Source organism: Bufo gargarizans, chromosome 8 (genome assembly GCF_014858855.1).
Source record: "Bufo gargarizans isolate SCDJY-AF-19 chromosome 8, ASM1485885v1, whole genome shotgun sequence".
Classification (NCBI taxonomy): domain Eukaryota; kingdom Metazoa; phylum Chordata; class Amphibia; order Anura; family Bufonidae; genus Bufo; species Bufo gargarizans.
Window position 1 is genome coordinate 100,555,383 of NC_058087.1, and position 144,179 is coordinate 100,699,561.

The following is a 144,179-nucleotide window of genomic DNA, read 5'->3' on the forward strand; positions in this document are numbered from 1 at the left end:
CACAACAGAAAAAACACAAAAGATCTTAGGCTCCCTCTTGCTCCCTCTACTGCTGAGGCCTCTGCCTCTTCCTTCCCCTCTAGAGTGACAGTAGCACCTGCACCTGAGGATATGGTAGCAAAATCACCACCTCCACCACCGTCACCCAGCATCTCCACACTGTCCCATGGAAGCGTTCAGATGTCCATCTCAAAAATACTGGAGAGAAAGAGGAAGTACCCCTTACCCACCCGCTGTCATTCCGTCCCGGTGGAAACAGAGACTTTTGAAAACCTTATGGTGGTGGCTGTCCCACAGTACTTGGTTCCCAGCAGCCACTACTTTTCCAGGCGAGCCATCCCTGCTCTGCACAGCCAAGTGGCGGAAAAAATCAGGTGTGCAAGCACAACGCTATCTGTGGCAAGGTCCACTTAACTACCGATAGATGGACCAGTAAGCACGGGCAGGGATGTTATATCTCCCTAACGACAGCAGGCTGTTTTGAAACTCATCTGTTTGGGGGGAAAAACCCACAATGCGCAGTAGCTGTGGACGGGCATGGAACAACAGAGCGATGAATGGTTGGAGTAGCTGAGTCTCAATCCTGGCCTGGTGATGTCAGAGCTGCTGCAGAAAGTGTGGGCTGTCTGTGCACGCTTTCGGCATTCTCACCCTGCTGCTGCTCGCCTGTCTGCTCTGCGGCGTAACTTCCCGCTCACCGCCTGCACCAACAGAGGCCAGGTACACAATAGTGATGTCGCGAACATAAAATTTTCTGTTCGTGAACGGCGAATGCGAATTTCCACAAATGTTCGCGAACGGGCGAACCGGGCGAACCGCCATAGAGTTCAATAGGCATGCGAATTTTAAAACCCACAGGGACTCTTCTGGCCACAATAGTGATGGAAAAGTTGCTTCAAGGGGACTAACACCTGGACTGTGGCATGCCGGAGGGGGACCTATGGCAAAACTCCCATGGAAAATTACATAGTTGACGCAGAGTGTGGTAAGTTGAATTTTTTTATTACAACTTAGATCTGAGTTCCAAATGGTTGTATTGTTAGAATTGATGAATATAACGAATATAGCACTATATTCTCAATCTTCGTAATATTCTAGCAATACAACCATTAAGAACGCAGCTCTAAGTCGAATTCGCAATGCGATTAATATAACCTGTATTAATCGCATTGCGATTACAACTTCGGTCTGAGTTCATAATGGTTGTATTGGTCGCACCATCACGTGGTAAAGGGGGACGGGGGGGTGACACACTGCAGCCTGGTGAGCGGTGGGGCGCTGCGGCAGCTGCCCTGCAGGAGTCTCTGGTCCCGGGAGGAGGAGGTAGGAGGAGCGGCTCTGACTTTATAGACCAAATTATTTTAATAACACCCCAATAATAATAAGTTAATAACCTAACCCCATTCATAAATTACTGTGGATTATTATAGAGACGGCCCCAGGCCAGGAGACATAAGGGGTTGGGTTGAACTGTGGGCTGGGGCCACCCGGCCACATTTAATAATCTTTGCTCAGGGGGGCCCTCAAAAATATAGACCCACATGGTGTGGACTGGTCCTTTTTACTAAGGAATATAGTTTAAACGTGCAAAAGAGAAAATAAGAAGTCAGCTCCAATCAGATATCTGCACATAAACCAAGACTCTGGGTCTATGCAGATATCTGATTGAAGCTTAGTGACTTCTTTTTTTTTCTCTTTATCTCTTTATTATGGCTTCGGGGTGGGGGGGGGGGCAGGGGTGACACCATTTTCTACCGCACCGGGTGACACCAGCCATAGCAACGCCACTGTAACCATTAGGAACCCAGCTCTAAGTTGAATTTGCAATGCGATTAATATAACCTGTATTAATCGCATTGTGATTACAACTTAGTCAAATTTGTGACACTGCACCTTCAGAATGAATCTAAGATGGATGCTGTCCCTAAGATGGATGCTGTCCTTGCTATTTGATAGGAGGTGGGAGGGCCTGGGAGGGAGGGTATGCTGATTGGCTGGAATGTGTCTGCTTACTGTGAGGTACAGGGTCAAAGTTTTCTCAATGATGACGTATAGGGGCGGACCGAACATCACATATGTTCGCCCGCCGCGGCGAACGCGAACAATCTATGTTCGCCGGGAACTATTCACCGGCGAATAGTTCGGGACATCTCTAGTACACAACTCTCCAGCCAGGGCACAGTTCACCGTGTTCACAGCAGGGTGGCACCTAAAGCAGCTTATGGACATCAATAGAGCGTGGCTGGGGGGATACAGAGGACACAGACGATACACTTCCCATAGAGGACAGCACACATGAGTGACTACATTCTGCAGTGCCTGCGCAACGATCGCCGAGTTGCCCACATTCTATCCAGTGCTGATTACCAGGTGGCCACCCTGCTGGATCCCCACTACACGGACAACGTGCTGTCCTTAATTCCATCACTGGAGCGTGATTGGAAGATGCACGAGTACAAGCGCATGGTGGTAGATGTGCTGCTCATGGCATTCATACCTGACAGCAGTGGAAGCACAAGGCGAAGGTAGAGGAGGAGAAGGAAGAAGCCACCAACGCAGCTGGGGCACCTCCAGCACCTGAGAAGGGGGGATTAGCATGGCCGAAATGTGGAAAAGCTTTGTCAGCATGCCACAACAACCAGCACCACCAGCTGATACAGAACGTTTTAGCAGGAGGCAGCATTTCAGCAACATGGTGGAACAGTACGTGTGCATATGCCTACACGTACTGACTGATGGGTCTGCCCCATTCAACTTCTGGGTCTCAAAATTGGGCACATGGCCTGAGCTTGCCCTTTACGACTTAGAGGTGCTGGCCTGCCCTGCAGCTAGTGTATTGTCTGATTGCAAGTTTAGCACTACAGGGGGGGTAATCACAGACAAGCGCAGCCGCCTGTCCACAGCCAATGTGGACAAGCTCATGTTCATTAAAATGAACCAAGCATGGATCCCACAGGACTTGTCTGTACCTTGTGCTAAGTAGACAAGTATACTGGCCGCACCCAGCCATTGTTATACTCCAGCGCACTTTCTCTTTGCATTCTCTTTTCTATTTCCCAATATTTTGGGGTCTTCCCAAATTTCTAACATAAATAAATAAATAAACAAAATAAAGGGGGGAAAAAAAAAAAAGCTACAAAAACAGTGTTGGTTACCTCCTCCTCCTCCACCACTGCTTCTACCTACACCGCCACGTTCACCGCCTCCTGAACCTTCTACTCCGCTTTGACCTCCGCCTCTTAGTTCAAGATTATAATTTTTTTCAAATCTATGTTATTATAGTCATTTCCCTATACACATTTGTTTGCAGCCCTCTAGCCCTTACTGCGATTATTTTACAGCAATTTTTGTGCACCAAAGTTCAGTTCCCCATTGGTTCTGGGATTGAGTTTTGGTCAAGTTCAGGTCCCAAACCCGAACTTTGACCCGAAGTCGGGCCGAACCCGGCGAACCCAAACATCCACGGATCCACTCATCCCTATTGATAACATCTGTTCTATATATTTGGAAGTTAGGAAAATGTGTAGCTATAATCATTTGTACAATGCACATTTCTCCAGATGTGTTCTTTAACTTCTCTTTCTGCTCTTTGAGGTCAAACACAGACCATTCCACGTTAACACTGCATATTCACTTGGCAATACATTCCAATGCAAGCCCTATATGGGATCCTTCAGCATTGAAGGGGTTTCCTAATGGCAACACCTCTCAAGTTTCAGAAAGGGGCTGGAATTTAGTGCAAGCCAAAGATTTCCCTATTTAAGAACAGTGCAAAGGAATCTCAGTGGCTAAGTTCAGTTTAAGGGTCCAGAGCTGAAGGGGTAGGGGAGAAATTGATGGTGCTAAGTTAAGAAGATTTATTTTTGTTTTTCCCCTAGTCTGCACTTAGAGTCTCATGTCTAACATTTAGACATGATGAGCTTTGTGCAAATAACCTCTCTTTTCTGCATCATTGCAGTGACCTATCCTTCCCTAATTCTGGCACAACAACAGGAAGGTGAGTAATTGTCTCAACTGTTTATTTTGCTCTCCCCTTAACTGGTCAAAAACTCCTAGACACTAAATGTAACGTAACAATGGAAAGGAAAAAAATGCACCAGGGGGCTTGCACTGCCCCATATTGTGAGAATGGCAATTGTTGCTTTAGTCTGAAGTTAGGAATAATAACAGATTCGAGATGCAGCTCTGGAGATGTACGTTTTCTAATGCAAGTAACATGTTCCTAGCTGCAATGTAATCTAACCTTCCTGTGCTGTAAAGCAGCTGTGGTAACCATGTTCTGATAAGATGCTGCTAATAAGCTGGAGCAATGGACAGATGTGCATCATACATCCACATGTCCATGCTGACCTAAAAACCTTGAGAACCTTTAAAATGGTTTCAGGACCTTCAATTAAGGAACTAGTATATGTCACGATTTGAGGGTTATTGACTTCATAAATATTCCCTGTGTAATTTGAATGCGGGTGTTTAACATGCAAATTGCATTACTGTGAATATTTGAAGGGAATGGCATTATCACTTCATACAGCAGTCTACTATAAACTATCACATTACTATTTTTGGAAGTTTTGCTTAATATAAATTCTTTCAAGAAGAAGTTGAATTCACTGTAACATCCGAGCCATTTCTATGCTATGTCATATCTGGAGGGCGTATAGTAGTTGTAGCACTATGTGTTGTGTTCTCCCTGCATATGTTACTGTATAAGGTAGAGAAATGCATTCATTTGGTGTAAAGAAAGAATTTAGTCAACCACATGAAACTGATATCAAACTTGTAAGTCTACATAATAAGTATGCATAAATAGCTCACTTTCAAGCCAAATTGAGGATATTCTAACCATTAACCATAATTGAGCTGAATGAATGTAAACATGTTTCAGGAATTATCTCTAGTGGTTGTCCTTATACTCATCAGTTGCTCTGTTGAGACCATTTTGGACTGAAGGAGAGAAGTTTCCCACTAGTACTTCTCCTTTAACAAGATACATCACCAGATGCAGAAAGGTAGATTAGTGTCAAATAAACCATCATCCATACATCATCCTTTGTAAAACGCCCTTGGTTGCCATTACTGCATATGGCAATTTTTGCTGTTGTACTATGCAGAGTTAAAGTGTCAATAGTTTCCATGTAGTCATATCTAGCCGCTGGCTATGATTATTCACCTATGTTGTAACAGCTGGAAGGGACTGAGTAAAAACATGCTGCCTGTCTGTAGTCTGCCGAAGCTGGCAATGTGCAGTACGATGATCTCATCAGTATTAATATATGGCATGTTACTGTAGAAAACAACTGGGCAATGACATTACTTTTTTCCTTTGGGCTTGGGAATATAAACCTCTGACTGCAAGATGATGTAAAACATATGTTCTGTGGAACTAATTGTATTACCCCATGTGTTATATGACAAATCATGGACATAGCCGGTTTGATAATTCATATTCCAGCTCATGAGAATCAGAATCTGCTGACATCTTTGGAAAGAACATGAATTTCTTTACATGCATAGCAAATCTTCAGGCACATACGTCATGCTGCTGCCATCTAGTGGTGGTCTAGTGTAACTGAAACCAGCCACACCTAGTGTGCTTCCTCCATCTTTAGAATCAAAAGTACAAAGAACTGCAAAGCTTCTCTACCAATACATGGTAGACATGGTAACACATTTCACTTTTCATATTTATTCTTCAGACAAACATACACATTTAGACAAAAGATATGAAACACATTTACTATATGCTGAGCATGCAACTCATTTCTGAATATTTCATACATTGAAGCCGAACGATTAGGTATATAATGTGAGCTGGTAGCACTCATACAATCACTTCATCTTATACTGTAATAAGGGAAATAAAGTGCAGTGAACTGTACAAATCACAATGCAGAAGTACAGGAATTTATAGTCTATGGACTGTGACAAATTTATCATGAGGGGGGATTTGAAGGCAGAGTCTGTGTTGGGGATACTTTGCACCAAATTTATCAAATATTAAACCCCTTTTGTCTAGAAATGCTACTACAGTTTTCTACACCGCCTCCCTGCTGGAGTGATTTTGCGACTTTAAAAAAATAAAAATGTCCTAGTCATAAATCTGGAGTGAAACACCTTAAAGGGTTTCTACAGTTTGTTTTAACTGATGATCTATCCTCTACATAGATCATCAGCTTCTGATCGGCCGGGGTCCGGCACTCCCGCCAATCAGCTGTCTGAGAAGGCAGCGGCGCTCCAGCAGCACCGCGGCCTTCTCACTGTTTACCGCTGGCCCAGTGACGTCACGACTAGTATCACTTGGCCTGGGCGCGGCTAAGTTCCTTTCACTTGAATGGAGCTTAGCCCCGCCCAGGCCAGTTGATGACGTCACTGGGCCTGCGGTAAACAGTGAGAAGGCCGCGGCGCTGCTGCCTTCTCAAACAGCTGATCGGCGGGTGTCCCGGGTGTCGGATCCCCGCCGATCAGAAGCTGATGATCTATCTAGAGGATACATCATCAGTTAAAACAAACTGTAGATCCCCTTTAACAAAGGTAACCATGGCCCCTTTTCCACCCACTTTTCAAAACTGAAGTGAGTGGCATAAAAATGCAACAAAATCATTGACTATAGGGTAATTAGCTTCACTAGGAGCTACCACTGAAACTGTTTTCTTTCTCTTGCAAAATAGCTTAGGTTACTTTTACATCTGTATTTTTCATTACGGTATTGAGATCCGTCATAGGATCTCAATAGAGGACGGAAATGCTTTAGTGTTGTCCCCATTCATTGTCAATGGGGACAAAACTGAACTGAAGGGAACGGAGTGCACCAGAATGCATTCGGTTCCGTTTCATTGCATTCCCATGACACACACAAAAGCGCTGCAAACAGCATTTTTGAGTGCGTCCTCGGATGTTTAGCATGTTTCACAATGCAAGTCAATGGTGACGGATCCGTTTTCTCAGACACAAAATAAAACGGATCCTTCCCCCATTGACTTACAATGGTTTTAGAGATGGATCCGTCTTGGCCATTTTACAGATAATACAACCAGATCCATTCATAACGGATGCAGACGGTTGTATTATCAGTAACAGAAGCGTTTTTGCTGATCCATGAGGGATCCAGGGAAAACGCAGATGTGAAAGTTGCTTTACCTGCATATTCTTTTTCCAGGGAGTACTGCCTGGCCTCCATATGTTAGCTCTAGTACTGTAGTACTCCTGAATGCTTTGCAAGGAAAGTTCTGTGTAACTGTAGTGAGAGCAATGCCAAGAGGATGACCACTAAAACCAGTGTTTCCATTTAATTGTTATACTTTTACAGACTAGAGAGTGGCAATTATGGTTACAAATCTAGGATTATTTGGAAAATGGAAACCACCCTATTAGACCAACTCACCCTCAAATATACCTGGGTTTAGCTGTTAATTAAACAGTTTATGGTTAAAGGGGTTATCTCACTGCAGAAAATGGTATTTATAATATAGACAAAGTTAAATGGGTTCTCTGAGAATAGACATTTATAACTTATCCTAAGGATAGTTCATCAATATAAGATCTGCAGGAGTCCGACACCTAGGATCCCCACTAATCAGCTGTTAGAAGAGACTGGATGCTCTTCTTAGGCCCGTGACATTACTGTACATCGCTCACATGGCCTTGTTGCAGCTCAGCCCAATCAAGTCAATGGGTCTGCGCTGCAAGGCCAAACACAGTCATTATACAATGTCTGCTGCTGTGCTTGGAAAGCTGTCATTACCCCAGTCAGTGCAGCGGCTCCCTAAAACAGCTGATCGGTGCAGGTGCCAAGACCCCTCCAATGTGATGATGATGACCTATCCTGAGGATAGTTCATCTTTATCTTTTCCAGGATACCTCCTTTATACCATGCACTTACTAATATATTGGGATTGTCCATATTCCTCCTTTGCTAACTTGATTCATTTTTCCATCACATTATACACTGCTTATTTCCATGGTTATGACCACTCTGCAATTCAGCAGTGGTGGTCATGCTTGCACAATATAGGAAAAGACACCATCCTCTCTGGTGGCTATTACAGTAGCTCCCGTTCCAGCCACCTTATATCTTTGCTGCTGCAGTGGCCATAACCCCTGGCCACTGCAGCAGTGTATAATGTGATGGAAAAATGAATCAAGTCAGCAAAGGAGGGAATATGGACAATCAGAGTACATCAGTAAATGTCTTGTATTAACTATGTGTACATTACTGCCATTTGCTGAAATTAGACAACCCTTTTCTGTCAACATGACTTGTATCATTACTTCCAGCTTAATGTACAACTATCGGGCAACTATAGGCCAGTAAGCCTGACATCAATAGTGGGGAAATTAATGGAAACCATACTCAAGGAGAGGATTGTGGAACATCTAAAATCCCATGGATTGAAAGATGATAAACAGCATAGGTCTACTTCACGGAGATCATGTCAAACTAATCTTAGTGATTTTTTTGATTGGGTGACTAAAATAATAGATGGCGGAGGTGCCGTAGACATCATTTATCTAGACTTTAGTAAGGCTTTTGATACTATCCCACATAGAAGGCTTATCAATAAATTGCAGTCTTTGTGCTTGGACTCCCATATTGTTGAATGGATTAGGCAGTGGCTGAGGGACAGACAACAGAGGGTTGTAGTCAATGGAGTATATTCAGACCATGGTCTTGTTACCAGTGGGGTAACTCAGGGATCTGTTCTGGGACCCATATTGTTTAATATCTTTATCAGCGAAATTGCAGAAGGCCTTGATGGTTAGGTGTGTCTTTTTGCTGATGACACAAAGATTTGTAACAGGGTTGGTGTTCCTGGAGGGATACACCAAATGGAAAAGGATTTAGGAAAACTAGAGGAATGGTCAAAAATCTGGCAACTAAAATTTTATGTTGATAAGTGCAAGATAATGCACCTGGGGCGTAAAAACCCAAGAACAGAATATAAAATCAGTGATACAGTCCTAACGTCAGTATTTGAGGAAAGGGATTTAGGGGTCATTATTTCAGAAGACTTAAAGGTAGGCAGACAATGTCATAGAGCAGCAGGAAATGCTAGCCGAATGCTTGGGTGTATAGGGAGAGGAATTACCAGTAGAAAGAGGGAGGTGCTCATGCCGCTCTACAGAGCACTAGTGAGACCTCATTTGGAGTATTGTGCTCAATACTGGAGACCATATCTCCAGAAGGATATTGATACTTTGGAGAGAGTTCAGAGAAGAGCTACTAAACTGGTCCATGGATTGCAGGATAAAACTTACCAGGAAAGATTAAAGGACCTTAACATGCATCGCTTGGAAGAAAGACGAGACAGAGTGGATATGATAGAAACTTTTAAATACATAAAGGGAATCAACAAGGTAAAAAGAGGAAAGAATATTTAAAAGAAGAAAAACTGCTACAAGAGGACATAGTTTTTAATTAGTGGGGCAAAGGTTTAAAAGTAATATCAGGAAGTATTACTTTACTGAGAGAGTAATGGATGCATGGAATAGCCTTCCTGCAGAAGTGGTAGCTGCAAATACAGTGGAGGAGTTTAAGCATGCATGGGATAGGCATGAGGCCATCCTTCATATAAGATAGGGCCAGGGGCTTTCCATAGTATTTAGTATATTGGGCAGACTAGCTGGGCCAAATGGTTCTTATCTGCCGACACATTCTATGTTTCTATGCTAAAAGTGCTGAAACCTGCAATAGATGTTAAAAAAAAAAAAGAGGATATTGTATCTAAGGTTTTTATTTATGAGGTTTCTAGGGTGACTCAGTGTCCTATCACTTAATTGTCAGATTCATCTCCCAGATATTCAGTAAATCATGAACACCCTAACACGTAACAGACTACATCAGGAATGGACTCTCTCTACAGTCTCCTGGCACCGTCTGGAACATCGTCTGTTTTATGTCAGCCTGACAATGGAAAACATGAGATAACTCCGGCGGCTAGCTGTAATTTTGAGCATTGACTTTGGACTCAAAAACTTGGCATTGTTTAATGAAAGTGAATGCCTTACAGATTAGCTAAGAAACCACTTCCATTTTCCATAATTTATGCCCTTTAAAAATGTTTGTCTTACAAGTAAATCAAAAAGCTTTGAATGTTTCCAAAAGCTTTCTTTCCCTTCCATAAACTGTTTAGCTCCATGCATATGAACACACAGTAGGATAGAATTTTTCTAAGATACCTCAAGGTCTATGGATCACTCGGCTTTGAGAAATAAAAAATATGTGTCTTTCCTCTTAAACATCCCCACTTCCACTGGTTTTGTAGATGTTATCGTTGATCTTTGCAGTAAATAAGACATTACTTTTGTTTTCAAGTAAGCATCTGTGTGAAAAATAGTATTTGAGTATTGGAGAGAAAAATAGGCAATTGAAACTCTTCCCATTAAAATCAACTGTTTGACAGGTGTCTCGAGATCAGAAGCATTTGACTGGCAGCTACATATCCAAAGGTCCTACTACCTGATGGAGTGGCAGGTCGAGCATGCACCGAGACACTCCATTCATTCTCTATGGAACCTCCAGAAATAGCAAAGCACTATACTTGACTAGCTTTGGAAATCCCATAGAGAATGAATGAAGTGGCAGGATAAATGCTTAACCTGCCACTCCATCAAAACAGAAGAATGTGACCCACATTGTCACATCAGTGGGGGGTCCCAATGGTCAAACCCCCAGCAACCAGTTAGTTACCCCTGATCCTGCAAATAGGGAATAACTTGCAAAATTGTTACAACCCCTTTATGATATTAATGACTCATCCAGAGGACAGGCCATCAGTATGAAAGCATAAGTCCTAAGGTGGGTTTACACAAGCTGAACTTAAAGTCGATTGTCAGGAAGGAAGCGCTCCTTCCAGACAGTCGGCTGCTCGTTCAATGAAGGAGAATGCTGCATTTGCATGCAACGATCACCTCCACAGTATGAGACCTAGGGATCGCTATTGCGATTGCTCATCCCCATACAGCTGCATTGTTTCTGGGCAGCAGATCGCTGTTTAGACCACATGATTTGCTGCCCAGAAACGATAAATGAGCGTTTTACTAGTTCATCAGGTGACCGGCAGCACATTTAGATGGCCAGATTGTCGGGAATGAGCGTTCGCAGGGACATTCATTCCTGATAATCTGCCTGAATATCAGGCCGTGTAAATCCACCTTTAATTGAATTTTTCCTTCGGTGCTGCTTGTGAAAGGTAATATCACACCCGCTCTTTGCTGTTATTTTCCAAATGTTCAAGTTGAGGTTCACTCAATGTGCTAATTAGATATCCAATATACCTGTTTACCTTTTATGCTTTAAAATAAAGTCATGCAACAGAAAAGTAATATTGTTTGGAGCGTGGCCATTAAACTCATGCAGGCCTGCTTAGTATCATTCAAAACTGCAAAGGCTTGATCTTTGTATGTCTTGGCTCCCACTAGGCTATGTATATGGAAAAAAGGCTGACTGAAAAGCTTGTAAATGTTTTTATATCAATCCATTGTGTTAAAGTGTCTGATTTCTGCTTTTCATTTCTGTAGCAGAGCCAAACAGATCAAACATAAATAAAGAGGTAGAGGCTCAGCCATAATTCACAGGGATTGTTTGGAATACCATGTTTCTGCAATGGCATTACTGCAACATTGTATATCAGCTTGTGAAATAACACACCATTCCAATAAGTCTGACCTACCCCGTACTTATATTGCATTCAAAAACTGTGGTCTATTTTAAATATAATCTTAAAACATATATATGGGGCATTCTTATATCAAAAGGTGCCTGTAGAAAGTATTGAGAGCTAGATCAATTAATGTTTACCATGTCTATGTTTTCACCATCACAGGACAAAGGGACAGATTTATTAATGCTTTATAAAAAGGTAGACAGTGTAAATTTAGACAGGCAGTCTAAAGCTGCACCTCATTTATCACATTGCCTCAGGGGAAAGTCTAACTTTCTACAATTTATTGGTTTTCTTGCTATGTGGAAGATTTGTGTTACAAATTTTTGGCAGAAAATATTACATCTTAAGCCACACCCTTTCATGCTAAATTCCGCCCATTCCGTGGACAAGGACAGTGGACTATTCTTTTTGCTGACTTGTTTCATAAATATATATAAAATGTGCCATTCATGTGCAGTCACCATAGTAAATGTCAGCTAAAATAAGGTCCCTAGACTATAGCAATGAATCAATAAGAGAAATAGCTGCACACTTTAGAAAGAAATTTATGGCGCTAAAATAAAGAAATACAGTAAAAATCTTGACAATTCCAATGAGTGCCAGTTTATAATTCTCCCTGATGTATTATTAACATATTGAAGAAGAAGAGAAAAAAAAAAAAAAAGGGGGATTAAACGCAGTGGAAAGGGAAAAAGGAAAAGTATTCCCTGGAGCACCAAGAGGACTATTTAGAAGTGACGGAGTGTTAGGAATGGGATGGAAGTGGTTTGGCGGGTGTTCACCGAGGCAGCACCCTAAAGCAGTGTACTTCAGTGCACTGCAAGATAATATAGAGATAAAATGTATAAAGTGCTGGAGACTTGCCCAAGAAAAAAAGGGGGGAGGAGGCCCAGGTGGTCTTGGGGATAGTGGGCAGTAGCACAGAGGCACCAAGGTGAAGAAGAAACAGATCAGGGCGGTGTAGTCAGTCTATGGAGGGTTACTACTTTGCTAGTTGGATTTGTGCTTCTGCTTCACAGTATCAATATATTGCATAAACATATATATCACTGTGTCTGTATAGTTAGTGGTTCTATTTCACAGTCTCAATATATGGTGAGCCTATATGTCACTGTGTCTATTTATATCTTGTTATATTGATTCTATTTCACAGTATCGATATATGGCAACTGTGCGGGTACTTAAAAAATAATAAAAAATAATAATAAGTGATGTTAAAAGAATTGTATGAGAAAAACGGTCTCAGGTGCATCTATACCTGCTCGACAGCCCCCCAGTGAAGTAAGTTACTATTTAAGGTTACTGCTGATCATTCGGTTGATCATCCTTTTTGTCAAATTGCCACATCGATTTGTGTATGTATATTTTGTTAGTTTTGTGTTTGTGGGGATTAGGCGCTGTCTACGTGTATCTAGAAGTTTAAATGGTCATTAACACTATAGACCAAATCCTACACACATCTCCTCTTTGGCTATTTAAGTGTTTATCCTGGTGCTAACACTATTTTTTCGTGCAGCCTCCCCTATTACTGTAGTCCATATAACTAGATCATCTTTTCAACCATTTAATTTAATTCGGTTGATCATCCTTTTTGTTAAATTGCCACATTGAATTGTGTATGTATATTTTGTTAGTAGGAGAAGATGACAGCAGAGGCAGCTGGTGTGGCATCAGAATGGTGCCTAAAGCAAGTGGCTAGAAGTAATGGGCCACTTTTCACAATGTTATGGTGTGGCAGCACACTGCAGTCAAAACATTACTGCCAGAATTATGTAGTCTGATGCATCAGGCACCAGTCTGTGGAAATCCTGGCTGATCCTTGCCTGATTCATCTTTATAAAGTTTAATCTCTCTACTTTGTGTGTTAAACACCCGCTCTTATACCATTCTACTTGCCAGGCAGAAAAGCTTGTCCAGGACAAACTCAGCAAGTTGCAGCCACATTTTATGTTTGGCTGCCCAGTAGTCTAGGTGATCTTGGATCTGGGATAACAGGGTGCTGTAGAGGAATGCCACCATCTGCTGATTCATGTTCTGCTCCATGTCATGCAGCTGGGTGGTTTATTCAGTTGGCTGGTGAAGAAACATGCTCATCAGACATTGGTGACTCAAGAAGTTACTGCTAATGGAGCTGGTGTTGCTCCTTCCTCCCCCCTCCACCAGAGGATGGGCGATGGCACACAAAGGCAGCGACCAGCTGACTACATAGGATTTCTCAATAGTAATTGAGTTTATTATCCCTCTCAACACGTGTAAAAAAAAGAGCCAGATTTTGACCTGGGAGGGAGGGTCTAACATCGTGTAGAGCCAGTGGTCATCCCTCTGCCAAGTGGTGAAAATTCAGCTATCACTACTCAAGCAACTTAGCATGCATCTAGCCATGTGCCTCCATCTTCACTGTATACTGCCACGGTCTGTCAGGGTCATCTGCCTGGTCTTCTTCATCACCCTTAAGCTCCTCCTGCTCTTCTCCTGTCACTTGTGCAGATAAACCATCTTTTTATGTATACATTTCCTGTGCATTAATGTCCTCCTCCTCCTCTTCTGCCAGTTCAGCCACCACAGGGCTCAGGCAGCCATGAGATGTGGCTGTCGTGCCTCCTGTCCCATGGCCATACAGATTCATCAGCTTCTGCTCCAGGACGTAAAGGTAGTTCTTTGAAATGGGCAGAGGGGGAGCACCAGGACCAGTAGACAATGGGAAGCAAACACAGCTCCCTTCTGCTGATGTGGTGGAGCCCTGACTTCTGGAGAAGGGGTTTGGGCCGCTGCAAGATGCCTCAGACTGCACCATTAGCGCCACAGTTTTTCCAGGCCACTGCATGGTGAGGCTCCAATATTGGCACCATGGCCAGTGTTCCCCTCTGTCCATAGATCCTACATATGGCCACACTGACTTCCTCCGGCAACTTGATGAAAAACTTGCCGAGTATGACATTCTACCCCCACCACTGTGTGATAACTGCTTGCCGTTGCCTCTTTGAAACTGTGCACCGCCAAGTGTTTATAGACAGCTAGACTCCTAAGTAGCAGATGGTCTACCCCGGTCCCATTTGGCTCCAGGTCTCACACTGCCTCCACCCTGCTGCTCTCTCACAAGTAAGCTGCCACTCTCACACCCTGATGATAATAATGAAGCTCCCTCTTCACCTGGCTCCCACGTGCGATCGACTACATCATCAGACACTACTGTCTGCTTGTCACTTGTGTCACCCACACGACTGTCATTGTTGCTAATTGCACGCCTACAGGAGGAAGCAACGGACCTCTCCTCCAAATATGGGCTGGTCAGTAGCTGCTGACTGTCCTCCATTATATCATCCTCACTGAAAAGCAGAGCAGGGCCTGTAGCATATATCACTTTCTGGGCAGAAGGAGCAGCAAAGAAAAGAAGCAGGTTCAGGACAGGTAAGGGCACAGAGCTTTGTCCTGGGCCATGCAAATTAAGTGTGGTATCAGAGGACTCTTGGCTGTGGGTGTCTGATGTCAGTTGAGATGATGTTGAAAGCTAAGTGAACCATTAAAGAACAGCTGGATTGCTGGTCAAAACACAACTGTTGGATGACAGCAGCAGCCCTGGCCTATCACCTGCCCCCTTCTTCTGTTGCTACTTCCGCCAGCTCAAGCAATATTTATACCAATCCCCGTTCCTTTGGAGGGCCCTGAGAACTTTCTGTTGGACATACTGCACAGTAACAGTAATTGTATGTGTAAAACAAGGTACTGTATTCAATATCAATGTGGACACCACAATAACAGTATTATTATAACAGCATTAGTACAGCTTATTCACCTAATTTTGATAATCAAGGCATAACAGAATTGCTTATTTATTTAACAAGGTAGACACCCCCATAACAGTCAAAATAGACAGTTTTTTTCACCCCAGTTTGAGACTCAAGGCCTAATGGAATTGCTTATCTATTAAACAAAGTGGACATGCAATGGAGCAGGATATGGGTATACGCTGACACCAAATTATGCAATGGCTGGGTCAGGTCTATAGTTTGTTCATGACGCCAATTGCAGCGTGCGCAGGGTACCTCCCAAGGTGTTATAGCGCACGTCCCAGGTTAGGAATGCCTGAGTGGTGTAATGGCCTATAATGTCTCTATAGGTGGCAATAATTGTGTCAACGGTGTCTCCTACCTGGGTATGGCTGGATTCCTGGCTCATGACTTACTTGAAATAAATTTGAGTGTAGTGATAGTAGGAGTAATTGAGGAAATGTGCAGCAGAAATTGATGTCCAGACCTTTAGGTAAAGTTCAAACTTTTCTTTACTGAAGATAACTTGAATCCAAACAGAATACAACATTGGTCTTTGGTCCCAGCAGGTTTTGGCAGTGGTTGGTAGGAATAAATCTTCTGCACTATAATATAATATATATATGGGAGCTTGCAGGATAAGACGTCTGCTTAGTAGCTCTGTAAGTGTGGCAGGAATTTATCATCTGCACTTCTCTTTATCTTCTGCTTTGTGGGGACTGACTAGCTGAGGAGGAATATGGCTTATCCTAGGTCTCTGGACTTTAGTCACAGATAGGCTCTGAGGGAATGCTTTCATCCGAGAAACTCTGGAGAGTGTCTGCTTTCTTGACATCCAACTGAGGCTGCAGGGCTCAGACTGGGTATTATGATTAATGTCTCAGCCGAGACAAGATCCTGGCTTTCTTCCCTATACAGGGGGACTCCTTACACACACACCCTGCCCCTAGCAGGGGGTAGGCTACACTGAGTCTAACTTCCTTTTCCACCCAAGGTGCAGGAAGTGGGAACAGTCCACACCTCCACAGAGGGGGAGCTAAGCTGGAATAATCCATTCCATTCCAGCTTAGATATACCAAACTGAAACTAATTCCTTACCAATCCATTGTTGCATGGAAAATTACAAGGAAATTTGCATTTAACATAGTTTTAAATGCATAGATGTGAAGACATGAGCAAATTCATATCCGATGACAAGGTAAAGGCTCTTAGAAGACCGCAGCGGGGTAGAGGCGCATAGTAACACAACTCTGGGATGTTAAAGACACTGTTTAATTAGATTGACCTGTTCCCTACACAGGGATTGATGCAAAGTGGGCAGTCTCCGATGAATCCCTTCAGCTTCAGATTACTGTCCCTGCAGTCTTCCTACCAAATAATCTACAATGAAAGGTTTCTTGAACACTGTTCCTAGCGTTTGTCACATCTCTCCCTGTGCTCAGATCATAGTGAAATGGCGGAGACTATGCAGAGTGAGACTTTTAAAGGGCTGTGACATCACAGGGGATGGCTATCTGCTGATTGGCTGGCTGTATGGCACGGGTCATTATCGCGTTTCTGGGCTTCTTTATCTTTGTAACACATGTAGCTGTTATTTTAGGGGGGGGGGGAATCATTACCACTAAACGAAAGGAAATTTGGATTCATTGCAAATCAAGTTTTTCCTAAACTTGGGATCCAATTCCACTTTGGATACTTTGATTCACTCAACACTAATCATAAGCAACATTTCTATTACAAACAGAGGAAAGTCTTAACATGGAAGTCTATGGGCAAAATATACAACTATGTGCCTATAACTTACATTTGGAATCTTTGGTCTGAAATAAATATCAGGAAATCCACTAGATATTAACCTCATGCATCCACTGCAAACACAGTGTGAATAGATTTAGTTAGAAAGATTTCTCTCATATCCGCATGTGATGCCATTACACCATCCCTGGTACTGCTTATGTAACAGCCACCATTTTTAATGCCTAACTTATTATGGCTGCCACTCATAAACTTAGATCTATTCTATTTTTTTTAATTAGAAGTTTGCTCTGAAATGTTCCAAATACAATTTACAATTTTGTCAGTTGATCATCCTTTGCCCCAGGTAGTACAATGTAATGTATTGTAACGGATATCCTGGCACCCCAACTGGGTACCTCCATTGATGGATGCTTCTAGGGCTTCCCAAGGGCTCCAAGCACTCCGCTTGACACTGTAACCACCACAGGAAAGAGGGACACGAACAGCTCTTACAAGAGCTAGGGGTTATAGCCAGGGGAGTATACAGTGTATAGCAATCCCCACACACATTAGACGAGGCTCTATGTTGAAGGCCAAAACAGGAACTCACTTTATTGAAGATAAACTCATTATATATACAGTTTAAGAAGTCTAACAACATAAATCAATCAACCGTGAACAGCATGCAAACAGAAATCTTCACCCCCTCCATAATGAATGAATAGGGAGAGAGGAGACACATGTGATGGGATTATCTCCTGAGTGTATCATAGGGTGATCTACTCATCTAGGAGTCAGCTGCTCCTAGAGTCAGCTATCTTAATCCCATCACTAATACAATCAGTGGGAGTCTCAGTGCAGAGTTAACCCTTTCTGTGTTGCTGAATTCACACTCTGCACTTTTAATGGGCAATAGGAAATATGTGGCATATAAATTCCACACATAAATCAAGGTTTATAGTTTATTGTAACCCCAAAAGGTCTGAGTGGGGTCTCCATAGTTCTGGGTCCATAGTCCGTAGGAAGGAGGCTGGCCCTTAGGCTTCTCCAGCAGCTCCAGTGACGGTTCAGTCCGTCACATTTCTCCCCTCCCAACAATAGACCAACCAGGTACCTGACCTCCTGTCGGTCGGTGCCTGAGTTAGTCGAGTAGCCCACCCATAAACAAACACTGGTCCTGTTGAACTCTGGGGCCTGGCTCTGTTCTGTATGTCCCCAATTGTTGAGCGGGCGTCTGCTACTCTTTGCTTCATTGTTGTTCTCTAGCTTGGAGCTGTGGGTACTTGGTGGGCAGAGGACAACTGCATTCTGCCCACATGCCAGCTCTTCTGCTAGGGTAGCCTGTGGAGAGTCAGCCTCTGGACAAGAGGATAGGGGAGGGCAGAGGCCAACTGTGCTCTTCCCAGATGCCAGCTCTTCCGCTGGGGTAGCCTGTGGGGATTCAGCATCTGGACAAGAGGATAGGGGAGGGCAGAGGCTGACTGCGCTCTGCCCAGGTGCCAGCTCTTCTACTGGAATGGGGTCAGGCAATCCTACCCCCAGGATCTTGTTGCGGATTGGCTGTGGAGAGGAGGGATTGCATAAATCCTCCTCCTCGCATTCCTGCGGGGGAGCAGGACCGACTGTCTCAACTCTCGGTAATGCTGCCTGGTGCTGGGTATTGGGTGCAACCATCTCCACTCCCAGTGATGCTGGTTGCTGCAGGGATGAGGGACCGACAATCTCCTCTCCCTGTGATCCTGTCTGCCGCTGGGGAGAGAGACCGGTTGTCATCTCTCCCTGTAAGGTAAGCTGCCGATCGGGAGTCAGACCGACTGTCTGGACTCCAGGTAACGCTGGCTGTAGTTGGGGATCTGGGTCGGCTGCCCAGCATCCCTGTAGGGCCGGTGGAGAGACTTCGGTCCCATCTCTACCTGCAATCGGAGACACATGTGATGGGATTATCTCCTGAGTGTATCATAGGGTGAGCAACTCATCTAGGAGTCGGCTGCTCCTTGAGTCAGCTATCTTAATCCCATCACTAACATAATCAGTGGGAGTCTCAGTGCAGAGTTAACCCTTTTTGTGTTGCTGAATTCACACCCTGCACCTTTAATTGGCAATAGGAAATATGTGGCATATAAATTCCACACACCAAAAGGTCTGAGGGGGGTCTCTATAGTTCTGGGTCCATAGTCAGTAGCAAGGAGGCTGGCCCTGAGGCTTCTCCAGCAGCCCCTGTGACTGTTCAGTCCGTCACATGTATCAACCGTAATTACTGAAAATTGAGTTATGTCTTATTAATTTTTTAAGAAAACATTATGTGATGTCCTAATTTAGTATATTTTTCAGTGTCTTACCGTGGTCCAGTGTCTTGCTGTCAATGAAGGGAAACATTCAGAAGCTGTCCAGATTAAATTCAGCCTATGTAGTTGCAAAGCTGAACTATTTCAGTTCACCTGGTTTTGTTGTGCAAGAGCAAAAGTTTTTATCTTCTACAAAAAATGCTTTAATTTACTGATATGTTTTAATTCACTGACAACATTGGAAATCCTGGGATTGATGATGAATTAATGTAAAGTAGAAAGATGAATACATTCATTATAGAGTCTGTGATTAACTTGTATCCACATAGACAATTTAATACTCCATTTAATTGTCTCTGTTTCTAGTAACACAATTCTTTCTAATTGCAGGTTAGGCTACTTTCACACTTGCGTTTGGTGCAGATCCGTCATGGATCTGCACAGACGGATCTGTTCAGATAATACAACCGTCTGCATCTGTTCGGAACGGATCCGGTTGTATTATTTTTAACATAGCCAAGACGGATCCGTCTTGAACACCATTAAAAGTCAATGGAGGACGTATCAGTTTTCTATTGTACCAGATTGTGTCACAGAAAATGGATCTGTCCCCATTGACTTATATTGTGTGTCAGAACGGATCCTTTTGGCTCCTTTTCGTCCAAAGCAGAATGGAGACGGAATCGAGGCAAACTGATGCATTCTGAGCGGATCCTTTTCCATTCAGAATGCATTAGGGCAAAACTGATCCCTTTTGGACCGCTTGTGAGAGACCTGAAAGGATCTCATAAACGGAAAGCCAAAACGCCAGTGTGAAATTAGCCTTATTCATTACACAAAATACTGCCAGCGTTTTCCTATTAACACATTTAACAGTTTTTAGAATTTCTTTTCCATGCATCTATGCAAAGTATGTTATACTATTAAGTCATTAACTACAGTGTTTTGGGAATAATCTCCATCTATGCACAATGGAGATACAATAAATAAAGTAAATGTGTGCAAAGGAAAAATCCCCATGTAAAATTATTCTGTTCTACACAATTTGCCAAAACAGCAAAAACGGAACCCTTTTTTATGCTCATATCTTCTTTCACTTAAGTTCAAATCAGGTATAAATGTAATTATTGCCAGATGTGTAAAGGAATTCTAATGTATACGTACTGTCCAACATTGCCATCTACTGGCCAACACTGTAAAACCAATATACACTCCTCAACATTGCAACAAACACCAAGAAGGAAAATTTGTGGAAACATGAAAAACACTGGATCAATAGACATGTTATTGCTATGCAAATGATAAAAAATGGAAACAAAATTTTAAAGCATATCAATGTATCCGGTATTGAGTATGAGTGCCACACATAGATATACACGCATTTAGATGCCTTAGCATGCTATCAAGGAGGTTATTGACTGACTGTCTCCTGTCATGGTGTTACCCTGTGGTCTCCAGACCAATCCCTGGCTATCGATGCATCAGACAAAAGCGAGATTTATCACTTAAGAGGATAGACCTCCAATCTATCTTCCATTGGTGTCTTGCTGTGCACCATGATAAGCTTTGTGAGCTGTTGCATGAGGCCAAAAGCACACCTGTAGTTGGGTGTTTGGCTCATAGCCCAGTGTTGTGTAAAGTCACTTTCTGCCTTTCTGGGATTGGAAAGTGACATTCAATTTCACCTGCAGTACAGAATGGATCCCTACGTGCCATTCTTCTAATCAGATGATCTGTCCATGCAGAGGTTTGCCTATGTGTACTCTTGCTGTCATTCCAGTTTGTTGTAGTTCTCCCAAACACCAGGACATGCAACATTGAACAGTGCTGGCAACTACTGTGTGGGGAATCGAATTGGGTATCAGTACTGTATGAGGACGCTAAGGGTGCATAACTACTAAGAGGGCATAACTACTGTTTGGGGACACTAATAGAGTATCTGTATAAAAAATTATGCTTTTCTTCACTTCACTGTGAGGGCTGTGGATACGGCGTTCAGTCAGCTGTCCTGTTTGCCAATCAGGGTTACAGCATGGGACGCCATGATGTGGACATATGTAATACCATGCGGTCTCCCAGCATTTGTATCAATATAATACCTCCTACCTATCAAGTTTTGATTTTATCATTATAATATTCGTATTTTAAGTTTTTAGTTATAGTTTTATATTGTACTAGGACTGAATAAATATATTTGCACCCATATGCTTCCAAATGCAAGAGTGCCTGTCAAATGTATTTACTTAATTTTTATACAAATGATTTACTGAAGTCAGGGTGAGTCAATCTGTAACAGTGCACCTTACTCCATACGATTAACAGTAGAGCCACCTTAATCCATATTATTTTCAAACTAATAGAGCATCTAATGAGGGATAACTACTGTGATGGGGTACTAAGGGGACTGCGTGGGTTAGAGGTGTGGTTTAGTTTAGCAAATTTTCCACAGCACAATTAGTTCTCCCATGATAATGTCCCTCCTTGGGCTTTTTTAAAAGAAGTACTATATGTATTTGCATTATGGGCAGTAATGTAGTGCACAGTCGAGAATGTAAAAAATTACCTCTTAGTACTAGAGATGATCGAATTTTTCAAAAATGTGATTCGCCGGTTCGTCAAATTTTTTCGGGAAAAATTTGGTTCGATAATTTTGTGCCGAATTACGGAACAAAATTGCTATTTCCTGGCTGCTGAGAGCCTTTATAGTGGTGTAGAACACTGTGCCTTGTAGTAACCCGCATAGGGAGTCTGCTTTGGTAGTGAAATAATACTGTGAGTCAGTATGACATGCAGATGACAGGCGTCGCTCTTAGGATCACAGCATACTTCACTTATTTGGGCGGTCACGGGGCCAAAACTGACCAACTCAAGAATCAACTCAGCCTTACAGGTAGAGGTTAGCGTCTAGAAGAAGCGCACTCCTTTTACACCCTTGTCAGCTGATTCCACATAAAAGCTGTTCTATTAGACGATTATACAAGTAGAGCCCCCTGACAGAGTGGAGAGGGTGTCAGCAGTAGTTTGTGTTGATTTCACTGTTTAATTTTCCCCATTCTCTGATCTGTCAGAACAATTACCCAGAAAAATAAGATCCTGTCTGTGGAGCATACACCTTAACTTGGTCAGCATTTGTTCAATATTCCATCAGTATTGCTAAAGGCAAAAAAAACAGAATGGATCTAAAACAGAGATGACACGTGAATGGAATATTTACATGTCTTCTGTGTTTTGTACCTACTCCTGCTTTTGGCTACCAAATCATAAGCCAATTCTGATGGGACCATACAGGCCTTACAGCTGCTACACAGACAGGATCCGTTGTACGTCTACTTTTTCCTTCCTTCTGACAGTTTAGAAGTCTCAAATAAATTATGTCAGCCAAGCCGAAAGCCAAAATAGTGGACCAGTCATGAAGTGGGGAGGGTGGTAACAGCATGACAAGTCCACAGAGTGGACCTATGGCATAGTAATGAGGTGAAAGCAGCATGAGGAGAACACAGAATGGCCCAATGACAGGGTCTGGAGGTGGCAGCAGCATGAGGAGACCACAGAGCGGCACAATGACAGAGTCTGGAGGTGGCAGCAACATGAGGAGACCACTGAGTGGCACAAGGACAGAGTCTGGAGGTGGCAGCAGCATGAGTAGGCCACAGACTGGCACAATGACAGAGTCTGGAGGTGGCGGCAGCATCAGGAGGCCACAGAGTGGCAAGGTGACATACTGTGGTGGTAAGTGGCAATACCAGTACCCACTGAAGATGGTCACCAAAGCCTGATGCATCATACTAGATTATCCATGGTGCCACACAAACAATTATACGAAAGAGTCCGGTTGGCTACCTGCCTCAGCTACTATTCTGATGCTGTTACCCGCATGATGCCACATATCGGATGCCAAGTGCTTCTTCTTTCACCCACCTGGCTGATCCACGCCTGATTCATCTTGATACAGTGTCCCACTATGTGCTATATGTGGGCACTTTAAACACTTGCTAAATATCATATCAAATGCATTGTGGTATCATGCTGTAGTCCCCTTTAACAGACAGGCAGTATCCTTTACCTTTAATCGCCCCTAGGTGGTGCTTGCATCATATATATATATATATATATATATATATATATATACAGGTCCTTCTAAAAAAAATTGCATATTGTGATAAAGTTCATTATTTTCTGTAATGTACTGATAAACATTAGACTTTCATAAATTTTAGATTCATTACACACAACTGAAGTAGTTCAAGCTTTTTATTGTTTTAATATTGATGATTTTGGCATACAGCTCATGAAAACCCCAAATTCCTATCTAAAAAAATTTGCATATCATGAAAAGGTTCTCTAAACGAGCTATTAACCTAATCATCTGAATCAACTAATTAACTCTAAACACCTGCAAAAGATTCCTGAGGCTTTTAAAAACTCCCAGCCTGGTTCATTACTCAAAACCGCAATCATGGGTAAGACTGGCGACCTGACTGCTGTCCAGAAGGCCATCATTGACACCCTCAAGCAAGAGGGTAAGACACAGAAAGAAATTTCTGAACGAATAGGCTGTTCCCAGAGTGCTGTATCAAGGCACCTCAGTGGGAAGTCTGTGGGAAGGAAAAAGTGTGGCAGAAAACGCTGCACAACGAGAAGAGGTGACCGGACCCTGAGGAAGATTGTGGAGAAGGACCGATTCCAGACCTTGGGGGACCTGCGGAAGCGGTGGACTGAGTCTGGAATAGAAACATCCAGAGCCACCGTGTACAGGCGTGTGCAGGAAATGGGCTACAGGTGCCGCATTCCCCAGGTCAAGCCACTTTTGAACCAGAAACAGCAGCAGAAGAGCCTGACCTGGGCTACAGAGAAGCAGCACTGGACTGTTGCTCAGTGGTCCAAAGTACTTTTTTTGGATGAAAGCTAATTTTGCATGTCATTCGGAAATCAAGGTGCCAGAGTCTTGAGGAAGACTGGGGAGAGGGAAATGCCAAAATGCCTGAAGTCCAGTGTCAAGTACCCATAGTCAGTGATGGTCTGGGGTGCCATGTCAGCTGCTAGTGTTGGCCCACTGTGTTTTATCAAGGGCAGGGTCAATGCAGCTAGCTATCAGGAGATTTTGGAGCACTTCATGCTTCCATCTGCTGAAAAGCTTTATGGAGATGAAGATTTCATTTTTCAGCACGACCTGGCACCTGCTCGCAGTGCCAAAACCACTGGTAAATGGTTTACTGACCATGGTATTACTGTGCTCAATTGGCCTGCCAACTCTCCTGACCTGAACCCCATAGAGAATCTGTGGGATATTGGGAAGAGAAAGTTGAGAGACGCAAGACCCAACACTCTGGATGAGCATAAGACCGCTATCGAAGCATCCTGGGCCTCCATAACACCTCAGCAGTGCCACAGGCTGATTGCCTCCATGCCACGCCGCATTGAAGCAGTCATTTCTGCAAAAGGATTCCCGACCAAGTATTGAGTGCATAACTGAACATAATTATTTGAAGGTTGACTTTTTTTGTATTAAAAACACTTTTCTTTTATTGGTCGGATGAAATATGCTAATTTTTTTAGATAGGAACTTTGGGTTTTCATGAGCCGTATGCCAAAATCATCAATATTAAAACAATAAAAGCCTTGAACTACTTCAGGTTGTGTGTAATGAATCTAAAATATATGAAAGTCTAATGTTTATCAGTACATTACAGAAAATAATGAACTTTATGACAATATGCAAAAAAATTCTATTTTTTTAGAAGGACCTGTATATATATATATATATATATATATATATATATATATAGCTGTGAGGGGGGGGTAAAGTTAGTGTGTCCGATGCTAATGAAGAGATGAGGAAGTTTAATGGAGGAGGTAGAAATTTGTATTTAAGTATATATATATATATATATAAGTGCAGCGCAATGCCGAATACAAGATTTTTTTCCACCAAAATAATTTAAAAAATATTTTACCGCATATAAGTGCAGCACTTAATGCTGAATACAATATTTTTTTCCACCTAAACAATTCAAAAAAGATCTTACCGCATATAAGTGCAGCGCTTAATGCTGAATACAAGATTTTTTTACCACCAAAATAATTTAAAAAAGATTGTACCACATATAACTGTAGCGCTTAATGCTGAAAACATTTTTTTTTCCATCATAATAAGGCCTCATGCACACGACAGTAATTTTTTCACGGTCCGCAAAAACGGTCTGTGATCCGTGACCGTTTTTTCGTCCGTGGGTCTTCCTTGATTTTTGGAGGATCCACGGACATGAAAAAAAAGTCGTTTTGGTGTCCGCCTGGCTGTGCAAGTCAATGGGGACGGATCCGTTTGACGTTGACACAATATGGTGCAATTGCAAACTGATCCGTCCCCATTGACTTTTAATGTAAAGTCTGGAGTCTCTTTTATACCATCGGATTGGAGTTTTCTCCAATCCGATGGTATATTTTAACTTGAAGCGTCCCCATCACCATGGGAACGCCTCTATGTTAGAATATACTGTCGGATATGTCGGATATGAGTTACATCGTGAAAACTCATATCCGACAGTATATTCTAACACAGAGGCATTCCCATGGTGATGGGGACGCTTCTAGTTAGAATATACTACAAACTGTGTACATGACTGCCCCCTGCTGCCTGGCAGCACCTGATCTCTTACAGGGGGCCGTGATCAGCACAATTAACCCCTCAGGTGCCACACCTTAAGGGGCTAATTGTGCTATCATAGCCCCCTGTAAGAGATCCGGGGCTGCCAGGCAGCAGGGGGCAGACCCCCCTCCCTCCCCAGTTTAAATTTCATTGGTGGCCAGTGCGTCCACCCCTTCCTCCCTCTATTGTATTATTACATTGGTGGCAGTGTGCGGCCTCCCCCGGCCCCCCTCCCTCCCTCTATTACATTAATAACATAGGTGGGAGTGTGCAGCCCCCCCCCCATCATTGCTTTGGTGGCAGCGGAGTTCCGATCGGAGTCCCAGTTTAATCGCTGGGACTCCGATCGGAACTCCGCTGCCACCAATGCAATGATGGGGGGGGGGGGAGGCTGCACACTCCCACCTATGTTATTAATGTAATAGAGGGAAGGAGGGGGGCCGAGGGAGGCCGCACACTGCCACCAATGTAATAATACAATAGAGGGAGGAAGGGGTGGACGCACTGGCCACCAATGAAATTTAAACTGGGGAGGGAGGGGGGTCTGCCCCCTGCTGCCTGGCAGCCCCGGATCTCTTACAGGGGGCTATGATAGCCACCAATGTAATAATACAATAGAGGGAGGAAGGGGGGCTGGGGGAGGCCGCACACTGCCACCAATGTAATAATACAATAGAAGAAGGAAGGGGGGGGGGCGGGGGGGCGCACACTGTGCCACCAATGTTATTATTACAATAGAGGGAGGGAGGGGGCGACGCACTGGCCACCAATGAAATTTAAACTGGGGAGGGAGGGGGGTCTGCCCCCTGCTGCCTGGCAGCCCCAGATCTCTTACAGGGGGCTATGATACGCACAATTAACCCCTTCAGGTGCAGCACCTGAGGGGTTAATTGTACGGATCACAGCCCCTGTAAGAGATCGGGTGCAGCCAGGCAGCAGGGGGCAGTCATGTACACAGTTCGTTGTATATTCTAACTAGAAGCGTCACCATCACCATGGGAACACCTCTGTGTTAGAATATACTGTCGGATCTGAGTTTTCACTAAGTGAACTCAGCTCTGAAAAAGCTTTTATGCAGACGGATCTTCGGATCCGTCTGTATGAAAGTAACCTACGGCCACGGATCACGGACACGGATGCCAATCTTGTGTGCATCCGTGTTCTTTCACGGACCCATTGACTTGAATGGGTCCGTGACCTGTTGTCTGTCCAAAAAATAGGACAGGTCATATTTTTTTGACGGACAGGATACACGGATTACGGTCTTGGCTGCAAAACGGTGCATTTTCCGATTTTTCCACGGACCCATTGAAAGTCCGCGAAAAGAAAAAGGAAAACGGCACAACGGCCACGGATGCACACAACGGTCATGTGCTGAGGCCTAAATCAAACAAGATTTTACCACATATAACAGCATCGCTGAATATAAGCTCCTTGGAAGGTCATGGGGCGTCCCGGTCATCCGGCATCTATTCGCTCCGCTGAAGGATTATTTTGAAAGTGTGTAGAAGCTACACAGGGGCCCCCACGCTGCACATTTATCATAGAGACATCATGGAGATTTTACCACATACAACTGCAGTGCTGAATACAATTTTTTTTCCACCAAAATAAGTTACAAAAGATTTTACCACAAATAAATGCAGCGCTGAACGCTGAATCAAATTTCTTTTTGCACCAAAATACTACAGTAAACTCACATATAACCGCCAGCATGAAATAAAAATGCTTTTTTCCTTTTCGTACTGAAATAAGCCAATAAACGCTTTCAACACATCTAACCACCGCTGACATGAACTGAGAATGTACTTTTCTTTTTGTACTGAAATACAAAATAACACATATAACAGCCGCACTGACTGATTGCTATCGCCGCTACTTCCGTGAACCCCTGCTACTTCCTGGGTAGGTAGGCTGCTGCGAAGCATGTGTTTGACCCCGGGCTGGTTTGGCTCCCGACCTCCCACTGCTGCCACCCTCCTGAATCCCAGCCATGCTTTCAACACATATAACCGCCTAGATGAACTGAAAATATTTTTTCCTGTTTGTACTGAAATAGGCCTATAAACGCTTTCAACACATCTAACCACCGCCGACGTGAACTGAGAATGTATTTTTCAGTTTGTACTGAAATAGGCCACTAAACGCTTTCAACACATATAAACACCACTCTGAATGAAAATGTATCTTTATTTTTGTACTGAAATACAAAATAACACATATAACAGCCGCACTGACTGACTGCTATAACCGCTACTTCCGTGAACCCCTGCACCACTACTTCCCAGGCAGGTAGGCTGCTGAGAAGCAGGTGCCATACCACGGACACATTTGGCTCCCAACCTCCCACTGCTGCCACCCTGCTGACTCCCAGCCATGCTTTTAACACATATAACCACCAACGTGAACTGAAAATATATTATTCTTTGGGAACTGAAATAGGCCACTGAACACTTTGGCCACAAATAAGTGCACCAGTAAAATGTGTATATATTTTTCTTTTTTTTACTGTAATACGCCCCTATACACTTTCAACAGAAATGACTGCATAAGTGAACAGAGCATGTATTTTTCTTGTTGGACTGAAAAAGGCCACTATACGCTTTGTCCAGAATTAACTGCAGAAATATATTTTTCATTTTTTACTGTAATACGCCCCTATATGCTTTCAACAGAAATAACTGCAGAAGTGACCTGAGAATATATATTTTTTATTCTTATTGGAATGAAATAGGCCACTATACGCTTTAACACGAAAAAAATTAAATAGTGCAGTGCGTATACATTTTTCTTATTTTACTGAAATACACGCCTATTCGCTTTCACCAGAAAAAACCGCAACAGTGCAGTGTGTATATATTTTTCTTTTTTTACTGTAATATGGCCCTATACACTTTTAACAGAAATAACTGCAACAGTGCAGTGTGTATATGTTTTTATTTTTTTTAATGAAATATGCCCCTATACACTTTCACCGGAAATAACTGCAGAAGTGACCTGAGAATATACATTTCTTGTTGGAATGAAATAGGCCACTATATGCTTAACCAGAAAACAATTAAATAGTGCAGTATATATTAGTTTTTTTTTATTTTACTGAAATAAGCCCCTATATGCTTTCAACAGAAATAACTGCAACAGTGCAGTGTGTACATATTTGTCTTTTTTTTACTGAAATATGCCCCTATACGCTTTCAACAGAAATAACTGCAGACATGCACTGAGAATATATTTTTCTTCTTTTTTACTGTAACATGCCCCTACACAGTGCAGAGTGTATATATTTTTATTTTTTTCTGTAATACACCCCTATATCCTTTGACGAGAAAAAACTGCAACAGTACAGTGTGCATATATTTTTCTTGCTGTACTGTAATACGACCCTATATGCTTTTAGCAGAAATAACTGCAGAAGTCAAATGCATACATATTTTTCTTGTCATACTGAATAAGATACTAAGATATAAGCCACTAAAGGATTTCCAACATAACACTTGCAGCCCAATAACATAAAGCTGGAATGACAGAGCTGTATAATGGCTATTTAGATCCCGAAATAATCATACCCTGCACTTTTAAATCACTTTCCTATCAATGTCCCTAGTGCCTTCTGACGTCTCTCCCTGCACTAAGATGATGTGAAATGATTCCTCTCTATCCTTTCCCTGCAGTTATAAATCATTTTTTCTTTTTCTTTTTTAACCATAGAGTTTTTATTCAATAGCTGTCCCTAGCACCTTCACACATCTGTTCCTGCACTCTAAACGCTGGAAAATGTCAGAATCTAAAATAGCTGCCATATTTATAGGGCTGTGACATCACAGGGCTGGCTGCCGATTAGCTGCATGCAGTCATGTCAATGTGGGTGATCCCGCCTTCCCAGAGTTCCTTGCCCCATGTCCTCAGTCCTCACACAAGTAGCCGCCATTTTAGGAAAATTGTGATTTGTTACTACGAAGTGCGAGGAAATTTGCATTTATTGCGAATTAAAGTTTTCCTGAAATTCGGATCGAATTCCACATCTTCAGCTTCGATTCACTCATCTCTACTTAGTACCTTTTCTTTAAAAAAAAAAAATATTTGATATTTCAAAAGAATATCAAAACCATTTGGGTTAAAATCATCAAAAAAGCTGTTTTTTAAACAAAAGGCTTTATTTATTTTCCCAGGAATCTGGATTACAAAGTACTTTGCCTTAAGCTATGACCTTGCAAATTGTTCCACAAGTTTATTGTTAAGAATTATCCTGTTCATCAATTAAATATATAGGATGTTTATTATAATTCCTTTCCCGATTCCCATGAAATTAATGCTGTAATTCTTAATATGTGATCCATTCATCATATTTACAGTATCTATTCCCTGGTTCTCATATGTAGCCAACATATTTCAAGGAGATATACAGAGCTTGCCACAATACTTGGCCAGTTCCCCAAGGCTCACACATTAATTTCCCTGTCTTAAAGGGGTTGTCTCACTTCAGCAAATGGCATTTATCATGTAGGCAAAGGCAATACAACCTACTTGCTAATGTATTGTGACTGTCCCTATTGCCTCTTTTGCTGGCTTCATTTATTTATACATTGCATTATATACTGCTTGTTTCCAGAGGTTATGACCACCTTGCAATCCAGAATTGGTGGTTGTTCTTTCACAGTATAGCAAAAAGTGCTGGGCTCTCTGGTTGCCAGGACCATGGGAGAACATATAGGCATGCATGCGCAGCAGCTCCTATTCCAGCTACCTTGTATATGCGCTGCAGTGGTGGCCGTAATACCTGGAACTGAGCAATGCATAATGCGATTAAAAAATATATCTGCGCCTACCCTTAAAGTGTAACTGCCATTCGATTTTTATTAGTGTAATGTATAGGGACAGGGATGCTGACCATTTTTATAATATACTTTAATTACTGAAATCATACATATTTATTAGAAAAATAACTCTAAAGTGGCCCATTTTGAGCCTTAGCAACGCCCCTCTGTCTTCTGTTTACATAACACAGTCAGTGTTAGCAAGTCTCCACAGTTATGTAAATAGAAGACAGAGGGGCGTTGCTAAGGCTCAAAATGGGCCACTTTAGAGCTATTTTTCTAATAAAAATGTATGATTTCAGTAATAAACGTTTATTACAAAAATGGTCAGTATCACTGCCACTACACATTACGCAAATAAAAATACAATGGAAGTTACATTTTAACCTACCAAACACTGTGCTTACCATTAACCATTACTTTGCATCTACACAATAGAAGATGGGAAGGCTGTAATTTTCCATCATATCATCAGTGAGCTCCATGAAAACAATGTTTGGGTTGCAGCCAGGATGGTGAGAGAAACAATGGTTACTTTGTACAAGCTAAACATTTATTGTTGTCTCTGTCTTTCATTTTTCATCTGCAGCAATAGACGGAGGATGTACCCATTTTGGACAAACGTATGCTGACCGAGACGTCTGGAAACCGGAACCTTGCCAAATTTGTGTTTGTGACACTGGATCTGTGCTGTGTGATGATATCATCTGTGATGAAGCTGAGCTAGAATGCGAAAACCCAGAAATTCCATTTGGTGAATGTTGTCCAATCTGTCCAACCCCACCGAGTGTATGTATATGTTAAAAATGAAAACCATTGACTCACTGTACAATGTTTTATCATACAATCCAGGTATGAAAATGCAGTGCGAAGAATATAACTTGCGGTGACTGATTTAACCAACTATATTGGTACATTGTTTGCCAAGTTTAGTACATATATCTTCTGGAAAAAAAAGATTATTCTTCAGTACTAGCCCCATCAAGCCTCTGAAATCTAAGAACAGACCACTACACTGAGGGCCGGTGCAAGGATTTTTTTCAACACAAACAAACTACATTTTGACCCCCCCCCCCCCCCTCACAACTCTGCTGGCCCTGGTTCCATCTGCAGCAGCTGGCTTCTCCTGTGTGTGGTCCTGGTATCTTCTCTCTGCTTCAGAAAATCTCTGGTTTGAGGACCATATTTTTCGCTCTCTAAGATGCACTGGACCATAAGACGCACCATAAGACGCGCCTTTTTTTTCTGGTTTGCCTCACTGATTAGTGGTTTTCTTACGGCTACAGAGCTGTTCAGTCCCAATCCCCTGAGTTCCCTTCCATTGTGCATGTGGAAATGCTCTTACTTTCACTATTAAACATAGCCCTGAGTTCTACTGTTGTTTTTCTTCGATTTGATTTCACCAAACGTTTAAGTGATGGCCGATCACAATCATTCAGGATTTTTTTCCCGACACATTTTTTCCTCAAATACGATGGGTCCCCACTATCCTTCCAGCTTTTAATAATGCATTGGACAGTTCTTAACCCAATTTTAGTCGTTTCTGCAATCTCCTTAGATGTTTTCTCTGCTTGATGCATGCCAATGATTTGACCTAACTCATTGCACCAGTTGGGGTTAAATAACTTGTTGCCAGCTGAAAGACAATCACCCATGCAGTAATTATGCAATAGGAGGCGCATAACTATTTGCTTAGTTAAATCCAGGTGGCAACTTTTTTTTGGATAGTGTATTACTGCAGATTTATTTTAGTGGATTTTCTCAATACATTTTCAGTAGATTACAGTTTTACAAGCCTTCATGGCAATACACTTTACACATACAGTACACCAAAGCCAATATACATGACTTATTTCTACCATGATGACTTTTATTATCAATTGAAGATATTTTTACATTTTCTGAGTGTCTATCAGTATTATGTACTTTTATAGAACCACTCCTATGTTTTTTTTTTTCAGATTTGAATTTCAAATAGATATTACACTTCCTTTACTAATAAAGTTACATTTTATATGCTTAGTTTATACAGAAATTCTTCATTTTCAGTTACTGCATCATGTGTCTTAGATAGGACTAACCATTCTGTCCTTATACTTATGTGTTAGGGCTTATGCACACTAGCATATTTTTTTTCCGTGTCCATTCCATTTCGGCCGGTATGTGGAACCATTCACTTCAAGGTGGCTGCAAAAAATGGAAATGACTCCTTGTGCATTTTGTGGCCATATTTCCACATGGCTGTTCTAAAAAAAAATAGAGAACATGCCCTATTATTGTCCACATTACGGACAAGGACAGGACTTTTCTATTAGGGGCCAGCAGTTCTGCAAAGGTCAAAATGCACTTGGCCAGTATCCGTATTTTGCAGTTCTGCAATTTGCAGACCACAAAACATTCAATGGTTGTTTGAATTAGCCCTTAGCAAGGAAGCCATTTTCTGCCCTTTCTGTGCAGATGGAAACTACAAGCAGACATTGAAGGACGATCGTCATCTGCTGTATGTCCACCCCTCAGCAGCTCTTCATTCCTCCCACTACTGTCCCCACCTCCTTCGACTCCACACAAGCATAGAATGCTTAGAATCACTTAGCTTCAAGGGCCTTTTGACATCACAGATCAAGTTATGTGGGTTACACTTAGCAGAAAAATGTAACAATCAGTAAATGAATAGATCTATGTTAACTATTCTATAAGACCCTTTATATTGGGAAATTAAACGTAATCATTTAATTAAATAAGTGCTTTGATGTTTGGAAGTCTTAAAATAGGGGTTGCATGATTAAGTGCCATTATAAGGTTCTGTCAGAATGATGAGAATACAGACTGTCAGGAGAAGGTTCAGTGGGTACAAATAACATTATGGACTAAATACCTACCCTCATTTACACTCTCCCTCTTTGGCCAGCAGTTCTGGGACTTGTAGGCAAGACTGTAGCATGGTAGTACATGGGTTCTTTAAACTCCACTTATTCACAACCTCACTTAGTACAGCAAGCCCAGCAAGAGCATTATTATTATTATTATTATTATTATTATTATTATTATTATGTATTCTTTATTTTAAACAGGTTTATTGATTGAGTATTGTCAGCTTTAGTTAAGTCAGAACTAAGATTTTTTAAATCTCATAATTATCTCTTTTCTTAACCCTCAAAATGGCTCATAGGGGCACTGTAGATATTGTACATTAAAACAAATCTAATAGCAATCATTACATGATCAATGCTCAAGAACATAAGATAATGGATACAATAAATGTAATAAATGCAACACATTTTCTCATATTGCATGAGAAAATCTGAATATAGCTTTTATTTTTATTTCAATGCAGCCAACCCCAAATGGCAGTGGATCACAAGGAACAAAGGGAGCCAAAGGAGACCCTGTAAGTATTTATTAACTACATTGCGATTCTTTATTTCAGTTTGCAGCTTTTCAAACCTATTTGAATTGCAAAAACATTGTATATTAATATCTTAATAAATCTTTAACAAAATGTAAAAAAAGGATTCTCGTACATAATTAATACTAATAGCTAAGAAGGATGTGTCTTGCTCATAAAGAATATGATAATCCTATCTCTCCAAGTATTACTAATTCCTCCCAATTTCTCTTTGTACTAACATACAGTAAAGGTGGATTTACACAGACTGATTGTGCAGCTGATTGTTGGGAAGGAAGCGTTCCTTTTCGACAGTTAGCCTCTCGTTCAGTGAAGGAGACCGCTGCATTTACATGCAGTGATTGCCTTCACTGTATGAGGATGAGGGATCGCAATAGTGATCCCTCATCCTCATACAGATTCATGGTTTCTGAGCAGGAGCTGTTTAGACCATACGATCTGCTGCCTAGAAACTATGATCGGTGGTGCCTGCATGAACGAAAGGATCGGTCGTTCCCGATAATCTGGACGATTATTGGCTTGTGTAACTACAGCTTTAGTCATTATTTAGGACACCTTTACAGCAATAAGTTTCATGGTAGGCATTAGTAAAGCCCTGAAACCCACCCACAACACTGTCTCTACCTATTTACATGATCTGTCCTAGATGATGGCCCGCAACTCGATGACCATCCCTTCCTGACTAGGTGCCTGGACCTAAAAGAGGATAGGTGTCCAGGAGAAAACAATAAACATGGTGACAGACCAACAAGACTGCAGTATTGAGCAACCAGACCTGATCAAAACCAGGAGAGAAAAAACAGAACTGAATGAGCAAAGATCAAAAATCGTACCATGCAATGGCCAAAACCAGGAGAGTCCACCAAACTAAAATGGATGACAAAAAACAGTATTGATACCAAGCCAGGGACAACACTGAGAGAATCTGTAGAGCCAAAGTCAGAATTTGAAAAGCAGGGTCAGAGGAATAGCCAAGTCAGAAGTCAGAGATCCAAAAGTCGTATAGTGAAAATGCTAGTGACACAGTAATTAGTCTGTTTAAATATCCTGCCCATTATAGTATGGGACATCAGCTACAATTCTGATTGGTCCGGTGTCCCTCATTACCCGGAAGTGAGGTCTATGCTCGCAGGCCACCAGCGCCAACACCTATTGGCCCGGCGACCATGTGACTGTGCTGTGACTTCATCCCTGATCCTGCATGAACATGCTGTCAGGCAACTGCACAGCAAAGCCAATGCCCTCTATCAGGGGTGGCGCTCATCATGGGATTGTGGAGTCAGATAAAGTCTAACATAGGAGAAAATACATAATTCTTAAAGAGCTTTTTCAAGGACTTGGATGTCCTCAGCTGAGATGGGGAATCTTGACAACTTTACACATACATTGCATCTCTTATTGAATAGTTAGTAGTGTAAGGGTTAATGAGAGTTATCTGGGCTTTAGATTGTATTAAAGAGGTTTTCTGAGATTTTAATATTGATGACCTATCCTCTTAATTGGTCATCAGGATCTAATTGGTGGGGGTCCAACACCTGGGACCCCCACCAATTAACTGTTCATGAAGACAGCCGCACTTCAGTAGCACCATGGCCTTTTACAGCTTTCCCTAGGCCAGTGATGACAAGTTCCTTGATCACGTGGCCTAGGAGTAGCTCAGCCCCATTGAAGTGAATGGAGCTGAGCACGATACCAAGCACAGATGCTGTACATTGTACCACGCTGTGCTTAGTAAGGTAGGATAAGGCCATGGTGCTCACAAGAGTATCGATGCTTTCCGAAACAGCTGATTGGCAGCAGTCCCACTGATCAAATGACCTGTCCTGGAGATAGGTTATCGGCATTAAAATCTCAGAAAAGACTTTTAACCCCTACTTTATTACCATTGTACATGTACGGTAGATGTCAGGTTGTTAAAGACACCAAGTCTGTAATCAGAGACAACTACAATCACAGACTTTTAAATCAGATCTCATTGCCGATTGCGACCACAACATCTTTGTGACCATTTCCAAGGAATGAGGCATTCCTGGTGACTGAATGACTCCCCTGCGGTGAGATAGCAGGAGCTGTCCTTTGCTTTGACAGTCTGGGACATTCTGAAGGCTCTGAGGCCTGCCATAGTAAAATTCCTATCAAGCATGTGGTAGGGCTTGATAAGAATGCACTGATCCTTTCATAGACTACAATGGTAATTCACTTGATAGAAGCGATGAGCTGCCTAGGGAGACTAACAAAGAAGTGTATATATATATATATATATATATATATATAAAAATAAAAAAAGATATAAAAATTTAAGTAGCCCTTTTCCATATTTTACAAACAATCATACACACCCAAAATGGCATCTAAGGAAAAAAAAAGGGTAGACAGCAAAAATTGGCCCATACACAGGTCCCTAGAAATAAATAATAGATAAACATGGGGGTCAAAATATGGCAACGTAAAGAATGAAGTATGAAAAGACAAAAACATCTATAAAACGTTGGTGTTACTGTGATCATACTAACGCACAGATTTAAAGAGTAACTTAAATTTTAAATAAAAGTTTAATAAGATGTTCCTAATGCCCTAATAATAGTTTTTCTAATAAACTTTATTAAAGCATTTCTGTACACTGCTGACTGCTTAGCGTTGTACGGAGTATAGGCTGTAGACATTTTATGAATGGGGCATTAGTGTTTACCAGCAGGAGCGCATATTGCTGCTCCTGCCTGTGCCCCCCAGAGGTTTACTAACTCCTGGCATAGCACATGGCACTTCCAGGAAAATGGAAGGTGCCCCACTAGGAAATAGCAGTAAAGACTGAAAGGACTCAACTGAAAGTCTTCTCTGGGAGTGCAAGGAGGAGGAGCAGAAAAAATGCTTTGACTCCTGGCTCCATAGCACAGAGTCACCTCCACATCATCCTGCTGCATCTGAAAAGAGGAGTGAGCCATCCAATCCACAAACTCATCTTCTTTCTCCTCAATGATAATGTTGCGACTTTCCAAAGCCAGGGACAACTGCAGCCTACAAGTATTAATATATCTGACCGGTTAGCTACTGCCCAAATTCTAGCTCTGTGTCTTTCTTCAGAACCCTTCTGTATTGCTAAAATTTTTGGGCCTAAATGTACATTGTCACACAAAGTATGGAACAGTTTGCAAATACTGAAGTTAAAGACAGGGAAGCGCAATGCGATGTTCTTCCCCTTACATAAACACACTGAAGACATTGCTATTAACAGTTGAGTTTGGAAATACTGCACTATTGGCGCCACTAACAGATCTGCAGCCAATGTATTTTGCTTGTTAAAATATGCAGATTCCGAAAAAAATTTATTCAGTATAAAACACAAGTTGACAAACTACTAAGCAATTATTTCGAAAACTAGACCAACATTTGAAGAGCCTGAGATGCACCTACACAGATGTTGTTTTTTGCGTTACCATTCACTGATGTTAACCTTTCCGCCAACCTGCATATTGTAAGACATGTACTTCAACTTAAAAAACTGCATTTGAACTGTGTTCAAGTGAGAGGGAGATAAAACAACTCAGATTTATGCCTAATACAGTCCTGATCAAAAGTTTAAGACCACTTGAAAAATGGCAAAAAATCATATTTAGCATGGCTGGATCTTAACAAGGTTCCAAGTAGAGCTTCAACATGGAACAAGAAATGAGAATGAGACAAAACATTTTTTGAGCATTCAATTTAATGAAACAACGAATAAACTGAAACAAGCTGTTTTTCAGCTGATCAAAAGTTTAGGACCACACCTCCCCCCAAAAAAATAAACCCCCCCAAAACATAAATCCAACTTCCAAACATGAACTCAGTAATGAGTAGCTCCGCTGTTATTGTTTATCACTTCAAAAATTCGTTTCGGCATGCTTGAAGCAAGCGTTTCCATGAGGTGAGTGGGAACATTTCTCCCAGTGGTGAAGACGGCCGCACGAAGGCCATCTGCTGTCTGGAACTGTTTTCCATTTTTGTAAACTTCCCTTGCCATCCATCCCCAAAGTTTCTCAATTGGATTTAGATCAGGGGAACACGCAGGATGGGCCAAAAGAGTGATGTTATTCTCCTGGAAGAAGTCCCTTGTCTTGCGGGCATTGTGTACTGTAGCGTTGTCCTGTTGAAAAACCCAGTCGTTAACACACAGACGAGGGCGCTCAGTCATGAGGAATGCTCTCTGCAACATCTGGACATAGCCAGCGGCCGTTTGACGCCCCTGCGCTTCCTGAAGCTCTATTGTTACACTGAAGGAAAAAGCACTCCTGACCATTATGGCGCCCCCTCCACTGTGGCGCGTAGAAAACATCTCAGGTGGGATCTGCTTGTCATGCCAGTAACGTTGGAAACCATCAGGACCATCAAGGTTAAATTTTTTCTCATCTTCCACCTTTGAATGTCCCATGTCTGGTGCTCTCTTGCAAAGTCCAAACGAGCAGTTCTGTGGCGTTCAAAGAGACAAGGTCTTTGAAGACGTTTTTTGTTTTTGAAGCCCTTCAGTCTCAAATGCCATCTGATGGTTATGGGGCTGCAGTCAGCACCAGTAAGGGCCTTAATTTGGGTCGAGGATCGTCCAGTGTTTTGACGGACAGTCCATTGGATCCTCCGGCTCAGTGCTGATGACATTTTTTTTGGTCTTCCACTTGACTTTTTTGTTCCATAACCCTCAGGATCATTTAAGAAATTCCAAATTACTGTCTTCCTGCTTCCGACCTCAGCAGCGATGGCACGCTGTTAGAGACCCTACTTATACAGTTCAACAACCCGACCACATCCAAAAAGGGAGAGTTTTTTTTGCCTTTGCCATCACAACGTGTTTACCTGACAGAAAATGACAATGAATCCTCATCTTTGCACAGCTTTGGCCTTTTAAAGGCATGTGGTCCTAAAATTTTGTCCGCTACCCTGCATGTTGTAAGACAGGTATATGCTGGTTTTAAAAACCTTAACCAAAAGAAATTACATTTAAACTGAGTGGAGATGAAACAATACAGACTTTGGCATAGTATTTTACATTATAATTTACAGATGTTAATCTTCACTGCTTTGCGTATTGTGAGACATGTATATGCTGGTTTTAAAAACTTCGACCCAAAAAAATGTCATTTAAAGTGTGTGTAGATAAAACAGCACAGATTTGGGTCTAGTATGTCACATTATCACACAGATGTTTTTGTCCACTACCCTGCATGTTGTAAGACACGTATATGCTAGTTTTAAAAACTTCAACCCAAAAATTTAAATTTGAACTGTGGGGAGATGAAACAAAATAGAATTATGTCTAATATTTCATGTTATCCCTCACAGACATTTTTGTCTGCTGCCCTTCTACTTGTAAGGCATGTATATGCTGGTTTTAAAAAAAATTAAACCCCAAAACATTTTACATTTGAACTGTGTGGAGATGAAACAACACAGATTTATGGCTAATATTTCACATTATCACTCACAAATGTTATATTCCCACTATTAACTATGTGGAGACACACTGACAAATAATTCAGACTAGTATTTCAGGTGTTTTTAACTGAAATACTACATCTATCGTCTGGATGGTAAAACACATGTTGTACAGTTTTGTGCTTTTTCACTCTGTTTTGATGTAAGACACTGCAAGACCCATCCACCCTCATTCACAGTCCGCCACAGAATGACATTCTGCTCATTCTGCAAGGACACCTCCCTGTCTGCTGCAGCACTGATTGGCTCATTCAGGCTGTCTGACGGTAAATCAGCCAATCAGGGCCAGCTCTCACCCCCCCCCCCCCCCACCAACACCACTTCCTCTAAAGGTCATGTGAGCATCCTTATTCTTCCACGTTAGGGATTTTTACCCATGCCATGTGAAGCAAAATGGTGAAAAATTTCACTTTCATGAGCTGGCCAAAACCAATTAGTTAAACACTGGTTCACTCGTTGTTAAATTAAACCCATTTAAAGAGTTTCTATCATCAGAAATTCTGTTACGTAGCTGACTGACATTAGCGATGTGCTAATGTCAGCAGTACATAACAGTGTTCTTTATACTTTTGTCCCTGCCGCCGTTCTCCTAAAAAAGACACTTTTAAAATATGCTAATTAGCCTGAGGGTGTTGATTCAGCACCTAGAGGCTAGGTCTACTAACAATTTATCACGACCAAGTCCTCCGTTTAGCCCGCCCCGCTTGAGTGACGTCCGACTTCTCCTGATCGGCGAAGAAATCCCTTGCCTGTGCCGTCCACTACTGTTATGTACTGCTGACATTACCACATCGCTAATGTCAGTCAGCTACATAACAGAATTTCTGATGATAGAAACCCTTTAAAGGGAACCTGTCACCGGGATTTTGTGTATAGAGCTGAGCACATCCGCAATAGCTCTGTGTGATTCTATTGCGTAAAAAAAAAAAATTTGATACATAAATAAATTAATCTGAGATGAGTCCTGTAAGTGAGATGAGTCAGGTTAATTTGCATATGTATCAAATCGTTTATTTTTACCCAATAAAAGCACATAGAACTATGGGAACTGGGTATTGCGGATGTGCTAGCGGCCATCTAGCAACCCATGTCCTCAGCTCTATACACAAAATCCCGGTGACAGGTTCCCTTTAAGCATTGAAGCTGCACCATATTTATCTCAGTAGCCTATGGTGGATGAAAGCTGGAAGAAGCTAGACACGTGTATCCAACTTTATAACACCTATTGGACACTTACTTTGCAACAGAATTTTGTGCCAATATTTTGGAGCAATTTGGGTGCAAAATGTTATATCTTAGGCTATGCCCCCTTATGTTGAGCAATGCCCACATGGTGAACCAGATGCATTGGATTTTTTCTAAAAGTACATGCACTTATTTGCGCAAATAAAAGCCAACTTTTGGACCATTTTACAGTTCGGTCAAGGTGCAATCACATAAGTAATGGGCCATTATTCAAAATAATAATAATAAGGGTGAAAAAAAAGCAAAAAACTTATGTAACAGCAATATCTACATGCAGGAGCATAATTTGCTTAAATTAATCCAAATTAAAACTGGTTCTGTTTGTATGTATCTTACAGAGAACATTAAAATGCATTTATCATTAATTGGCAACATATCCTCAGGGGCACAATCAACAATATATAGTCAATCAGCACTCTTTACCATTTAACTGACCAGAATAATTTGCTGCACTTGTTATTAATACAAAATAAGCAACTTGTCTTCAAGACTTTCAGTAAATAAGCACATAAATGAGGTACATCCGTCAGAAACTTACCTTTTGGCCACAAAGCTAAACACAATATAAATTAATGGACTGTGGTTAACCCCATATGTCAGTGTATAGTTGCATGTTAAATAACTTTTATTACAAATAATGAGCTAGCAGTTAAACTTATGACCACACATGATGGCATATTCACACCCGCTTTGTAGGCACCATTCATTCAAGGACTGCATGCAGGACTTTTTTCTGCTAAAAAAAAAAAAACTTAATGCAGCCCTATTATAGTCAGTGGGGTCTGTTTAGCTCCTTTTGGTCAGTTACTTGCACTTCCTTTATTTTGGCTTTGCTCCTCTGATGGAGCCGAACAACAGAAATGACTAGTGCAGTGAACATGCCCTGAAATAGATATAGGAATGAATACAATGCCAATTAGTGTTAGATATTATATGAATTCCTGGGTGCACTACAAGGCCACTGCTTATATTGACATATATGTTTTAGATTTGTTAAATACAGTATGTTATGTTATGTGTATCCTCTGTAGGGCCCTCCTGGCATTCCTGGCCGAAATGGTGACAATGGAAATCCTGGTCTACCAGGTCAACCTGGTCTTCCTGGCCCCCCTGGAATTTGCGAGGGTTGTGGGCAAGGCGCAATAGGTGGGGGAGATGGGGTAAGTATTTTATTGTTAAGTAAGGCTATGTTCATTTTTGATTTTAAAGATCTATTCACAGTCTTGGCTGCAAATCCTGTCTCATTTGACATGATGAATACAACAAAAACCATGACAGAACCCAATGGATCCCATTCACTTATATATGGTGGCATATGTCATACAATAGAGCCACAATTGTGTTGAGATTTTTAAACAAACACACTAGACACATGTGAGATTACAGTCTAAAAGGAGTAGAATTGACTGTTAAATGGATAGGTTGTGGTTAAAAAAAATGCACACTAAAAATGCACACTAAATGCTTGCTACTATAAAATATAAAATGTGTTTTTAACAGATTTATGTTAATTAAAAGCAGAAATTCAGATAAAGACAGTGGTTAGCATGTGTGCCTAGCAGTACTGGGGCCCTGGCTTCCGAATTATATTAAATCAAGGCAAACATCTGCATGCAGTTGATATGTTCTTCCCGTACTTGTGTTGGGTTCCCATACTGTTCTCTGGTTCTCTCCAGCACCTTCAACACTACAAAACTGTCCATTAAAATTGGCTATAGAGATAAGGAAGTCAAATTATGAGACTGTAATTAGTAATGGAAAGCTCTATACAGAGATCAATGATGGATGAATCATAGATAGATAGGTAGATACCATAGATGACAGATAGAAAGATAGATACTGTAGATAGATCAGGTAGATTGATACTGTAGATCAGCCTTTCCAAACCGTTTGAACATTACAGAATTCATAGAAAATCTTATGTTAGGAAGCCCCTACCAAATCCCAGATCAAACCAAACTATGTCCCACTGGTAACCAGCAATATTCTGTCAGATCCAAGGTCAGATAAATAAAACATTTACCTACAGTATCTCTGCTCACTCCCATTGTTACTTTTCTTCACATAATGGCTCAAATTTTAATACTGGCATTACTGTTTTATTTTTATTTTATTTTCTACAGATCTACCGTCCTCAGTATGACTCCAAATCTGGATATGATTTCAAATCTGGCTCAGGTCAACTAGGGGGTCAAATGATGCTTGTAAGATTTATTTATTTATTTTTTATAGACATCAATTCCCACTGTTCTTGAGGTCTATTCATTTACACCTTAAAACGGAAAGCCAAAACGCCAGTGTGAAAGTAGCTTTCACACTGGCATTTTGGTTTCCGTTTGTGTGGTCCATCATGGGCTCTCACAAGTGGTTCAAAACAGATCAGTTTTGCCCTAATGCATTCTGAATGGAAAAGGATATTTAACATTAATATTTAACATTTAAAAGCTTTTAGGCTCAGATCATACGACCAAACAGCTAGTTTACAATGTTTTTTTTTGTCATGAGTGTAAAATGTATATACCATTAAGGAAGACCTGCCACCTCTAACACTTAGGCTTCAGAAGGCCTGGACAGACCACCAGTAGAAAAGATAATTTGATCTGCTGACAAGCACGATCACACCCACAGTTTCATTGTCCACCATCCAGACACAGGTGGCACCTTCATTACACACTCCTGTCTCTGCTTGAACCATTTCCAAGCACTTAGCAGAAGTAAATTTGGTGTCAAAGTCCCCATTACATGTCCTTCCAATGACAGGCACATGGACTGCTACGAACTTGAACTGTGTCATATTTAGCGATTAATCTAGGTTTTATTTGGGATCCCACAATGGTTGGGTTTGATAATGGAGGTCTCATGGTGAGTACTTCAATCCTGCCTTTGCTGCTGAGAGACACCCTGCCCCACTTGCTGGTGTGATGATCTGAAGAGCCATCTCATATGACAGTTGGTCCTCCGTACTTTAAAATATAGAACTTTTTTTCTGTACAGGGCTGAGATGCTCTAATAGAGGGGTCTGAATTTTCTCTTTGCTCAGTCAGCCAGCTATTCTGACAGGCCCCTTATCTCTGCTCTCTGACATCATAAATACTCATTATAGCTCAGTTCTTATCTTACTGATAAGAATGTGGCTTAAATCAGTGTGTATGTCTTCTTAGTAATGATAAGAGTTATTAGATGACCAAAGTGAAAGTAAAAAGTACTATTCACACAGCCAGACAATTAACCTTTTGTGACAGAACCGTTCAATATTTTTTAATAAAGACCAATTGAAAAAAAGATTTTAGCCCAAAATGACAAAAATGCAATAATAAAAAAAATTGCCCCCAAAGGTGTACATAGTCTTTAAAGAATATTTGTTTGACATAGCAGTACATAAGTAGAATCAACAATGGCAGATACTTACTGTAGTATTTCCTGGAGCTAGATAAACCATCATAAGATATATTCTTAGTATAGTGCAGACGTTTATGATATTAATAACCACTAAACCCCTTTACTATAATGTTCTGAAAATAAAGACAAGCTGTACACATTGGGGCAGATTTACTAATCCTGTCTAAAACGTAGGCAGAATATATTTAGGCAGACAGTATAAAGATGTGCCAGATTTAACACAGTGGCTCATTTTGTGCCAAAATTTTGGCACACCTTGTCACACATACCTTAAACCACCTTTTTTTGCAAAGCCAGATCTCTGGCTTAGTTGGAAAATCAAAGCAGACACAGTAGATTATTCTTTTTTCTTTTTTTTGCATTTGCTTCATAAACAGGTCTAAAACAAGCTGCTATATAAATGCATCATTTGGGTGCATTTCACAACAAAGTATAGCCACAGTCACATTAGTAAATTTTCTCTGTTGCACCTTTTCCAGCAGTGCAGTATTGGTAGGTGAGCTACATATACACCAAATGTAATAACTGGAAATAATCTTAAGGAAATCTTCTATCTTGCCTTTTTATTTAGGGTGCACCTGGACCTGCTGGACCTCCAGGACCACCCGGACCAGTTGGCCAACCCGTAAGTATATTAAATTACAATAGTAATATCTTATTGTATTGTGGACTGATATGATCAATTGGTATGATCTCAAGTATGGCTTCCCATGATAGTGGCATTGGCTCAACAAAGTAAAATAAATTCATTATTAAATAATTCAACTATTATAAAATAAAATTATCTTCCAAATGCTGAGCATAAATCAGAATTGACATAATTTTGTAAGTACTACCACATAACTAGACTGTACAGAATAGAGTTGGAGTAGGTAGAAGGAACTGGTTTACGTGCCCCACAGTTGTAAAGGGATCATCCATTTTTTTTTAACCAGCTGGTGAACCATATTACTTTTTCTAAACTACTGCACAAAACTGCTGAGGCCAGGGATTGGACACAGGAGTCCTATGCAGTACATGGACATGTCACTGCTGAAGTCAGAAAAAGTTAGGGTGTACATTTATTAAAACCAATGTTTTAGATGCCAGTCTTAATTAAGCCCCATAGCTGTCAGAGGATCCGCTAGAGTTATGAAGAGGCGCAAGCCTCTCCATAACTTTGGCACATCCAGTGCCAGTTCTGAATGTAAGACAACTTCCAAGCTGTCTCAAATTTAGACCATTTTCTATGCATAAAACAGGTGTAAAGAATGATGAATGGGACAGGCCTGCTAGCCCACCCCCTTTCCCACCCACAATTTTAGACCTGGTGTGAACGGGGAAAAGTTGCAGATAGCAGTGCAAATAATTTAGGCATATTCCAGATAGGTAAATGACAACTTAAGTTTTAATATATGCAAATGAATAAATTATTTTACAGTCAAATGTGAGGCTATCCAGCAGCTAAAGCTTGTCTAAAACTGGGTCAAGCAAAAGGACAATGATTCCAAGCATACCAGCAAATCTCCAACAGAATGTCTAAAATAGAAAGGGTGTTGCATTGACCCACACAGTCCAGACCTCAACCCAATAGTAATACTGTGCTGAGATCTTAAGAGAGCTGTGCCTAAATGAATACCCACAAGGGGAAATGAATACTGTCCATGAGAGATTCATGAGTCTGTAAGTGTTCTGCCTTGTGCTGTAGAGTAAACAATTACGAGTATCCATTTTTTTATTTTGTTTTATTTATAGGTGTATTTGTAACTAGTTTGATGTTCTACTATTTTACTTCTGTTTAAGTGTATACTTATAAAAAAATAATAATAATAATAATAACGTACTTAAGATATAACACTTACTATAACAATGTTGGTTATGCCTTACTTAATGATAAATGCTTTTATTTCATCTTGTTTCTATTTATAGGGAGCTCATGGTTATCAAGGGCCCCCAGGTGAATCTGGACAGCCTGGACCACAAGTAAGTAATTGTGCAGAGATTGGCAGATGTCTCACTGGCATTAACTGCTGGTGAGATGGGTGTATTTTTTTTTTTAGAAGTCCATTGTTCATGTTTAGAAATTTACTATATGATGTCATTACTTGGTACAACTAAATTTTTAAATATAGCCAAGCACTAAGAGAGAAAGGGGCACCGAAGACAGAGCATGGAGTATCACTTGTATTTAACTAATAAACAGTTCAAACAAGAAACACACCCAAAGTCTAACAAAATATATGAAACTACATTAATCCACACAAAAAAAGAAATTATATATATGTATATTATAATATATAGTGCCATATTTGCATTTTTGGGGGAATATCTCAGGAATTGTACGCGCTAGAGAGCGGAGACCCGGTCTAAAACCTTCACGGACACCTGATGTACCTGTGTGCCAAATTTCGTTATTGTAAATGTGACGGTGCAGATTCCTTTAGCGGACATACATACACACACGCACACACACACACTCAGCTTTATATATTAGATGTATATTAGATTTGTCTGCTTCTTGTTTGAACTTTTTGACTGCAGAACATTATTAAGGGGTTTTCTGGTTTAGGTTTTGTCTTTATCAATATTTTGAAAGATCCCCATTTGCTGTAATTCAAGAGCATTCAGTGTATACTTTCAGAGAATAAAAAGCTGTTGTGGTCATGTGATGAACTTGTTAGACTTACTACTCAATTATTACAGCTCCCTCTTGTAAGTAACCACTAACCTGTGTGTCAACCTCTGACAGTAATGTCTCATTTACATGGGCAGATTATTAAGACAATTATTCAGAACATATGATCATCCCTGATAATACCAGTGTAAATGGTCCTTTGTAAACTGGGCTGTGCTGCAGCCATACATCAGGAGGGTCATTTTATCATTTGAGATCGTTTTCATGCCCTTTTTAAGTCTGGTTAACATTGTGTGGTTACACCATATTTATGAAATGGTGCACAATTTTTATGTATTTGCAATGCACTGTGTTATATTACTTAGTCTTAAAAAAAAAACGTGAGGGGGCTGCCTGATGTAAGATCAGACTTTTTTGAAACTTTTCTGCAAAAAGTATTGCAGACACTAAATGTGCAATAATTTAGGTCTAATCTCACTTTTAGCACTTAAACCTAGACTACTGTGAAAAATGTTGAGGATCACAAAATTTCAAAATGGAAATGAGGAAATATTGCAATTATCATGATTTGCAACTTTTTTATCCCACAAAATTGACAGATCTGATTTTATAAATTAACCCCCAGTTCTATATGGGAATGAATATATATTGCATATAGTGCTCTGTACCACTCTGCTGACACTATTAACAGAAACTTATAAGCACGCAATCTTCAGCACTGCTCACTGGCCATATTTGTAATCATTTCCATAGCGAAAACATTTAATTTAAGAGATTGTTAATAGTGCATAATAAAAAGTCACTTTGAAAAAAAAAATGCTTGACATGATTGCTGTAATATGGTTAAAAGCCTCTAGATGTCTCTCATAGTTTATAAAAAAGCAACAAACTGTTTGTTTCCTGCATACAGCAACTGCTGCCACATATTATATTTTAGTTCCTGGTGCATTAAAAACAATTTTTTTTTACATGGCAAACCTAGTATAGAACACAATTTTAATTACATTTTATTTTAGGAATTTATTTTATGCTAATTCTTATAAATATAATTTATGGAATCAGTAAAGACTAGGTAGAAATCCTTCCAAACTAAACACTTACATCCTTACATATTTTGATTTCTAAGAAATAGTTTACATAATCAGCATACATGACTTAGAGCTAGAACAGACGGAAGAACATAGCTTATTAACATAAACAGTTACAAATAATCAAGGAAAACAAACAAAATTTTCTGGCACAATATACTATGAACCATGTTTTTGACACAAAAATATGGAGAAATCCAGCTTCCATAAAAATCTGTAGTTTATGCAAAAAGATAAAAAGACATCCACATAGACAACAGCGTTGCTGTAGACGTTGTTGTCTGTGTGTATGTCTTTTTACCTTTCGCATAACTAAACTACAGAGTTTTATGGAACCTGCATTTCTCCCTATTTTTGTGTCCGATTCAGGTGTTATCCATGCTTCCGGGAATCACCCACAGGTGATCTGGACTTGAGCTTTATAGTTATGAACAATGTTCTGTCCATAATGATCTACCAGTTCCTGTTTTGCCCATTCCCTTGTTAACCCTGTGGCGAAGTGTCCAAGATGTGGTGATCCAGAAGCTTGTGTGTGAACTTGTTGAGACTTTGGGTCCAGGGTTTTATAATCCACAGAGGTCATTAGGCTGAATGTTCTTGTCCCTGTGCCATGGCTTCTGTCTAAACCTGGTGGAGGAAACAGAGCACTCAGTGCTTCATAAATACTCAAGTTAGTCCAGGTCCAGCCTCCCCTGATCTCCCACCTTCTTTAAAGGCACTGCCTTGAGGGAAACTTTCACCTCAGGAAATACCAGAGAGCTGTATATAATACAAAGTAAACAAGCTCTGCACACAGGGATGTACTTAGAGATGGTAGAGAGCTGGATGCCCAACCCCAAATCCCCCCTTCCCCCCCCCCCCCGTCGCCTGTCGCCCTTTAGCCTGAGGTGCCAAAGAGCTTGTTCTGTCCCAAATGAAAACAGTACTATTAAAACTCTGTAATAGGTAATAGGCCTTGCAAGTTGCTACATATTTTGCACAGGGGCCCAGATGCTTCTGTCTGTACAGCAGTGTTAACTGTGTACTCTGACAAAGCAGATACAATAAATCCAGTTTATGCTGTAGCAGCTCATTAAGTTCAATGATTTCAATATTTACACGTGATTGAAATATATATATAACAAAAGTTTTACATTAATAAGGTTAGCATATGTTAGGTTATTTTATTTTTCTAACAACCCCACTAACAACCACCATTCATTATATTTTTCTTTCTTTGTAGGGACCTCCTGGACCATCCGGACAAATAGGACCAATTGGTCCATCAGGGAAAGATGTAAGCATATCTTCTATTATTTAATCTTAAACTGTACAGTAATTAGTAAGATGGTCTTTGTAAGCTATACTGCTTAATAGATCTATATCTTAAAACTCAATATAGTGCTTATAGTAATTACATTGTTGTGGCCTATAAAAGTCCGTTCCAGCAACTTCCTACCAGATAAAATATTAGTGTAAGTTTAAAGCCTAGTAGGTGGCACTGTATGCCAGAAATGTAAATGAATACAGTAAGGCTTCATAACAATATTTTATGCAAGACTTTGCTGTAATGCTGTTACATTGCAGTGTAATATTGTGTGATATCTTGTACAACCTGTGGGTTTGCAAAATATCAGATATGCAAATCACATATATTTTTCCCTAGACTCATGGACACCTTTTTTAGTTCATCTTGGCTGTACAGATCCATAGACACTCCAGACGGCCCCAATTTGTTGTCATATTCCCACCCATGTTTCTTGGAGATAAAACGTCTATAATAAGGTGTTCTTATACAACAAAAGGGTTTTTACTATGCTCCTGTGTATGAGGCCTTAGATGTAAGCATAGTTTCCTTACTTAATTTTAGTACAAGGTTGGTCTGATAATATGTACATTATAAGGGTTTGCATCAACTTACTTCACATTTCTAACTTTCTTTAGGGAGAACTTGGTAGACCCGGAAGACCTGGAGAACGTGGAGTAGCTGGTACTCCTGTAAGTATGACAGAGACAGATCCAATGACAGAGAAGGTCAGAAATACTATAGGTAGCCAGGGAACGGCTACCTATAAAAAAATAACATAATAAAATAAAATAAACTGTATTGCAGATCTAGAGTTTATCATTTGAAGTACATACTGTATATGAATTATGTGATTTGTGTAGCATTTGCGCTTAAGATTTCCTTGTTCTATATAGGGCTCTAGAGGACCTCCTGGAATGGCTGGTTTTCCTGGAATGAAAGGCCACAGAGTAAGTGCTATGCTGGTTTCTGTATTATGTAATTTTTTAGCTAAAGAACCAATTGCAGTTTAACATACAATGTGTATTTTAGTATGCATCTCCTTCTTTACTTAAAGCGGTTGTCCTGTTTTAGGTTGAAACCGGACAGAACATGTGATCTGCCTGCAGTAAAAAATAAATTGTTACTGACCCAACAGATCAATGCCATCTCCTGAAAGGGCTCTGTTTACCCAGCTGCAGCGGTGTCATCAGGGGGCGCAGCTAAAGGCTCATAGGCCCTGGTGCAAGAGTTAGACTTGGGTCCCCCTTCCCTCAGTGCTTTGTGTGTCTTCTGCAGCACAAGGGTCTTGGGCCCGGTAGCGACTGCTACCTCTGCACCCCCCTATAGCTACGCCCCTGGGTGTCATGTCAACAACATATGACTACTGCAGCCTTTCACTTGACTCTTCAGTGTACTGCTGAGACCATTGTTTGTCTGCAGCAGTAACATGTTGTCAACGTGATGTCTCTGCTACAGCCAGGTAAACAGATTTCTGCTGGTGCTTATTTCTTAAAGTTGATTGTGCTGCCAGGTACAAGTAAAGGCTTCTATATTAGGTCAGATTACAGCAGGCTCTTCTATGCACCCAAACATCTGAGTTCCAACAGGGATAGTTTCATCACAACCGATCCTTCTGAGGAGGTTAGAGTTGTGTGCACATAGTGAAGTTCCGCCACAAATCAAATCTTTTAAAAGGTTTTAATATACTCACAAAGGAAATGTATAAACGAGAATTAAGCAAAAACATTGCTTCCTCCTGACCCAGGTTTTGCCTAATTAGCTTCGTCAGGGGCGAACTGGTAGAACTGTAACAGCAGTGGGGGAGCTGTCAGGCAAGTAATGATATATGCTTTACTGCAGGTCGATTGCATGTGTTTTTTGTTTTTTCACAGAAACTTAACAACCCCTTTAATGTTGCATTCTGTAAGCTTTTGTGACACAAGTAAAATTAAACTCATATAATTTTTTAAAAAAGCAGGAAAAAAATGCACTACTGAAAATAGCCACTAGATGCTACATCTTTCTGTCAGCAGTGGTAACCCTGCACACCTGCTGACAACGCTAGGCAGGGACTGGGGCAAGGTGGGTAATCATACCTCTATGGCTGTTTTTATTATTGATAGGACTGGGAAAATTAAATGCTGCACCCACAATTACCCAAGAAGTAGTCCATCACTGTAAAGTGCTCTCGGCCCTGATCTACTTTATAACACCTTCTCTTTACTTTAGGTGACAGCTGTAGCATCCAGCCAGGGGACGGGTACAGTTATCACACATAGTACATGGTAGAACCCCCAGTGTGCATAGAAACTGGTGTAAATAATGAAATGTGCTGCAGCTCCTAGCTGATGTAGATTTCAGCCTCGCACATAGAATGTACGCATGATGAGGCCTGTGTCTAATCATAAATGAAACCCTGGTCTTGATCAATCAGGGCAAAAGGGGTATCATGCAGATTTCTCAATGTAGTTCATGAAATAGAAGCTTTCAGTAATGCATATTTCTACACTATGATATTATGATATTAATAATTCTATTCTCTGCAGGGTATAGATGGAAGAGATGGAGCAAAGGGAGATACGGGAGCTTCTGGACTCAGGGTAATTATTTTTTATATATATATATATATATATATAATGTGTGTGTTGTTTGCACCCTTAATCCTGTGAAACGTATCTGTCCATTTTTATTTTCTTACAATGTGTTTGTTTTTATTGTTTCATAATGCTTCTGCCTTTATTGTATTTATTTTGATTATTTTTCTTTACTAGGGAGAACCTGGAGCTCCTGGTGACAATGGATTACCTGGTGCAGCGGTAATTTATGTTCTATTTAAAGGCAACTCATCGACAAATCATACAAAAAAATTAAAATTGCATTACTGGCAAACTTATTGTTAGAAAAATATACAATTCATTTATAATGGAAAACAAGTTACAGTCTCATGTCTGATATAACTCAATTAATTAGGGGTGACCCTGCTTTAAGAAAAATGTTAATGATTTTTAGCATCAACTTACTGTATTAACTGTGTAAATTTAGAGATTCACTTCTAGGAAGCCTAAAAACAAATCTTTCATTTACATATATTTAGCAGCAGCAAACTAGCAGTGATTGTACTATATCATATATTACATTTGGATTTATGGAGAGAAATAAATATTAATATAACATCAGAATTGATTTTCATTATTCTACTTATTGTTCTAATTATTATTTTGTTCAGGGGAAAAATGTGCGATTATATTCTTTATATTTTTTTTAGGGTCCAAGAGGGCAAGCTGGTGAGAGAGGCCGTCCTGGAATACCCGGAACAGCTGTAAGTAATTGGTAGCTAAACTGGGCAAAATTAATAAAAGGTCTGATATAATATCTGATATAAATTAAATTGATTCATTAAGGGGGAAAATAGCACAGCAATCTTTATCTTCACCAATTATATGTATATATTGTTGTTCTATTTCTAAGCTGGTGGCTCTAACTGTATTTTCAATGTGCTTAGTATACAATAAATTATCAGAAACATTCTTACCATATTAAAGAAACCAAAGTACAGAGTGTGCTTAGTATGAAGAAGGCCCTTTATAGGAATAACAAATCATCGTGCCCTTCATTTTTTTAAAATCATAGCAATGCCACTAAAAGTGCTAGAGATCAGAGAGTGTTGTTGTAACAGTATTACAGGGCCCCATATTTGGGGGCCCCATTTTCTATTTTATCCAGGTCTACACTGTCTGGCTCCAGACAACCTGTCTATTGTTTAGGGCATAAACTTGTTTGGGGCTTTACTCTCCCTCTGTATGCTTATGATTTCATAAAGAGGTATATTCTGTTTGATTTTGTATGTATGATGCAACAAAAGCAATTGCAACATGTTCCATCAAATACCATATTATGGTGTATTAGCTCCTAGAAACATGGCACCCTGCAAATGAACTCTGTGTGCGTTAACAAGGGCTCTGCACAAAGTCATATTATAAGAAAGCAAATACAGAATATAATCTATACCTGTCAGCTTTGAAAAGGGGCATCACGGAGATTCAGAAATGGTGCATACAAAGCAGTGTGCAGCATGCAAAATTTTTGCCTGGCCCCAGGACACAACAACAACCTCTGGAATGTGTATTACAGATAGTAAATACAGTAGGATTACCCCAAAATTAATATATCCCCCATAAACTGCTACAAACCTTACCCAAGAGATTCAAAGTCTGCATATGTATATCAGAGTAACAGCCTCTCAATCCTCTTCTTACATAAAATCAAGAGTTCCTCCTACATTAGGATATATATATATATATATATATATATATATAATGCTAATCTCTTGTCACACAGAAGCCATGCCTATACAGTCACCCCATGGATGCAGACTGTGATTGACAGCCTCCCTTTAGCATTAATGTCAGAGATTAGGGAAAATTCTACTGAACTCTTTTTTCACTGCAATGAATGGAGATTATGGTGATGACTAAGGGGTGGGCTGTGACACATGGGCCAAGTGCTCGTGGCCTAACAAAAGTCACCAGAGCTATCCAATGTAGGCCCTATAAGAATTTAATAAAGGTATGCCCTAATAGATACCTCTGCATGCAAAGACTGTAATATATTATCATAGGCATTGTAAACCCCACAAAGGAGTAGATCCTGGCCAGGAGGGTGTTTAGTGCCCATACAGGAGCAATTCACTTCCACATGGTTGCAGTGAACACAACTTTACTAAGCAACTTCCTCAGGAGAGGTACAGTACACACCCACATATTTCTCAAAAGAGTCTTACAACAGTTCAACTTGGATATACTGTACCCCAACGGTGGTGATGGTTTCTTTGCTTTGTTTTTCCTATTGCTTTTTCCATGCTGCCAATAAATCATTTATGTAAGATGAATCATAGAAACAAATGGATAACTAATTCATATCTCCATTTATTTCAGGGTGCACGTGGTAATGATGGAGCACCTGGTACTTCTGGACAGACGGTAAAAACATTATGTGATTTGTTTTTATATTATACTGTATATTAATGGCATGGTAAATACTTTGAAAGCTAGAATCATGCAAGTAACTAAATTATTTTACTAAATAAAGTCTACTGCCTTGTAATAAATATTTTGTATCATTTTTTTTCTGTAGGGTCCTCCAGGTCCCCCTGGTAATGCAGGATTCCCTGGTGGCCCAGGCCTTAAGGTAAAGTAACTAAATGATGTATTAATATTCATTTCTATGGAAATATCAACGTTGACCAAACACTCTCTCATTTAATGTATCATTCATCATCTAATACAATCAAACTCATCATCTAAGACTGAATTATTATTTATTTTTTTGCAATATGGCTTTTAAGAGATTCAAAAATATCAGTTTAAAATGGGATACCCCTACTTTTTTTTTTTTCATTTTTACTCACTTATCTACTTATCGGGAGAACTTGCTTCTCCCAGTAAGAGAATCTGCATCTCCCAGTAAGAATTGCAATTAGCTTTTTAACTCTTTCCTCCCCTACATACAAAATGTTTCTCAAATATAGCCAGAGAGAAACCTATGGTATGTAATGCCCCCGTATTGTCCTTCTAGAGAGATGTTGTATATAGTTACATATTTCTCTGAGTTTAGAATTAGAATGAATTAAAGGAGTCTGGACCACTTCACCAACCTCAAAATGAGATCACTATTGCAGTATTAAGGAAAGTGGAAGGGGGCAGGAAAGTTACTGAGCATGTTAATCCACTTGTGAATGCCAGAGGAGGCTAACCACAGGGATAAACAGCAGGGGGCACTAACAAACAGGAAATGATTGCATATATTGCAATGATATTTCATTTGAAATACTCTATTCATTGCATAGGAATGTTTCCTAGGGAATAGCCCCTTTAAAATCTTTAATTCTTATGGGCCCATGCATTTTAACATACATAGCAAGTAGCATTGTTAATTATTTTTGTTCCAGCTACCTGCATGAGCACACAGGAATTGTGAACTACATAGCTGTAAAATAGCTTACAATGATTATAATAGTTAACAAAACACTTATGATAAATTATGTTTGAAGAATCTTGTTATTACATTCTAAGGAAGGACAATGTCATAAAGTGCTCTAAAGGTGACAGAAAGTATTGTGGTTAGAGAAACATGAAAGCATTGCTGCAGTGCTGTTTATTAATGATGATATTAATGACATAATTATTACAGCTTCATCCTTCACATCCTCTATCATGTTTTAATAAGTTAATGAGTTCTGTCAAGTTTTCAAGTTAGCGGAATCCTCTATTCACACTGCTGTACAGTTTTGCTGATAAGAAAAAAGACTTCTGGTTTGGATACTCTTTAAAGAGAGACTTAACTGAAACTTCAACTACACTTCGAAGGAAGGTTTAGAATACGAGTTTATTAAATATAATAAGTAGTATACACATGTAGTGATATTTGCACTTATCTATAAAAAAAAGGATAAAGAACATAATACAAAATTACATTAACACTTCAACTGGAGTCCTGACTCCTGACTACATCCAGAATCACCGATGGAATTCACATCATCTGACAGTGACATCAGCTGGGAAGCCCTTACAGCGACAGCAGTCAACATCGGGAAAACACTTATTAGGTCCTTACACGAGGCGTCCCCCCATAGGATGATCTTCTGACTTCTTTCCTGAAGGGTTACAGCTTTTTACAGTGTAAACAAAAAGATTCAATCCCTGGTGGAACGTAGCCAAGACATGAGCAGTATAAAGGGCCAATATGTTCCTTTTGTTCATCTGTTATCATTCCGGGCCATGGAGTGGCCAGTTTCTCCGGGTCTGCAGGGGGTCAGAATCCAAAAAGAACTTGGAAAATATATTCCCATGAAGTAAAACTCCCTTCAACAAACAATTCTAAACTAATCTTCAGTTCATTTACAGACCACCATGGTTCAAACAGAAACAAAATGAACAGATATAAACAGATACAAAAATATAGTTCAAATAATCAGAAACTACATCTTCACACTTTATGTACTCAGATATCTCCTGCAGTCCCATAAACAATACATCTCCACAGGAGGTTACTTGAAAACTTGCCACATCTCCTTTAACTATACAATAATAAACATATTAATTTTTTCATTTATTTGTTTATATAATAGGAATTCATACAGTTTTCTATGGGTGAGATCACATCTTGTTTTTCACCTACGTTTAGCGTGTACTTCAGGGAACCTCCAGGCGTACACTCTAAATGTGTTATTAGGGCTTAATTCGACAGAGAACAAAAGAGTATCCTTTTGCCCTCCGTCTGGCAGGTATCTGTCAGTATATTGCAAAGAAACAGAATGGAATAGTGTAGTAGACTGCACTATTCCATCCTGCATTCCTGTAAATAAAAAATGGATCAGTTTAACAGAGGCTATATAAGCCTATGGTTGATGGATGCCTCTGTATGGCATGACATTGCATGGCTGTGCACAAGTCTGAGGAGGATTTGTGACTCCCCTGTCCTACTGCTGCGACCTGAACCTCTGGTACAGATAGCTGAAAGAGGACAGAGGAGATATAAATCCTCATGTTCCGATGTGTCTGCAGGGGAAGGGGGAGCTGACAGGAGGGGCAAAGACAGTTTAGCAGCTTGTGAGCTGCAGAACTTCCTGGGGAAAGGGTTAGCTGACAAAGTGCTTTGTGTTCCGTGCAGCTGGGAGCCTGCTGCTAGGTAGGAGGGGACCTATGAGCAACGTATCCCACTCTATGCCTATACTGTGGGATACGTTACAGCCTTCCATCATAGGCATACGTCGGGGATCCTCCTGGCATATACCTCAGACGGAAGGCTCATAAATGAATGATGTGAAACCAGCATACTATGCATGTATTTAAAATTCTGCATGCATACCTTTCTGATATCAGGGAGTTGACCCCTATATGCAGAAAAATAATATAGCCCATGTCCCATCAGTCATATGTAATATATCCACGGCCTAACTGAAACATGGCATCAATCATGTGATACTTTGATATTCAGTAAGCAGTGCTACATGACATACATGTGCTGGGTCAGCACACAGGACACATTCATGTTATAAGTAAATAAGACTAGTGGTAGAAACGTGATTTTTATTGTGGTTATTTGTTATTGTGGTTATTACAGTAATTACTAGTTTTGAGCGCGAATATTCAAATTGCTAATTTTAATCAAGAATTCACAAATATTTAGAAGTTTATAGTGACACATATTTGTATTCACGAATAGTGTTGATCTTATATATTCTAATCACGAATTTATGGCAAATTTATGGCAAATTTATTTTATCGTGAACATCGGCACTTAGCAACATCCCTAGCAACCAATAGGAAAGTTGCCTACCTCTTAGTGTTGATCGCAACTTTTTATCGCAAATATATTACATTGCCGATTTTAGCAATCAAGTAAATAATGACTGAAGATCACGAATTCTCGCATTTGCGAATTTATGGCAAATATTCGGCCAAAAATTTGCAAAATATCTCAAATTCGAATATTGCCTATGCCGCTCGTTATTCATTCCGTCATAATAAAAGTCTATGCAGGGCAGCCCATAGACTTTCGTCATAGAAACGTCATGGTAACGGAGTACATAACGCAATTCTGCTTTTACCACCAAACGAAGCGTGAGCGAATTTCATAACATGCAATTCGCTCATCTCTAGTGATTTGTATAATGGCTATAGGCCTTCCCTTTTGCACAATGCTTTTTGAATCATGGTACATCACTAAGGCTCTGCACATGCCACGTTTGAACCCCCAGACATTTACTCCAGAGAACGGCTTTGAAATATGTCACTTAATAGCCATACAGCAACTTATGCTATCTGTAGGCTACCATTTAAAGAAGAAATTGTATACTATGTGATATATATTATTTTGGAAGCTGTGTAGAAAAGTGCATTACGTAAATGCGGCCTATGGATGTACTTAGAACTTTCCCAGAGCATAACTTGAAAGTAGGAGAGATATATGAATATAGTATAAAATGTATTTCTGTTTCTCATTGCTATTGTATTTTACCTGAAAAATAAAAACAAAAACAGAATGAATTACAATTCTTACAAGAGCTTGACATTTGTGTAGAAGTTGGAGTGGATGCCAGTTTTGACTATGGTTATTTAAGCTTATAAAACATACTTATTTTGTCTGTTTAGGGTGAAGCTGGATCACCTGGACCTCGTGGCTCTGATGGATCTCCAGGGGGTAGAGGTGAACCAGGCCCCCAAGGTCCTGTTGGTTCAACAGGATCTGCTGTAAGCAGTCATATATTTTAAATGTGTATATGCAATATACATGTTTATTTTTATTCACATTTAATATGACAATTCATCAACTTCATTAACTTAAATGTATTAATTCAGGGTCCTCCTGGTAGAGATGGCAATCCAGGTGGCAAAGGAGAAACTGTAAGTATGACAGAGCATGGAAAGCATATTTGGTTTTGTTTATTACAATATGTGCAAAGGAACTTAAAATTATTTTTATTCTCAAAAGGGTCCTGCTGGTATTCCTGGTGCTCCTGGTTTGTCTGGTGCTCGTGGTCCTCCTGGTCCATCTGGAACTAATGGAGCCCCTGGCTTGCGTGGTGCAGCAGTAAGTAACCAAAGACCATTGCATTATCTGAAACACAATGTCATAAATGAATTTAGAAAAGTTTTGTTTGGTAATTTACTATTTCTTCATTAAAATAATTTACAGTGTATATTCATTGTTTCAGGAGGTGTTTGTCATTAGTAATTTATTTGCAACTTTTCTTAGAATGTAGTAAAACTGATCTAAATAATACATGTATTTTTATACAAGATAAAACCTGTGTTTTGCTCCAGCAATTTTGTAAAAATGTGTAATGAAGTAAAGCAAGAGCCAAAAAACTATGGTATATGTTATATAATATAATGTTCATTTCAATATTTGGTCTAGACAATACCTTATGACTTTGATTTTTAGGGTGAACCTGGCAAAGATGGTTCTAAAGGAGAGGCTGGTGCAAGGGGAGAACGTGTAAGTCCTTGGATATATTTGAGATCTATTCTGTAATAAAAATAAAAAAAACATTTTTACTTAAATAACTATGGTATGTTGATATTGTTATATTACTGTGTTAAGGGAGAAGCTGGAACTCCAGGTGCACCTGGTGCTGCGGGAGAAGAAGGAAAAAAAGGAGCGAATGGTGAACCAGGAACAAATGGGTTACCTGGAACTCCAGGAGACAGAGTAGGTTTAGTTACATTCTTTTAAATACAGGAGACATGTTTTGTAGCACTGCATTTGCTCGGGTTTCAATTTAATCTAATACATTTTTGTGCATAAACAGCTATGTTTAACTGCCAGATATGATGTACTATGAAAATGAGAGATAAATATGATGTCAGTGTCAGACTGGGGTGCCTGGGGCCCATCAGTAAAATGTATTCTGGGGACCTACTGTATATCTACTTGGAAATGTAATCTGCTCACACAGCTGCAGAAGCAGCAAGATGTTATAAGATGATTATGGGGGGCCCCTGCAGTGACTTTTACAGGGCAGGTCCCTGGGGAAAGGGGATGCTGGCTGATCTGTCTGAGTGCCTAGAAAACATCTCAGCCACCAGATACATCTATAAACTAGGTACTTTCTTAAATAATCTACCTGTTTTTAATATGAACATAGGCTGGGGACATACTGTAGGCCAGTAATGGTGAACCTTTAGAGACAGAGTGCCCAAACTGCAACCCAAACCACAATTATTTATTGCAAAGTGCCAACACGGCAATTTGCCCTGAATACGGACGGGCCCATGCATCTGACGTCCGCGTGCATTCTGTATTTTGCGTAACGGGACAGCTGGCCCCTAATAGAACAGGACTATCCTTGTCCATAACACGGACAATCATAGGACATGTTCTATTTTTTTGCAGAACGGACATACAGAAATGGAATGCACACGGAGTAACTTCAGTTTTTTTGCAGACCCATTGAAATAAATGATTTTGCATACAGTCCGCAAAAAAACCTGGAATGGACACAGAAAGAAAATACGTTTGTGTGCATGAGCCCTACTACAGTCCAATATAGTGTATCTTTAATGTACTTTATCACTTAGCTATAACAGCCTGCCTGTATTCTGTGCACTGCCTGTGCAGTTCATAGGGCGCCCTGCGTTGATGAATGGCAGGGTATATTACCGAGAGTTTGACTGAAGAACACAAAAGACCTTCCAAATCTCCAGTGGCAGCCAGTTTTATTTTTTTTTTTGTCAAAAAAAAAAGACGGAGGTCTTCTGCCATGTCTGGATTTCCGTGAACTCAATCGGATTACTGATCTTTACCCCCTTCCTTTGATTCCTGATTTGTTTAACCAGATTGTTGGTGACAAGGTGGACTTAAGGGGGGCATATAATCTGGTTAGGATCAAGGAACGGGATGAATGGAAGACTGCTTTCAATACTCCTGAGGGGCATTGAAAGCAGTCGTGTTTGTAGTCGTGTATATGGGTGACATACTAATTTATTCTCCAGACGTGGAGATACATCAGGATCATGTTAGACAGGTGTTGCAAATCCTAAGGGATAATAAATTGTACGCAAAATTTGAGAAGTGTGTTTTTGCTGTACATGAGGTGCAATTTTTGGGATACCTGTTGTCGTCTTCAGGTTTTCTAAGGCATATTGGTTCACCATAGACTTTTCCCAGGATGCGGGTTCCCACAGAGACGGCTCTAGTGCCGCCTCTGGCACCTGTGCCATAGGTTCGCCACCACTGCTGTAGGCTATTCATATGTAGTGTAGTCAATGCCAGGTGCCACTTGTGAGGGGAACTAGGGATCCGCTTTGCCCCCTTTGCTCTGTTGGTCAGTCTGAGCCTGATAATAACAAAAATCATAAAACTTTATTTGGTAATTGTGGAGGTGCATACTTGTTTTAATTTACATTTCAGAATATGCTAGGTGTGTGAGAAATAACATTACATCTGACCATTTTATGACATGTACTTGCAAGATATGGCAAAAGATAGGACATTTCCTATACTTTTAATGGCGGAGGCACAGATCGGAAGCCCAGGGAAACACTGTGAAGTGCTTCCATGGGCTTTCGGGTCTGTGGCTCTGCACCACAAAAGATAGGGCATGTCCTATCTTTTGTTGTATGTTGCGGATTGCGGAGCTATTCAAGTTAATGGGTCTACAACCACAAAACAGAGTGCGCACAGCCAGTGCCCATGCATTGTGGACAACTATTCACGGTCCGCAGCACGGGCACAGAGCCTTTACGTTCGTGTGCATGAGTGCTCAGATATAAATTACAATTCATGCAGTAGAAATTGTCTAGTCAGTTATTTCTAAACTTATACAGAGCACAATTTTTTGGTGATTACTTTTCAGCTTGTTTATACTATACAGTAGATGTTAGGCTTTGCATTTAGTCTCCATGTTATGGTTTAACATAGGTTTTAACCCCTTAGCGCAGAACGCCGTGCATGTACGGCGGGGAAAACTGTGCCAGAACGCAAAACGCCGTACATGCACGGCGTTCATTTAAATGCTCCCCTGCCGAGATCGCGCACCTGATGCGCATATTACCGTGCTGTATCAGGGACCAAACATCTCCCCCTTGACAGCCAGGGACCGATCAGCTGTGGTCCCGGCTGCAGATCACCGCCGCAGATCCCGTTCGTTCACATGAGCGATATCATGCGTGTGCGCATGCGCGCACACATCTCCTCCTCTTCAGGCACCCGGCTGTCGCTGAAATGAGAGGATCGGAGATGAGAAATAGCTGTCTGAACATAATTCATTGTGATTGGTCCTGACTGTGGACCAATCACAATGAGTTATGTACAGGACGCTATCTCTCAACTTCGATCCTGTCATTTCAGTCAGAGAAGTTGGAGGCAGTGCAGTTAGACCTGTGATAAAACACACACACACACCAAAAGTGCCCCTCATCTGTCCCCTGTGATCCTCATCACCCCTCATTTGTTTCCTGTGCCCTTCATCACCCACTTATTAGTCCCCTGTGACCCTGTGCCTGTGTGCTGTCTGCCAATAGTGACAGTACATCAGCATCCCAGTCCCTGTCATCCATACCTGTTTTTGGCAAATCATTAGGGTTAGTTAGGGTGTTATTAGGGTTAGAGCTCTTATTTTAGGGTAAGTTAGACGTTTATTGAAAAAAAAAAAAAAAAAAATAATAATAATAATAAAAAAATTATAAAAAAATATTGGGGACGTCCGTACTTGTCCCTGATTATAAATACTCTGTTTCAACCCCCCCCCCCCATACCTCCGAACCTCTATCTTTTACCAGTAATATAAAGCTCCACAATTTTATTTTTCAATTTTTTCCTGAATATATATATATATATATAAATTTTACAAAATGTCTCAACGGGTGTACAGCGCCGAGGAGGCTTATGAAATACTTGCCTCAGAGTCTGACGCTGACAGTGGAGAAGAAGAATCTTTTCTTGTGTATAGCTCTTCTTCTGATTCATCAATTGACGAACCCTCTCACAGACGCAGTAGAGTTAGCAGCGCATCAACTTCTACAAATGACCCCAGCTGGACTTCTGCTACTAACTTTGTACCTCAGTTGCCGGACTTTACGGCCACTACAGGCATTCATGTGAACACTGCAGGGTTCACGGAAGCTGATTTCTTCCACCTTTTTTTTTCTGATGAATTGATAGACATGATGGTGGAGCAAACTAATATTTATGCGAATCAATTTTTAGCTGCCCACCCCAACTCATACTATGCAAGACCCCTTCAGTGGACTCCCACGACCCCTTTGGAGATGAAAAAATTTTGGGGTCTAATACTTAATATGGGGATAATTAAAAAACCATCACTACGGTCATATTGGAGTAATGACCTTCTACATCACACACCACTATACCGCACCATTATGTCAAGGACCCGATTCGAAAGTCTCCTGAAATTTCTACATTATAACAATAATGCAGATTGTCCACCCCCTAATGATCCTATATACGATCGTTTATACAAAATTCGGCCCATTATAGATCATTATAATCTCAAGTTTGCCCAAGTCTACACCCCCCAAAAGCATCTGTCCATTGATGAATCCCTTGTGCACTTCAAGGGCAGACTGCATTTTCGCCAATACCTGCCCAACAAACGGGCCAGATATGGCATCAAACTCTACAAACTATGTGAAAGCCAAAGTGGCTATACCCATAAATTTAGAGTTTACGAGGGAAAAGATTCAAAAATTGAACCCCCAGAGTGCCCCCCTATTCTTGGAATAGCAGGAAAAATCGTATGGGACTTGATTCACCCCCTGCTAGGTCAAGGGTACAACTTGTACCTTGACAACTTCTACACAAGTGTCCCACTACTGAAATGCCTGTTTTCCAGAGACACTGTTGCATGCGGTACTATCCGACGAAACCAAAAACATCTGCCAAAAAATTTTATAGACCAAAGGATAAGAGTGAGGGAAAGCAGGGCAGTTTGCAATGATAACATGATGCTTGTTAAGTACAAAGACAAGCGTGACGTCTTTGTACTTACTACCATACATGCCGACAGATCAACCCCTGTTCCAGTTCGTGGATCCACAGAATCAGTCCCCAAACCTGTGTGCATCCAGGACTATAATAAGTTTATGGGAGGGGTGGATCTGTCAGACCAGGTACTGCAACCATACAGTGCCCTCCGCAAAACTCGGGCATGGTATAAAAAATTGGCATTGCACCTGACGCAAATTGCCCTCTATAATGCTTTTGTAATTTACAGAAGTGCAGGAAACAGAGGAAAATTCCTGCACTTTCAAGAAAAAGTAATAAAGAACTTTTTATTTGGGGAACAGGAAGGGGAAGGGAGCAGGGCCACAGGAAGTGAGAGCAGAATAATACGAGGACAGCATTTCCCTGGGGTAGTTCCCCCCACAGAGACACGGAGAAGGCCACAAAAAAGGTGTCGGGTATGCTCCAGAAATGGAATCAGGAAAGACACAATTCATTATTGTGAGACGTGCCCCTCAAAGCCGGGTCTTTGCATAAAAGATTGCTTTAGAATCTACCACACCTCTGTTGACTTTAACTAAACCCCCTTTGATCATTTTATAAAACACCCCCTTGAAACTGTATGCTGGTAAAAATTCTAGTTTCCCGTTTCTCCACATTTCAATTGGCATTCTAATAAAACCCATAACAAAGCTAAAAATTCTCATTACACCCCTAGATGAATACCTTGACGGGTGTTATTTTACAAAAGGGGACTAGAACTTTGCTTATATATATATATATATATATATATATATATATATATATATAAAATTTGTAGGATACGGAATACATCAGGTGATGCTTATCAGTACACTGAACTTTACAGTGTGCCCATACAGCAGTTTACGGCCACATATGAAGTGTTGCCATATTCAGGAGAGAATGGGTAACAAATTGTGGGTGTAATTTAGTCTGTTACCCCTCGTGAAAATAAATAATGTGGGCCTAAAGAGACATTTTCTTGTAAAAAATTAAGATTTTCCTTTTTACAGCCAAATATTTCTAAATTCTATGAAACGCTTGTTGGGTCAAAGTGCTCGCTACATGCCTTGAAAAATTCCTTGGGGGTGTAGTTTCCAAAATGGGTTCACTTCTTGGGGTTTTCCACTGTGGAGGTACCTCAGGGTGTCTTCAAATGTGACATGGCACCTGAAAATTATTCCAGCGAAATCTGCCCTTCAAAAGCCATATAGCGGTCCTTTCCTTCTGCGCCCTGCCGTGTTACCATACAGCAGTTTGCGGCCACTTATGGGGTGTTTCTGTAAACGGCAGAGTCAGGGCAATAAAGATACAGTCTTGTTTGGCTGTTAACCCTTTGTTAGTGGAAAAAATGGGTTAAAATGGAAGATTAGGCAAAAAAATTTAATTCTCAAATTTCATCCCCATTTGCCAATAACTCTTGTGCAACACCTAAAGGGTTAACGACGTATGTAAAATCAGTTTTGAATACCTTGAGGGGTGTAGTTTCTTAGATGGGACACTTTTAGGGACTTTCTACTCTAGGGGTGCATCAGGGGGGCTTCAAATGGGACATGGTGTCAAAAAACCAGTCCAGCAAAATCTGCCTTCCAAAAACCAAACGGCGCACCTTTCACTCTACGCCCCGCTGTGTGGCCGTACAGTAGTTTACGGACACATATTGGGTGTTTCTGTAAACAGCAGAGTCAGGGCAATAAAGATACAGTCTTGTTTGGCTGTTAACCCTTGCTTTGTTAGTGGAAAAAATGGGTTAAAATGGAAAATTAGGCAAAAAAATGAAATTCTCAAATTTCATCCCCATTTGCCAATAACTCTTGTGCAACACCTAAAGGGTTAACGAAGTTTGTAAAATCAGTTTTGAATACCTTGAGGGGTGTAGTTTATAGAATGGGGTCATTTATGGGTGGTTTCTGTTATGTAAGCCTCGCAAAGTGACTTCAGACCTGTAGTGGTCCCTAAAAATTGGGTTTTTGTAAATTTCTGAAAAATTTCAAGATTTGCTTCTAAACTTCTAAGCCTTGTAACATCCCCAAAAAATAAAATATCATTCCCAAAATAATTCAAACATGAAGTAGACATATGGGGAATGTAAAGTCATCACAATTTTGGGGGGTATTACTATGTATTACAGAAGTAGAGAAACTGAAACTTTGAAATTTGCAAATTTTTCCAATTTTTTTGTAAAATAGGTATTTTTTTATGCAAAAAAATAAACTTTTATGACCCAATTTTCGCAGTGTCATGAAGTACAATATGTGACGAAAAAACAATCTCAGAATGGCCTGGATAAGTCAAAGTGTTTTAAAGTTATCACCACTTAAAGTGACACTGGTCAGATTTGCAAAAAATGGCCTGGTCCTTAAGGTGAAATAAGGCTGTGTCCTTAAGGGGTTAATACGAAGAGGCATAAACTCTTGTGATGCAAAGACTCCAAAGACTCCTGTGTCGTAAATCCTATACTGAACCAAATATAATTTATATTAGTCTTGTGACATAATATTCTTGAAACTACGGTTTAAATGTATGTTTATATTAATCAATGATAAAAATGGCATACAAGCTCATTGATTTCACAGCCATTACACTTAGCTAAAGTGTTATATCTATATGCATTCTCTTCTAGGGAGCTCCAGGTTTCCGTGGACCCCCAGGTAGCAATGGAGTACCGGGTGAAAAGGTACAGTAATTCAATTCTCTATTAGATAGATAGATACATAGATAGATAGGTAGATAGATAGATTATAAATAGTTATTAAATATTCAACTATTTGTTTATATATATTTAGGGGCCTGCAGGAGAACGTGGACCAGCAGGTAGTCCTGGTCCAAGAGGTATTCAAGGTGAATCAGGAAGAGATGGAGGCCCTGGTCTACCGGGATTGAGGGTAAATATTTATATGCACATACTTTTTATGTTTGCTACAGTTGCCTTATAGTACTGTTTTGTAGCACTTTTCATTCCATTGTAAACATTTTAAGACCAGAAATTGTCAGTCTATTCAGTTCTGCAATCTCTCAGGCAAAAAAGTGCTTGCTGCATAATGCAGCGTCCTACCTAGATGTAAATTCATAGTGAAATTAGGATGACAGTAAACTTAAAGGGAATCTGTCACCAGCAATCCCCTCCCAATCCACCTGTTTGCAAAGACATATGGCTGTAGTTCACCTGATTTAAACTCAGTTTTTGTTTTGTTGATCTGAAGCTTCGTTCCTGAGTTATAATAACTTTTACTTATATGCAAATTAGGTCTTGGTGCAATGAGGGTGTCACTACTGTTCTTGTTGCACCCAAGCTCCACTAATTTCTGTGGCCAGCTCTTCCCTCGCTGGGGAGGGTCTGGCCACATAAGGAAGTGGAGCCTGGGAGCAACAAGAGCAGTGGTGATTTCTTAATTGAAACAAAGCTTGAATTTGCATATTAAGAAAAAATATCAAAACTCTGGACAGAGAGTTTGGTCAAGAAAATAAAAATAGTGTTTTAATCATGTGAACCATAGCTATGTGTCTATGATAACAATTTTATAGGGAAGTCGCTGGTGACAGATTCCCTTTAATCTAATTAATGAGAAAGATAAAATATATTGTAAATTTTGGAAGCAAACAATAAATTGTTATGAAACTGCAGATATTCGTTGAAAAGAAAATATGATTACAACCTGCTAAGTCATACAGTATGGAGTATAATATTTTATTCTGCATTTTAGGGTCTTACAGGAAGTCCAGGTAGCCCTGGATCTGATGGCAAGGCAGGACCCTCTGTAAGTGTTCAATGTTTGGTTAAAAATTGTAACATTTTTATAGTACTTGTTATAGTAAGATGCTTATTTTATCATATTGCTTTTGAAAATCATGTTATTGCAATTGTTTGCAAAGGAGAGGTGTAATTATTTTTCATTCTTTTTGTCTGACATGTGACCTGTCAGTACTTACTTTTTGCTGGATTTATAGCAATTTAAGAATTCCTGACTTTTCTTTTGAGGGTCCTCCTGGAGAATCTGGACGTTCAGGCAACCCCGGCCCACCAGGCCCAAGAGGTCAGCCTGGAGTTATGGGCTTCCCAGGTCCAAAGGGTAATGAGGCAAGTACTCTCCAACATTTGTTGGAATCTTTGTAATTTATTGTGAACTTGTGTATATAGCACTACATATAATTAGAATATGTCATAAATGACTTCTAAGAGTATTGAAGTAATATTTTCTTAACTAATCTGCACTTTTCTATAGGGAGCACCTGGCAAAAACGGAGAAAGAGGTGGCCCTGGGTCTCAGGGACCACAGGTATGTCATTCTGAACTTTTGCACTTACACTATTAATATTTATTAAGTTTTAAATTATAATTCCATGTATTAAAATGTATTTATTAGGGTCTTTCTGGAAAGAATGGTGATCCAGGACCACAAGGTCCACCAGGAGAAGCAGTAAGTACTCTTACAATTTTAGCATGTTTCGTATACCTTAAGTATAGAAGATATGTGACACAAAGAAAATGTTTGCTGCAGTGCAAACATTAGGCTTACTTTGAAAACATATTTAAATTTATTGGTATTTTTACAGTACTACATTTAACCATTAATATGTTCCCAGCCTATCAATAATTGCTTTTGGCAAGTAATTCTAAGAATCATAGATGTTTACTGAGAAACTTGTGCATTTACTAGGGTCCTGCAGGTGAACGAGGAGAACAAGGAGCAACAGGTCAACCTGGCTTCCAGGTAAAATTGGAAAATCTTTACCTATTTGTATAACCATTTTCATGTTTTAAATCTGCATAATTCAAAAGTCATAACTTTTTTAGTTTTTTTCCCTTGACATATCTGTATGTAAGGCTTGTTTTTTGCAGGACAAGTTGCATTTTTTTAAAGTCATAATTTGGGGGGTACTTTAAATGTATTACATAATATTTATATTTTTGGGGGAGGATAACCACATGAAAAAACACAGCAATTCTGTCTGTTTTTTTTTTTTTTTGTGTGTTTTGATGTTATAGTTTTTAGTGTGCTATAAGTGACACAATAACTTCTAGTCAGTACAGTTTTGCAGGCCAGTACAATTATTCCAATACCTAATTTATAATTTTTTTAAATATTTTTCTACTTTTGTATAATACAATCTCTATCTATAAAGTATATAATTGTGTTGCTAAATTCAAAGACTCAAAAATATTCTTTTTCTATTGACTGAGCCATTTGAGTTTGATTTTGTGGGAAGAGTTGTAGTTTTCATTGCTGACTTTTTGGTTGGTATATGAAACTCTGATATTTTCTAGGGCATTTTTTTCTCTATTTTCTTCTCTCTCTTTTTTATTTATTTATTTCAGAACTTTTGCTCCCCAACCCCCCCCCCCCCCCCCCATTAAGCTCTTTAAAACAATTATGACAGCAATAGTAAATAATGTTACTGACATATATAGTTATGGGTAACTATATGGTTGATGGTGTTAACAAACAGTGCCTGTTTTGCACAAGTGTCCAGGGGGCAGATAACTGTATGTATACACACAAATCATAGTATAGGAAGTAACAGTGGCTTGTTCTGAACAGGCCTTTAGAAATTATCCCTTTTTGGGATCAGCAGCACAGTGTCGATCTGGAAAGGGAAATGTCTAAGGTGTGTAGAGTAATAGTGTCATGTAGCAATAGAAAAAGCAGCAGTGGCAGCACAGCATGGAAAAGCAGTAAATGTATGTTCAGCTGTTTAGAGAAAGTAGTAGTAGTGATGGCTGTGTAGTGGGTTATGGTAGTGACAGTAGATAGAGTAGATGCTGTAGAGGTGGCAGCAGCAGTCGTGTCATACAAAACATGATGGCAGGCAGACAGTGGCAGTGGTATAAATAGCCCCTGTCAGAAATGGCATAAATATTCACTGGCCTCAGCAGCAGGTGTTTGTCAAACTAAATGAGGCATGGATCCATGAATATTTTCAAACATAACATTTAGAACACTGGTGGATGACAAGTTTCTCTGTTGGGTGAAAACCCTCTTCCCTTGAAGCTGCAAAGTGCACAGCAGTGGCGGCATCTGGAGTTGTAACAACGGTCAGGGACAATACATGTCCTTTACGGTCCACTGGGTGAATGTGGTTCCTGCACAGACACACCAGCAACTTGGCCAGGTGATGCTGCTTCCGCCTCCACGTTGTCATGCCGTTGGTTCAGCGACAATGTCCGCCTCTGCCTCCTCATCCTCCACCCTGTCCTCAGCCTCCACTGCAGGGAAAATGCACAGTGCCCTTTCAGCATACCACATGTGCAGGTCACGTCGGTGTCATGCTGTTCTGCACCTCGTTTGCCTGGGCGAACGGGGTCACACAGGGGAGGAACTGTTCCATGTCCTTCCTTCAGCAAGAAATCGAATCCAGGCTTTCTCAGCGACTACTGAAAATCATAACCATGGTGTGACCAACAATGGGAAGAACATTGTGTCTGTGCTGCGTCAAGGAGGGCTGAGCCATGCGCCCTGCATGGCACACGTGTTCAATTTGGTTGTCAGGCGGTTTCTGAAGTCTTCCGCCCATCTGCAAGACATCCTAGAAATGGACAGGAAACTTTGCATGCACTTCAGCCTCTCGTACACCGCAAAGCACACCCTCTTTGAGCTGCAGAGGCAGAATGGCATACCCCAACATAGGCTGATATGCGACGTTTCCACCCCTTGGAATTCCACCCTCTATATGTTGTACCGACTGTAAGAACAGAGAAAGGCCATCAGCGATTTCCTGATGATCCAAGCGGACAGGAGTACTCCCCTGTGTAATTTCGATGTCAGCCAATGGCACCTCATGCATGACACCTGCTGTTTGCTCAGGCCCTTTGAGGCTGCCACGTTATTTGTCAGTCACCAGGACTACAGGATGAATAATGTCATTCCACTGCTTCATGTCCTGGAACAGATGCTGCTACATATGGCTGGTCAGGGGACTGGAGACTTGGTGCCTAGATCTCATGGCCACCTGAGCCCTGTGGGGGCTGAACTGGAGGAGGAGGACATTGAAGTGCAAGCAATGTCTAGCGAAATGGGTGGTTTTTCTACACAGGTGACAGAAGAGGAGAAGTAGGAGCAGACAGATGAGCTATAGGGCGATGAGGAAGATGAGGCAGAGGACCCAGATAAAACTTGGCAGTATGCAGTGGAGATGGAGGCAGGGAGTCCCTCTGAGTCACCTGCGCAAATGGCCCACTGCATGCTAACATGCTTGGGTAGTGACAGCCAAATAGTCACTATTTGGCAGAGGGGCGACTTCTGGCTCTCCACCTTGTTGGACCCTCACTACCGGTCCAAAATGGGGGCCTTTTTTACACCCTTTGAGAAAGAGGACAATCTGAACTACTATAGAAACATCCTATGAAGTCAGTTGGCCACTGCCTAACCTATCTGCCCCATCGTCCATCCTCTCGCAGGTCTGACCAGGGGGGGGGACCCCTCTGTGCTCACGTTCCACTGCCATGGCTGCTGGGGAGGGGTGAGGTGGCAGGAGCAGTACCAGCTCCATCAGCAGCAGCCAGTCGCTGATGAGCAGCTTTCTTCACCTGCATAGTGAAGAAACTAGTCACCAGCAGTTAGACCTAGAGCAGAACCTGAACCAGCAGGTGGTGGCATACTTGGAGTACATCCTGCCAGCCCACCTTGAAGATCCGCTGGACTACTGGGCAGTCAAACTGGATTTGTGGCCACAACTGGCCGAGTTTGCCCTGGAGAGCTGTCCTGCCCATCCAGTAGTGCGGCATCAGAGTGGGTGTTTAGTGTGGCGAGGGCCATAGTTACCCCAAGAAGAACTTGCCCGTCCACCAAAAATGTGGAGAGACTGACCTTTGTCAAGATGAATTAGGCGTGGATCAGCCAAGATTTCCACCCACCAATTCCTGATGCATCAGACTAGATCATCCATAGTGCCACACAAACACTTTCACAAAAGAGACTAATTTCATATGGCTACCTGCCTCAGCTACTATTATGATGGTGCCACCCGCCTGATGCCACACATCTGATGCCAAGTGCTCCTTCTTTCACCCACCATCTTCAGCGGGTATTGGTATTGCCACCAAACTTCACACTCTGTCACCGTATTACTTTGTGGTCTCCTCATGCTGCTCCTACCTCCACTCTATGTCACCTTGCCACTCTGTGCCCTCCTGATGCTGCCGCCACCTCCAGACTCTGTGATTGGGCCACTCTGTGGTCTCCTCATGCTGTTTTCACCTCGCCACTTTGTCACCTTGCCACTCTCTGGTCTCTCATGCTGCCGCCACCTACACACTAAGTCATTGTGCCACTCTGTGGCCTCCAGATGCTGCCGCCACCTCCACACTCTGTCATTGTGCCACTCTGTTGCCTCCTGATAGTGCCATCACCTCCACCCTATGTCACTTTGCCACTCTGTGGCATCATGATGCTGCCGCCACCTCCACTCTATGTCGTCTTGCCACTTTGTGGCCTCCTGATGCTGCCACCACCTCAACACTCTGTCATTGTGCCACTCTTTGGCCTCCTAATGCCGCCGCCACCTCCAGACTCTGTCATTGGGCCACTCTGTGGTCTCCTCATGCTGCTGCCACCTCCACACTATGTCACCTTGCCACTCTGTGGTCTCCTGATGCTGCCACCACCTCCACACTATGTCACCTTGCCACTTTGTGGCCTCCTCATGCTTCTGTCACCTCCTTACTCTGTCATTGTGCTACTCTGTGACCTCCTGATGCAGCCGCCACCTCCACACTCTGTCATTGTGCCACTCTGTGGCCTCCTGATGCTGCCGCCACCTACAGACTCTGTCATTGGGCCACTCTGTTGTCTCTTGATGCTGCTGCCACCTCCAAACTCTGTCATTGTGCCACTCTCTGGTCTCCTCATGCTGCTGCCACCTCCACAATATGTCACCTTGCCTCTCTGTGGCCTCCTCATGCTGCTGCCACCTCCACTCTATGTCACCTTGCCACTTTGTGGCCTCCTGATGCTGCCACCACCTCCAGACTCTGTCATTGGGCCACTCTCTGGTCTCCTCGTGCTGCTATCACCTCCACACTATGTCACCTTGCCACTCTGTGATCTCCTGATGCTGCCACCACCTCCACACTATGTCACCTTGACACTCTGTGGCTTCCTCATGCTGCTGCCACCTTCTCACTTTGTCATTGTGCTACTCTGTGACCTCCTGATGCTGCCGCCACTTCCACACTCTGTCATTGTGCCACTCTGTGGCCTCCTAATGCTGCTGCCAACTACAGACTCTGTCATTGTGCCACTCTGTGGTCTCCTCATGCTGCCGTCACCTCCACGCTATGTCACCTTGCCACTTTGAGGCCTCCTCATGCTGCTGCCACCTCCCCACTCTGTCATTGTGTTACTCTGTGACCTCCTGATGCTGCCGCCACTTCCACACTCTGTCATTGTGCCACTCTGCGGCCTCCTAATGCTGCCGCCATCTACAGATGCTGACATTGGGCCACTTTGTAGTCTCCTGATGCTGCTGCCACCTCCAGACTCTGTCATTGTGCCACTCTCTGGTCTCCTGATGCTGCCAACACCTACACACTCTGTTATTGTGCCACTCTGCAGCCTCATGATGCTGCCGCCACCTCCAGACTCAGTCATTGGGCCACTCTGTGGTCTCCTCATGCTGCTGCCACCTCCACACTCTGTCATTGTGCAACTATGCGGCCTCATGCCTCTATTATTCTAATGCTGCTGCCGCCACCTGTACACTTTAAATGCAGCAGGAGCAGACAGTCATAGGTTAGTGAAGCAGGAGAAGCTGAGCCAAATGCACAGGTTATTATAGTGGGAGATGTTCTCTGCCACACTGGTAAGTACGTGGCGCAGCATCGTTCTCCCTCAAATTCTACCCCGTGACTGATGAGTGTGGACCACAGTATCCTCTACAGTGTAAAATTTGATGTCAAGTCCCCCTCTATTGGCCCACATATATAAATGCCTTAGCATGTCACGTGGTCATCCAACTACATTGTGGCAGTATTTTGGTTGAAAATGGACACAGGACATGCCAAGGAATATATGTATACTAGATTAGTGTTTTAGATTGGAACTTAGACGGTGTGTTCTTATTAGTGATGGATGAACATTGGCCGGGATGTTTCGCGAACACGCTTTTGCGATCAAATGTTCGCGAAGCGCATGTTCGCGGTGGGCCCTTATTCACTTTATTTGCTGGCGCACCTGAAAAAACTTCAGGTCATATTTGCAGCCACCAAATACATACTAGAAGTGCACAAATGGTCCCTCAACATGGACAGTGACATACCAGAGGGGGATCAATGGCAAAAATTCCCACAAAAAATATGTATTTTAATCAGGGGCCATTTTTATGCGTCTTAAAGGGAAACTCTAAAAAATGTGCCCTACTGCAGCCTAGAAATTTTTTATTTTAGGCCACAGGAGTACAGGCCCCAAAAATTTGGCATTTACCTGACAGAAAAGAACAAGTTATTATGTGGCTGGAGGTATATTAGACAGTCAGTGGATAATAATTTTACTATATGCCAGTACAGGCCCCAAAAATTAGGCATTCACCTGACAGAAAAGAACAAGGGATTATGTGGCTGGAGGTACATTAGGCAGTCACTGAACAACAATTTTACTGTAGGCCAGTGGAGTACAGGCCCCAAAAATTTGGCATTTACCTGACAGAAAAGAACAAGTGATTATGTGGCTAGAGGTATATTGGACGGTCAGTGGATAACAATTTTACTGTAGGCCAGTGGAGTACAGGCCCCAAAAATTAGGCATTCACCTGACAGAAAAGAACAAGTGATTATGTGGCTGTAGGTACATTATGCGGTCACTGAATAACAATTTTCCTGTAGGCCAGTGGAGTACAGGCCCCAAAAATTAGGCATTTGCCTGACAGAAAAGAACATGTGATTATGTGGCTGGGGGTACATTAGGCGGTCACTGAATAACAATTTTACTATAGGCCCCAAAAAGTAGGCATTACCTGACAGAAAAGGCCTTGTATGCTGCTGAATATACATACTGTAAGCAGGGGCGTAGCTATAGGGGGTGCAGAGGTAGCAGTCGCTACCGGGCCCAGGAGCCTAAGGGGCCCAAAGACCCTTGTGCCACATAAGAAGACACTGGTATTATAGAAAGTGTATGCAGGTTAGACCTCTGGACAGAAGGGGTTAGGTTAAGAATTTGGTATGGAGGAGGGGGGGGGGTGCAGTTTCAATTTTTGCCTCATGCAGCACAAAGGTTTGAGGGAAGGGGGGCCCAAGCTGAACTCTTGCACCAGGGCCCATGAGCCTTTAGCTACGCCCCTGACTGTAAGACAAGGACCATTCTTTGTTCTGGATGGTGGCAGATATGTGTGGGCTGGCATAAGGAAATTCATTAAGACGTGGTCATCACAGATGTTGAATTCCTCCGAGATCAATGCCTCATTAATTTTTTGAAAGGTCAGGTAGTCCACACTGTCGTGAGCTAGGCGAGTCCGCTTATCGGTCACGATCCCCAGTGCTGTGTTGAACATACTTTCGGACAGGACACTAAACGAGGGGAAAGCCAAGAGTTCCATGGCAAATTGTGCCAGCTCTGGCCACAAGTCAAGCCTGCACACTCAGTAGTCTAGAGGTTCCTCTCTTCTCGGAACGTCCACATCGGCCGTTAACCCGATGTAGTTGGATGCCTGAAGGTCTAGGCGTTCCCTGAGGCTGGATACAGAGGGCAGCTTTCGATGGGTTGGCTGCAAGACTGATCTCATATACGAAGTGACAAACACATCTTCAAACCACCCTCTTCTTGCAGGGCAATAGCGTGCACAACAGCAGAATGCAGCATCTTTCGCAGAAAGGCCTGGAAATGCTGCATTCTGCCAGCCCCTTGTGATGCTGGTAACATGTCTGCCATTTTGTGTTTGTACCAGGGAGGGGTCTAAGCATGTTGTCACCCAGTACTGGTTCTTGCCCTTTATGCTTTTTATACGGGGGTCCCTCTTCAAACACCGGAGCATGAAGGCCCCCATTTGCACTAAATTGGAAGCGGTCTCCTTCTCCCAGGCACAGACAACACCAGGGATCCCCGAAAAGTTTAGTCCCCCTCAAAGCCTGCTATTCTTGCTCCACCCACTCCCCCCAGCCACCATCCTCGTCTGACTCCTCTTCACACTCCTGCTGACTTGTCTCACATGGAGTAGCCCCCCCTGGGAATTCATTCAGCATTGCAACTTCCTCATCTTCCAGCTCCAACTACTCGTCGGCTTGATCAATGACACAACGCAATGCACACTCCAGAAAGAAGGCGTAAGGTATGATGTCACTGATGGCACCCTGGCATCAAATGACCACAGAAGTCTGCATGTGTCACGCATGAGCAGCCACTGGCGCAGTAAAAAGAAACCAAGCTCCCTAGAACCTGTCCTGCTGCACAGTTCGTACAGGTAGTTGCTGCTGGAGCAGCCTATCAAGCATATACAAAGTGGATCTCCAGCGCATCGGTCTGTCACAAATCAGGCATCCAACGGGCAGGTGGTGTCGCCACTGAACGTCAGCAAGGCGAGCCATGACTGTGTAAGATCTTCTAAATACTAATACTAATTGCCAGAGATTTTCCTGGCATTCCGCAAGACGTCCTGGACCCGGGGTATTTGGCTGCACGACTTGTGCCATGCACAGCACGTGTGTCATATTGCCCTGTTTAAGCGCTCTCAGCAGATTGGCAAAGTTGTCGTATACTACTTTACCAACTGTCAAATTGAGCAGGGTTATCCACTTATCGGCCTGTGACCACAGAGCTGAAAGCAGTGCAGGACTGGTGTAGCTTTTGGCTACCAGGCACAACAGACGCAGCACAGCATGGCAACGTCTCACCTGGCACATCAAATAGGTTCTGGGAGCTTGAGGGGTGCAGCGGAAGAGGCGGTAGCAGTGGAAAACTAGGAGTCAGCCGAGGAGGAGACAGAGGACGAAGTAGGAGGAGGAGAAGAAGAGGCAGGCCTGCATCTAATCAGTGGCGGTAACACCAAATCCACGGGTTACATGCTTGACGGCCGTCAGAAGGTTAACCCAGTGGGCAGTAAAAGTTATGTACCTTCCCTGCCCGTGTTTGCTAGATCACATGTCTGTGGTCAGATGTTTCACTTTCACCTGAACGTGGCCATATAGCTCTGGAATGCCCTTCTAGGAGAAATATTTCCTTCCGGGGACCTTTCATTGCGGTGTGCCAATAGGCACAAATTTTCTAAAGGCCTCTGAGTCCACCTGTTTATATGGCAGTAGTTGGCGTGCTAGCATTTCCAACAAGCCAGCGGTCAGCCATTGGGCAAAAGGGTTATCCGGCGTCATCAACTTTTTATGCTCGAACATTTAGGACACGGAAGCCTGCCTTCTGCCAGATTAACACAACGATGGTACGGTTAAAGGTTGAGTGGAGGACAAATAGGAGGAGAGAGGAAGAGGAGAAGAGGCAGGACTTGGAGCGCTTGGAGTGTGGCTTTGTGGGTTCTGATAGTGTTGCTCCCACTGGGCTCAGTGATGGGAGGCCAGGTTCCTTCTTAAGGTGGTCGTCCCTAGGTGAGTGTTGGCCTTACCCGACTTATATGTTGACAGCACAGGCTGCAGATGTCAACACTATTGTCAGCAGCTGACACGTTAAAAAAATCCAACACTGCAGAGCCATGTGTCGGCGTCCTGAGAGCGCAAGATGTGGCCGTGCATGGTGGATGGCTTGTTCCAGATATATTAGCAGAATGCTTTTTGCCTCTGGTGCACTACGACTTCCGCCTGCTTCTCCTCCTTCTCCTCCCTATCTTCTGCTCTGTCTCTCCCTCTGAACTTTCCTCCTATTCCTCTCTTGTGGGCACCCACATGACATCCATCGACATGTCATCATCGTCACCTTCACCAGACCTGACATTAGAGATCTTGGAGTAGGCAGCAACAGCGGGGACCACCCTCCTTGGGCTGATCTGGGTATTGTCGTCAGACCGCTGGGTGGCGACCATTGCTACCTCATCTTCCTCATCCTATGCCAAGAATGGCTGCGCATCGGAAAGGTCTGGGAATGGATGGGAAAATAATTCCTCTGACTCGAGTTGAGGGGCTATGGTGGTGGTGGTGTCTTTGGGTGTGCACACAGCAGACAGTGAGGAGGGTGCAGATACAGAGGATCAGGAGGGTGCAGAAGCGGAAGGCTAAGTGAGCCACTCAACCAACTCTGGTGGGTCCTTTGATGTAATCGCAAGCACCTTCTCCAACTTCCCACTTAGGCTCTGGCCTGGTGCACCTGCCCGACCCCTACCACCCCTGCGGAACTGCTTGCCTCTTCCTCTGTCTGTCATTTTCAAAATGACCCTGTGCCAAAGTCCCTAAAGAAGAGCAGTATTTGTGAAAGTAGGCATATTGCAGGCCTCAATCAGTTTCTGGCGGAACCCGTTATATCAAACCCTTTAATCAGTATTTTGTGGAAGCAGGTGTATGGCAGGCTTCAATCAATATTTGGTGGAAGCAGGTATATCAATTCCCTTAATCAGTATTTTGTGGAAGCAGGTATATCGCAGGCCTCAATCAATATTTGATGGACGCAGGTATATCAAACCCTGTAATCAGTATTTTGTGGAAGCAGGTATATCAATCCCCTTAATCAGTATTCTGTGGAAGCATGTATATAGAACCCCTTAATTAATATTTTGTGGAAGCAGGTATATCGCACCCATCAATCTGTATTTTGTGGAACTAGTTATATCAAACTTCTTAATCAATATTTGGTGGAAGCAGGTATATTGCACCCCTCAATCAGTATTTTGTGGAAGCTGGTATATCAAACCCCGTAATCAAATTTTTATAGAAGCAGGTATATTACTCCCCTTAATCCATATTTTGTGGAAGCAGGTATAAAGAACCCCTCAATAATTATTTGGTGGAAGCAGGTATATCGCACCCCTCAATTAGTATTTTGTGGAAACAGGTATATCAAACCCCTAATCAGTATTTTGTGGAAGCAGGTATATCGCACACCTCAATACGTAATTTTTGGAAACAGGTATATAGAACCCCTTAATCAATATTTTGGGGAAGCAGGTATATCGCACCCCTCAATCAGTATTTTCTGGAAGCAGGTATTTAAAAACCCCTTAATCAGTATTTTCTGGAAACAGGTATATTGCACCCCTCAATCTGTATTTAGTTTAAGCAGGTATATAGAACCCCTTAATCATTATTTGGTGGAAGCAGGTATATCACACCCCTCAATCAGTATTTTGAGGAAGCAGGTATATCAATCCCCTTAATCAGCATTTTGTGGAAGTAGGTATATCAATCCCCTTAATCAGTATTTTGTAGAAACAGGTATATCGCACCCCTCATTCTTTATTTTGTGGAAGCAGGTATATAGAACCCCTTAATCAATTTTCGGTGGAAGCAGGTATATTGCATCCCTCAATCTGTATTTTGTGGAAGCAGGTATATCAAACCCCTCATTCAGTATTTTGTGGAAGCAGGTATATCGCACCCCTCAATGAGTATTTTGAGGAAGTAGTTATATAGAACCCCTTAATCAGTATTTTGTGGAAGCAGGTATATTGCACCCCTCAATCAGTATTTTGAGTAAGCAGGTATATAGAACCCCTTAATTAATAGCAGGTATATCGCACCCCTCAATTTTTATTTTGTGGAAGCAGGTATATCAAACGCCTTAATCAGTATTTTGCGGAAGCAGGTATATCGCAGGCCTCAATAAATATTTAGTGGAATCAGGTATATCAATCCCCTTAATTAGTATTTTGTTGAAGTGGTATATAGAACCCCTTAATCAATATGGATTAGGTGGAAGTAGGTAAATCGCAACCATCAATCTGTATTTGGTGGAAGCAGGTATATCAAACCCCTTATTCAGTATTTTGTGGAAGCTAGTATATCGCACCCCTCAATCAGTATTTTGTGGAAGCAGGTATATCAAACCCTTTAATCAGTATTTTGTGGAAGCAGGTATACCAATCCCCTTAATCAGTATTTTGTGGAAACAGGTATATAGAACCCTGTAATCAATATTTGTTGGAAGCAGGTATATCGCACCATTCAATCTGTATTTTGTGAAAGCAGGTATATCAAACTCCTTTATCTTTTTTTTTTTTTTAAGCAGGTATATCAATCCCTTTAATCGATATTTTGTGGAAGCGGGTATATCCACCCCCTTAATCAGTTTTTGGGGGGCAACTGGCTATATTACACCAGTTGCAAATAATTATTCCAATATTGTTTGTCCCTCTATATAGCTGCGGTATTGCAGCAGAACCGCACACAACTGCTGCACAATACAAATGCACTATAATATAATTTCTATGTTAGAAAGTATATTATAAGTATATCACACCACTTAGTATATCACACCTATCGATAGCACACCTATACGAGTCCTTAAAAGGACTTTTGTGGCCCTATTAGCTAGCGTTTTGTGTCTCTAACAGTCTGTCCCTGCTCCACAAAGCAACCTCTCCCTACACTGACAAAACACAGAATGTAAAATAGCTGCCAGAATGGGTACTGTTATAGGGTGGGGGTGTGTCCATGTGCTGAAATGTCTCAATTGTCTGTCCTGCCTTCTTATAGGGAATGCCTGGATCTCCTGGACCCTCTGGTGAGAATGGAAAACCTGGGGAAGCTGTAAGTAACTTTGGAAATTAAGAGTTTTTTCTTTATGAAATGTAATTAAAAATATAAATATCTGTGCTGAGTTTATGCTGTATACCACAGGCCCTAAAATGTTCACACAACATGAGCCTCTCAACTCAAGCCCCTGTGGTCATGCAATGTGAAGGAGTTTGAATGGAGAGGCTGTCACTAGTCGAGCATGCACTCTGCCACTCAATTTAAAGTCATCCCTATTTTTCTAGAGATCAGTGAGGGTCACAAGCACCACCCCTTTCAGAGGTGTATTAACTATGGTATGTAGTACTATTGGTATCATAGTGCAGTGGTGCACATTGATGCCAGTAAAGTATGCCATGTGACCACCGCAGTCACTGATTTTTGCTTGGAAACAAAGACTTGGTGGGCCACCAGGGCTTTCACTTTGTGTCATCAGTGGAAAGAGGCAAGTTGTGTTTTTATAATAATATTTTTATTTATTCGTTTCATGACCCTTTTATACAAAAAGATTTTTCCCCTGCAGTCCTATGTAACACCTAAGATAACAAAGTAATAAGTCCCTTGAGTACAGATAATGTAGTAATGTCCTCAGATAGCATCTGCCTGTATATGTGTAATATATATATATATATATATATATATATATATATTGTGGGGTTTCGCTCTGGTAGATAGGGTAAGCGAGCGCAGTACAGAGGCAAAATACAAGTTCTTAACTCAAAACGTCAGTGTTTATTCACACTTGAGGCAATTGCACAAAACAGCCCGTAACTTTGCAGTTTTGGTGTTAATTCACACACAATGGAAAGTTCATACAACACAACTCACCTAACTGGCAGTTATGCCTCCAGTAGTCCAAAGCAGGCTTCAGGGGGCCTGTTTCCACAGCATGCGGCTCTCAGCTCTGCAGCACAGCACAAAGCCTCAGATCCTAAAAACAGAGACCTCTCTGTTGAGCCCAGCTGCCTATTTAAGGACAGCCAGGTGCTGCCAAAACCAAGCCTGGACCGTGGGGAGTAGTCACCCACCCAGCACTTTGACTACTCCCAGTAAGAACCATCCTGGATCAGCTATTTCCAGCCATACTAGCTAGCAAGGTGTCAAACAGCAACTGCTGCTGACACAGAAAACTGTCTCTTACTCCACCAAGGCCAGGAACCTCGGTGACACATGCTAATCATCTACGATGATTCCTTGTACCTTCTTACAAGATATATATATATTTATATATATATATATATATATATATATATATATATATAAATTGAAGAAATAGGACTGCCCTCCCAAATAGTGATAAAATCAGCAGTGGTTTATTCACCCATAATATGGCAAGTCTTGCGACGTTTCGGCTCACAAGAGCCTTCCTCAAGCAGGATGCTTGAGGAAGGCTCTTGTGAGCCGAAACGTCTCAAGACTTGCCATATTATGGGTGAATAAACCACTGCTGATTTTATCACTATTTTGGAGTGCAGTCCTATTTCTTCAATTTCTATACCATTGGGGATTGCCGCTACCCTGCACAGGACCTTGCACCCACGTTCTGGTTGGTGCTCTCACTGGACTTTTCCTTCTCTCTCTCTCTCTCTCTCTCTCTCTCTCTATATATATATATATATATATATATATATATATATATGTCATCACATTAAACTATTCTGTAGATTCCATTTTAAATAGAATAATGTGATTGTATGTAAACTGTATGTTAAAACACACATAGTTTTTCAAATAATAGTGATGATATTGTGATGATGATGATGACCATAATATGAATTATATCATTATAATTCAACAATTTATTTTGTCTGTAGGGACCAAAGGGTGAAATTGGTGCTCCAGGAAACCCAGGCAATAAAGTAAGCTTTATATTTCTGTTTTATTGCTAAAATATGTTTAATAAAATGTACTCAAAAGCATCAACAGATGATGTGATTTCATGGTTGTTTAATTGCGCCGCACTTTCTGAACAGTTAATTCCATTCTTCCAAAATTACCTTCTTATGTTTTTTCACTGTTCAGTTTATGACCTATACGTTTAACTAAACAGATCATTCACAATAAAACAAATATATTGTCTTTGTCATCTTCTTTTACAGTTAGATTATGACCATATTTGGCTCAGGTAGTCCATTATGTAGGAAATTTCACACAATTAATGTCAATCAGGTTTACTTACTTTTTTTCCCATGCTTTGTATGTTTTTATGGCAATATAAAAGTAATAGAGGGTATAAAATCATTAAAATAACAATTACACATTTTATTGATGAGCATTTAATTTAACATAATGGTATTAAAGGGATATTTATTTTACCACTGGGGACCTTTTCTGCAGACCCCTCAGCATGGCCAGACCAGCAGTGGGAATCATACTTACTTGATCTCTGCTACTAAGTTCTAGCTCCATCGCTCACCCTAGGTATTGTAGGTCTTGGGACTCCCCACATCAGGGGATCAGGTAAGTTTGCCCTCCGTGAGTCCAGCCAAGCTGGTGGTTCAGTAGAAAAGGTCACCAAGGGTGAATAACCCCTTTAAACAATTCTCACACATGCATATTCAACCATTCTTTAAATACCAAATGGCAATCAACAAGCTGACTGTACACTAATCAAGAAAGAGAATGAACAAAAGCCAAAACCCAAATATTCTTAATGATTATTTTCTCAGATAATGTTAGTTAATCAAGTTAAGTAATGTATATACATGTGCAGACAATGCAGGCTTCCCTGTTAAGATAAATCCATGAGATAAGCTGTAAAGCTGTCTGATGGCTCACTTTTTAGCTTTTATCTCTATTTTCCTAAATGGTTATAAACACTCATTTAAACTGAAATCCTTATTAAACTATATTAAATCATATTTCAGTTAAATGAATGTTTATAACCACTTTGGAGAAAAATATTAAAGTTGCAAAGTGAGCTACTAGACAACTTCTCTAGTGGATTTCTCTGAACAAGGAACAGATCAGCCTATATTGTGTGCATTAAAGCAAACAGGTAAAAAAAAAAAAGGCCACCAGAGTCATATATCTAATGAAAATGTATCAGAAAAAAAAAAAAAAATTTAGACTCTAAAAGATGCAATGAAATAATAATTATTTTAATAATAAATACAACTAAAGTGTGCATAGCCTTTAAATAATCATAAAAGAGTTGATTAAGTCAATTCTACTGTGTTGAATAGGCTCATTTATTTATCACTGTGATATGCTGATAGCTCAGTAATATGTAAAGTGTGTTCATGCACTAATTGCTGTTTAATTTAGGGAGAAAATGGTGTACCTGGTGAAAGAGGTGTGCAAGGCTCCCCTGGAACTCCCGGTGCAAGAGGAGGTGCTGGTCCTCCTGGACCAGACGGTGCAAAGGTATATATAGAGGAGGAACCAAATTTAGAGTAAGCAGATAACCCATTTACTCTTCGTAGTGTTTTATGTCTGAAGTTGTTCTATATAGAGCTATGCATATTTTATAACATTGAAGAACAAAGTGTGGTAGTTTTTTTTTCTAAATCTGTTATATAGGGCATTTTGTGATCTAAATGCATTGGAAATATTTCAGCCAGGCTTCATTTAAAGTACTGTATGTGAACCAATTTTTCCAACATGTATAAATGTGAGGAAAAAAGATGTGCTATTTTAGTGTGGCACCAGTGTCATCTAGAAAAGTGTTTCAAAACAAGGTAATACAATGGCATATTCATCAACAGGGTGCTCACTGCTGCATAGTTCATTGGGGTGAGACTAGTGCACCATTTATATAGTGCATAGTTTTGATAAATGTAACCAATAAGTGTTAATTATTTTAGATTAGGTCATTTAAAATCATGTGTTTTAATGCATTCTGAATAACTTATATTCCTTTCCAGGGACCAGCTGGTCCATCTGGCCCACCTGGATCAATGGGACCACCTGGTCTCCAAGGAATGCCTGGAGAAAGGGGAGCATTTGGAAGTCCTGGGCCAAAGGGAGAGAAGGTCTGTTTCTTATTTTTTTTCTATTAAGCAGATCAATTTATATGTAAAACATGGCAATCAATTCCTGAAATAATCTAAAATAATCTATTGCTATTTTAGGGTGAACCTGGTGGCACAGGTTCAGATGGAGCTCCAGGAAAAGATGGCGTGAGGGTAAATTTGTAGAATTCTACATTATTAATGTGTGTTATTTATCTATAGCATATTATTTTGGTTTATACACGAGGAGTAATTACTCTGTGATATGTTTATACCGTAGGGACTTACTGGCCCTATTGGTCCTCCTGGTCCTGCTGGTCCATCTGGAGATAAGGTAATGTTTTTGTCTTTTCTTTATATAATAGTTCTCATGCTTCCTCTCCAATTCATACATTGCTATTGATTAACAGAATCAATTGTCTTTTATAGGGAGATAGTGGCCCAGCTGGACCTCCTGGGCCTACTGGTGCACGTGGCGGTTCTGTAAGTACAATTATTTACTAGCCTTGAAGGCTCAAATAAATATATATTTGCTTTATGAAAGAAAGTGCATGTCTTTGAAAGTCATATTTTTTTCTCAAAACAAGTATTGAGTAAATTCATGACTTAGGCTACTTTCACACTAGCGTTCGGCTAGCGTTCGATCGGATCCGTTCTGAACGGATCCGATCATAATAATGCAGACGGAGGCTCCGTTCAGTACGGATCCGTCTGCATTATTTTAGCAAAAAAAAGCTAAGTGTGAAAATAGCCTAGTACGGATCCGTCCAGACTTTCAATGTAAAGTCAATGGGGGACGGATCCGCTTGAAGATTGAGCCACATTGTGGCATCTTCAAACGGATCCGTCCCCATTGACTTACATTGGAAGTCTGGACGGATCCGCACGGATCCGCACGCCTCCGAACGGCCAGACGGACACCCGAACGCTGCAAGCAGCGTTCAGCTGTCCGCCTGTCCGTGCGGAGGCGAGCGGAGCGGAGGCTGAACGCCACCAGACTGATGCAGTCTGAGCGGATCCGCCTCCATTCAGACTGCATCAGGGCTGGACGGCTGCGTTCGGGTCCGCTCGTGAGCTCCTTCAAACGGAGCTCACGAACGGAAACCCGAACGCTAGTGTGAAAGTAGCCTTACAATAATTACTGCTTACCATTTATTTTTATTTTAAATTTATCTGATACAATTAGCATAATATTGGCATAATATTGATCGAATATTAAAGGGAGTCTGTCACCCCACTAAACTCTTTTTTTTGGGGGGGGGGCTTCTTATAATCTTTATACAGCGATATATGAATACATAATGTTATTAGTAATTTTGGTTCAGTAGATCATTAATAAAACGTATAATATGTAAATCACCTGTCTACCAGCAAGTAGGGCGGCTACTTGCTGGTAGCAGCCGCATCCTCCTATCATATAGACACCCCCTCCACAAGTTGATTGACAGGGCCAGCGAATGCGATGTCCTCTGGCTGGCCCTGTCTGCTATCAAGATCTTGCGTGCCATAGCGGTATTCAGTCGGCAAAGGCGCACTGAGAGGAGGACGCTCGCTCTGCCGCTCCATCCTCAGTGCGCCTGCGCCGATGACGTCACATCTACACCCGGCACAGGCGCACTGAGGATTGAGCGGCCGAGCGAGCATCCTGCTCTCAGTGCGCCTGCGCCGACTGAATACCAGAGGACGATCGCATTCGCTTTCCCTGTCAATCAACATGCAGAGGGGGCGTCTATATGATAGGAGGATGCGGCTGCTACCAGCAAGTAGCCGCCCTACTTCATGGTAGACAGGTGATTTACATATTATAAAAGTACGTTTTATTCATGATCTACTGAACCAAAATGACTAATAACATTATGTATTCATATATCGCTGTATAGGGATTATAAGAAGCCAAAAAAAAAAAAAAAGAGTTTAGTGGAGTGACAGAAGCCCTTTAACAGAATAATTTTGCATATATGTAAATGTATGCCATATGTTTCGATCTAGGTGCCAATTGATAATTTGTGATGCAAAATAAAGCAACAAAACATACTATTCTCTACCATAAACCATATTTGACTGGTTTATGCTGCAACAGTCCACTTCCCAGAATTACTTAAATTGGTTGTTATATATTGAGGACCTATCTTCAGGATAGGTAATCATTATCTGATAGATGGGGCTCTGACATTTGGCACCTCCACCAATCAGCCGTTCGAAGGGGAGGTAGTGCTCCATGCAAGCTCCGCTTTCTGGTCATTAAACTACATGTTGTCTCCCTTGCAGCAGCAGAGGGGTATAATTTCAAGTACAAACTCCATTCAAGTGAACAGAGGGAGAACTTGTGATTACACTTGATTCTGAGATGACAGGCAGTGTAATGAACAGGAAGTAGCGCTAGCATGGTGAGGCTCCTCATCAAACAGCTGATCGGTGAGGGTGCTGGGTGTCAGACCCTCGTTGATCTGATATTGATGAACTATCCTGAGGATAGGTCATTAATATTTATTGCCTGCACAACCCCTTTAATACAGAACATTCAATAGACATATGACGAACAGTTTATAATTGCTTATTTTTATGTTTTAGGGAGAACGAGGGGAAACTGGTCCACCTGGTCCTGCTGGCTTTCCTGGAGCACCTGTAAGTACCTCTAGATAATGTTCCACAAATAAAACGATAATGTATGGAATTGTAAATGGCTCAAGTATATACAGTATATATATATATGGAGCTTCTATTCCCCATTTTTTGTTTTTCATCATATCTGTCTTGATATTTTATATAATTTGTTACAAAAATACACTAAGCTTACAAAGAACTTGACAGTTGTTCACATCTATATTACCTACATTTTTAGTTTTTTATTTGAGGAAAAAATATATTCTGATGATTATGTCTGCAAATAATTGGCAAAGCTCAAAAAAAAATTATTTGTTCTATGCCAGAGAAAATATAGGGTAGTATAGCCAGAAAAGGAATATAGAACTTTAGGCTGTACTCTCACCTAATGCTGTTAAGGTAAGCTACAACTGTAGAATCATAAATTAATCAGTTGGGATTCTTGGCTGCAAATGTCTATTGTCCGTCACATGAGTACTCCAGATATCAAAATAATGCAGGCACAGAGAGCTTTTGAAAGCTCTAATGAAATATAGGACACAATTACTATCAAAAGAGGATCCACAGGGTCTGTATTAAAACCAAAACATAATATGTTTTGGGGGACACAGCACCCTTTTCAGAAACAATTGGACTGGAATTATTGTCCAATTGTATCAGAAGAAAAGACTGTGTTCCTGAAACACATTTGGGGTGATTTATCAAACTGGTGTAAAGTAGAACTGGCTTAGTTGGCCATAGCAACCAATCAGATTCCACCTTTCATTTTCAAAGGAGCTGTCAAAACTGAAAGGTAGAATCTGATTGGTTTCTATGGGCAACTCAACCAGTTGTACTTTACACCAGTTTGATAAATGATCCCAGTTATGTTTTGGATTTAAGACCCTTTAGATCATATTTGGATTGTGATTATGTTCTATATTTCATTGGAGCTTTTATTCCCAGAGGAAATGTTTGGAGATGTATTCTGTCTTTCCAAGACTGACATATGTTCCAGTTCATGATGAATACTGGTGAATAAGATATGAGCAAGTGTATTAGTGTATATTTCTATCAATGATATTTCTGTTGTTTTGTGTTGCCCTGGGAGCAGATCAACAAAATATCAACAGTGCTGAATCATCACTGAAGCCAAAGATGCCCAATGAATCCCATTGACTATAATGTGGTCCATCGGGGTCTCTGTCGAGTGCCTGGCATTTTACCAGAAAATAGTACAATAATCACTTGGTAATTAGACCATGTGACTCCCATGGAAGCTTTCTGGATCCAACAGTGTCTGCTGTGTGGACAGGAAGTCAACTTCTCTATTCATTGCTAACAGACTGACATTGAGACTTTCATAGTAATGAATAGAGAACCTGAATTCCTATCTACATAGCAAATGCTGTGAGATCCATCAAGTCCCATCTGGAATCACATTATTTAACTACCAGAAGTAAAACAAGTTGACAATACATCAATAAGTCAATATGTACATTTTTTTTTTACAAATTATTACGTATACCAGCTCCCTTGCAAATGGGGGAAACAAATCTTAGTGTGTCTATTACTACTCTGAGGAGAACTGTAAGTGGTAGTGCTAATCACTACAATTGGTGAGTTTAAACCAAAATGAACAGTATCTTCAAGCTATACTATAACTGTGTAAGTTTTATGACATCAGCTTAGAAGACTTAATTTTACTGGTAATATAACTTTTGATGTCAATTGTCTTTAGGGTCAGAATGGAGAACCTGGAGGCAAAGGAGATAAAGGTGGTCCTGGTGAACGAGGAGAGCCTGGTCCTTCAGGTGTTGCTGGACCTGCTGGTGGGCCTGGTCCTGCTGTGAGTTTTTTTAAGCTATTTAATTTTACTTCATTATTATTATTGTGTATTATGTTTTATCTCATTTTAATATTTAATCCAGATTTGCATATTTAAGGTTTATCTGCTAATCCACCTTCTCATCACAGGGTAATACTGGTCCCCAAGGAGCTAAAGGTGATCGCGGTGCTCCAGGCACAGCTGTGAGTGGATACGTTTTATTTCATTTATAATGTTGTGTAAATATTCTTTCAAGCTTGTATTTATTTCTCAGCTTTAGAAATCATATACCGTAGTTCAAATATATAGGAAACTGCCATTGTATAGACAAATTTATAATTGTCAGATTCTGGCAATAGAACTTTTACAAATGTGTATTGTTATTACATACTAATACATACTAATAATTATTAGATATTCATACATTAAAGGGTTTTCTGAGCTTTTATTAAAAACAGTTCTTTATTCTAACCTGCGTAAGAAAGATTGCTCCACCGATGCCACAGTCTCAGCTGCACTCACACAGGCAGCGGGCTCTTCTGCTGGAGTCCCGACTGCATAGTAGTAAATGCAGCTGAACAGGAAAAGAATCAAACACATCCGGTCAGGACGTTGGCTGAATAGCCCACAGCCTTTGTGATGCAGTTGAGACGGTGGCATCGGTGGAGCGAGTATTAAACTAAGGATCTCTCTTCCAAAAGTTAGAAGGAATAGTTTCTATTAAAAGCCCAGGGAATCCCTTTACTCTTACTATTTCAATGTTCATATGTTTTATCAGTTGACTTGACTTTTTATACATCTGATGATTTGAACAAAAAAAATCAACAAAATTGTTACAGTACTTATTGTTTACCAGTGTCATTTGGGGATGGGGCTATATTTGGAGTCACATATTATTTATCCACAGAATGACTATAGGATTTGTTTACAAATACCACAACTCTGTATGTAAATTCTTAAGGCAATATTGGGAATTTCAATTCTTGACATAAAAATTATTCACCATACCTGTTTTATTATTTACAGGGCGCTGCTGGTTTTCCAGGTACTCGTGGTTTACCTGGACCTCCGGGATCTAATGTAAGTAGATACTACTTAAAGAAAAGCTTGGTATCTTTAATATTATCTGATCATTTCTAACAGTTTTATCTCTGATCCTACTATTATTCACCATATATTTACCAACATATTTACAATACCAATATTTAGAAACATACCGAAATATACCAAATGTTTTAAGGACTGTCATATTGATGAACTAATCATAGGATAGGTTATCCGTATCAGTAGTGTACAGTCCAACAAATAGCATCCCCAACAATCAGCTGTTAATGACAGCTGCGGTTCCAGAAGTAAATAGTGTATGGAGCTGTAACACCGCAGCCTTGAACACAGTGTTGTGGCCTTGGTACTGCACCTCAGCTCCTATTCAAGTGAATGGCCACTACACAGTGTACAAGGCTGTGGTGTTCTAGATCTGTACACTGCTTACTTCTGGAAATGAATCTGCTGGTAACAGCTGCTCAGTGGGGCTGTCAGTTGTCAGACCTCCCCCAACTGATATTGATGGCCCATCCTATAGGTAGGCCATCAATATATAGGATGTCATCAATATGTTATTCCTGTAAAACCCCTTTAGCATAGTACATTTCTTCAGAATAATATTTTGAATTATATTAACATTATATTGGTGATTGCTATGTGGCTAATTTCCCCTTTATGCCAACTACCAACATTTAGCTATTGTAACAAAATAAGGCAGACATTAGAAATTATGCCATTTAATTGTCTGCTTTATAAGACTAAGTGACTTGTGGTATGCTTAATTCACTGTACTCACTCACCTAACCTGAAACATTTTTCTTAATAATAGGGAAATGCTGGTCCACCTGGTCCTCCTGGTGGCCCAGGAAAAGATGGTCCTCCGGGTGCAGCAGGCAGTGTTGGTGCTCCTGGAAGTCAGGGTTCTGCAGGTCCAAAGGGTGAGCCTGGTCAACCAGGAGAGAGAGGTCAGCCAGGTTCTCGAGGAGAATCGGTTAGTATTCTCTGTAATGTTTCTTCTGAATTCTCACATTGATACTAAGTATGAAATTTGAGCACATTTAAACATATCATATTTGCAATGTTTTGCAAAGTATTGCAAATTATTCTATCTCTCAATGCACAGAGAAGTCCTCCAGGATCTATGGTAATAAACATAGAATAAAGTGCTAAACAATATATTTATTTTCTTTTTTCTTTCACAGGGTGCTCCAGGTCCTTCTGGTATCTCTGGTCCTTCTGGTACCCGTGGCATTGTAGGATTACCTGGCCTGCAAGGTAGAACTGGCAGTCCTGGCCTTCCAGGTGTCAAGGTATTGCTTATTTATTTGCTTCCATTATATGTTATTTTAAATTGCATTTCTGAATTATTTGAGCTATTTATATACCAATCTCTTGTATTATGTTATGTTAATTATTATTCTGTCACTGTATAATTCAGTCTTATTCATATAAATTCATCCAAAGATCATTTAAGCACCACTTAATGTTTTATTTTCAAGGGTGAAGATGGTAAACCAGGTACTAATGGGTCACCTGGTGATCGTGGTTCTCCAGGTTCACCAGGTCCCTCAGGTCTTAATGGCCCTCCAGGAGAAAGTGGACGAGATGTAAGTTAATTACAGTATAGCACAGCTTATTACAAATAAATATTTTAAGTTACTATTATTACTACCTCATTATATTGTTTGAAGAAACACTTATTGTACTCATTGGAGGGAATAATAAATAATACATTTCGGGTTTTGTAGGGGTAGTTCCTTCTTATTTATATAACATGCATTAAAGACTAACTATAAGATATTTGTTCATTTAGGGCAATCCAGGTAGTGATGGTTTACCTGGACGGGATGGATCTCCTGGTCCAAAGGTAAATATCTAGTTCATAAATTTACCAACAGCTAACCTCATTCTTTAAATATTTTTTTGTTAATCTAGTGTACGTTTGGCTCTTTCGCAGGGTGATCGTGGTGAAAATGGCTCTCCTGGTGCTCCTGGAACACCAGGTCATCCTGGTGCCCCAGGTCCTGCTGGTGCAGCGGGAAAATCTGGGGATAGAGGAGAAACTGTAAGTCTGCTCTATTTAAGAATAATATTGCTAACAATAATTAAACATATTTATACCTTTGATCTACTCAAATATATTATTTAATTATTTCAAATAAATTAATTGCTGGTATACTGGTATACATAACAATACCATAAAGAGAATAGGTTCCTATAGTCTCATAGTTTCACACGTCAAAACTGATGATTGAAATAAGTTCCTATGTCTGCATATGGAAGTCAGAATAAATCATTGGGCCAATTACAATAAAATAGATACTGTATTTTGATATGTCATATTTTAAATTAGAAAGACATTGTCCATTACTAGTTACTATGGAAAACTGTTGAAAAGTCACAGTTAAATAGTTGCATGCGGTCGATAAAGCTATTTAAAATGAAATTCAAACATTTAAACAGCTAAAACAAAGTATCGTAATTGATAAGAATACATTTGAGAAAGTGGTACCGTACAACAAATCGTTCCATTCTACTTAAAAGGCAATGCACATCTTCGATTACTATCAAATTAAAAGTTGGTAAACTACTGCAACTATGTTAATTTGGCTAGCTAGGTTGTCTGCTCTGTTTTAATAAGGCTTTAATAAGATGGGTTAGGATTAGTTATAGAATATTGGCAACTCAAAATCATAAGAAGTTGAATGTTAATATTTGTGGTCTAAAGATAAATCCACAATTTCATGTACAATTTCTATTTTTTAGGGTCCTTCTGGTCCTGCTGGTCCTTCTGGACCTGCTGGTGCTCGAGGTGCCCCTGTAAGTTTTAAGCATTTCCTTTATAGCACACATTTACTATATATATTGTGTATAAATAATATAGATTGATGTTGATTTCAATGCTAATGCCATTGTGCTTATGTATCCTTTAGGGTCCTCAGGGTCCACGGGGTGATAAGGGTGAAGCAGGAGAACGTGGTACCAATGGAATTAAAGGACATCGTGGATTTCCTGGCAACCCTGGCCTCCCTGGTCCTCCTGTGAGTTTGCATCAAAATAAGTCTATAATTATTTAACTAACTTACACTAAGTTGTTTAAATACAGTGGCTTGCAAAAGTATTCATTGATTTTTTTCGTATTTTGGTGCCTCACGACCTGGAATTAACATGGATTGGTTGATCATTTATTTTGCAAAACATACCTACATCTTTGAAGATGTTAGTTGTTATGTTATTTTTTTTTTTTGAAGCAAACAACAAATATGACAAAATAACAGAAAAGTCAATGTGCATAACTATTCACCCCCTAAAGTCAATACTTTGTAGAGCCACCTTTTGCGGCAATCACAGCTCCAAGTCGCTTTGGATAAGTCGCTATGAGCTTGCCACATCTTACCATTGGGATTTTTGCCCATTCCTTCTTGTAAAACTGCTCCAGCTCCTTCAAGTTGGATGGTTTGAGCTTGTGAACAGCAACCTTTAAGTCTGACCGCAGATTTTCTATTGGATTGAGATTTGGACTTTGACTAGGCCATTCCAACACATTTACATGTTTACCCTTAAACCACTCAAGTGTTGCTTTAGCAGTGTGTTTGGGGTCATTGTCCTGCTGGAAGATGAACCTCCATCCTAGCCTCAAATCACACACAGAGTGGTACAGGTTTTTCTCAGGAATTTCCCTGTATTTAGCACCATCCATCTTTCCCTCATCTCTGACCATTTTCCCAAAAACATCCCCACAGCATGATGCTGCCACCACCATGTTTCACTGTGGGGATGGTGTTCTTTGGGCAATGTGATATGTTGGGTTTGCGCCAGACATAGCGTTTTCTTTGATGGGCGAAAAGTTCAATTTTAGTCTCATCAGACCAGAGCACCTTCCTCTATACATTTTGGGAGTCTCCCACATGCCTTTTCGCAAACTCACGATGTGCCTTTTTTTTTTTTTTGCTGAAAGTAATGGCTTTCTTCTGACCACTCTACCATAATGGAGCGTACAGCTTATTGTCGTCCTATGTACAGATACTCCAGTCTCTGCTGTGGAACTCTGCAGCACCTCCAGGGTTACCTTAGGTCTCTGTGCTGCCTCTCTGATTAATGCCCTCCTTGCCCTGTCCAGGAGTTTTGGTGGGCGGCCTTCTCTTGGCAGGTTTGCTTTTGTGCCATGTTTTTTTTCCATTTGGTTATGATAGATTTGATGATGCTCCTGGGGATCATCAAAGATTGGAATATTTTTTTATAACCTAACCCTGACTTTTACTTCTCAACAACATTGTCCCTTACTTGTTTGGAGAGTTCCTTGGTCTTCATGGCAGTGTTTAGTTTGTGATGCCTCTTTCTTAGATGTTGCAGCCTCTAGGGCCTTTCAAAAAAGTGTATCTGTAATGACAGATCATGTGACACTTAGATTGCACACAGGTGGACATTATTTCACTAATTATGTGACTTCTGAAAGTATCTGGCTGCACCAGAGCTTTTTATGGGCTTCCTATCAAAGGGGGTGAATAGATATGCACATGACAATTTTCTGTTTCTCTTTCTAGTTTTATTTATATATTTTTCTAATTTCACTTCACCAACTTAGACTATTGTGTTCTGATCCATCACATAAAATTCAGATTAGCAAAACATTGAACTTAAGGCTGTGATGTAACAAAATATGAAAAAAAGTCAAGGGGGGTGAATACTTTTGCAGCATCAGATGCCATGATCACGATTGACTGTGGCATCTGAGAGGTTAAATCTCTGCGATTGGCGTTATGACTGATCACAGACATTAGCTGTTTAAAACATCAGAAATGCAGTGGGTATGCTCCCCGATGTGCTCAGGAGTGGGCCCCATTATTAAAGGATGGACTTCTGTACATGTTCAGTAGTGATCCTTAGAAGTTAGAATCAGATTGAAATGGATAAAAATGTTATCCCAATCAAAAGGGCTAAGACGTCTCTGAAAGGTTATAGATGACACTCTGGGGTCTCCTAGTAGTATATCCAACCCCTTTCAAGTTATCACTGATTGCAGAAATTATCCCCTGGTGTCTGTTGTATCAAACAGCAGAAACCCAGCATCTATGGCCCCCTATCCACGCCATATTTAAAAAGACAATATCTATGTACTGTCAAGGGGTTGAACTGTAACAAGCCCCACTGTATGTATGGACAGAGTCCATTACAATAGAACCGTTTAGTGATTTGCAACACATCAGGTCTAGTACACTAGTCTTTGAAAGATTATTTTTTGCAGCACTTTAGAAAGCAAAAATATACTCTGACTGTCACGCTGCAAAATGCGTCTAGTCAAGTTTGGCACTCATTATTAATTGAAGAAACTTTGCAACAGTTTTTTTTTTTAAATACATAATTGGAGTAGAGTAGAGTCTGCATCAAAAATATGTGCTGACTGTGACGCTGAAAATGCATCTGTTTGTTGTTAATTGAAGAAACTTTAAAAACTTTTTATCTCTCAATTAATTAAACCAATTTTCTAAATCTCTAAGTCTTTCCCTATAAGGCTCTGAACTTGCTATATTGTTTTCTGTTTAAATAGAATCTTTTTTCTTTGCTTTGTTTGTGGCAGAAACATCCCGCCACATCAATGTAAAGCTCAGAATGCAGATGTCTTCTCTGCTTGGGACCCAAACATGACACATTTATATTATCTCTTCTGATCTATTGAAGCTAACAACAAGGCATAATGGGCAAGACTGCCAGCCAGGGTCATGTGATTCTCCGTCTTCATCTTCCCTGCCCTGTTGTGCTCACTACTCTACTGATCTTTGCACAACTCAAATCTGAGAAACTTCAGATTCATTTGCAAGACAAATTTTGGGGACATTATAAATTAATTTGACTACTAATTACCACAGTCACATAAGGCTATGTTCACATTCCAGATTCTGTTGTTTCTCATGGGTAAAACAGCACTGCATGCATTGCTATTTTTCCAAATGACAAACGACAGAAACAAACCATTGCTAAAACCATTGGGGTCCACCTGGCATCATTGGCACAGCTGTATTTACTTCATCTGCATAATTTAAAACTATTACTTATTCATTCTAGGGCCCTTCTGGAGAACAAGGTGCTGCTGGCTCACCAGGTCCTCTAGGTCCTAGAGTAAGTAAATCATTGCAATAACATAAAGATTTTCGGCATGCTAATTTCATAAGGAATAAATATCTTTAATTGATGACCTATATGATGGTTTTAGGGTCCACCAGGATCTAGTGGTACCCCAGGTAAAGATGGCACTAGTGGATATCCAGGACCCTTAGGCCCTCCAGGTCCTCGTGGTAGCAGAGGTGAAACTGGCCCAGAGGTAAATATATTTTGTGAATAAACTTATAGTACAATGCAATCATATGGTATGTAGAAAGCAACCTTCAGTACAAATTAGATACAACTGGGAGTATGTCTATCACACTATTAATATTAATTGTTCTGCATTCTAGGGAGCATCTGGTCAACCTGGACCACCAGGACAGCCTGGCGCTCCTGGACCACCTGGACCTTGCTGTGATGGTGGCGGAGCTAATCTTGGCGCATATGGTGGGGAAAAAGGACCATCAGCTCCATACTATGGAGACCAACCAATTGATGCAACAGCTACATCTGAGATTATGACATCACTAAAATCCATCAATAGTCAGTTAGAAAACATAATCAGTCCTGATGGTACAAGAAAGAATCCAGCTCGTAATTGCCGTGACCTAAAATTTTGCCATCCAGAGCTGAAAAGTGGTAAGTAGTGCATAAATGTTATATGCAGTAGATTATTGGTAAAGAACGATATTTCTGTTCCAGTGAGCTCTGCTCCCCACTTCCCAATTCTTCCTGACCCCTCTAGACACACAGAAAATGCAGGAAAAGTTTTAGTTATCATTGGTACCATTTTGGGTACATATGACCTATTGATTCCTTTTTTTTTTAAAGGTGATAAACAACATATTGTTTGCATAGTTTAAGTGTTCACCATCCAGCATAAATTTGTTTCACAGTTAATATTCTTATTTGGTTTCTTACAAATGCAATGATACTAAGCTGACACCCACAAGTGATGGTGCACGTGGGTCGCTGTAAGTGCATTGCTGCTGTGATGTAATAGTGTCTGTCAGGGCAGGAAAGGGAATTAGTGTGCAAATCAATTTGTGTGTGCCCATGTGCAATCTGATTGTGACAGGATCGTTCTTACAGAAAACACATTCAAAGCACATTGCATAACAAATAACAGCAGCATTGCGGTATATTGCTATATACAGACAACATGACTGTGGGTGCACAGCACTAATATAGTAGGCACTATACAAATAGTAAGGTCACACTATGCAGCCACCATTGCAGATTACCACCATCACAGCTGCTGAATCTGTAACTAAAATGACCTGGATCCAGATTTTGTAAGTATTTGGTTGTGTATCTGCATTTTATATTGTGTGTATATTTGTGAGGACTAAATGCTTCTCATTCAGCTTATCCTTTTGATGGTTTTACCTGATGGTTTACTTCTGTCAAAAAAAAGGCAAAATATAGTCACTTTAGAAATGAGTAAGCTGATTTATATGAATCAAATTTGTTCATAAATCAGACCTCTTGAGCAGTGAGGGACTGATCAGATATCTCTCCTGGACCTGTTAATCTTGTGACTCTACCATCACCCTGAGTAGCGGCTCAAGCCCAGAAGCTCTGCTTGTGCTACCTGAGCAGTGAAGATGCTGACTGTGTATGTGCTGCTACACCTCTAGGTACAAGCTTGACAGGGCCAGGTGAGATATCTGACCTTGTCAATCAAGAGGGAAGGGGGAGTCTCTTGGCCTGTGGGCCAGCACCTTGCTGCTGAATACATCTGAAACTGATTCCTATGAATTGATTTGCTCATCCAGATTTAAAAAATGGATCTATCAAACAGACATCAGTATATGTAATTGAACATCTTTTTTTGCTGATAGAATATGATATTTTGCATATACTAGCATATATTTGTTTGCAGTGTACTTTAAAGAATGCAAGTAAAATACATTTTGGCACAGATCTTTGAATGCCGGGGTGTAGTCCCAAAATTAAAATAAGGGTCAGGCCTCTAGAACCTGAGACAAAGGAGGCAGAAGTACCTGGTAATGTCATACTTGTGGCCATAGTCATGCAAAGAGGGATTTGGTAAAGTGCTGATACTACACTGTTGTCATTGTATAGAGGTAGATACCAGTCCTATAAAAGTCACTCTAAAGACCATATAAGTAAATCCAGTTACTTACAGGTGATGTCTTCACTGATTGTAGTCGTCTCTGTACATTTCTTCTCCATCCGGACCACACCTCTATGATGACTTTTCCTGGCAACTCCAGAATTTACTGCCCAGACATCTATTGCGTATTGCTTTTGCAGCCATTTCAAACCCCTATTGCAACACAAAAAAATTCAGACCCCGTTGGTATCCCCATAGCAGGAACAAGCATAAAGAATCCATAATGGTGAATACTATACTACTTTCATAACATAAACAGCCATAGTGCCCCTATACATGTGACAATTATATTGTCTTCTTAACAGTGACCGCCATTGATCCCCCATAACATTGTAGTAGTAATAGGGCTCCAGTAAGAGGTAACACACATATTACAGGATTTACTACACTTGGGGGCTATGGTGCACAGCATAAGTATCCCTCTCATTGGCATCCATTAGATGTCTTTGTTGTTATCTTTATGCTCATATTTCTAAAATGTTAGGTAACCCTGAAGATCATTATCGTGGCAACTGGCTGGTCGGCACTAATGGCCTTCTCCAGGCTTGTGGAGGACCACAGACACCAACATAAGTTATTTTTTTGAAGAAGAAAAAATCTTGGGTGCAGAAGTTCTCTTTTTAGAGTCTTTTGCTGCATCCTTACTCTGGCTGCCCCCGAAAAGTGTCTGGGTAGTGGATTAGTGCACCCTTGCTCCACTACACCACATAATTATCACATAGCCGAATTTACAGGACATGTGTTTGTACACCCACATGCAAGTATACAGTACAAACTCCATGTAGAAGTTACCATTTTCATTCATCATCTACACTTTAATACTATGCTTAAGTATGACAGCTTTGTGCTTTTAATTTGTAGGAGAATACTGGATTGACCCCAACCAAGGGTGTAAAATGGATGCTATTAAAGTATTTTGCAACATGGAAACTGGTGAAACATGCATTAATGCCAATCCCAGGAATATCCCACAAAAGAACTGGTACAGTAGCACTTCAGAGGTTAAGAAACACATTTGGTTTGGAGAGTCCATGAGTGGTGGATTTCAGGTAAGGTTAAAAGAAAGGTATTGTATTGTTTATATAGTGATAATGAGCAAAATGTAGTTTCATATTGTACATTGCATAAGCAACATGATCTTAAGGCAAAATATTAAAGTAATAGTGCAGCTCAAAATTGTGAAGAAGGCTTTTAATATTTTTGTAACTGTTGCATAATGTTTTATTCTTTACTCTTAATCTTTGCTGTGTGCACTTTGCAGTTTAGCTATGGTGATCCAGAGCTCCCAGAAGATGTTGCTGATGTTCAAATGGCATTCCTCAGAATCCTCTCCAGCCGAGGCTCTCAAAATATCACTTACCACTGCAAGAACAGTGTCGCATACATGGATGGAGAGAATGGAAATGTTAAGAAGGCTGTGAAATTCATGAGCTCTACTGAAAGTGAGCTGAAGGCTGAAGGAAACAGCAAATTCACATACACTGTTTTGGAAGATGGTTGCACTGTAAGTAGAGTCTCCCGGTTTCTTTTTGTGTTTCCACAGTTCTTGCTCTTTTCATCATACCTTATAGTGTTTATTACTACCATTTAAAAAACATATTTTGGTTTCCATACCGAGTTCACTTTTATGACCCATTATGATAATTAAACGCGTATCTGGAACAGAGATTCCCCACCCTACTACGATAGGGAAGCCCCTGAAATTTTTTTCCCTTTTCAAGAAAACCTTAATTTGTGTCTCAAAGAAGTTTTGTCTAGGGGTCTGTAAAGCATCCTTTAATTATATACTCTGGTGAAGTGTTGTCCCCATACTAAATACCTTTGAGGTTGTTAAAGTGATAGCATCTGCTGTTGTACTATAAAGAACCACAGATCACATCCCAGGGAAGGAATGATAGTAGTAAGGAGCTGGTCTTCTCATCAAACTCAAAGTGACAGGTGACCACGTTCCCATTTCACCCGTAACCCCACCCACTCCACCCATAACCCCACCCACAATCCCACCCCAAACCACACCTAAAGTACCGCCCCATTCAAATCCCTTTTTATTCTTTTAGATCCGATTAAGAGTGAGTAATTCAATTAAGTTTAATATGTTTAAAAATAAAATGATATTAAGCTTGTATTGAGCTTATATTACACTCTTATTAAGTTATTATTTATAATGGCAATAGTTATTTGATCTGTCTAGCTTTGCTAAAGCTAAAGATGTCGCTGAAGGTCCTGCAAGGTATACTATGCAGGCCAACACGTCAGTAATTTAATTTTTTAGTTTAAGAATAAAATTATATTAAGCTTGTATTAAGCTTATATTAACCTCTTTCTAAGCTATTATAAATATTAGCAGTGGCTAATTATAAATATTGGCAGCCGCTAATTAATATTTCTATATTCCTAAAAGCTAAAAAAGACCTTTGATGATGTCACTAAAACGCCTCATTTTCCGCCCATAACCGCAGCTCACTCCGCCCACAACATGCCCATCGTGATGTCATCGAAGGTCCCGCAAGGCAACAGTCCAGAATATCATTACAGGTCCTTCAAGCCCTAAAAACATGTAGAGAGATTGCACGATGATAGCTAACTATGTAGACATATGGCTTAATAAAATAATACTATAAATATTTTATCTTTCTATATATTTATCTATCATAGTAACATAGTATATAAGGCCGAAAAAAGACATTTGTCCATCCAGTTCGGCCTGTTATCCTGCAAGTTGATCAAGAGCAAGGCAAAAAAAAACTGAGGTACAAGCCAATTTTCCCCACTTAAGGGAGAAAAAAATTCCTTCCCGACTACAATCAGGCAATCAGAATAACTCCCTGGTCCTGCTGTCTTGTAGCTTCCAAGGAGGTAATTCATTGCTGAAAAGATTTGTAGATCCATCTAGATATAAAAAAAAATATCATAAAACATAGATCAATTAATGGAATAAATCTAAAGATTGCACATGTATAAAACCTATACGAGAGAGGAAAATGAGAGACCAGAATTTGTCAGAACCATGGAGGGAAAGGGGAGGAAAGGGACAGGGATGGGGGAAACAAGAAAAAGAGAGGAGGGAAAGGCAACAAAAGAAGAAAAAGAAAACCTATCTATCGACCTATCTATTCTGTCTATCTTTCTAATCATTATCTATTTATCAATCTTTCTATCTTTTTGTCAATCTTTCTATCTTTCTATTCATCTAAGCATTTATCTATTTATATATCTATCTACACAGAGTGCAAAACGCTATTGGAACAAATAATTTCTACTGGTGTGATATACCAGTCCCCCCCCCCCCAAAAAAAAAACTGATTGAAGCAGGGGTGTGATATACCAATAATATACTTTCTATATAGTGAATTTGGGTAGTGCAGGATTTGTTTGCAGTTTTGCTGCGTTACCTCAGCTACAGATAGTGACAAACGACATTGAAACAACGTAGTCCCGTGGCCTAAAATAATTTTTTTCTAGGCTCCAACAGTTCAGGACACATTTCAGAGAATTTCACTTTAAGACACATAAAAATGTCCCCTGATTAAGATACATATTTTTTGTTGGAATTTTTGTTATTGATCCCCCTCTAGTATGTCACTGACTATGTTGTGGGACTATTTGTACACTTCTACTAAGTATTTGGTGGCTGCAAATATGAGCTGAAGGTTTTTCAGGTTTGCCTGCCATTAAAGTGAATGGGGCTCGCCGCAAACTTGCGGTTCGCGAACATCTGATCGTGTTTGCGAACCGTCCCGGCCGATGTTCGTCAATCACTACTGAGGATGTTGTGCTAGGTGAGGAAGCTAAGGATCCTCTTATTCAGGATACTGCTGAGAAGTTTTCCCAGGTTGCTGCTGACGCATATCCCTCTATAGTTAGCTGGGTCGTACCTGTCTAGGCCCTTGTGTATGGGGGTGACAATGTCTTGGTTCCAGCTCTGGGGGAAGTAGCCAGCACTCAGCACAACATTGTAGAGTTTTACTAATGTGGCCTGGATACCTGGCGGGCTGTATTTGCTCATTTCTGGAAGGATCCCATCTGGGCCGCTGGCTTTTTTACTCTTTATCACTGATATCCTCTCTTTTATCGCCTGCAGTGTGATCGGTGTGTCTAGAAAGTTTGGGAAATATTTGATTTTGTCCTACATATCCTTCACTTTTTTCGTGATTTATTTTTGTTCTGGGCTTTGTTCCTCCCTTGAGATGGCTTTGTAAAGATCCTTGAAGTACTGGAGACAGATGTTGCCATTTTGGATGTGGAGATTGTTATTCTTGCTGGTTTTCTCCATGTGTTTCCATAGTTCCCAGAAGGAGTTGTCCTGGAGAGTATCTTGGAGTTAGATGAGCTTGGTTGAGATGTTGCCTTGCTTTTTCTTTCTGAGGGTATTTTTGTATTGCCTTTGTATGTTGTTGTAGACTTCCCTCAGGCTGGGGTTGTTCGTATCTTGGTGTTTCCTATTTGAGGCCATTCTTAGCGCCTTCCTTATATCTTTATACTTCCGGTCGAACCGACTGTTGGGTGGTTGTTTTTTTGGGCCTTTTGTTGCATCTTTTGAGGGCAGACAGTTCTGCCATGGTGTAAAGTATATTATTAAAGCCCCTTACCGCAAGATTTACTCTTTCTGGGTTCAGCTCATACACTTTACTATGGACGTTATGGAGCATCTCCTGGATCTCTACGCTGTTTATGGTCTCCATCTATCTATCTATCTATCTATATATCTTTCCATCTATCTATCTATCTTATATCTATTTTTCTATCTGGATATCTAGATATCTATCTATCTATCTCATATCTATCTATCTCATATCTATCTTGTTTTCTATCTATCTATCTCATATCTATCTATCTATCTATCTATCTATCTCATATCTATCTTGTTTTCTATCTATCTATCTCATATCTAACTATCTATCTCATATCTATCTATATATCTATCTCATATCTATCTACAGGTCCTTCTAAAAAAATTTGCATATTGTAATAAAGTTTATTATTTCCTGTAATGTACTGATAAACATTAGCTTTCATATATTTTAGATTCATTACACACCAACTGAAGTAGTTCAAGCCTTTTATTGTTTTAATATTGATGATTTTGGCATACAGCTCATGAAAACCCAAATTTCCTATCTCAAAAAATTAGCATATTTCATCCGACCAATAAAAGAAAAGTGTTTTTAATACAAAAAAAGTCAACCTTCAAATAATTATGTTCAGTTATGCACTCAATACTTGGTCGGGAATCCTTTTGCAGAAATGACTGCTTCAATGCGGCGTGGCATGGAGGAAATCAGCCTGTGGCACTACTGAGGTGTTATGGAGGCCCAGGATGCTTCGATAGCAGCCTTAAGCTCATCCAGAGTGTTGGGTCTTGCGTCTCTCAACTTTCTCTTCCCAATATCCCACAGATTCTCTATGGGGTTCAGGTCAGGAGAGTTGGCAGGCCAATTGAGTAAACCATTTACCAGTGGTTTTGGCACTGTGAGCAGGTGCCAGGTCGTGCTGAAAAATGAAATCTTCATCTCCATAAAGCTTTTCAGCAGATGGAAGCATGAAGTGCTCCAAAATCTCCTATAGCTAGCTGCATTGACCCTGCCCTTGATAAAACACAGTGGACAACACCAGCAGCTGACATGGCACCCCAGACCATCACTGACTGTGGGTACTTGACACTGGACTTCAGGCATTTTGGCATTTCCCTCTGCCCAGTCATCCTCCAGACTCTGGCACCTAGATTTCCGAATGACATGCAAAATTTGCTTTCAACCGAAAAAAGTACTTTGGACCACTGAGCAACAGTCCAGTGCTGCTTCTCTGTAGCCCAGGTCAGGCGCTTCTGCCGCTGTTTCTGGTTCAAAAGTGGCTTGACCTGGAGAATGCGGCACCTGTAGCCCATTTCCTGCACACGCCTGTACACGGTGGCTCTGGATGTTTCTACTCCAGACTCAGTCCACTGCTTCCGCAGGTCCCCCAAGTTCTGGAATCGGTCCTTCTCCACAATCTTCCTCAGGGTCCGGTCACCTCTTCTCGTTGTGCAGCGTTTTCTGCCACACTTTTTCCTTCCCACTGAGGTGCCTTGATACAGCACTCTGGGAACAGCCTATTCGTTCAGAAATTTCTTTCTGTGTCTTACCCTCTTGCTTGATGGCCTTCTGGACAGCAGTCAGGTCGGCAGTCTTACCCATGATTGCGGTTTTGAGTAATGAACCAGGCTGGGAGTTTTTAAAAGCCTCAGGAATCTTTTGCAGGTGTTTAGAGTTATTAGTTGATTCAGATGATTAGGTTAATATTTCGTTTAGAGAACCTTTTCATGATATGCTAATTTTTTTAGAGAGGAATTTGGGGTTTTCATGAGCTGTATGCCAAAATCATCAATATTAAAACAATAAAAGGCTTGAACTACTTCAGTTGGTGTGTAATGAATCTAAAATATATGAAAGTCTAATGTTTATCAGTACATTACAGAAAATAATGAACTTTATCACAATATGCTAATTTTTTTAGAAGGACCTGTATATATCTATCTCATGTCTATCTATCTCATATCTATCTATCAAGCAATCTTTCTATCTATCCATATATCTAACAATGTATCCATTTATCTATCTATCAATGTATCTATCTATCTATTTATTTAGCTTCTAACAGCTATCAATTTGTCAATTTATTTATCCATATATCTATTTATCTATGTATACGCATATATTTTTATCAAGCTTCTAATATATTTCTAGCGACCTATCTTTCTATCTAGCTATCTATCTATAACATGGCTATCTATCAAACATCTATCTATTTATCTTTCTATTTATCAAATATCTAGTTATTTTTCTAACTGTCTATCTTTCCACTATCGTCCTATCTATCACATATTATTTATCTTTGTACCTAACTGTCTATTATTCCACTATTTTTATCTAACCATCTATCTAACAATTTATCTATTTATCTATCTTTCTATATTTCATGTTTCTATCTAACTGTCTAGATTTCTAATACATTTTTACATACAGTCAAAGTAAAGTTACAGCGTGAACCAAAACGTCTGTAACAAAGCTATGTAAAACATTATCAGACATTACATAGAAATTAATTTTTTATATACAAGCAAAGTAAAATTTACAACGTTAACCAAACTTTCTGTAACAAAGACATGTAAAACAAATAAAAATGCAGTCCGTTTTTCTTTTGACAATAAATAATTTGTGTAAAAGAGGTCTTGTTATCTCTAATGAAGGGCCTTTTTTTTTACTAAATACTTGTATGAAATAACAAAGCTGTTTCTTTTTTTCTTAGAACTCTATATTGTTCCTCTGTTATTTCTTCCTAGAAATTAAGATATAAATGAATAACTGACACATCTGTAAAGAATAAATCAAGGCAACTTGACGTACTCTAGATTTCTTGAAAACGTTTCACTCGTTCTTCCAACAAGCTTTCTCAATTCTGAGTGACTGTACAAAAATTCTCTGGGAATAAATATGTAACTGAATCAACATCTGGTAATTATACCCAGCATGGGGTCAGAGGTCATTATACCCAGCATGGGGTCAAAGGTGTTGATGCCATTATCCTAATTGGAGTCAGTAGGTCATAATCACCTCCCAGAAAAAGGTGTCAAGACAGCATTGTATGTGACAGACAATAGATGTTTAACCCCCCCCCCCCCCCCCGCCTCTATTCAAGCTTGGCTTCTCCATTTTTACCTCATGCTGGGTATAATGACCTCTGACCCCATGCTGGGTATAATTACCAGATGTTGATTCAGTTACATATTTATTCCCAGAGAATTCTTGTACAGTCACTCAGAATTGAGAAATCTCTTTGGAAGAACAAGTAAAACGTTTTCAAGAAATCTACAGTAAGTCCAGTTGCCTTGATTTGTTCTTTACAGATATAACTGACAAATGGATATTTATGTCAGCTGTTTGTCCCTACAATACATATTTATAAATAACTAAACATTATGCCCATTACAATAACTGGCGCTAGAATTGGCTGGCACACAGAGAAATCATCACCCCATGCTTCAGCCGATCAATGCCGCCCCACATGCCTTCTGCACTGCCCAACATCCGCACCGACCACACCCCGAACGGCGGCCACTCAACGCCGCCTCACACGCCGCCTGTGCCGTCGATGGAACGCAGGGTGATGATTGCTCTGCTTAGAAACATGAAAGCTAGATAGATTGCTAGATAGATGGTTAGGTAAAGAGATTGGAAAAATAGACAGATAGAAAGATAAATAGATGTTTGATAGATAGATAGATAGATAGATAGAAAGATAAATAGATAGATGTTCGATAGATAGCCATGTTATAGATAGATAGCTAGATAGAAAGATAGGTCGCTAGAAAGATATTATAAGCTTGATAAATAGATATGTGTATACATAGCTAAATAGATATATGGATAAATAGATAGATAAATGGATATATTGTTAGATAGATGGATAGATAGAAGGATAGAAAGATAGATAGTAAGATAGATAGATAGAAAGATAGATATTAAATAGATAGAAAGATAAATAGATAGATAGAAAGATAGATGTGAGATAAAGAGATAAGAAATATATAGATAGATATATAGATAGATAGAAAGATATATATATATATATATATATATATATATATATATATATACAGTACAGACCAAAAGTTTGGACATACCTTCTCATTCAAGGAGTTTTCTTTATTTTCATGACTATGAAAATTGTAGATTCACACTGAAGGTATCAAAACTATGAATTAACACATGTGGAATTATATACATAACAAAAAAGTGTGAAACAACTGAAAATATGTCATATTCTAGGTTCTTCAAAGTAGCCACCTTTTGCTTTGATTACTGCTTTGCACACTCTTTATGAGCTTCAAGAGGTAGTCACCTGAAATGGTTTTCACTTCACAGGTGTGCCCTGTGCCTGGTTTAATAAGTGGGATTTCTTGCCTTATAAATGGGGCTGGGACCATCAGTTGTGTTGTGGAGAAGTCAGGTGGATACACAGCGGATAGTCCTACTGAATAGACTGTTAGAATTTGTATTATGGCAAGAAAAAAGCAGCTAAGTAAAGAAAAATTAGTGGCCATCATTACTTTAAGAAATGAAGGTCAGTCAGTCCGAAAAAATTGGAAAAACTTTGAAAGTGTCCCCAAGTGCAGTCACAAAAACCATCAAGCGCTACAAAGAAACTGGCTCACATGTGGACCGCCCCAGGAAAGGAAGACCAAGAGTCACCTCTGCTGGGAACTCCTTCAAGACATCTCTGGGAACTCCTTCAAGACCGTTGGAAGACCATTTCAGGTGACTACCTCTTGAAGCTCATCAAGAGAATGCCAAGAGCGTGCAAAGCAGTAATCAAAGCAAAAGGTGGCTACTTTGAAGAACCTAGAATATGACATATTTTCAGTTGTTTCGCACTTTTTTGTTATGTATATAATTCCACATGTGTTAATTCATAGTTTTGATGCCTTCAGTGTGAATCTACAATTTTCATAGTCATGAAAATAAAGAAAAATCTTTGTTTGAGAAGGTGTGTCCAAACTTTTGGTCTGTACTGTATAGGAGATAGATAGATAGATATGAGATGGAAAGATAGATAAACGATAGATAAACAATAGATAGAGAGAGAGATAGATAGATATGAGATAGATATGAGATATATAGAAAGATAGATAGAAAGATAGATAAAAAGATAAATAGATACAGAGATAGATAGATAGAAAGATAAATAGATAGAAATATAGATAAGAGATAGATAGATAAAAAGATAGATAGATAGAAAGATAAATAGATAGGCGTAAGCAGCCCAGGAGTAAGCAGCACTGAACATGAGCTCTGGATGTTTTCATCACTTTATACATTGTAATGAGCAAATTTTAAGACAAGATCTTGGAAATATCGACTCCATGGGATACAGAAGCAAGCAAGACTAAAGCTCTTCATGAAAAAAGGAAAAACTTATGGATTTAAAGGCCAAAACAAGACTTTTGCTTAGAGGACAGACAGCAATTAACAGGACAGACTATAAACAACAAGCACTATCATCATCCATAGTCCAGAGAACTGAGCAACCAAAGGCTCCTGCTCCAACACCAAAACCCCCACATCCTCACTAGAAACTGTTAGAGACCAAACTCCATAGAAATAAGGATATTATTTAAGAAATGGAAAACCACAACTTGAAACAAGGAATGTCCAGCAATGTAGATAAGGAAAAGACACAAGGCTCAGCCAGCAGGGGGTCAGACATCCCTGAGATAACATAATCAGAAGGGCTGAGGAGCACTAAAGCTAGGAAAGCTGTAAAAGATGCTAAGCATTAGACAGAGTCCAGAGACCCTCTATGCTGATTTCACTTTTAAGGAGCCACAGAGGAGGAAAACAGACGTAGTGTTCTTCACTGAGAAGCCGTCTGCCTGGCACACAGCCTTCTGCAGACATTATATTAACATATCAAAGTGCGGCATCAACAGATCAGGATAAAGGTAGCGGGATGAGGAGGACACTGTACTCACCATAATTCTATACAACACTTGCACCATCATGATACAAGGCAATGAGGACAACTTAACACAGTTTGAAAGAAACTTTCCTCATATTAAAAACCTGGCCCAAAAATACAAGTCAGAAGAAAAAGCAGAGACAACCCCCAAAGACCCCCCTGAGGCTTTAGGTGAGGATGCTTCCCACCCAACCCAACAACCGGCATTCTAAGAGACTGTTTATCTTAATTAGAAAGAGACTTCCTTCAATTCAAGGAAGAACTTCAAAGAAACCGAAGTGACAAAAATGCACAACACCACGCCATCAACTTCCTTCATCTATATGACAGTAAACACCTCAATAAGCAAGGAGTCAGCCTCCTGGCAAAAGAAATGAAGGATGTTGTACTAAACAGAACCCCCTGGCCTAGACCCTACATAGGCCAATTTGGAGACAACAGGGAAAGTCCACCGACAACACAAAGACCTCAACTATCAAACGCCACACCAAAAACGGTAAACAAGGCCCTGTACCCCAACGCGGGCCACCAGAGGCAAACACCATGGAGGAAACCACCCACCTCACACTGAGAAATACAGAGCAGAGACCTAGACGAGATAAAAAAAACCTGTTTAGAACTTTATGTAGAACATTCAAGTGACTGGACAACACAAGCCTTATCTATCATACCAGAACCAGTTAAATCCCCAGCTCGTCCTATGAAACCCACTCATTACACGGTGTAATGACCTGCTATGACATCCTTTATAATTAGCAGCTGGAACATCCAAGGTCTGAACGTGTCAGCCTTTGGATGTAAAGTAAATGATCCAGACTTCACCCAGAGTTTGAGAACCATCGATATTCAAATCCTTCTAAAAAACATGGACTAAGGCAGAGAGCGAGTCCCTGGTGCCCACTGGATACAGGTAAATCTCTGTCCCAGCCCTAAAAAATAAAACCACCAAACTTGGCTGCTGTTCGGGAGGAATACTAATGTGGTATAAAGTGGAGCTCCATGAGCAGATCAGTTCAGTGAAACGGGGAAACAGTCATATCTGGATTAGAATAGACTACTCCAGCCTCACCTTCCAGTCCGACATCTTTCTCTGTGCAGCCTACATACCACCACCTGAGTCCCCCTACTACAACCAAGAATGCTTTGAGATCCTGAAAAGGGAAGCCGCCCACTATCAAAACCTGGGCAAACTCATTATCATCGGAGACCTCAATGCCAGAACAGACAGGGAAAGAGACTACCTGACCACAGATGGAAACCTCTATATATATATATATATATATATTTGGAGCACAGACCGACAGCGACACCTCAGTACATACAGAGAGGAACAGTTACGACAGCACGGTAAAAAACTGTTAAAGCCTAGGACTCCACATCCTCAATGGTCGCACCAAGGGAGACTTTCTAGGAATGACTACATTAAACTCCAATGTGGGTAGCAGCGTAGTGGACTACGCCATCACAGACATGAACCCCAAAAACATTGGGGCCTTCATAGTCAGCCTACAATTGCACTTCTCTGATCACAACCAAACATCCCTATATATTAAGTCCACAAACAAACCACCAGGGCAAATACATCAGCAGATGATGCTCTTCACACTAGCTCAGAAATATAAAGAGGTGCACAATAAACCAGAAATCCAAGGGATGCTCTACTACTTTAACAACAAGGTGTTTGGGATAAACCCAGAAGGAGTCAATCAAGCTATAAGAGATCTTAATAATACATTTTACACCATGGCATAAATAGCTGACCTGAAAAAGTATAGCCACCTGAAGCAAAAAGAAGATAACCCCAACACTTGGTTTGACGAAGAGTGCAGAGCTGTATGGAAAACCTTAAGATCGGCCTGAAATAAAAAGCATAGAGATCCCAACAACACCAACCTACGGGAAGTCTACGACACAATACAGATGCAATAGATTTCCAAAACCCACTAGACTAACCCATAACACTGCAGGAGATATCAGAGAGAATATTAACCATAAGAGGTGAGAAAGCCAGCGGCACAGATGGCATCCCACCCGAAATGATTAAGTACAGCCTACCAGCAATACAGGCAGCCATTGCAAAACTATACAACATTGTGCTAAGCGCTGGCTACTTCCCCCAAACCTGGGACCAAGGTGTCATAATTCCAATATACAAAAGTGGGGACAGGTATGACCCGGCCAACTACCGAGGGATATGTGTCAGCAGCAATCTGGGGAAACTATTTAACAGTATCCTGAACCAGAGAATCCTCATCTTTCTCACCCAGCACAATGTACTCAGTAAAAGCCAAGCAGGGTTCATGCCAAACCACCGCACCACAGACTACACCCTGCACCGCCTCATCCAAAGCCATGTCTCCTGAAGCTATTGGAGAGCGGAATAGGTGGAAAGACGTCATCAAAAGCTCCTACACTGAGAACCGATGCATCATGAAAGTAAATGGGAAAAAAACGGCTTACTTCCAGCAGAGCCGATGAGTCAGACAGGGCTGCAGCCTCAGTCCAACTCTGTTTAACATTTACATCAACGAGCTGGCAGTGGCTCTGGAATCTTCCTCAGCACCATGTCTTATCCTCCATGACACTGAGGTGAAACTTCTCCTGTATGCGGATGAACTTATCCTGCTATCACCAACTGAGAAAGGTCTCCAAGACCAGCTAGTCATTCTGGAGAAATTCAGCACCACATGGGCCCTTCCCATCAATTTTAAAAAGACCAACACTATGGTGTTCCAGAGAAAGAAAACAAAGTCAGCCAGGCCCCCTACCTTCACGCTACACAACCACCCTCTTACAGCCACTAACAGGTACACCTACCTGGGACTGATAATTGACCAAACTGTGAGCTTCAAATCAGCCTTTGAGGAGCTGAAAGACAAAGCATGCAAGACCTTCTACAACATCAGAAGATGACTGTACCACCTCAAAGCACCAGCGAGGGTCTGGCTTAAAATCTTTGACTCCATCATTGCACCAATCCTCCTGTATGGCAGTGAAGTCTGGGGCCCTCACAAGTATCACGACTGGTCAAGCTGGGATTCCAAGCATAAGCATCTCCTCCAGGTCCATCGGAGCACCTCTGAAAGTGCCTGTCGAGTGGAGCTGGGCAGATTCCCTCTACACTTTACAATTCAGAAGAGGGCGCTAGCATTCTGGGGCCATCTACATGGTTGTAGTGAAGGCTCCCATCACCATAAAGCCTTGCTACACCAAGGGATCCCAGGCAAGGCAAAGCCCCAAAATCAACTTACTGAAACCCAGCCAGACCAGATAATCACCACACACCACCTCACAAAAGCCGGGATCAGGAACATAGCAAACAAATAAGAGGAATACATCAGTGAATGGAGGAAAGAGGCATCCCAGAAGCTGACGATGTACCAGAGCCTGCAAAGAGACTACAAACTGGCCCCATATCTGGAGAAACTAGGGAACCCCAGAGACGGGAAAATCTTGAGCTGCTACTGAGCGGCCACAGCCTGGCCGTCGAATAGAGCTACATGCCTAGAGAAAGCAGACTGTGCCAGCAGTGCCCCCTGCAGGCGGTGGAGGATGAGGCCCACTTCCTGGTATACTGTCCCAAATACTCGGCAGTGAGGGACATCCACTTTAGTAGACTCTCTGATCTACTCCCAAACTTCAACTCCATGGAGGAGGAAGAGAAGCTGCCCATCCTGCTGGGAGAGAACACTGTGGACATAGCAGCACAATATATCAGTGCCTGCCACAGACTGAGAGGAGCCTGATATGCCATGGACTCCAATACCCTGACCTGGGGTGTGCCCGCACCCCTTTCCCCCTTGTCATGATATGCAACGGACTCCTATACACCGACCCTGGGTGTGTCCTCATTTCTCAACCCCCTATTTCCCTTATGCTTTGGCAATACTAATGTAGAATTTTAGACCTGCCAATAAAGCATTATTGATTGGTTGATTGATAGAAATAAAGATAGATATGAGATAGATAGATAGCCCAAGTTTTATAAGATTCATAGATATGATTAATAGAATTATAATAGCCTGATAAAGAGTTTGATAGATAGCTAGATAGATAAATAGATACATTGTTAGATATATGGATATATAGATAGAAAGATAGAAATATAGAGAGATAATAGATAGAAAGATAGAGAGAAAGATAGAAAGACAGATATATTAGATAGATAGGTCGATATATAGACAGATTGATAGATAGATAGATAGATAGATAGATAGATAGATAAAAATAGATAGATTGGTAGATAGTTAGATAGATAATTAGATAAATTGTTAGGATGATTGGTAGATAGGCTAGAAAAGATAGACCGGTAGAAAGATAAATAGATAGATGTTTGATAGCTAGCCACGTTATAGATAGATAGCTAGAGAGCTGTCTAGATAGTTAGCTATCATCCTCTCCATGTTTTTAGTGGTTGAAGGATCTGTAATGAAACTGGGGACTGTTGCCTTGTGGGACCTTCGATGGGCGTGTTGTCGGCAGAGTGGACTGGGGTTATGGGGGCGGAAAATGGGACGTTTCGGTGACAACATCAAAGGTCTTTTTCAGCTTTTAGGAAGATAGAAGGATCAATTAGCCACTGCCAATATTTATAATTAGCCACTGCTAATATTTATAATAGCTTAGCAAGAGGTTAATATAAGCTTAATATAAGCTTAATATCATTTTATTCTTAAAAATATTAAAATTTAGGAGTGGTTTGGGGTGGGATTGTGGGTGGGGTTATGGGCGGAAAAGGGGAGTGGTCACCTGTCACTTTGAGTTTGACGAGAACACCAGCTACTAATGATCAAGACCCCACATAAACTGCTAGAATTATCTATAATTATAGATATTTGTCGGTAATTGGGACCATCATTTCTATATATGTACATAGTGTGGGGCCTTGTAAAATTTTTATGTGCAAAGTATATGTAATATCTGCATAGTAACTTCAGTTATGTAATAATCACATATACATTTTTCTGGAGCATTTTAAAGCATCTAATTTAGTTAACAGTGTTTCAAACCCACTCTAACCTTATTCTTAAATTGCTTTACAGAAACACACAGGAGACTGGGATAAAACAGTTTTCGAGTACAGAACACGCAAGACTACAAGATTGCCTATTGTAGATATTGCGCCATTCGATATCGGAGGACCAGACCAAGAATTTGGTGTAGAAGTGGGACCAGTATGCTTCTTGTAAATTTAGGGTATTACATAATTTTAAACCACAGCAAACAATCAGCACTCCTTTTTGTCCCTATTATAATTGTGTCTCCAAAATAGTAATTTATCTTCCACACATTGTGGGAAAAGGCATCATCTGGTGTACAGACACTAAATATTTAGCAATTACACAAACTAAATGCTTTGCTCTATTTTTTGTACAAAAAAAATCCTATTTTGAAGACATCTGAATGGTGCTAAAAAAGGTCAACTAGAAAGAAGAAAAACACTGTTAAATGTGTGGCCTAACAAGCAATGATCAATAAATACATCACAGTACACTCACCTTCTAACCAAGATGAAGTTCATAGTAAACAGAAACGAACTTCCACATTTCATCTACCTCATCATGGGCAGAATGTGGGGTGTGTTTGATGAGGCATGAGAATAAGATCAGCCTATCAGCCAGTACAGTTATCATCTGAAACAATTTGGCAGGCACAGATACTACTTTGTATTAGATGTATTGTTTAGAACTGATAAGTAAATTCAGTTTTGCTAGGTACTTTTCATATGTTTCTGTCGTTGTAAGCCAAGACCACTAAAATTAAAGGGACGTTTGAATTTCATGGTGCTAAGTGCTATTATCAACTTTCCTCTCAGAAACTTTGTAAGTGAACATGGGGGAATAAAAAGTTTTACAATACAGGAAAAATGTTTGTCTTCTGTTTAAAATCAATGCTGGCATTACTCAATTGTAGTTAGCATGATTTGCTGCAATAACTAGGACACAGTTGGCAGGCATTAATCATCTTTGTAAACTTTTTCATGGTTGTGTAAAGAGACACATAATAAAAAGATGTATGAAACTCATTCGCCCTTGTTTTGGAGTTGTCTTTTTTGTTATCATATGCACAGATCAGGTAAAAGATTGATATAGATTCATTTTTGCACAGTTAAAAAACAAAAACAATAAATATTCTAATTACCTTAAAGGAACATTTCAGCAGACCCAGTGAAATAGTATAGGAAGGGAAAGTAGACTATTAAAAAAATTACTTTTACTCAATGTCAGATTAAATATAAAAAATATATATAAATGGATCACCACCAAATAAATATACACGTCAATGTGCTTCATTGAATTGTAAGGAGAATGCACCGTGCCCCGTTTATCCTATTATAAGTAACCATTCATTAAATAGGCTATTCCTCTACAAGTAGCATAAGGCAGGTTTACTGGGCTGAGAAGAGCTGCCCAAAATACTGACACAGAAACCTCCACTATAAAGGCGTATTCTTTAATGTGTTTCATCAATAACCCCCTTAAAGACCCTGCCATTTTTCACCACCTTGTGGAATTGTGGATATTTGACAAGTGTCTCTTTATGTGGTAATAAATTTGAAGCACTTTTACATATCCAAGCCATTCTGAGAATGTTTTCTCGTGACACATTGTACTTCATGATAGTGGTAAATTTATAGTTCACCTTTATTTATAAAAAAAATCTAAATTTACCCAAAAAATTGAAAAATTAGCAATTTTCGAAATTTGAAATTGCTTTTGAAGCAGACAGTGATACCTCATAAAATAGCTATTACTTTGCATTTCCCATATGTCTACTTCATGTTTGCATCATTTTGTAAATGTCATTTTTTTTTTTTGGATGGCTTGGAATTATAGAAGCAATTTTTATTGTTTTAAAACTATTTTTTATTAATTTTCATCAAAAAGTAATAACATAGAAATCTACATTGTTACAACCTCTTGGAAGCATAAACTTAACCTGAGCGTAAGTTATATGAGGGCAATTGCAGATACAAGGAATGACAATTTTTATAACCAAGTTTCCAATACCCACTTTTTTTAAGGACCAGTTCAGTGGGGGCTTATATAGTAGAAACTTTGTGGGGGCTTATATAGTTGAAACCACCCAAAAATTACCCAATTTTAGAAACTAAACCCTCAAGTTATTCAAAACTGGTTTTACAAACCTTGCTAACCCTTTTAGGCGTTCGACAAGAAATAACGGAAAATGGAGATAAAAGGGTTAAAAGCCAAGGAAAACTCAATATTTATTACCCTGATTCTGCAGTTTATAGAAACACCCCATATGTGGGCGTAAACTTCTATAACACAGAATGGAGCAGAAAGGAAAGAGCAACATATGGATTTTTGAGGGCAGATTTTATCAGGATAATTTCAAGTTTAAAAGCCCCCGATAAACCCATATATTAGGAAATCCCAAAAAGTTGATCCAATTTTGGAAACGACTGGATAAAAAGACAATTTTATTGGTACTGTCAGTGTGTCGGAGTGGGGTACCTAGGGCTAGAGATGGTTCTGCGGTTCGCCCGGCGGTCTGTTCACGGCAAACTTTACACATTCGTGGTTCGCTGAACATGGAACCATATGACGATATTCGCCGGCGCCATATTTTTTTACATTGTGAGACCTTTGACCCATGGCACATCGATCAGGTGGTACAGGACAGCAAATTGAGACATTTCAGCACATGGACATACCCCCTACCTTATAAATAGACCTGATCTGGCTGCCATTTTACATTCTGTCTTTTGTCAGTGTAGGGAGAGGTCGCTGTGTGGAGCAGGGACAGACTGTTAGAGTGTTAGTGACAAAAGGACTGGTATAGTTGTGCTATTGATTGGTGTGCAGTAAAGAGGGGTGTAATACACTTATAATATACTTTATAATATAGAAAGCATATTATAGTGGATTTGTATAGTGCAGCATTGTGACTGGTGATCGGTTCTGCAGCGATACTACAACTACAAAGAGTGACAAACCCAATTAGAAAAAAGTATTTGAACTGGTGAGATAGACCAGTGGCCCCCCAAACCACATATTGAAGCGGGGTGTTATCGAAGAATATACTACTCAAATAGTGTATTTGTGTGCTGCAGAAATGTATCCGTTTTCACTGCGTTACCTCTGCTACCCACAGTGAGAAAATTTAAAGGAAAACATTTTTATAACTGGTGTGATAGACCAGTGGCCCCCAAAACCACATATTGAAGTGGGGTGTTATCTAAGAATACACTTTTCAATTTTTTTGGGTGCTGCAGAAATGTAACCGCTTTCACTGCGTTACCTCTGCTACACAAAACAACATATTGAAGCAGGGCATTATATACCTTCTTACACATACACTGCACTTCTCTAGAGACTTTTGTCAACGGGTCATTTAAAAAATGACAAGCAGTGGAAGAGTCAGGCCCTTCCGCAGGGGTGGTAGGGGTAGGGCAGGAGCACCAGGCCAGAGCCAAAGTGGTAAGTTTCAAAAGGTGCGTTGAATTACGTCAAAGGACGCACCAGACTTGGTTGAGTAGCTCACTCAGCCTTCCGCATCTGTACCCTCCTCATCCTCATCCTCTCTATCTGCACCCTCTTCACTCTCTGCTGTGTGCACCCCCAAAGACACCACCACCAACACCATCCCCACCATATACCCTCCGCTTGAGTCACAGAAATATTTTCCGTTCCATCACAAGACGTTTCCGATGCACAGCCATTCTTGGCATCGGATCAGGAAGAGGAGGTAGCAGTGGCCGCCACTCAACAGTCTGACGACAGTACCCAGATCAGCCCAAGGAGGTTTGTCCCTGCTGTTGCTGCCTACTTCAAGAACTCTAACGTTAGTGGTGGGGAAGGTGACGTTGATGATTACGTGTCTATGGATGTAACGTAGGTGCTCACAAGAGAGGAAGAGGAGGGGAGTTCAGAGGGAGAGATGGACCAGCAGATAGGGAGGAGAAGCAGGCCTAACTTACATTGCACTGGAAATACAAACCAGACTGCTAATGTATTAGGAGCGAGCCATCAACCATGTATGGTCACATCTTGCGCTCCCAGGACGCCGGCACATGGCTCCGCAGTTTGGGCTTTTTTTTTTATGTGTCAGCTGCTGACAATAGTGTTGCCATCTGCAGCCTTTACAGTCAACGCATAAGTCGCGGTAAGCCCAACACCCACCTAGGGACGACTGCCTTAAGAAGGCACCTGGCCTCACATCACCAAGCCCAGTGGCAGCAATGCCGTCAAAACCCACAAAGCCACACTCCAGGCTCTCACCATCCAGGCTCTTCTCCTTCACCTCTCTCCTCACAATTTTCCTCCACTCCACCTTCCATCATGCCGTCCTCACATTTGTCAGGAAAAAGGCAGGCTTCCGTGAACCAAATGTCCGAGCGTAAAAAATGATGACGCAGGATAACCCTCTTGCCCAATGGTTGACCGCTGGCTTGTCGGAACTGACAGCCCACCAACTACTGCCATATAAACTTGTGGACTCGGAGGCCTTTCGAAAATTTGTGGCCATTAAAACACCACAATGGAAGGTCCCAGGAAGGAAATATTTCTTGCAGAAGGGCATCCGAGAGCTCGACGGCCAGGTTCAGCGGCAAGTGAATGTATCTCTGGCACTTAGTGTCAATGCCAAAATACATCTGACCACAGACATGTGGTCTAGCAAACACGGGCAGGGAAGGTATATAACTTTCACTGCCCACTGTGGGAACCTTCTGACGGCCATCAAGCATGTAACCCGTGGCACCCGTGTAGATTTGGTTTTACCGCCACGGATTACATGCAGGCCTGCCTCTTCTTCTCCTCCTTCTCCATCCTCCCTCTCCTCCTCGGCTGACTCCTCCTTTTCCGCTGCTACCGTCTCTTCCGCTGCACCGCCCAAGATCCCCAGAACCTATTCGACATGCCAGCTGAGACGTTGCCATGCTGTGCTGCGTCTGTTGTGCCTGGAAGCCAAGAGCCACACTGGTGCTGCACTCCTTTCAGGTTTGCGTTCACAGGCAGATCAGTGGCTAACACCGCTCAATTTGACAGTTGGTAAAGTGGTGTACGACAACAGTGCCAATCTGCTGAGCACGATGAAGCAGGGCAAAATGACACACGTACCATGCATGGCACACATCCTGAACTTGGTCATGCAGCGATTCGTTGTCAAATACCCCGGGGTCCAGGACGTCTTGCGGCAGGCCAGGAAAATCTCAGGCTATTTCAGAAGATCTTACACGGCCATGGCTTGCCTTGCTGACACTCAGCCGCGACACAACCTTCCCGTCAAACATCTTATTTGTGATTGCCCTACACGATGGAACTCAAAAAAGTGCAGTTTACGTCTACCTGTACGAACTCTGCGGCAGTACAGGTTCTGGGGAGCTTGTTTTTTTTCACCACGCCAGTGGCTGCTCATGCACGACGCATGCAGACTTCTGCGGCCATTTGATGAGATCACCAAACTGGTCAGTCGCAGCCAGGGCGCCATCAGTGACATCGTACCTTTTGCCTTCTTTCTCGAGTGTGCATTGCGTCGTGTCATTGATCAAGCTGTTGAGGAGCAGGAGCAGGAAGATGAGGAAGTCGCATTGCTGGATGATTTCCAAGGGGGGCTACTCCATCTGAGACAAGTAAACATCAGGAGTCTGAAGAAGAGTCAGAGAAGGATGGTGCTGGAGAGGAGGTGGAGCAATAGGAGCATGTTTTAAACCTTTCTGGGATCCCTGGTGTTGTCCGTGATTAGGGGGAGGAGAAGGGGGACGACATTATCCTGGATGAGGATCAGGAGCCAGGCCACTACACCGCTTCCAGTTTAGTGCAAATGGGGGCCTTCATGCTCCAGTGTTTTAAGAGGGACCCCCGTATAAAAAGCATCAAGGGCAAGGACCAGTACTGGGTGGAAACGTACTTTAACCCCTGGTACAAACAAAAAATGGCGGAAATCTTACCACCATCACAGAGGGCTGTCAGAATGCAGCACTTCCAGGCCTTGCTTAGAGAAATGCTGCATTCTGCTTTTTTTGGGCACTGGCAGAGGAATTTACACTCACAGAGAAACAGTTGCGCGTATCAATCCAACTGCGCCTGCAATAAGAGGGCGGTTTGAAGATGTGTTAGTCACTTCTGATATGATAACATTCTTTCAGCCGACCCATCGACAGCTGTCCTCCGGATCCAGCCTCAGGGAACGTCTAGACCGACAGGTGTCCGACTACATCGGTTAAACAGCTAATTTGGATGCTCTGAGAAGTGATGAACCCCTGGACTACTAGGTGGGCAGGCTTGACCTCTGGCCAGAGCTTGCACAGTTTGCAATGGAACTGTTGGATTTCCCCTCATCAAGTGTCCTGTCCGAAAGGACGTTCAGCACAGCAGGGGGGATCGTGACTGATAAGCGCACTCGCCAAGCTCACGACAGTGTTGACTACCTCACATTTCTAAGAATGAATGAGGCATGGATCTAGGAGGAATTCAACACATGTGACCAGTAGACCAGGTTTGATTCAAATTCATCATGACAGCCCATATCAGCCACCACCCATAACAATTTATGGTCCCTATCTTCGGTAAATACAGCGGCATAAAAAGCCTTTTATGTCAGTTGAATGCCTAATTTTTGGGGCCTGCAAAGGCCGACACTTACTTCTGTATCCTGTGAATACCTAATGTAACACCATCAACAGAATGCAAATGTATTTGCTGTCAGATGAACGCCAGTCGGAAAATTTTTGGGGCCTGTAAAGGCTGACACTTACTTCTGTATCCTGTGAATGCCTATTTTTTTATACTGGAATTGAAAATCAATGGGTCTGTAAATGTTCCTCTCAATTGTGGAACGGATGCAGACACATTTTACAGACGTGTGAATGGACCCTATATGCATTTGACATGTATTTACCGACTGCTGTCATTTCTGGCTGATTTAGGCTGATCTATTAGACTAAAAGTGTCATTTTAGTGATGTTTGGTTGAATAAATTATTATTTTCTTTAAATTTTTTCATTTTTTTATGTTTAACCCCTTAAGGACCAGGCTCATTTTCACCTTCAGGACCAGGCCACTTTTTGCAAATCTGACCAGTGTCACTTTATGTGGTGATAACTTTAAAACGCTTTGACTTATCCAGGCCACTCTGAGACAGTTTTTTCGTCACATATTGTACTTCATGACACTGGTAAAATGGAGTAAAAAATTATAATTTTTATTTTAAAAAAAATACCAAATTTGCCAAAATTTTAAAAAAATTAGCAAATTTCCAAGTTTCAATTTCTCTACTTCTATAATACATATTAATAACTTCTATAATACATAGTAATAAAATAGTTATTGCTTTACATTTCCCATATGTCTACTTCATGTTAGGCTAATTTTGGGAATGACATTTTATTTTAGGGGGACGTTACAAAGCTTAGAAGTTTAGAAGTAAATCTTGAAATTTCTCAGAAATTTTCAAAAACCAACTTTTTAACCACTTCAGCCCCGCTAGCTGAAACCCCCTTCATGACCAGGCCACTTTTTACACTTCGGCACTACACTACTTTCATCGTTTATCGCTCGGTCATGCAACTTACCACCCAAATGAATTTTACCTCCTTTTCTTCTCACTAATGGAGATTTCATTTGGTGGTATTTTATTGCTGCTGACATTTTTACTTTTTTTGTTATTAATCAAAATGTAACGATTTTTTTGCAAAAAAATGACATTTTTCACTTTCAGCTGTAAAATTTTGCAAAAAAACCGACATCCATATATGAATTTTTCGCCAAATTTATTGTTCTACATGTCTTTGATAAAAAAAAAATGTTTGGGAAAAAAAAAATGGTTTGGGTAAAAGTTATAGCGTTTACAAACTATGGTACAAAAATGTGAATTTCAGCTTTTTGAAACAGCTCTGATTTTCTGAGCACCTGTCATGTTTCCTGAGGTTCTACAATGCCCAAACAGTAGAAAAATCCCACAAATGACCCCATTTCGGAAAGTAGACACCCTAAGGTATTCGCTGATGGGCATACTGAGTTCATAGAACTTTTTATTTTTTGTCACAAGTTAGCAGAAAATGATGATGATTTATTTTTTTTATTTTGTTTCTTACAAAGTCTCATATTCCACTAACTTGCGACAAAAAATAAAAAATTCTAGGAACTCACCATGCCCCTCACAGAATACCTTGGGGTGTCTTCTTTCTAAAATGGGGTCACTTGTGGGGTAGTTATACTGCCCTGGCAATTTAGGGGTCCAAATGTGTGAGAAGAACTTTGCAATCAAAATGTGTAAAAAATGACCGGTGAAATCCGAAAGGTGCACTTTGGAATATGTGCCCCTTTGCCCACCTTGGCAGCAAAAAAGTGTGACACATCTGGTATCTCCGTACTCAGGAGAAGTTGGGAAATGTGTTTTGGGGTGTCATTTTACATATACCCATGCTGGGTAAGAGAAATATCTTGGCAAAAGACAACTTTTCCCATTTTTTTATACAAAGTTGGCATTTGACCAAGATATTTTTCTCACCCAGCATGGGTATATGTAAAATGACACCCCAAAACACATTCCCCAACTTCTCCTGAGTACGGCAATACCACATGTGACACTTTATTGCAGCCAAGGTGGGCAAAGGGGCACATATTCCAAAGTGCACCTTTCGGATTTTGCAGGCCATTTTTTACACATTTTGATTGCAAGGTACTTCTCACACATTTGGGCCCCTAAATTGCCAGGGCAGTATAACTACGCCACAAGTGACCCCATTTTGGAAAGAAGACACCCCAAGGTATTCCGTGAGGGGCACTGCGAGTTACTAGAATTTTTTTTTTTTTGTCACAAGTTAGCGGAAAATGATGATTTTTTTTTTCTCTTTTTTCCTTACAATGTCTCATATTCCACTAACTTGCGACAAAAAATAAAAAATTCTAGGAACTCGCCATGCTCCTCACGGAATACCTTGGGGTGTGTTCTTTCCAAAATGGGGTCATTTGTGGGGTAGTTATACTGCCCTGGCAATTTAGGGACCCATATGTGTGAGAAGTACTTTGCAATCAAAATGTGTAAAAAATGGCCTGCAAAATCCGAAAGGTGCACTTTGGAATATGCGCCCCTTTGCCCACCTTGGCATCAAAAAAGTGTCACACATCTGGTATCACCGTACTCAGGAGAAGTTGGGGAATGTGTTTTGGGGTGCCATTTTACATATACCCATGCTGGGTGAGAGAAATATCTTGGCAAAAGACAACTTTTCCCATTTTTTTATACAAAGTTGGCATTTGACCAAGATATTTATCTCACCCAGCATGGGTATATGTAAAATGACACCCCAAAACACATTCCCCAACTTCTCCTGAGTACGGCGATACCAGATGTGTCACACTTTTTTGCAGCCTAGATGCGCAAAGGTGCCCAAATTCCTTTTAGGAGGGCATTTTTAGACATTTGGATCCCAGACTTCTTCTCACGCTTTAGGGCCCCTAAAAAGCCAGGGCAGTATAAATACCCCACATGTGACCCCACTTTGGAAAGAAGACACCCCAAGGTATCCAATGAGGGGCCTGGCAAGTTCATAGAATTTTTTTTTTTTTCGCAAAAGTTAGCGGAAATTGATTTTGTTTTGTTTTTTCTCACAAAGTCTCACTTTCCGCTAACTTAGGACAAAAATTTCAATCTTTCATGGACTCAATATGCCCCTCAGCAAATACCTTGGGGTGTCTTCTTTCCAAAATGGGGTCAGTTGTGGGGTGTTTGTACTGCCCTGGCATTTGAGAGTCTCCGCAATCATTACATGTATGGTCAGCATTAGGAGTTTCTGCTATTCTCCTTATATTGAGCATACAGGTAATGAGATTTTTTTTCCCGTTCAGCCTCTGGGCTGAAAGAAAAAAATGAACGGCACAGATTTCTTCATTCGCATCGATCAATGTGGATGAAAAAATCTCTGCCCAAAAAAAAAAATGGAGGGGAAAGGCGTCTGCCAGGACATAGGAGCTCCGCCCTACATCCATACCCACTTAGCTCGTATGCCCTGGCAAACCAGATTTCTCCATTCGCATCAATCGATGTGGATGAATAAATCATTGCCGTGATTTTTTTTATTTAGTTTTTTTTATATATATACAAAGTGTTTGCCAAAGCATAGGAACGCCGCCTCCTCCTCAGCTCGTATGCCTTGGCAAACGTATCTGTCACTGCAGAGGAGAAAATCCCGTCTTGCAGGGCCGCATACACCGACTTGCGTGTAATCTGACAGCAGCGCAATGCTTCTGTCAGAATGCACATCGGTGCTGCAGCTAGTAGATCGGTTGGTCCACCTGGAAGGTAAAAAGCCAAAAAAAGAAAAAACCAGGCCACAACGCAATAATTTTATTAACTTTGGAACAGAACATATAAACTTTAACTTTTTTAACTGAACATTAACCTTTTTGCTTACTGGTGTTTTTTTTTTTTTTTTTTACCTTTATAGAACAAACCTCTCCTTCCCCATGGGTCAATGTGCAAAGAGCAAATCGCCCAAAGATGTGGCGAAGTGCGTTATGCACTTTGTCCCATGTGAAAGGAGACGTTTGCAGGATACAGGAGGTTCTCGATGATCTCTTCCTGAAATTTGAGGAAGGATCCAGTCCTCCCAGCCTTACTGTAGAGAACAAAACTATTGTACAGAGCCAATTGAATTAAATATACAGACACCTTCTTATACCAGCGTCTGGTTCTGCGGGAAACTAAATACGGAGACAACATCTGGTCATTGAAGTCCACCCCTCCCATGTGAAGGTTATAGTCGTGGACTGAGAGGGGCTTTTCAATGACACGGGTTGCTCGCTCAATTTGTATTGTCGTGTCTGCGTGAATGGAGGAGAGCATGTAAACGTCACGCTTGTCTCTCCATTTCACCGAGAGCAGTTCTTCGTTACACAGTGCGGCCCTCTGCCCCCTTGCAAGATGGGTGCTAACGAGCCGTTGGGGGAAATTTTTTTTGTCACTGCGGTGGGGCGGGCGTGGGCGAACGCACGTGTGGGCGACCGATCAGGCCTGATCGGGCAAACACTGCGTTTTGGGTGGAGGGAGAACTAAAGTGACACTAGTACTATTATAGATCTGACCGTGATCAGTTTTGATCACTTCCAGATACTATAAAAGTACAAATGCTGATTAGCAATACGCTAATCAGCGAATAACGGACTGCGGTGCAGTGGGCTGGGCGCTAACCGATCCCTAAACTACCTAACCAAGGGGCCTAAACTATACTGAAACCTAACGGTCAATACCAGTGAAAAAAAAAAGTGACAGTTTGCACTGATCACTTTTTTCCTTTCACTAGTGATTGACAGGGGCGATCAAAGGGGTGATCAAAGGGTTAATTGGGGTGATCTGGGGCTAGTATGTGGTGTAGTGGGTACTCACAGTGATGTGTGCTCCTCTGCTCCTCTGCTGGAACCAACCGACCAAAAGAAGGAGCAGAGGAGCACAGCAGCCATATAACCCCATCATATTTACTAATATGTGGGGTTAAATGGCTGCTGATTGGATTTTTTAAAAATCAGCAACCTGCCAGCCAATGATCGTGGCCGGCAGGCTGCTGACGAAATACTTGGCTACGAAATGCCAGCCCGCGATGCGCATGCGCGGGCCGGCTGTGACGTAATCTCGCGTCTCGCGAGATGACGCACCGATGCGTCCAGGAGGAACAAATCAACCACCTCCCGGACGCATCGGTGCGTTAGGCGGTCGGGAGGTGGTTAAGGACCAGTTCAGGTCTGAAGTCACTTTGTGAAGCTTACATAATAGAAACCACCCAAAAATGACCCTATTCTATAATTCTATAGTGATGAACCCCTGGACTACTGGGTGGGCAGGCTTGACCTCTGGCCAGAGCTTGCACAATTTGCAATGGAACTGTTGGCTTGCCCCTCGTCAAGTGTCCTGTCCGAAAGGACATTCAGCGCAGCAGGGGGATCATGACTGATAAGCGCACTCGCCTAGCTCATGACAGTGTTGACTACCTCACATTTCTAAAAATGAATGAGGCATGAATCTCGGAGGAATTCAACACATGTGACCAGTAGACCAGGTTTGATTCAAATTCATCATGACAGCCCATATCCGCCACCACCCATAACAATTTATGGTCCCTGTCTTCGGTAAATACAGCGGCATAAAAGGCCTTTTAAGTCAGTTGAATGCCTAATTTTTGGGGCTTGTAAAGACTGACACTTACTTCTGTATCCTGTGAATGCCTAATGTAACACCAGCCACAGAATTCAAATGTATTTGCTGTTAGGTGAACGCCTGTCGGCTAATTTTTGGGGCCTGTAAAGGCCCACACTTACTTCAGTATCCTGTGTATGCCTAATGTAACACCAGCAACAGATACAAATGTATTTGCTGTCAGGTGAACATCTGTCGGCTAATTTTTGGGGCCTGTAAAGGCTGACACTTACTTCAGTATCCTGTGAATGCCTAATGTAACACCAGCAACAGAATACGCATGTATTTGCTGTCAGGTGAATGCCTACTGGTGCTGCTGAAGTTGGGGGCTGCCAATCAGGGTTTGCCAGCACCTCAGGGACTCTAGGGGCTCTATGGGCCTGTCTGTGCGGTGGCTGCGATGGGGGAACTACTGCACGTGCCACTGTACCAGCTTTAACTGCCCTTCTGGTGCTCGCTACTTCACCATGTTGTACGGCAGTGCTGGTACTAGGTCCAGAATGGGCTGCGCTGCTGGTGTATGCCTCACCATGTAATCTGACAGCCCCAGCCCCACTCTGCTGCCCTTGAAGCGGATCCTGCGCAACCTGTGGTCTAGCAACACGGGGCCGGGTACACCTGGTGGTATCAGGGACCTCAACCTCATCGTCTGAACTTTGGGTTAAACTGCCACTGCTTTCTACAAATTAGTATTCTGACCCGCTGGATTCGTCAGATGAGGGTTCCCATTCCTCATCAGACTGGGTCAGAAGCCTGTAGGCCTCTTCAGAAGAATACCCATTACTTGCCATTTGGTCAACTAAATTTAGGGGGTATTCCCTGAGACTACCCAAGAAAAAAAGCAAGCCTGTCTTACAAATGGGAGGCTAGCGAAGTACCGGAAGCCGCTGCGAATGATAAATATCAAAACAGATTTTTTTTAAATCGCCGCAGCGCTTGTAAAGTGATTGTGCAGTGATTAAAAAAAAAAAATTTTGGGCACTGCAGCGGGGCGGGCGTGGGTGAACGCACGTGTGGGCGACCGTTCAGGCCTGATCGGGCAAACACTGCGTTTTGGGTGGAGGGCGAGCTAAGGTGACACTAATACTATTATAGATCTGACTGTGATCAGTTCTGATCACTTACAGATACTATAAAAGTACCAATGCTGATTAGCGATACACTAATCAGCAAATCAGTGACTGCGGTGTGGTGGAATGGGCGCTAACCGACGCTAACTATCTAACAAAGGGGCCTAAACTATCCTAAAACCTAACCGTCAATACTAGTGAAAAAAAAAGTGACATTTTACACTGATCACTTTTTTCCCTTTCACTAGTGATTGACAGGGGTGATCAAGGGGTTAATTGGGGTGATCTGGGGCTAAGTGTGTGGTGTTTGTGCACTTACAGTGATCTGTGCTCCTCTGCTGGGACCAACCGATGAAAAGGACCAGCAGAGGAGCACAGAAGCCATTTAACACATTATATTTATAAATATAATGTGTTAACTGGCTTGGGATTTGTTTTTTTTGAAAAAGTTTTTGATCATTGGCTGGCAGGCTGGTGACGAACTCCTCCTGCGACTTTTGCCGGCCTCCAATGCACATGCGAGATGACGCGCCCGAGCGTCAAGGAGGAATGAATCGACCGCCTCCGGACAGCAATCCTGCGTTAGTAGGGTCCGACTAAATTAAGTCTTCACTAACTACAAGATGTTTGCTGAAAACTCAGATCATGTGATCGTATACACATGATCGGGGAAAGCAGAAGAAGAGCAAAAGCGCATCAGGATAACACCCCCTTTGGGTCAGGTGATAGTCATGTGATCTGCAGGTCCTAAAAGAGTTAGAATAAAGAAAAAAGAAAATTACAGATCACATGGGAAAGAAGACAATGATGTCACAACGCATGCGCATTGTTTTAGTGAAGACGCCAGAAACACAAGATGAAAAAATGCGTGAGGTATGCTCAATCGACGGATCCCTATGCCTGTGAATGGGGTAAGAAGCAGAATTCATTACTTGAATTACATATGGGGATGTTGATTATTGGATATAGGATGTTTTTATGTAAAGGGGGAGGCACTAAAGGTAATTGGAGGAGCTAGTATGAACCAATGGTAGCACTCTGAAGACTATATACTTTATATGTGTACATATGTTGTATAAGACTGAGCTTGTTAAAGACCAGTACGTCGAAACATTGTGGTGATTTTGGTGGAATAAACGCAAGAAAACATAGAAGAAATTGGAGTGACGCGGTTTCCTTTTATGTCCTGAAAATCAAGGGGTTTAAGGCCAGAACTCATTACTGCAGTCACAGCCACGAAATGGAATGACTGCTACAAGTCAGTGATTAGTGCTGTCTTATATCTAATTTATGTACTCCATATTCTGAGAGCCATAGTTTTTTCAGTTTTTGGGCGATTGTCTTAGGTAGGGTCTCATTTTTTGCAGGATGAGATGACGGTTTGATTAGCACTATTTTGGCGTGCATATGACTTTTTTATCGCTTGCTATTACACTTTTTGTGATGTAAGGTGACAAAAAATGGTTTATTCAGCACAGTTAAATATTTTTTTTTTTACGGTGTTCACCTAAGGGGTTAGGTCATGTTATATTTTTATAGAGCCGAACGATACGGACACGGCGATACCTAATATGTATACTTTTTTATTTATGTAAGTTTTACACAATAAAAGCTCTTTAAAAAACAAAAATTATGTTTTAGTGTCTCCATAATCTGAGCCATATTTTTTTTATTTGTGGGCGATTGTCTCAGGTTGGGGCTCATTTCTTGCGGGATGAGGTGACGGTTAGATTAGTACTATTTTGGTAGGCGTACTCCTTTTTGATCGCTTGCTGTTGTACTTTTTGTGATGTAAGGTGACAAAAAAAATGTTTATTTAGCACAGTTTTAACTTTTATTTTTTTACAGTGTTAATCTGAGGGGTTAGGTCATGTGATATGCTTATAGAGCTGGTCGATACAGACGCAACGATACCTAATATGTCTATATGTCTTTTCCCTATTTTTATTTTAAAAAAAATACTTTATTTTTGGAAAATAACGCCATTTTTTTTTACTTGAAACTTTTAATTTTTTGTAAAACTTTAATTTTATAAACTTTTTTTAACTTTATTATTTGTCCCACTCTGGGGCTTCAATATTACAGTGTCTGATTCCTGTTTCAATGCAGCACGATACATCTGTATTGTGCTGTATTGAACTGTTATTGAACAGTATTGAACTGTTAAACGCTAACAGTTGCCTAGGAGACCCAGCCTGGGGGCTGGGCCTCTTAGGCATCCGTATATGCTTGGCTTGGGGCTGCCATGGCAACCATCGAGTCCCCACCACAGCAGCGTGGAGACCGATGGATGAGGTGAGGGAGCGCAAACCTCCCATAAGCCGCGGTCCGTAAGCACTGACCGCGGCATATGAGGGGTTAATCCACCGGCATCGGCATTATCGCCGATGCTGGTGGATGCAGCAGTGATCCGGCTGTCAGTAACAGACGGATCTGAGCCTCTGATCGCGGCACCGCATGCGGGGGGAAGGAACGACTGCAGGACGAGAACGCTCGTGCTCTAGAGCTAAGTGCCGGCGATTTAGGACGAGCATTCTCATCCTGGGTCGTTAAGGGGTTAGATCATTGGATATTTTTATACAGATGGTCAATATGTACACGGCGGTACAAAATATGTCTGTTGTTTAACATTTTTTTATTTTTTATTGAAAGTCTTTATACACATTAACGATTTATTATCTCAATACATTATATCTGTGAAGGTTCTCATTTATCCAGGTCATGGTATATCTGTAAAGAATAAATCAAGGCAACTGGACTTTAGATTTCTTGAAAAAATTTCACTCGTTCTTCCAACGAGCTTTCTCAATTCTGAGTGACTGTACAAGAATTTTCTGGGAATAAATATGTAACTGAATCAACATCTGGTAATTATACCCAGCATGGGGTCAGAGGTCATTATACCCAGCATGGGGTCAAAGGTGTTGATTCCATTATCCTAATTGGAGTCAGTAGGTGATAATGACCTCCCAGAAAAAGGTGTCAAGACAGCATTGTATGTGGCAGACAATAGATGTCTAACCCCCCGCCTCTATTCAAGCTTGGCTTCTCCATTTTTACGTAGATGGCCTCCTTCACACCTTGTTTGTACCAATCGGCCTTCTTATCCAAAACACGTACTTGACTGTCTTCAAAGGAGTGACCTGTTTCTTTTCGATGTAAGTACACGGCTGAATCTTGACCAGCTCTTCTATGCTGAGTTATACGCTGATGTAGTTGTTGTTTTGTAGATATGCAGAACAACAAACTGGCGCTTCTAGACTGTCTTATAACATTGGAAGAGGGAAGAAAGCTGTGAATAGAGGTCTATCGAAAACAAACACACAGAGACCAGTACTTGCTAATTAATTTCCACCATCCTCTAGACCACAAACTGGGAGTCATCCAGACTCTACACCACCGAGCAGAGAAAATCCCCACCAGCACAGAGACCTGTCACGGACGGTGTACAGGAAACAAGGCAAAGCAACATGCATAAATGACTCGCTGGATCCAAAAGCTAAGGAACAAAAGGGAGACCCCTGCAGAAGACCTGGCACTTTCCCTGGCTGCTCCGCCTATGCAAAGATCCGAATGGTGGAGGTTTGCATATCCACGTACCTTGACTATATAACCCCTGAGCACCCTACAATAGTGAGGGGACACGACCACCGGCTCCCTACACAAGATACGGAGGGAGTCAGGGTCACCTGGGATCCAGCAAACAGAAAATAGCAGATAAATGTTCAACACTTAACTTTGTAGCAGAGAGGAGAACAAGACCAGCAAGCACACACACTCCAGGAAGAAGTATAAGCCGCCCAGAAAAGCATTCTGGGGAGGGATTTAAAGGGAAGCAATTAGTCCAACACATGACAGCTGAGAGAGGCTAACGAGATGAGTAACTGGATACCACAACAAAGAAAGTCAAGGAGGAGGTTCTGAAAGTCCTCTGTCATAGCTTCTCAGCTGTCTGGTTGTGACAGTACCCCTCCCTCTACGAGTGGACTCCGGACACTCAGAACCCACCTTCTCAGGATGGGACCTATGGAAAGCCCCGATGAGACGAGAGGCCTTAATATCCGTCACTGGGACCCACATCCTCTCCTCAGGACCATACCCCTCCCAATGAACAAGGTACTGAAGAGAACCGCGGACAAGACGAGAATCCACAATCCTAGAGACCTGAAATTCAAGATTCCCATCAACCATAATCGGAGGAGGAGGCAAAGGCGAGGGTACAATGGGTTGAACATAAGGTTTCAATAAGGACTTATGAAAAACATTATGGATCTTCCAAGTCTGAGGAAGATCAAGACGGTATGCAACAGGATTGATGACAGACAGGATTTTGTAAGGCCCAATAAACCTAGGACCCAACTTCCAGGAGGGAACCTTCAATTTGATATTCTTGGTGGACAACCACACCAGATCACCAACATTCAGGTCCGGACAAAGCACACGTCTCTTATCTGCCACACGCTTATATCTCTCACTCATGCTCTTTAGATTATCCTGAATCTTTTGCCAAATAGATGACAAAGACGAGGAGAATCTGTCCTCATCAGGTAAACCAGAAGACCCCTCTCCCGAGAAAGTCCCAAACTGCGGATGAAACCCATATGCACCAAAAAATGGTGACTTATCAGAGGACTCCTGACGATGGTTATTTAAAGCAAACTCAGCAAGGGACAAAAAAGAACACCAATCCTCCTGATTCTCCGCCACAAAACAGCCCAGATATGTCTCCAGATTCTGATTGACGCGCTCTGTCTGGCCATTCAACTGCGGGTGGAAAGCAGAAGAGAATGACAACCGAACCCCCAAGCGAGAACAGAAAGCCTTCCAGAATCTGGAAACAAACTGCGTGCCCCTATCAGAGACTATGTCTGAAGAAATACTGTGCAATTTGACAATGTGATCAATAAATGCCTGCGCCAGCGTCTTAGCATTGGGCAAACCAGGAAAAGGGATGAAATGCACCATTTTGCTAAAACGGTCCACCACCACCAGAACCACAGTCTTCCCCGAGGAACGAGGCATGTCCGTTATGAAGTCCATGGACAGATGCGTCCAAGGACGGGAAGGAATGGGTAAGGGAAGGAGAGGACCTGATGGCCGTGAATGAGGGACTTTGGCACGAGCGCAAGTCTCGCAGGCTGCCACAAAACCCTCAACCGACTTACGAAGCGCAGGCCACCAGAATCTCCGAGCGATGAGATCCAGTGTGGCTCTTACCCCCGAGTGCCCAGCAAGGACCATATCGTGGTGTTCTTTAAAAATCTTGTGTCTTAAAGCGAGAGGCACAAACAACCTCCCAGGAGGACAAAGATCAGGAGCCTCTGACTGGGCTGCCTGCACCTCTGCCTCCAATTCAGGAAAAATAGCCGAGACCACCACACCTTCAGCCAAAATGGGACCCGGGTCTTCAAAATTCCCGCCTCCCGGAAAACAACGTGACAGGGCATCTGCCTTCACATTCTTAACTCCAGGGCGGAACGTGACAACAAAATTAAACCTAGAAAAGAACAAAGACCATCTGGCCTGTCTCGGGTTCAGACGCTTGGCTGACTCCAAGTAGGCCAGATTTTTATGGTCAGTAAATACGGTAATAGGGTGTCTGGCTCCCTCTAGCCAATGGCGCCATTCCTCAAAAGCCAACTTGATGGCCAACAATTCCCTATCTCCCACATCGTAATTTCTCTCTGCGGAGGAGAGTTTTCTTGAGAAAAAGGCACACGGTCGCCAATTGGCAGGAGAGGAACCCTGAGATAAGACCGCCCCCACACCCACCTCAGAAGCATCAACCTCAACTATGAAGGGTAAAGAAACATCAGGTTGCACCAAGATGGGAGTGGAAGCAAAACTCTCCTTGATATCAGAAAAAGCCTTACGCGCCTCTACTGACCAAGAAGAAAAATCTACCCCCTTTCTGGTCATATCAGTGAGTGGTTTAACAATAGAAGAATAATTCAAAATGAACTTCCTGTAATAATTGGCAAAGCCCAAAAAACGCATCAGCGCCTTCTGATTCTCAGGAAGCTCCCACTCAAGCACAGCGCGGACCTTCTCGGGGTCCATGCGAAAACCAGAAGCGGAGAGAAGAAACCCCAGAAATTGAATTTCTGGAACCGCAAACACACATTTTTCCAGTTTCGCATATAATTTATTCTCCCGCAGGATGAGCAAGACCTGACGTAAATGTTCCTTATGAGTTTTGAAATCGGGAGAAAAAATCAAAATGTCATCCAAATACACCAATACAAATTTTCCCATCAAATGATAAAAAATGCTGAAAAACGGCTGGGGCATTCATCAAACCAAAAGGCATAACCAAATTTTCAAAATGGCCCTCAGGGGTATTGAAGGCCGTCTTCCATTCGTCCCCTTCTCTGACCCTGACCAGGTTGTATGCCCCTCTTAGATCTAATTTGGAAAATACTTTAGCCCCAACAACCTGGTTAAACAGGTCCGGGATCAGAGGAAGCGGATAAGGGTCATGAATTGTGATACTGTTCAGCTCCCTGAAATCCAGACAAGGTCTTAAAGAACCATCTTTTTTCTTAACAAAGAATAAACCAGCGGCAACAGGTGACTTCGAGGGTCGTATGTGTCCTTTTCTCAGACTCTCAGAGATATAAGCACGCATAGCGATCCTCTCAGGTTGGGAAAGATTGTATAAACGAGATTTAGGCAGCTTGGCGTCTGGGGTGAGATTAATAGGGCAATCGTACTCCCTGTGCGGGGGCAAATCCTGAACTCCACTCTCAGAGAAGACATCCGAAAATTCAGAGAGAAAAGATGGTACAGTCTTAGTAGCAACCTCAGAAACAGATGTCATGAGGCAATTCTCTCTGCAAAAGTCACTCCAACCATTTATTTGCCTCGCTTGCCAATCAATGGTGGGGTTATGCTTAGTGAGCCAGGGCAGCCCCAACACCAGAGGGGTAGGCAAACCGCTAAGGACGAAACATGACACATCCTCAACATGAGCATCACTCACAATTAAACGGATATTGTGAACTATGCCCTTTAATGATTTCTGAGAAAGTGGAGCGGAATCGATAGCAAAAACAGGAATATCCTTTCACAAAGTGCGCACCTGGAAACCATGAGTTATCGCAAATTGATTATCAATGAGATTGACCGCTGCTCCACTATCCACAAAAATCTCTCAAAAATGTTCTTGCAGGACAAAACGGGAACTACAAGCAAACGGAAAACCTTCAATTCCCGCCTCAACCCTGCCAATAGTAACAGACGGAACATTTTTAAAAGATTTTTTCCTGTTTGTTTCTTTATTACTCCCAGAAAACTGCCTGAATCTCCTAGAGGGACAAATATTTGCCAAATGATTTATACCTCCACAACAAAAACAAACCCTCCCATGCGAGCTGAATCTTCTATTGTCAGAAGCAATCAACCCCAGCTGCATGGGCTCCTGCTCAGAAGGGGCTGATAGCGACTGAGACCCCTGCGCACAGAATGGGACCGCTGCACTGTCCTGGAACTGAGTATGACAGGAAGGGGACATCTCTCCTCTCTCTCTAAGACGCCTGTCAATACGAACGGCCTGAGACATAGCAGAGTCCAAAGAAATAGGCCTCTCATGAAAGGCAAATGCATCTTTCAATCCCTCTGAAAGACCATGGCAAAATTGACTTCGGAGTGCAGCATCATTCCAACCAGTATCAACTGCCCATCTCCGAAATTCTGAGCAGTATATTTCTGCGGATTGTTTACCCTGGCATAATAGACGTAGTCTAGACTCAGCCAGAGCAATACGATCCGGATCATCATATATCTGACCCAGGGCTACAAAGAATTCATCCACTGAACGGAGAGGCCGTTCCCCCTCCGGCAGCGAAAAGGCCCAGGACTGAGCGTTACCTCTGAGCAGCGATATAATGATCCCCACCCTCCGTTCCTCATCACCAGAGGAATGGGGAAGAAGGCGAAAATGGAGTTTCCAAGCCTCTCTAAAACGCACAAAATTCTCACTACCCCCGGAGAACGTATCCGGGAGCGAGATCTTAGGCTCAGAACAAACTCCATGAACACCAGCTGAACCGGTCACTTGAAGCTGAGAAAAAGTCCAGCGGAGATCAGCTACCTCCAATGAAAGACCCTGAAGGCGTTCAGCCAAAAGTGAAACCGGATCCATGCTTGAGACGGTTTCGGCGGCTTATAATGTCACGGACGGTGTACAGGAAACAAGGCAAAGCAACATGCATAAATGACTCGCTGGATCCAAAAGCTAAGGAACAAAAGGGAGACCCCTGTAGAACACCTGGCACTTTCCCTGGCTGCTCAGCCTATGCAAAGATCCTAATGGTGGAGGTTTGCATATCCACGTACCTTGACTATATAACCCCTGAGCACCCTACAATAGTAAGGGGACACGACCACCGGCTCCCTACACAAGATACGGAGGGAGTCAGGGTCACCTGGGATCCAGCAAACAGAAAATAGCAGATAAATGTTCAACACTTAACTTTGTAGCAGAGAGGAGAACAAGACCAGCAAGCACACACACTCCAGGAAGAAGTATAAGCCGCCCAGAAAAGCATTCTGGGGAGGAATTTAAAGGGAAGCAATTAGTCCAACACATGACAGCTGAGAGAGGCTAACGAGATGAGTAACTGGATACCACAACAAAGAAAGTCAAGGAGGAGGTTCTGAAAGGCCTCTGTCATAGCTTCTCAGCTGTCTGGTTGTGACAAGACCAAGGCGAAGAAATTCAAACACCTCAGAGGGGCACTTAAAACTTGTGGGTATCCAGATTAGGCCTTTGTCAAAACAGAAGGAAGGAGAAGAAAGAGCACCAAGACAACCAGTGAGGGTGAGAAGCATGACAGACGCAAGAATATGGTCATCCCATATGTAGCTAGGGTGTCTGAGAAACTCAAAAGGATTTTTTATAAACATCATAAAAATCTGTCTGACTTATTGCCATATTAGTTATTAAAAGCTGAGACTTTTGCCAATATATTCCTGTCAGGAAGATATCGGAGCCCATCATGCACCACGTCACGGTCCTCAGCATGGCAAGGGGTCCTACCACTGCGCGAACTATGGCGTGAACACGGTCTGAAGGTGATGAAATCCAGCTCACAGCCAAGCTTCCACACAACCGCATAGCAGGAGAACTAATGCAATGTGAACAAAGCAAGACTGTAAACCACACCCATATCAGACCGTGTGATGGAGGTTTCCAGGTGCAACAGAATGTTCAATTGCCAGATGAAGGCACATTCAATACTTATAAAACAAAATCACAGACATATAGTGGCCAATATGGGGGAACTGCCCAAGCTCCAAACACTGTAGCGTGTTTCTCATTGGGCGAGCAGTCCCACCGCATGTGAACCACAGAAATACTGTGGCAAGTATGGGGGAGCTGCTCAAACCCCAAACACTGTAGCGTGTTTCTCATTGGGGGAGCAGTCCCACCGCATGTGGACCGCAGCAAACGACCATCCCGAGAAATTATGCGTACAAAGGAGGACGCCAGCGCGGTCCACATGCACCACAAAACATCCTACACAGACCGGAGCATTGTGCGGATGACAATACAATTATATAAATCACTGAAGAAAGTGCACCAAACGGATATGCCACTGACTATACTAGCTGGTCATACAAGCAGATATTAAAAGCTGAGACTTTTGCCAATATATTCCTGTCAGGAAGATATCGGAGCCCATCATGCAGGCTGTGAGTTGGATTTCATCACCTTCAGACCGTGTTCACACCATAGTTAGCGCAGTGGTAGGACCCCTTGCCATGCTGAGGACCGTGACGTGGTGCATGATGGGCTCCGATATCTTCCTGACAGGAATATATTGGCAAAAGTCTCAGCTTTTAATATCTGCTTGTATGACCAGCTAGTATAATCAGTGGCATATCCGTTTGGTGCACTTTCTTCAGTGATTTATATAATTGTATTGTCATCCGCACAATGCTCCGGTCTGTGTAGGATGCTTTTGTTTAGCATGTGGACCGCGCTGGCGTCCTCCTTTGTACGCATAATTGCTCGGGATGGTCGTTTGCTGCGGTCCACATGCGGTGGGACTGCTCCCCCAATGAGAAACACGCTACAGTGTTTGGGGTTTGAGCAGCTCCCCCATACTTGCCACGGTATTTCTGTGGTTCACATGCGGTGGGACTGCTCGCCCAATGAGAAACACGCTACAGTGTTTGGAGCTTGGGCAGTTCCCCCATATTGGCCACTATATGTCTGTGATTTTGTTTCATCACTTGTGTGGCACAAAGCCAACACATAACATCACCCAAAGAACACCATCCCCACAGTGAAACATGGTGGTGGCAGCATCATGCTGTGGGGATGTTTTTCAGCAGTCGGGACTGGTAAACTGGTCAGAGCTGAGGGAAAGATGGACAGGGATATTCTTGAGCAAAACCTGTACCACTCTGTGCGTGATCTGAGGCTAGGATGGAGGTTCATCTTCCAGCAGGACAATGACCCCAAACACACTGCTAAAGCAACACTTGAGTGGTTTAAGGCATGTAAATGTGTTGGAATGGCCTAGTTAAAGCCCAGATCTCAATCCAATAGAAAATCTGTGGTCAGACTTAAAGATTACTGTTCACAAGCACAAACCATCAAATTGGAAGGAGCAGAATCAGTATTGCAAGGAGGAATGGGCAAAAACGCCTGTGGTAAGATGTGGCAACTGCGAGGGGGGGCGGAGCCAACGTCTGAGCTGTGAAGACATGCTCTGCTGAGCTCCGCTTATTCTTCTGCTAAAGGGACTCGCTTACGTTAGCTATTGTACTCCAAAATGGTGAAAATCGGAGGACAAAAGAACACAGACCATGCTGTGATCCCGAAATGCCCTAATCCAGGAACGGGAATGGCGAAATATCTGAAGAAACAAACCGCTTCGCCTGCAGCTAGAGAATCCAAGATGGCGCCGGCAGACGAGCGCTCTGAAGCAGGCGCTGAAGGAGGCATGTCTGAGGGAGAAAGTGATGGTGGTGAGTCTTTAACCTCCCGCTCCCGGCCTGTGTCTAGGCGTTTCATCAAGCAAGCTCTTGCTGAAGCCCTCTTACCCCTGATGCAAGAAATTTCTGTACTTACACAGGAGATTCAACATATAGGTCACAGGGTAGAGTCTCTGGAAAATATAAGCCAGGCCACCCTGGAACATAGCGCCGCTGTTTCTCAATCCCTCTCTTCCTGCCAGCAACATATAAACCATCTGCATGCAGCCATGGAGGATCAAGAAAACAGGGGCAGGAGGAATAACCTCCGATTCAGGGGCATACCAGAGTCTGTGCCTATTGATTACCTAATATCCACCATTAGACAAATAGCTGCAACACACCTGGGAAATGACGATTTGTCTGATGTGATTAAAGAAAGAGCTCACAGAGCCCTCAGACAGAAGCCAAAAGATGCAGAACCTCCTAGGGACATTATCTGCCGATTTTTTAATTTTGCAGACAAAGAAAAAATCTTTAATGCAGCCAGAGCCTCAAATGCCATCTCTTTTGGTGACTCTACTATCAAGATATTTCAAGACCTTTCCCCTGTCACCTTAAATAAGAGAAAAATCCTGAAACCTCTTAGAGACCACTTGCGCAGCAAGAATATCTTATACAAATGGACCTTCCCATTTGGTCTGTCATTTAAATACGCAGGAAAACAGATGAAGATTTCTTCCTATATGGATCTTCAGGATGCATTTTCTTCTATGGACATTCCTCCAATGGACATAGCAAGCTGGGATGCAGTGTCCGAGATCTCCATATTGCCTGATCTTCCGAAGCTGACCCCCTGGGAGAAGACCTCTACTCCTAAAAGACAGCATATGAAAAATCGCAGTGGTAACCTGACTCCGAGGAGAATAACTGGGACTGTGTCTTAGCTCTCTCTCTCTAATCCTGTGGGCATATTATAAGCTATATGTCTATCTCCATTTCCCACTAAGTCCACCTTCCTACCTTTCTCTCATTTTCTTCCCCTCCCTCTACCTACCCCCTCCTTCTATCTGGAGTACATATTTAAAAGCTTTATTTATTCCCATTATTAGCAGGATCCTATATTTGGGTTAACCCCACTTTTTCCCCCTCTCTGAAGAAGCCATTAAGCTTCATGTTTTTCTTAAAGCGGCAACTTGATTTCCCCCCCGCCGCATTACTGTTTTATTATTGTTCATGTTTTTCTTTTATGTTTTTTCAATTATGGAGCACCTGGATATCAGTCGCATCTATATATGTTAAGTGATGGGAGTATGCTCGCTTCTCTAGGGGCCGCCATTACGGCCCAATCATTTAGCCATGAATGACCTTAAATTAGCGTCCTTTAATGTGAAGGACCTTAGATCTCCATCTAAAAGATCCCAAATCTTTTCCCTCCTTTGGAAGGAAAGATGCTCAGTCTTGTTCTTACAGGAAACCCACTATAAACATGGTAACTACCCCGACCTCTCATTCTCCAAATATCCAATTTGGTATCACTGCGGAGCAGGAGGAGCGGCCTCTAGAGGAGTGAGTATAGGATTCAGAGGTAATGTTCCCTTCGCTTACTCTGCACATACGCAAGACCCGGATGGCAGATACATCATTCTTAAGGGTACTATTGGTCGTAAAATGTACACATTTGTCAATATTTACGCCCCTAACACTGAGCAGATAGACTGGCTTCTGTCCCTTTTGACCCTGGTGGAGGACTTGCAGGAGGGAACCCTCGTCTTGGCAGGTGACTTCAATGTCGCCTTACAGACCCTTGTTGATACGTCCACTAAAAAATCTTCTTTCTCTGCTAAATCTCTTAAAAAACTGAACTCCAGACTATATGATCTAGGACTCATAGACATATGGCGTTGCCTTAATCCAAATTGCACTGACTTTTCCTTTTATTCTGCTCCAGGTCACTCCTATAGCAGGATAGATTATATATTCGTTCCAAAGGACCAGATACCTATATTCTTGGATGCAAAAATTGGCAACATCACCATATCAGATCACTCCCCTATCTTCTGTACAATACGACCATCTTCAGAACCAGGTAGGACTCCTATTTGGAGACTTAATGAATCCGTGCTGAGCAGCGATGGCCTTAAAGAACACTTCAAATCCCTTATAGAGGAATACTTTTCCCTCAATAATACCCTAGATATTTCCCCCCAGATGCTCTGGGATGCCCACAAAGTTTTTATAAGAGGCCACTTCATTAGCAAATGCTCCTATCTGAAGAAACAAGCAGATAAACATCTTTCCTCTCTTTTGCACCAGATTCACGTTTTGGAGTCGCTCCACAAGAGATCCCTAGCAGTCCATCACTTATCAGACCTTACAGCTCTTAGAACAGAGCTAAATACCTCCTAAATGCTAAAGCCGCTAAATACTACTTATCCTCCCAACACAAGTTTTTTGCCCATGGTAACAAGGCCTCCAAGTTCATGATGCAACGTATAAGGCTACTTTCGCACTTGCGCTTGATCGGATACGTTCTGAACGGATCCGATCATATTAATGCAGATGGAGGCTCCGTTCAGTACGGATCCGTCTGCATTAATAACTTTGAAAAATTTCTAAGTGCGCAAGATGCCTGAGCGGATCCGTTCAGACTTTCAATGTAAAGTCAATGGGGGACGGATGCGCTTGAAGATTAAGCCATATGGTGTCATCTTCAAGCGGATCCGTTCCCATTGACTTACATTGTAAGTCTGAACGGATCCGCTCGCCTCCGCACGGCCAGACGGACACCCGAACGCTGCAAGCAGCGTTCAGCTGTCCGCCTGGCCGTGCGGAGGCGAGCGGAGCGGAGGCTGAACGCCGCCAGACTGATGCAGTCTGAGCGGATCCGCTCCATTCAGACTGCATCAGGGCTGGACGGAGGCGTTCGGGTCCGCTCGTGAGCTCCTTCAAACGGAGCTCATGAGCGGACCAACGAACGCAAGTGTGAAAGTAGCCTTAAACGTAGAAAATTAGCTAGACATGTATCTTCCATCAAAACTCCCCAGGGCCAACAGCTCTTCTCCTCGGAGACTATAGCTGAACAATTTAAGCTTTTTTATGAATCCCTGTATAATTTACCTCCCCCTCAGAGGACTCTCACACTCAGAACAGAGAATCGTCAATTAAGGCCTTTCTGGAAACACTAAACCTTCCTAAACTATCCCCAGATCAGCAAGATATCCTACAAAAGCCTTTCACTCCAACTGAATTAGCTGCAGCCCTTAAAACCTACTCAAAAGATGAATGTCCAGGCCCGGACGACTTCCCAACTGCTTACTACACCTCTTTCCAAGACTCTCTAATCCCTTACTTCCTCCCAGTCTGTAACTCTTCCCTTTGCAATAAACCTTTATCAGTTGATATGACTAACGCTCTAATTACTATTATACCTAAAGAGGGTAAAGACCCTTCCTCCTGCGCTAACTATCGACCTATATCCTTACTGAATACAGACTTAAAAATCCTGGCAAAAATGTTGGCCACTAGACTCCAATCCTTTCTCCCTAACTTAATTCACTCTGATCAGGTGGGATTTGTGAAAGGTCGAGAGGGAAAAGACAACACTACTAAAGTTCTTGATGCCCTCTTCTATGCTTCTCACAAATAAAGGCCCTTGGTTCTACTTGGCACCGATGAAAAAGCATTTGATCGAATAGACTGGTCATTCATAAGACATACCCTGCATAAATTTCATATTCCCACCCCATACATTAATGCTGTTTTTGCAATGTACACAAATTTCTCTGCTTCAGTCCTGGTCAACAACCTCATTTCCACCCGCTTCTCAATCAAAAATGGAACACGTCAAGGATGCCCTCTCTCTCCCCTTATATTTGTCTTAGTGATGGAGACCCTTTTGCAGGCCTTGAGACAAGAAGAGGGCATCATTGGACTAAAATTAGGCCCAAAAGAATTTAAATTAGCGGCTTTTGCAGACGATCTGCCTATCCTTACAACAAACCCCACTAGATCCATGCCCCTAACAATATCCCTCTTAAATAGATTCGGTCTCCTCTCAAATGTCAAAATCAACCCCCAAAAATCCCAGATCCTTCATATAGGTCTATCCCCTACTCAAATTTCGGCCCTCCAATTAAACTCGCCTTTTAACTGGTCTAACAGACATTTAACCTACTTGGGCATTAAATTAACCTCTCATCTCTCAGAACTGTTTCAGCTCAACTTTACCCACCTCCTAAAGGCCATTGTCGCTCAGCTGGATTCTCTGGACTTTCCTTACCTGTCTTGGTTTGGCAGAAAAAAACTAGTAATGTCCCTGGTAATTCCAAGACTCACTTATCTCCTGAAAGTCCTCCCAATTGCCATCCCTAGGTCTTTTTTTTAGGTCTTTGAACTTCCAGATCCGGAAGTTTATATGGCAGGGTAAAAAGCCTAGAATTTCCTTTTCTACCTTAACAAAACCTAAACACCTCGGTGGGATAGGTTTACCTGACCCTGAACTTTATATGAAGGCTATACACTTAAATAGAGTGATTGATTGGCTCTGACCCTCTAATCACAAACAATGGCTACCGTTAGAAAGTATTTTATTTCCCTCTACTATTAGGGCCCTGTTGTTGTCGGACAGCCCACTTCCTGCCTTCTCCTCTATTCCGAACCCTATCGTTCGCACTTCTTTGACGGTATGGAGGTGGTTCTCCTCCAACTGCTGTGCCCTACCTCTGCCCTCCCCCCTCCTTCAGGTAGGAGATATTATTTAATTAGCTCCAAAAGATCTGAAGCCCTCTAGGGATCAGATCATCTATTAAATTAATAACGGATCTACTGGACAAGGATGGTTGTGTCCTCTCTGGAGAGTCTCTTTTAAACAGTCTGAAAATTACCTCCTCACATACCCTACTCCTCACCTATATTAGTAAAGAAATTACCTTTAGAGCCAAATCCCTAAACCTGCAGAAACCCCTAGACTGGTTTGAAAATCTGTTGAAATCCACTAACTACCCTTCTAAGTTAATTTCTGTTCTTTATAAGAAACTAGCCCTTTCCACTTTGAGTGTCAAACCAACAGTAATAGCACTATGGGAAAAAGACCTGGGAAGACAATTCTCCCAATCTGAAATGACCAAACTCTTCATCACTCCACACAAACTTTCAAGATGTGTCCGAGTGCAAGAGAACGGTTACAAGGTTTTATCTAGATGGTATAGAACCCCAGACAAGATTTCCTCATATTATCCTAACATCCCAGACAATTGTTGGAGATGTGAAAAGAATAAAGGTTCTTATTTCCATATCTGGTGGGAGTGCCCTCTGCTAAAACCCTGGTGGGGGAAAATATTCAATGTAAGCAATATCATATGCAATACCAACTTCCCTATTTCCCCTGAGATCGCACTATTATCTTTTGGTATACAAGGGGTGGACACTCAAAAAAAAAACCTCTTCTCCTTCCTGATATCAGCGGCACGACCACTTATCCCCATAAATTGGCGTAGCCCAGACATCCCCACTATAGACCATTGGATAGCTAAAGTCGACCAATTTTATCGCCTTGAGGAGCTCTCACATTGGGAGTTAAAAACCAGAAATACATTGCTTAGTATTTGGTCTTCATGGAAATCGTATAGAAACTTCACTTAACACTTCATGTTCTATACCCAGGTGCTCCGACGTTCAACATTCAGGTTCTAGTTCTATGCATATAACAATATATGTAAATGATATTAATAATATGTCTCTATGCAAGTGTAATGTTTGTAACCTAAACTTTACATTATTTTTGCACGATGGTGTATTACTTTTGCAATATACATGTGTATAGATATTTTAAAAACAATAAAAATTGGTAAATAAAAAAAAAAAAAAAATGATGTGGCAACTAGAGTTGAGCAAACACCTGGATGTTCGGGTTCGAGAAGTTCGGCTGAACTTCCCGAAAATGTTCGGGTTCGGGATCCGAACCCGATCCGAACTTCGTCCCGAACCCGAACCCCATTGAAGGCACTAAAACGGCTGTAAAACAGCCCAGGAAAGGGCTAGAGGGCTGCAAAAGGCAGCAACATGTAGGTAAATCCCCTGCAAACAAATGTGGATAGGGAAATGAATTAAAATAAAAATTAAATAAATAAAAATTAACCAAAATTAATTGGAGAGAGGTCCCATAGCAGAGAATCTGGCTTCCCGTCACCCATCACTGGAACAGTCCATTCTCAGATATTTAGGCCCCGGCACCCAGGCAGAGGAGAGAGGTCCCGTAACAGACAATCTGGCTTCATGTCTGCAGAGAATCAGTCTTCATGTCATAGCAGAGAATCAGGCTTCACGTCACCCACCACTGCAACAGTCCATTTTCATAAATTTAGGCCCAGCACCCAGGCAGAGGAGACAGGTCCCGTAACAGACAATCT

At 41.4% G+C, this 144,179-nt stretch overlaps 1 protein-coding gene across 1 annotated transcript; it reads left to right on the forward strand.

The window, feature by feature from the left end:
- Window positions 1-3,781: 3,781 nt before the first annotated feature.
- Window positions 3,782-114,641, forward strand: COL3A1 (collagen type III alpha 1 chain). Its single transcript, XM_044304932.1, has 51 exons — window positions 3,782-3,997; window positions 31,502-31,701; window positions 34,247-34,300; window positions 42,058-42,186; window positions 43,150-43,230; window positions 44,997-45,050; window positions 46,334-46,387; window positions 49,350-49,403; window positions 50,051-50,104; window positions 50,309-50,362; window positions 51,941-51,994; window positions 52,166-52,210; window positions 52,660-52,713; window positions 54,329-54,373; window positions 54,528-54,581; window positions 58,547-58,645; window positions 58,754-58,798; window positions 58,887-58,985; window positions 59,340-59,393; window positions 59,499-59,606; window positions 66,505-66,558; window positions 66,668-66,766; window positions 67,586-67,639; window positions 67,861-67,959; window positions 68,105-68,158; window positions 68,246-68,299; window positions 68,540-68,593; window positions 80,434-80,487; window positions 82,287-82,331; window positions 83,740-83,838; window positions 84,339-84,446; window positions 84,546-84,599; window positions 84,706-84,759; window positions 84,855-84,908; window positions 86,997-87,050; window positions 88,750-88,857; window positions 88,986-89,039; window positions 89,863-89,916; window positions 90,710-90,871; window positions 91,083-91,190; window positions 91,380-91,487; window positions 91,694-91,747; window positions 91,838-91,945; window positions 92,647-92,700; window positions 92,814-92,921; window positions 95,944-95,997; window positions 96,092-96,199; window positions 96,333-96,621; window positions 98,984-99,171; window positions 99,384-99,626; window positions 113,659-114,641. The coding sequence occupies exons 1-51, from the start codon at window positions 3,913-3,915 to the stop codon at window positions 113,803-113,805; spliced, it is 4,413 nt and encodes a 1,470-aa protein (XP_044160867.1). The 5' UTR covers window positions 3,782-3,912; the 3' UTR covers window positions 113,806-114,641.
- Window positions 114,642-144,179: the final 29,538 nt, after the last annotated feature.

Bases quoted from the DNA above. Each gene is read 5' to 3' on its own strand.
- COL3A1 (XM_044304932.1), top strand. From the start codon at position 3,913: ATGATGAGCTTTGTGCAAATAACCTCTCTTTTCTGCATCATTGCAGTG. The intron at 46,388-49,349 runs GTAAGTAATTGT...CTTTCTTTGTAG, and splicing joins CTGGACAGCCTGGACCACAA to GGACCTCCTGGACCATCCGG. The intron at 92,701-92,813 runs GTAAGTTTTAAG...TGTATCCTTTAG, and splicing joins CTGGTGCTCGAGGTGCCCCT to GGTCCTCAGGGTCCACGGGG.